The sequence below is a fragment of the Malus sylvestris genome, chromosome 3, assembly GCF_916048215.2.
Source record: "Malus sylvestris chromosome 3, drMalSylv7.2, whole genome shotgun sequence".
In the NCBI taxonomy this organism is placed as follows: Eukaryota; Viridiplantae; Streptophyta; class Magnoliopsida; order Rosales; family Rosaceae; genus Malus; species Malus sylvestris.
In genome coordinates this window covers 28,559,543-28,703,721 of record NC_062262.1, presented here as the reverse complement: position 1 = coordinate 28,703,721, position 144,179 = coordinate 28,559,543, and the positions used below count along the sequence as shown (strand labels likewise).

General features: G+C 38.9%; 9 protein-coding genes across 21 annotated transcripts; 5 read left to right on the top strand and 4 right to left on the bottom strand.

The window, feature by feature from the left end:
* The first annotated feature begins 40,002 nt into the window (after positions 1–40,002).
* LOC126615716 (G-type lectin S-receptor-like serine/threonine-protein kinase At4g27290) lies at positions 40,003–43,717 on the top strand. Its single transcript, XM_050283593.1, has 7 exons — positions 40,003–41,353; positions 41,577–41,708; positions 41,961–42,085; positions 42,150–42,360; positions 42,491–42,728; positions 42,817–42,967; positions 43,074–43,717. The coding sequence occupies exons 1-7, from the start codon at positions 40,087–40,089 to the stop codon at positions 43,380–43,382; spliced, it is 2,433 nt and encodes an 810-aa protein (XP_050139550.1). The 5' UTR covers positions 40,003–40,086; the 3' UTR covers positions 43,383–43,717.
* Positions 43,718–44,747: 1,030 nt separating this feature from the next.
* On the top strand, positions 44,748–45,670 carry LOC126615717 (uncharacterized). The gene has a single exon (XM_050283594.1). The coding sequence runs from the start codon at positions 45,071–45,073 to the stop codon at positions 45,497–45,499; it is 429 nt and encodes a 142-aa protein (XP_050139551.1). The 5' UTR covers positions 44,748–45,070; the 3' UTR covers positions 45,500–45,670.
* A 778-nt stretch (positions 45,671–46,448) lies between these two features.
* LOC126617135 (uncharacterized) lies at positions 46,449–46,964 on the bottom strand. Its single transcript, XM_050285184.1, has 2 exons — positions 46,885–46,964; positions 46,449–46,805 (listed from the first exon to the last, which is right to left on the bottom strand). Exons 1-2 carry the CDS (start codon positions 46,912–46,914, stop codon positions 46,449–46,451), a joined length of 387 nt encoding a protein of 128 aa, XP_050141141.1. The 5' UTR covers positions 46,915–46,964.
* An 8,163-nt stretch (positions 46,965–55,127) lies between these two features.
* LOC126615715 (G-type lectin S-receptor-like serine/threonine-protein kinase At4g27290) lies at positions 55,128–58,916 on the top strand. Its single transcript, XM_050283592.1, has 7 exons — positions 55,128–56,539; positions 56,748–56,882; positions 56,953–57,110; positions 57,196–57,406; positions 57,517–57,754; positions 57,831–57,981; positions 58,078–58,916. The coding sequence occupies exons 1-7, from the start codon at positions 55,261–55,263 to the stop codon at positions 58,384–58,386; spliced, it is 2,481 nt and encodes an 826-aa protein (XP_050139549.1). The 5' UTR covers positions 55,128–55,260; the 3' UTR covers positions 58,387–58,916.
* Positions 58,917–61,011: 2,095 nt separating this feature from the next.
* On the top strand, positions 61,012–61,718 carry LOC126617402 (calcium-binding protein KRP1-like). The gene has a single exon (XM_050285465.1). The coding sequence runs from the start codon at positions 61,144–61,146 to the stop codon at positions 61,489–61,491; it is 348 nt and encodes a 115-aa protein (XP_050141422.1). The 5' UTR covers positions 61,012–61,143; the 3' UTR covers positions 61,492–61,718.
* Positions 61,719–64,149: 2,431 nt separating this feature from the next.
* Positions 64,150–108,408, top strand: LOC126617396 (G-type lectin S-receptor-like serine/threonine-protein kinase At4g27290). 4 transcript variants are annotated; one of them, XM_050285448.1, is made up of 8 exons: positions 64,150–65,699; positions 65,876–66,001; positions 66,192–66,340; positions 66,435–66,645; positions 66,778–67,018; positions 67,111–67,261; positions 67,334–67,568; positions 108,178–108,408. In XM_050285448.1, exons 1-8 carry the CDS (start codon positions 64,415–64,417, stop codon positions 108,240–108,242), a joined length of 2,463 nt encoding a protein of 820 aa, XP_050141405.1. In that variant the 5' UTR covers positions 64,150–64,414; the 3' UTR covers positions 108,243–108,408. The 4 variants fall into 4 exon arrangements, with proteins under 4 accessions (XP_050141405.1, XP_050141404.1, XP_050141406.1 ...); XM_050285447.1 differs by lacking the exon at positions 67,334–67,568 and having other exon boundaries at positions 107,943–108,408; XM_050285449.1 differs by lacking the exons at positions 65,876–66,001; positions 66,192–66,340; positions 66,435–66,645; ... (2 more) ...; positions 67,334–67,568; positions 108,178–108,408 and adding exons at positions 105,883–106,308; positions 106,485–106,610; positions 106,801–106,949; ... (1 more) ...; positions 107,387–107,627; positions 107,720–108,084 and having other exon boundaries at positions 64,150–65,273.
* Positions 69,344–70,071, bottom strand: LOC126617403 (calcium-binding protein KRP1-like). Its single transcript, XM_050285466.1, has one exon. The coding sequence runs from the start codon at positions 69,926–69,928 to the stop codon at positions 69,581–69,583; it is 348 nt and encodes a 115-aa protein (XP_050141423.1). The 5' UTR covers positions 69,929–70,071; the 3' UTR covers positions 69,344–69,580.
* A 5,661-nt stretch (positions 108,409–114,069) lies between the features above and the next one.
* LOC126617397 (uncharacterized) lies at positions 114,070–116,727 on the bottom strand. Its single transcript, XM_050285450.1, has one exon. It carries the CDS (start codon positions 116,573–116,575, stop codon positions 114,212–114,214), a length of 2,364 nt encoding a protein of 787 aa, XP_050141407.1. The 5' UTR covers positions 116,576–116,727; the 3' UTR covers positions 114,070–114,211.
* Positions 116,728–118,736: 2,009 nt separating this feature from the next.
* Positions 118,737–130,334, bottom strand: LOC126617398 (G-type lectin S-receptor-like serine/threonine-protein kinase SD1-1). 10 transcript variants are annotated; one of them, XM_050285454.1, is made up of 11 exons: positions 123,567–123,721; positions 123,288–123,393; positions 122,859–122,943; positions 122,626–122,684; positions 121,526–122,175; positions 121,193–121,303; positions 120,638–120,795; positions 120,325–120,535; positions 119,951–120,188; positions 119,711–119,861; positions 118,737–119,629 (listed from the first exon to the last, which is right to left on the bottom strand). In XM_050285454.1, exons 5-11 carry the CDS (start codon positions 122,115–122,117, stop codon positions 119,294–119,296), a joined length of 1,797 nt encoding a protein of 598 aa, XP_050141411.1. In that variant the 5' UTR covers positions 122,118–122,175; positions 122,626–122,684; positions 122,859–122,943; positions 123,288–123,393; positions 123,567–123,721; the 3' UTR covers positions 118,737–119,293. The 10 variants fall into 10 exon arrangements, with proteins under 10 accessions (XP_050141411.1, XP_050141413.1, XP_050141410.1 ...); XM_050285456.1 differs by having other exon boundaries at positions 122,859–122,932; XM_050285453.1 differs by having other exon boundaries at positions 123,288–123,419; positions 123,567–123,709.
* Between the last annotated feature and the right edge of the window lie 13,845 nt (positions 130,335–144,179).

Here is a 144,179-nt window from a genome sequence, read left to right as displayed (position 1 = left end):
AGTTTTCAAGCCATTTTCATTAGTTTTTATTTTTTAAAACCGAAAGGTTTGAAATACCCTTAAAATTTCAAAATACCAAAGATTGTTTTAGGCTCTCTGGGCTGTGCAGACTCGTCAGAGATATCCGTCGACGTCCTTCTTGCATACCTTCTTCCCGTCAAGTTTCTCAAAATCTCTCTGATTCAACCAGCCCAGCAACATCCTTCGGCGACCTTCACCTCACCCTCACCCCTCGACACCTCTCTCTGGTCGTAGTGGTTGCAAAATTCACTTGCAAAAGCTCCAAAAAAATTAATATTTCAATGGAATAGAAGAAGGCCACACGAAAAATAGAAAACCATTACAAGAAATTGAAGCAAGATTTTCAGGAGTCACTGTGTTAGTTTTCTGCTGGAGCTTATAAGAGGTTGGGATACCTTTCTAATGCTAATTGGTTTTATGGTGGAACCTCAACTTTCCTCATGGTATCAGAGCAGGTTGGCTCACGTGTGAAGCTCAATGGCCACGCGTGTTTCACGTCACCCAATTTGTGTTGTTCAAGTGTTTGGCTTGAAAATTCGCCATATATGAAGGGGCATGTGAGAATATGAAAGTAAAAGAGTCTCACATTGGTGAAAGGAGAAACCTTGCATGAGTTTATAAGAGGTTAGATTATTCCTCATATTGCCAATTAGTTTTATGATAAAACATCAACTTTCTTCACAAACACAGACAAGTTATAAAGTTTTTGCAACCCAAATAAAAAACCTTGAAAGATTTACATCTACCTTTCTTCAAACAAACCGATAATTATGATTTGAGATGAACTTGATACGTATCTGGTACGAGGGAGAAATAGGAACTCATTGGAAAATAATGTCCCATATTTATCAGCACTAAATGCTTTTTTCATTTGGTAGCCAAACACTATACTTTGGTATCTAAAGCACCTCCGATCAATGTTGAAGCACCTATTTGGTTGCTTGTGAAACAACACACTGCTTTTTCATAAAAACGCTAAAAAGAGCTAGTGCCTAAAAGTGCTTTATAGAATAGAACTTCCAAACGAGCTCTTAAACCAAGACATTTATAGTCACTTAGTATCACGATAAAATGATAATTATCTTTACTTGTAAATGATAAAGAGTTGAATATCAGAGTGCGGAACAAACAAGACTACAAAATAATAAGAATTTTATTGAACAAATTGAGAATGCCGAGACGGCTACAAAAACCCTAGAGACTACATTGTGAATAACTTATTCTCTAACTAAATTACAAGCTCTATTTATAGAGCAATAAACCAAAGAAACCCTAATGCGTATATGCCAAAAATACCCTACTACAAAATCAAATCAAATATCTAATTAATTTCCTAAATAAACCTAATAAATTCCAACACCCCCCGTTAAACTCATGGTGGTACACGACATGAGTTTGCCAACAAGCAGATGTGGATGCAAGTCTCCAAATTCTGATGCCGATGCCGATGCCTAACAAACAAACAAAAAATCCAACCAAATATTTTTTTTTTCTTCCTTCTTTCTTCCTTTTTTTTTTTTTTTGCGTTGGTAATGGATGAGTTAACAGGACATATTCAAGATGATATTCCTTGGTGTATGCTTTTCGCAGACGATATAGTGTTGATAGATGAAACTCAGGAAGGGGTAAATGCAAAGCTTAACCTTTGGAGAGAAGTGTTGGAATCTAAAGGTCTTCGCCTAAGCCGATCAAAGACAGAATATATGGAGTGCAAGTTCAGTGCAAATGGAGGCCAAAACGAGTTAGGGGTGAGGATCGGAGATCAAGAAATACCAAAGAGCGACCGTTTTCATTACCTAGGATCTATCTTGCAAAAGAACGGAGAATTAGATGGAGATCTCAACCATAGAATACAAGCTGGATGGATGAAGTGGAAGAGTGCATCCGGCGTGTTGTGTGACCGTCGTAAGCCACTGAAGCTCAAGGGAAAATTTTATAGGACGGCAATAAGGCCGGCGATGCTGTATGGCACAGAATGTTGGGCGGTGAAACATCAACACGTACACAAAATGGGTGTAGCGGAGATGAGGATGCTTCGTTGGATGTGTGGGCACACGAGAAAGGATAAGATTAGGAATGAGGATATCCGGGGTAAAGTAGGAGTAGCCGAAATTGAAGGAAAGATGAGAGAAAATCGGTTACGGTGGTTTGGACATGTGCAAAGAAGGCCTACTGACGCTCCGATTAGAAGATGCGACTATGGGACAGAGGTTCAGGGCCGAAGGGGTAGAGGAAGACCTAGGAAAACTTTGGAAAAGACTCTAAGAAAAGACTTAGAGTACTTAGATCTAACGAAGGACATGACACAAGATCGAGCACAATGACGTTCTAAGATTCATATAGCCGATCCCACTCAGTGACTTGGATTTTCCAAGTCTCCAACCGAGAAGTTTTCCTCACTCGGGAAATTAAGGGAACACTACCCCAACCTACATGCTCCACTCAGAAAGCTTCAACATACAAGCTTCAACAAAAGAAAATTCAAAGAACTTAGCGAAGAAGGCTTTGGTGTATTTAACACAATACGTTGAAATGAAGGAAAGCTTATTTATTGATATCCCCGATAAGCTACAAATATGTACATATACATGAGTCAAAATAAACACACAAGAGAGAGCCTTCACAAAGGTTGCTTAGGAGAAGTCTCAGCAGTCGGTAGAGCCCCAGAAAGAGAAGGCACCGGAGGGGGATCATTTGGAGCCTCAGTACTGGACAGAACCCTAGAAGGAGGAGGCATCAGAGGTTGATCATTTGGAGCTTCATTACGCGGTACAGCCCCAGAAGACGAAGGTAATAAATGCCTTTGGAACAAACCCACAAATCTCTGATGATCAAGTAAAACCTGACCATCAGTTTCCTTCATCTGGTCAAGCTTCCTCTTCATGTTTGTAGCATAGTCATGTGCGAGCCGGTGCAACTGTTTATTCTCATGCTTGAGCCCTCTAATCTCCTGTTTGAGACTCATCACTTCAGCCGCCAATGATTCAACTTGGCGGGTTCGAGCAAATAGGCGTTGGGCCATATTAGACACAGAACCTGCACACTGAACACTGAGAGCCAGCGAATCCTTAACAGCTAACTCATCAGACCGTTTGGAAAGTAGTCTGTTATCTTTGGGAGTGAGAAGGTTCCTGGCCACTACCGCAGCGGTCATATCATTCTTCATCACGGAATCCCCAACGGTAAGAGGACCAGTAGGGGAGACGAAGGATGGGCGCCATATGTTGTCTGGAGAAGGCGGGGCTGCCTCTTCAACAAGGTTCAAGTCAAAACGACGGTCGGAGGGGCCAGACATTTTCAAAGGTGTTGAAGAGAGAAGAGGTCGGACAAATCAAGATCTTAGAAGTGCAAGAATGAAGCTTCTACTGGTGGAGATTCAAGTGTGCTTTAGAACTTAATGCCAGCCCCTATAAAAATCTGCACTCTACGGAGCTTCAGAAATCGAAGAGGCGTTTGCTTTCTCAAAAGCTGAGCTGCTTAGAGATCACGAGGGTTGATCTCAGAAATCGAAGAGGCGTTTGCTTTCTCAAAAGTTGGGCTGCTCAAAGACCACGAAGGCCGATCTCAGAAATCGAAGAGGCGCTCGCTTTCTCAAAAGCTAGGCTCCCCAGAGACCACGAGGGCCGAACTCAGAAATCGAAGAGGCACCTACTTTTCCAGCCTTGTCAGCACCTGTCACACGCACTCAGCTTTGCGGAAATTATGAGCATTCTGTCGAAGACTTCTGGGGAAGTAGAAAACACATGAATCTTACTGTTCAATCACCTACTTCCCACACGCAACAATAGCTCATGGGTACCACAGATAACTTTGCCAAAGTTCTCTGCCAAAGTTGAGCACGTGAAGCTTGCAGCTCCCACTACATCGCTCTGACCAAGAAGGGTAAAAGAATAGCAAAGAAACAGCACTAACAAAGTTTAGACCCATAAATTTTGAAGGTCTAGCTACTATATTATTACCCACAAGGGTAAAGGAACAGTACCACTGCTGGATAATTGGAAAGTCCCTGTGTGTCAACCTCTGTGCTTTGTGGCAAGGTAGACTAGCAAACATGCCCAACCTTTACTCACATTCGAGAAAACACTCCCAATAAGATTGCTTGCTCCAAAATCGAAGAGGCACCGTCCTCCGAATCTCGAGAGCCAGACTCCCAACATGACTACTTTATTAAAAATCGAAGAGAGGGTAAAGGAACAGTACCATTGCTGGATAATTGGAAAGTCCCTGTGTGTCAACCTCTATACTTCGTGGCAAGGTAGACTAGAAAACATGCCCAACCTTTACTCACATTCGAGAAAACACTCCCAACAAGATTGCTTGCTCCAAAATCGAAGAGGCACCGCCTTTCGAATCTCGAGAGCCAGACTCCCAACTTTATTACTTTCTCAAAAATCGAAGAGACACTGCTCCCCGAATCTTCGAGAGCCAGACCCCTAGCATGATTGCTTTCTAAAAAATCGATGAGGCATCGTTCTCCGAATCAATCGAAGAGGCGCTCGCTTTCTCAAAAGCTGGGCTGCTCAGAGACCACGAGGGCCGATCTCAGAAATCGAAGAGACACCTACTTTTCTAGCCTTGTCAGCACCTGTCACACACACACTCAGCTTTGCAGAAATTATGGGCATTCTGTCGAAGATTTCTGGTGAAGTAGAAAGCACATGAATCTTACTGTTCAATTACCCACTTCCCACACGCAACAATAGCTCATGGGTACCACAGATAACTTTGCCAAAGTTCTCTGCCAAAGTTGAGCACGTGAAGCTTGCAGCTCCCAATACATCGCTCTGACCAAGAAAGGTAAAAGAATAGCAAAGAAACAGCACTAACAAAGTTTAGACACATAAATTTTGAAGGTCTAGCTACCATATTATTACCCACAAGGGTAAAGGAACAGTACCACTGCTGGATAATTGGAAAGTCCCTGTGTGTCAACCTCTGTGCTTCGTGGCAAGGTAGACTAGCAAACATGCCCAACCTTTACTCACATTCGAGAAAACACTCCCAACAAGATTGCTTGCTCCAAAATCGAAGAGGCACCGTCCTCCGAATCTCGAGAGCCAGACTCCCAACATGACTACTTTCTCAAAATCGAAGAGAGGGTAAAGGAACAGTACCATTGCTGGATAATTGGAAAGTCCCTGTGTGTCAACCTTTGTGCTTTGTGGCAAGGTAGACTAGCAAACATGCCCAACCTTTACTCAAATTCGAGACAACACTCCCAACAAGATTGCTTGCTCCAAAATCGAAGAGGCACCGCCCTCCGAATCTCGAGAGCCAGACTCCCAACATGATTACTTCCTCAAAAATCGAAGAGACACTGCTCTCCGAATCTCGAGAGCCAGACCCCCAGCATGATTGCTTTCTCAAAAATCGAAGAGGCATCGTTCTCCGAATCTCGAGAGCCAGATACCACAGACCACTTTTTCAAAGTGCTCTGACAGAGTTAAAACATGTGAAACTGACAGCTACCGTGCTATGACCAAGCAGGGTAAAGGAATAGCATTACTACTTGTTGTTAGGGAGACGCCTATATATGTCGACCTCCATCCCCAACGGACAGGCAGACCTGCAAAAATGCTCAACCCTTCATCATATCTGAGAGGGCACTCCCAACGAAGCCTTTCGAAATATTCAGCTTTCTTTCCCCCCGATAATACCTCTGCAAACAAGCTATACTAGAGCAAGAATATCTCATATCATCAGGGTTAAAAGCAAGAGTATCCCATATCATGCTTTTTCCCTGTCTTTTCCTTTGGCCTTGTTTTTACCTGCAAGACAAGGAGAAAGAGAGCAATCAGTCAGCACTTGGAATCAAGCTTCCAGCCAGGAACTGACTGCCTGGAACCCCTTACTTGATTACTTACCTGGCATTGCTCTTGAGTACTCATCTTCAACATCTTATATTTCCAGGGAAGATTCCGCATCTGCTTGAGGAACAGATAGGGCAAGTGCGAAGGATACAAGGAAGCATGTGGAGACAAGCGTAACAGCACACGTGCCGATACATTCATTACTCTGTCAAAAGCAAAAGTATCCCATATCAGCAGGGTGGAACGTACTCTAGATTTGATGGACTTGTTTTGACCCTCAAATTCTTCAGTCGACCTTATACTCTGGAGGAAACCAGAAAACCCTCCAGCTCAGTTCAAGAATAAGCCTGTGGAAAGTTACTTCTTCCAAAGCAAAAGTATCTCATATCATCTCTTCTCATTTTTCTTCTCTTTATCCTTCATGCTGTTGCAAGATGGGGAGAAGGTGAACAATCAGTCGGAGCTCTGATTGCTTACCTTGTCTGTCACCTCTTTCAGCAGACCCCCTAGCTCGGCGACTTGGGGGACTCCTACTACATGGTTTGTATCGCGCTTGACCAAGCCTGAAACTACAAGTAAGCTTCAAGTGAAATTGATACATTACCTTGTGCATCTCCACCAGTTAAAGATACCACCCTTGGATGGAGGAAAAGTACTTCCAGAGAAGATGCCACATCTACCTATGAGACAGATAAGGCAAGTCAAGATGACACCACACTCCGATACTTAGAAGTTTCGTGATTACGAGATCATTCTCCCACAATATTTCCTAATGTCATTTGTACTAAATCATTCACTTGTACTCACTAAAGGAGAGCTTGAACCTATGTACTTGTGTAAACCCTTCACAATTAATGAGAACTCTTCTATTCCGTGGACGTAGCCAATCTGGGTGAACCACGTACATCTTGTGTTTGCTTTCCTATCTCTATCCATTTATATACTTATCCACACTAATGACCGGAGCAATCTAGCGAAGATCACAAAACGCGACCGTTTTTCGCTACCTAGGATCTATCTTGCAAGAGAACGGAGAATTAGATGGAAATCTCAACCATAGAATACGAGCTGGATGGATGAAGTGTAAGAGCGCATCCGGCGTGTTGTGTGACCGTCGTAGGCCACTGAAGCTCAAGGGAAAATTTTATAGGACGGCAATAAGGCCAGCGATGTTGAATGGCACAGAATGTTGGGCGGTGAAGCATCAACACGTACACAAAATGGGTGTAGCGGAGATGAGGATGCTTCGTGGGATGTGTGGGCACACGAGAAAGGATAAGATTGGGAATGAGGATATCCGAGGTAAAGTAGGAGTAGCCGAAATTGTAGGAAAGATGAGAGAAAATCGGCTCCGGTGATTTGGAAATGTGCAAAGAAGGCCGACTGACGCTCCGGTTCGAAGATGTGACTACGGGACAGAGGTTCAGGGCCGAAGGGGTAGAGGAAGACCTAGGAAAACTTTGGAAGAGACTCTAAGAAAAGACTTAGAGTACTTGGATCTAACGGAGGACATGACACAAAACCGAGCGCAATGGCGTTCTAGGATTCATATAGCCGACCCCACTTAGTGGGAAAAGGCTTTGTTGTTGTTGTTGTTGTTTCTTCCTTTTTTTCCTTCTGTGCGATTCCTTCCTCTTTTTTTTTTTACCTTCTGTGCGAACCAACGTGCGACCCAACATCACCAACCTCCTTCCTTTTTTTTCTTCTGTGCGAACCAACATCACCAGCCTCTTTTTTTTTTTTTTTTTTTCGCGAGGGTACGGTTGTGGACGGATCCAGATGCAGGGTGGGGCTGGGGAATGCAGAAATCCTAGTGCGATGGATTCACCAAATTCCTTTTTTCAAAAAACAGAATTTTTTTTCCCTTTCTTGAAGACTACCAAGGACAAACTGAAAACCAAACCAGAAAACGTAAAAAATCTATGGACAAGACTAACACAATTTGACGGTCAATACCGAAATCCAAAGACAAAGAACATAAACAGAAATCCAAAGACAAAACGAACAAAAACAGAGTGACCAAGAACAAAGGACATAGACCAAAGCGGAAGCGAAAGCCTAAACGAGACCCAAACTAAACAAAAAAACAAAAAGCGACAAAACAAATTGATACCAACAAGAACGGATTGAACCATAAGGATCGAACCCGCTATAATACCAAGTTGAATATCAGAGTGCGGAACAAACAAGACTACAAAATAATAAGAATTTTATTGAACAAATTGAGAATGCCGAGACGGCTACAAAAACCCTAGAGACTACATTGTGAATAACTTATTCTCTAACTAAATTACAAGCTCTATTTATAGAGCAATAAACCAAAGAAACCCTAATGCGTATATGCCAAAAATACCCTACTACAAAATCAAATCAAATATCTAATTAATTTCCTAAATAAACCTAATAAATTCCAACATAAAGATTACATTCGAATTATATATATGTCGAATTCGATGGCAATTTATTATGATTCTTTAGTGTAAATATGTCGTCATATCTAAGAAAACAAAATCAAGACCTGTATAATCTTGTATTAGAAAACGGAAATAAATTGGACATTTTTGTGCAGATAATTATAGTTAACGACATGATGCTTTTGAATTGTTAATCAGAATAACCAAACTTGGTATCAGTTATGAGTCAAGTTAAACATCGTTATCGAGTGAATTTTGTTAGCTGAGATAATTTGATTAAAGATGCATCTCTAAGAGAAGCGAAAAAGCCACTAAAACTCTATGTTGACGAACTTAATCTATAACTTTATTATAACAAAATGAACAGTTACTTTTTAAGTTTTTTTTAATACCTCGATATTTTTACACTAAGAGGAGAGAAAGTTTGTTATTCTTTAAGTTTAGAGGGTTATTGTTTATGAGCTAAAATATTAAATACTTAACAAAACTCGAGGGTGGGCTCGTGTGTACTAAGGAGAAAAGGAAGATAGACAAGGTGATTGTAGAAAATGGTAATGGTTGAGAAACTATATTTATAGACAAAATTTGCAAACTAAATTATTTATTACCAGTAGGAATGATTTATCAACGCTTAAGTAAAGTCCAATCATAAACTTTCATGCTATTTAGTTTACAATATTATCTATAAATTTATTCTTCCTAGGTTTTTTGTTTTTGAAATGATTGATAATAAAATATCCAAAATTTGTTAAAATAGAGAGTGTTGTTAACGATAAAAAGCTAAGAAGACTAGCTAAAGTAGTTTTTCAACACTATTCACTCACTAACATAGCAAAAAATTAATAAAAAAGTAACACTAGATAGACTAAATTTATAGGCTAAATTCGCAAACTAAATAATATGTTATTAATAGAAATAATAAACACTTAAATAATAATCTAAATCATCAACTTCCTTTTACTTTATAAGATTTGTCTATAAATTTAATTTCCTGATATTATCCTTAACTGTTGAAGATGCTTGTTTCAATAGCATTATTTTATAGAACTGGTTGTACTAGAGGTTTTTTTTATTTAATTAACTTTCTTTTTCTAGCAAAAAATAAAAAAAATAGCATTATTTTAACGAAACAATGATGACATGGAATTTTTTTGCGTGATGATTCTATTTGGCATATGATTACAGAGAGGGAACCTCTCCGGATCCCTTCCATCTAATCCTCCTTATCAAACAATTCGGACTTTTGAAATTTAGTCCAATTGCTAAAAACACGGGAAAAGTTATAATAACTTTAGCCGTTGGATCAAATTTCAAGGGTCCAAATTGTTTGATGATGAGGATTAAACGGAAGGGATCTGGAGAGGATCCCTTTCCTATGATTACATCGTCTTTGTTTGGCGAGGTGGAGGTATGGGGAGTTGTAATTGTACGGGGGGAAGATGTGGAAGAGAGTTTCTTGTGTGCGGTGAGTGAGGATTCTCGTCGAATCTTCTTTGTGAAGATTTTGGGAATTCTCTAATCACATTTGTTCATCATACATTGTGTGATTATTTTTTGTTAGATAAATTTATAATAATTTCTAACCACACGATGTACGATGAACATATGTGATTGGAAGATCACTAAGATCCTCACAAAAAGAATTCGGTGAGAATCCTCCTGGGTGTGCGTTTGAGGTTGAAGATATGACAGGTTATTTGGATCAAGACAGAGGGGAAGGTGTATGTTCATTTTCCTTGGGTGTAATCCCCAAGCATAGTTAGAGGGTGACGGCTACAGTGATGTCTAGTGAGCGCCCCATCTTTCTTAATACAGAGAGGAACTTACGTAAAATGGTACATCGTTAGTGCAGCGTCTGCTTAAAAGGATCTTAAGTTATGAAGGATTTTTATCGTAAATGGTCTTGAAAATCTAACTAAACTATTAAGATGTTCTATGAAATAGAAAATAGATCAATGTAATCCTTAAAAATAAGTATTACAAATCAATGTGATCATTTGGTCACAATTTTGTGAAAAATACTGTTATATATGTTAATGTGACACATAAATGGATTCCAAAAGATTTAAGGGCTTTTACCACAAGTGATCCTCGAAATTAACCTACACCATCAAAAGTTTCGCTAAAATTGATAATCGAACAATGTACTTCTTGAAATGAGTGTCGCAAATCAATGTGATCCTTTCGTCACATTTTTGTCAAAAATTCTGTTATATGTTGATGTGGGTTTAATAATTAATTAAAAAAAGTTGTTAAAATACTTTTTTACATAGAGAGATTATCTCAAGGCAGAGCTTGGCGTTCTCTGTGTCATCAAGATCATCGGGGAAGCGCCTAACAAGCTCTCCAAGATTAAGGTTGTGAGGTTGTCGTTCTCATAAATGTTAACGGTGATGTCACTTAAGTTGTCGGCAATCCAAACCTTGCTCGTCACCAAAGTTGGTCTCAATCTTAGTCAAATTCGGTGAATGGTGTAAGATGGTGTCTTGAGAATTTAAATTTTTTTAGACAAGAGACGGCAAAGGCTATCATAGATGGAGGTAGATGAGTGTGGGCTGGGATCAGAGGTGATTGCGGGACTGGGATTCAAAGTTAACAACTTTTTTAATAAATTATTATACATATTCCTAATTTATTTTTATAATTTGACTTGTGGGATCCATTTATGTATCACATCAACATATAATAATATTTTTAACAAAATTGTGATAGAATGACCACATTGATTTGAGACACCTATTTATAGGACTAATTGATCGATTTTCAATTTCAGGGAATATCTTGATGGTGTAGATCAATTTCAGGAGTCATTTGTGATTAAAACTGACTTGTGTACTCATTTATGTGCCACATTAGCACATAACAGAATTTTTGACAAAATTATGATGGAAGGACCATTCTACTTTCTGTGAAAATGGTTACCACACTCACCCTTTAGAAAAATACATGGGATATTATTTCCCACGAATTTTCTTTACGTACATCAATTAGAGTGATTTTGATCATGACATTAATGTGAGTGTTTTTTTGTCGCATATTGACTATTGGTAGCACAACTCTTTCACTTAAGGATTTTGATGATTTGAATTTAATTAAAAGCTTTTCACACATATGTACAATTTGAGTGTAATTAAGTGCTTTTCACATGTAAGCGCTTGATAGTGTAGAGAAAAACTCAACTTACTTTATAATGCTATAGGAATTTTACAACTAATTAAGAATTAATTAGAGCAAGTGGATAGATGATGATTTATTTTCTCCATTTAAGCACTTGAAGTAAATTTTTTTTTTTGGTCGAAAAAGTAACATTCATTATAGAGAAAAAAGGGTTGCACGGGTCCAACACAAAAGAAGGCAACCCCAAACACAATGGGGGGTCCCAAGTACATTTAAAACCTAGCCCAACAAGCAAAAAGACAACAAAAAAAAAACAAAAAAAAAAACCTTAATCTATTTTCCATTGGCAGAAAACAAATGTTGCAGCCATCACAAATGACTTGTCAGCTACCAAGGCAAGCACACTAGAGAAAACAATCGAGTGGTCAATTCAACAAGGCATCACAGCACACTGTAGAAAATCTGCAACTAGAAGTACAGCACAACCAAATTTCGTCACTAGATATGCCTAATTAGGAGAAAGCCATCGGACCCGAACCACCTTCACCAACCCCTGTAAGTATATGCAAACACAATAACATGTGGAAATGAGTGAGGCTAAGGAGGTATGTGAAATAGCCTTGCTTCGACAGAAGTCGCAACACACTCGGCCTCGAGGAAATCTGGTATGCCAGTCGAGGGTAGCGAAGGAAGAAATTGGAGCTGTCATCCATCTTCGATTCATCACTCGTAGACCTCAACAAAGGTTGTGGTGGTGATGATTTGATTAGAATATTCCGTGCGTATTAACTAAATAGTTAATTAGAAAGAAAAAAAATACGCACCATTTATAAAAAAAAACTCTTCTAGTGTTAAAAAGGCAACTAATGTCCCATAATACTCCCGCCTTCTCGTACTCCGCCCACAAACGTCTCCTTCGGTTGCCGTTTTGAGAGTCGGTAGCATGCTTCCTCAACGTTCATCGCTTGTTTTTGTTGTTTTCATTTCTTTAATTTTCCACCCATCCTTTCTTCATGCAGTTTCTTTTCAAACCCAAGCAACCATCATCATCCCAGTAAAGGTTTCCACACTTCACCTTTTCGTTCATAAGACAACTCCAATCAGCCACCACACGCATGTACTTAGTAGATAAAAAACGAAACTAAAGCACATCGTTGTGAAAGTTCATGGTTTCCACACCCTTAACCTAGAGATAGGGATCCATATAAAAAAATAATGGCATATATATATATATTGATGTAATTATACATGAAAACCTAATTGAAGTTGATTAACTTGCTAACACTTCATTACAACTTGATACGACAATAATGTACAAATTTTCATTATTCACCTTATAATGTGCCTCCACGTTAATATATGTCAATATGTTACTTGTAAAAGATGAATGAGGTTATAGACCTATATATACAGATAGGGTAAGGCGCGGTTTGACCTCCTGAATTATCACCCCAGTTGAAATTGACCCTTGAACTATTTTTTTGGTAAATTAAATCCCTAAACTATTTAAAATCAGTTAATTAACCCCTCGTCGTAAGATTGCGAAATCAATTCCTTCAAATTTAAGGGCAAATTAGTCATTTCATCATTTCATTACATAATGGACCATCTCACATTGTCATTACACATTATTTTGTTTTCATATGTCATAATTACATTGTTTGTTATAGTTGACAAGTAAGAATTGATGAAGGAAAGACTAATTTTCCATTGAATTTGACGAAACATTGGATGAAATCTACTGACAAAGAGTCAATTGACTTATTTTAAATAGTTAATAGGGTTAATTTATCAAAAAAATAGTCAGGTGTCAATGTCAACTTGAGTAATAGTTCAAAATGTCAAATGACAGTTTACCCAGATCTATAAATATCTGTGTGTGTGATGACCAAACAACACGATGAGCGCTTGTTATAAGCAACATCCATGCAACTTCCAAGAAGGAGACGAAGCTCTCCACAAAACGATAAGCGCTGCGCCTGCCCCTTTGGCATTTTTTGATTTCTGTGGCTGTAGCTAGTTAGCCATCGATTCAATTGGTTGGCTGCTTCTTCGCTTTCCTGGAAGTCCTCCCTCCCTTTCCTCCTTTCGCTTTTTGTCTAATTGCTAGCCACTTTCAAACTACGTACGAATATGCATGATGATCAACTGCACCAATATCAACTTTTTGTTTTCATCTAGTACTAGGCTACTAGCTACTTCGTACAATAATGTACATGTATTTATCAATGGGTATCTATGATCAGTTCCTGTTGCGATGGAAATTCATATATTGGTGATGAAATTTAGACTTATATAATATCCAATCCAATGTCACGCATGATATAAGTACGGCACGCATGTTCTGTTTGCGTATATATATGTCCAGTTGTGTTAGGGTTTGGAATGTTAGCATAGAATTAACAAACACCAAGACCAAAACATGAACTATAACCACAGAGAGAACCAACCGATTATGTGTATACAAGAAACCAGGAAGGAAAACATACCTGCAGTAGCACCAGAACTCGAAGCCATTGCAGCAAGCTTTTAGTGATCCTTCTCTTCTCTTGCAGATTATCAAGAGCTCGACTCACATATAGGTTTCGGTCCAATATGAGCATTAGTTCGTTGAGAAGAGAGGCCACTATATATACATATAGACTTTACCAAAATAGATTAGGATTTCCTATCAAAATCCTCATAGGAAACAAATACTTGTTTCCATGTCCTGAAATCTGATCTCAATGCTATACAAAATCCTTCTTTGTCAAGGATTAGCATTCCTTTCATCAACAAGACTTTCTATCAAAATTGAATACCTATAACTGGTCCTAAAACTTCTCTATCTCATACTCATATTCTTACATTCTCCCACTTAAGTATGAGAACAGTTTCAAGCACTCAGTTTATTCAATCATACTCATATAGAAGTGATCACTAAGTCTGTTAACAAAAGTTTTCAATCACAACCAATCTCACATACATTTCAAAATGTAGAACTCTAAAACTTTATTACAACCATAATGCAAAACAGTTTTCAAGAGTTACATACATTCAATTTGCATCTTTATCATTGTGAACTCGATCAATATGAGCAAAAGGATTTGCTCCCACTATTTCACAACATTGTTAGCAAGAATTCAAAATAAATAATTGCCTTAAACAATGCATGATATGATAATTCAACAACAACTGCTTAAACAGACAAACTGTCATAAAGGCATCAAATGAACTATCTCAAATTTTATTTCTCAAAACAATAGACCATTATAACAAGTCTCAATTCAAAAATAAAATAAACCAATCAAAACTAGCTAATTAAATACTAGCTTTAAGCTTTATTGAAAAACATAAAATCTGTTTTCATCACTGCACCAGCTCTCTGAACTTCACAACAGCAACCAACAGTCAATATGCAACAATGGATCACTCCCACCGATCAAATGATTCAAGAACCCCCATCTGTGCAACATGAGCTTTAAATACCCCAATAGGAAACACCTTGGTCAAAGGATCTGCTATCATCACATCAGTACTCAAATGCTCCACTTTTATAGCTCATTCCTGAACTTTTTCTCGAACCTTAAGAAACTTCACATCCATCAATCTAGAAGCTGAAGTTATTCTATTATTCTTAGCAAAAAATATTGCAGAGTTATTATCACAATACTCTTAACAGGCCTTTGCACCAAATCAACAATTCTTAAATCAGTTAAGAAATTTCTTAGTCATATAACTTGTTTCATCCCTTCAAAACAAGCTATAAACTCTGCCTCCATAGTAGAAGTGGCAATTGTAGTTTGTTTTGCACTTTTCCATGAAATTGCACCAGTCCAAAGCATAAATACATAGTTACCCGTGGATTTTTTGTCATCTACATCACCAGCTAAATCCGAATCATTATAACCAACTAGCTCTAGATTATCTTCTATGCCATAAACCAACATATACCCCTTGGTTCTTTGCAAGTACCTCAAAACCGTCTTTGCAACCACCCAATGAGGCTTTCTTGGATTTGCTTGAAATCTACCCAACATTCCTACTATGAAAGCTATGTTTGGTCTCGTGCAAATGGTAGTATACATCAAACTACCTACCAAAGAGGCATAAGGCTTGTTCTTCATTTTATCTACCTCTATGGATGTCTTGGGACACTGCGCTTTAGAGAATTTAGCTCCCTTATTCATAGGCACTTCACCATTATTACACTTTTCCATATTAAATCTCAAGAGTACTCTTTCTATAAAACCCTTTTGTGATAGTCCAAGTGTCCTTTTGGACATGTCTCGAATGATCTCAATGCCAAGCACATAGTGTGCTTATCCAAGGTTCTTCATCTCGAAGTTCTTGCTAAGTATGGCCTTGGTATCATTGAGGAGCTTCACATTAGAACTTGCTAGTAGGATATCATCAACATACAATACCAAAATAATAAAGCTTGAACCCGACCACTTAATGTATATGCAATCATCCAATTTGCTTTCCACAAAACCATGCTTTGTAACAACTTGATCAAATTTTAAAAACCACCGTCTTGATGCTTGCTTCAGTCCATAAATAGACTTGTTGAGCTTGCATACCATATTTTATGTCCCCTTTTCAACAAATCCAAGAGGCTGTTGCATGTAAATGTTTTCTTGTAGTTCACTATTGAGAAAATCAGTCTTCACATCCATTTGATGTAACTCCAGATCAAAGTGTGCAACTAGTGCCATTATGATTCTCATATAATCCTTGGAAGAAACTAGTGAAAAAGTGTCATTGTAGTCGACTCCTTCTTTCTGAGTGAAACCCTTGGCAACCAATCTTGCCTTGTACCTTTCAATTTTGCCCTGAACATCTCTTTTCGTCTTATAGACCCATTTGCATCATATAGCCTTGATTTGAGAATTGGAATCCACTAATGTCCATACTTTATTTTGTGACATCGATTCTAATTCCTCCTTCATTGCAATGTTCCATAATGCTTGTTGATGACTATTCATTGCCTAAGAGTAGGTGAGAAATCATCTATATTGCCAAAATCAAACTCATTCTCCTGGAGATAAACATAGTCATTTGACATGGTGGTCTTCTTGATACTTGTTGATTATCTCAATGGAATCGTATATTCATTAATAGCTTTAGTGCTCGGATTTCCTTGAACTTCAGACCCTGGAATTTGATTTTGTTGCAGTTGCACTTGAGACCCAAAATCTATTTCCATTCTATCTTCAATAGGTCAATCTTCTTCCAACTGAATTGCAGATGAGGGAGTTATCAAAATCTCCCTATAATTATCCTCAGAAGAAGCAACCTCAGTTTGATTTTGTTCTTCAAAAAGAAATCTGCCTTGTGACAATTCTGCAACATCTTGATCTTAAAAAAACTTGACATTGTGAGTTTCTTGAATTCAAGTATGAGATAGAGAAGTTTTAGGACCAGTTATAGGTATTCAATTTTGATAGAAAGTCTTGTTAATAAAGGGAATGCTAATCCTTGACAAAGACGGATTTTGTATAGCATTGAGATCAAATTGCAGGACACGAAAACAAGTATTTGTTTCCTATGAGGATTTTGATAGGAAATCCTAATCTATTTTGGTAAAGTCTATGTGTGTGTGTGTGTATTGGCTTCTCTTCTCACAAAACTAACCCTCATATTGGACCGAAACCTATCTGTGAGTCGAACTCTTGATAATCTATAAGAGAAGAGAAGGATCACTGAAAGTTTGCTGCGATGGCTTCGAGTTCTGGTGCTGCTGCAGGTATGTTTTCCTTCCTGGTTTCTTGTATACACATAATCGGTTGGTTCTCTCTATAGTTGTAGTTCATGTTTTGGTCTTGGTGTTTGTTAATTATATGCTAACATGTGGTACCAGAGCCACAAGACATATAAACATGAGTTCAATTTGTAAAGAAGAAAAGTTTGTGTGTGATTATAAAAATAAAAAATAAAAATTTGCTCTCATGGAGAATTGAAGTCAGGTTCTAGAGACTATGAGATTAGTGGTGGTGGAAAACGACAAAATAACGACTCTTTTAGAAATTGAAAATTGTTTGACCGTTGGAACCTCTAAACCAAAACCGAATGGGGTTTTTCCAGATTAGACTTAGGTTTAATTCTTTCCATGAAACTATGATCTGGGTTTTCCCTAAAGTGCAAAAACCTTGTGTTTGGATGTAATACCCTGAAAATTTAAATATATGAATATGTGGAGAAAAATCGAAAATAAATTGATTTATGGTTGTGAAAAATTGATTTAAGAACTTCTAAAGTTTTGGTTCCATAAATTATTATAATGTATGTAGTAAAAAAAGTTATCGTTAAGTTGAAAAGACAAAAATGCCTCTAGTTGGCTTAACGTAATGATACAATGACGTATTTTATCCTCAGAGATTGTATCGGATTTCTTGACAGATTTGGATAGAGGACGACCCTACGTGCGAGTAGGCGGAAACCGTTTGTGAAACGGAGTTATAACGAAGAAGTTATTGACGTTTGAAGTGGAGGGCAAAATAGGCATTTTACAATTAATTTGGAAGGCTCCAAAAAATCTGGAGCAATGGATGTGCCATGTGTGTGGCTGTGATGGGAAAGAAAGGAGAGAAAAAGATAGAGGTGGATGAATCAAGGGGGAAGGAGAGGAAGGGACCAATCAAAAAGAGGGAAATGAGGGGAAAGGAGAGAAGAGAAAATGAGGGAGAAATGGGTTCCCATCCCGTTGACCCGTGTACCCGGCGGTGACCCGGTTTGATTCCTACAAATTTCAGCCATTTTTCAGTTGGAATTCACCCATCCACCACTTACAACCTCTTCCATAACCCCTCATCTACCCATTCCACCCCAAATTTGATGAAATTTAGGCTTGTAATTGCGAAAAACCGACGATGGGTGTATCAAGTTCGTGGTGGCGATTCCTTAAATCCTGAAGCTAAATCTTTCAATTACCACCATCAATGGACCTCCCTAAACCTTAGGAACAAAGCCCATGCATTGGTTGGGGCGGCGAAACATCGGAGGTGACGGATCGAGGCCACCAATTTCTAGGGTTTCCGGCGGGTTTGGGTGAAATTGGAGCTTTTCCTGGCCGAATTGGACCTCGGCCTAGGTATGAAAAATGTTCCTCTCCTTGAGTTGTACATTCTTGCAAAATATGTTAATTTTTGACCATTTTAAATCCATATTTGGTATTCATTTGATGTGATTTGATTATGAAAGCTAATGTTGAATATTTCTGTTACTAGAATATTTTCAGAAATGGATAAAAAAATAAATGATGAAGTACGAAAGACTTGATCCCGCTCGAGGATATGTAGGCAGTCTAACAGGGTTAGATGCAGCCTTAAATAATCGAGTTTTGACCTCTTGTTGGGAATTAGAGTGAAGAAAATAAATTGGTGTTAAATTAAAAATATAAACATATGTTTTTTATAAGTAAATTTTGGTGGCGGACTTTTGTGAGTAATTGAGGAATTTTAATTAAAGAATAATGTGTAATGGTAGTAAATTAAACAAGAGTTTGAATTGGGTTTATCACCGAAATTATTTTCCGAAATAAAATTTTCGGGTTGGGACGTTACATTGGATATATAGAGGGATCTCGCCCTTGTTCATGAATGGTCATGATGTGCATATGAATGATTACTTTGATTAATTGAACTGCAAGTAGCTTTTGTTCAATCGTTTAATAATTTCATACAGCTAAAGTTAAAACTAGCTAAGTTATGATTCTTACTCTCCCTATTTATTTTCATGCTCCACACAAATAAGATAAGTGAAGGAAGAATCAAAGAATACAATTTTATGGTTGAAAGAAGATGCTGTCCGGCTATTTTCTTGCAATGGAGTTGTTGTCCAATTTCTTTTTCCTTGGAGTTGTTCATGTACTCCTGACTTGATATTTACGTATAGGTGTACTGTTTTGCATAATGCACTGCGCAATATTATAAATTTTGATAATTACTTTGTGTTGGTCTCGAGATTATAAGTTTAAATCATGGATTTAAAAGAGTTTTATAATCAATTTGTTAATGTGGTTAGGTTGATTATTTCTCGTCACTTGTTAGCTTAGTGATTTGTCAATGGTGGTTGGTGACATGTTTAAAAACAGTTTGTGATAAATCCACACGTTTCAAATAAATAAAATGACTTGCTACTAGGTCTATTTGACATGCATTATTTTCAATGGACTAGTAACATTAAGTCAACATGTCACGTAATATTACTTACCATTTCGCGCATTCTGACACCACACACAACTATAAAATCCAAAATCCAAAATCCAACTGACTAGGCCAAATGCACACAACTATAAAATCCAAAATCCAACTGACTAGGCCACTAGGGTGCTCATGTGAACTTTTTGTGGGTAAATTAGCACCTTTGCTTTTGGAGGTTCAGGAAGCTTCAAGAGTTATGCTAAAGGCCGGATAAAAACATATTCAATATTATCGGAACGAGATGGTACATTATATGTTATTATATAAATAGTGTGATATGTGTGTTTAAAAGTTAACAACTTAAATATTAAAACTTCCCACGATTTATATAAAAACACATAATGTACTATCCGTATTCCCGTCACAATGAAAAATTTCTTCCCGATAAGATCTTCCTCTGCGCGTCAGTATTGTTCTAATAATCAGCATCTCCATGCCAAGTTCCATATAGCACCATTGCTTCCTATATGCCAACTAAATGCGATTGAACCAGCAAGCGTCTCTACTGACATTGCAATATATGAAATTAAATCAAGGAGAGAGTGTACTTAAAATTACATAGCATATGGGTGCTTGAACTACACACGCACGCGCGCGTGCACAATATATATATATATATATATATATATATATATATATATGTGTACAAATCAAAGGACAAGAAAAGAAGAAAAAGGAATTGCAAACCACACATGTTGAATTGTGGCCAAGTGGCCATCACCTTTCCTAATAAACAAACCAAAAGAAAAAAAAAGTGAAAGACATCATGATTATATTTGTTGAAAAGAAAAAAGAAAAGTCATGATGATGTTTGTAAAGTAATTATTATGTCTTTACTTTGGTTTTGCTTATTAGTTGTTTTAGGATGGATGAATGTTAGCATACGGAAGTGAGAAAGAGAGAGGAAGGAGTGTGCAACATTTTCTGTTTTAGTAGTCCATCTTTGAGAGAGCAAAGAGAGCTGCAGAGAGCAGAAAACTGAGAGCAGAAAAGAAGAAGAAGGTGCTCTTCTTTTTGGTTAGCAATCATCCATCATAGTTATTGTTGTAATAACTTTGAGCTACATGTATAGAGAAGAAATTATTCATTATATTTCTTTCTCTATTTGTTTCTGTGGTGTGTGAGAGCTATTGGGTGTATTGGGTTATTTGGGTTGTGAGATTGCCAACACTTTGTAAACTCCCATTTGGTTGATAGTGGATTATTGGGTGAGCTCCTACTGCTCCGAGGACGTACTCCAGTTACACTGACTGTTGAGGAACCTCGTTAAAATCTTGGTGTCTTTAATATTTTGTTCTTGCATTTCATTTGATATATTTCCTGTGGGTTATCAAGAGTTGGTTCCATAAGGTTTGGTGCTATCTTAGCACAACAACACATATATGTGTGTGTGTGTAAATCAAAGGACAAGAAAAGAAGAAAAAGGAATTGTAAACGCTGAATCTTATTCTATAAACAAAAATAAGTTGAGAAGGTCACATCTTGTCAAGACTTAATCTACACAAAGTTACAAGAAGTGTACTTATATAAAGAAATAATGAAGCAAACAGGAAAGCAATCTTATACCCTAACAAGAAGCGGGAAAACAATCAGAATCCTTATTCAATTAGAAAATCCTAATACATAAAATAGCAAAATACCACAACATAATAATGAATTGAAATTGCTAAACCTACTACTTTTCTACAATCATTGATACAACTTTATCAAAGTCATTATTAATTGAATAAGATACACCATAGACAGACAACAAGATAATACATTGATCATTGGAAGCCTACATACATTTGATGATCATTTACACGACGGTGATCGAAGTCTTCCATCCAAAATTGCTTAGATCCATCCATTATCCCTGGACTTAACCTAAACATGAGAATACAAAACTCCATCTGACTGAGAGCTCCATCTCCATCCAAATCACCCTCCATCAACATCCACAGAAGCTCATCATCTCCCATGTCATACAATCCCAGCAGAACGCAGTTCCTCTTCAAGCTTTCAAAAGTGATGAGCCCCTTCTCGACATCCATCAGCAATCGAAACCCACTGCAGAGCTCCCCGATAAACCCCTCGTCTCCCATCCTTGCAATCATGGATGGAAAGTAGTCCACAAATTCAACTGCACTCATGATATTTTGATAATGATGATCTAATGCTATCATGATTAATGAAAAATTAGTATCCAAAACTAAGATAATCGAAAGCTTTATAAGTGACCCAAAAGAGATATGGATGATGGAGAATATGGAGGCCGGAGGGGGTTATTTAACGAGTGAGGAGTGAGGAGTGAGGAGTGATGAGCTGAGGTGCGAATATATATAAGGAAAATAATATATCTATAAATTATTATTATTGTGACTTTCTTGTTAGCCCATTTTAACTGTTAGCAGCAACTTCTTTCCTTCTTTTTTCTTGGGTTGTGTGATGAAGCTCATCTCCTTCCTGGAAGCTGCATCGGATCTCGGGGATTTTATGCCTATTGGTGCGATTATACTAAGTAATAAACTTTAGCTCAGTATAGGAGAGGAAATTACAGATAAACCTTACTAAATTAATGCTTTAATTTTTTTTTTAAATTGCAATTAGATACTCTATCTATCTTAAATTTACGAGTGATGCTGCTGTTGTTTTGGATAACTTATTAGCAGGAGCGTCATGGCCAAGGGCTAGCTGTTTGTACTAGCTAGCTCTAGAAGTACAGTTTTTTTCTTGGAAAATTGGCCAAGAACCTTGGAAAAATTTTATTACTAAAATAATTAGTTTTTTTTGTATGTTATCAATATCTTTATGGTTTCATTGTCTCTTTAATATTTGATTGATTTATTATCGCTGTTTTTTTTTGTCAATAATTGATTGATATATCATTACTATTTGATTTTTGTTAGTTAAGTAATTAAGATTTGACATCCGATCAATTTAGTCAATCTCTGCTTGAGTTTGTGACACAATTTCTTTTAAAAAAGGAGAAAAGAAAAACACTAGCTCTTTTTAGTAGAGCGATAACGTTCTTAGGATTATCGGACAGTACGATGGACTGCTGAAAATGTGAAAAGTGTAACAATTTCATAGAATCATTTATGTTAGAGAAGGTGTTGTTAATGTTAAGGTGTTATAGTACGAGGGTAATAGACTCTCCATAAGTCTCTATGTAATTTCAACAATCTATTCAATGAAAGTTTTCCTTTCTTCTTCAATTCTTTCGCCAATTAACAAGCGTTAGTTGATTAAATAGTTAGTTGTCATGGGAAGGAGAGTCGGTGAGAATCAAACTCGCACCAATATACATAAACATAATTGATTTTCACCACTACAGTACAACACTAACTTAAATATACGCCAACGAGGCTAACCACAAATTGACCTGTGATGGGAAGTGTAAGCGAGTACCCCACTTGCTGCCTTATATTTTATAGGTAGGGGAGTTTGTGGTTAGTATTGGAGCCTTGGCTCGCGATGGAGTAACCCACTCTCCAACAAATTAGGTCCACTTGGATTTCGTTAGACGCTTGAGAAAACAAGCCCGATCACAAGAAGCCGTTGCATGTTGATGATGCCATGTTTGGAATACTCTAGATAAACCAGAAACCAGATAAAGGAGAAATACTTGAACACACACCTTCTAATTCATAAATCAAATTAGATGCAATTAGATGGAGACCACCTACTTTTAAAACTTTAGATTATTGTTCTGCATCTCCCATGAGATTACTCTCTTCACATCTTTTTTTAACTTGCATCGAGCCAATTATACACTAACAATGATGTCAAAATTACACAATGTTGAACTCGTTAACTAATTCTCTTATGGTAATGCTAGGGAGACCAAATTCCTAAATCAAATTTTGTAAATCAAATGATGTGGATGTTGATGATTGGATTATTACTTAAGTGTTGATTAACGTGCTTATTTTCTATTGGTGACACATTATTTGGTTTGCAAATTTCGTTTAAAAATTTGATCTTCCTAGCATTCTCTTTTTTTTTTAATATATCTTTGTGTTTGGGTCTAAAATTCACATTGGCTGGAGTTGATTGATGTCAGCCTAAAATGGTGTGAGTTTCAACCAAGTGGTGCAGTGTTGAAGGAGTGGCCGACTCTTAGATAAAATAGGATTGTCTAAGGACCAAGATTAGGATCCTAGCATGGTCGAGTCCTAGATGAAGTATGACTATTCGAGGATGAGGATTAATCTTTGAATAAAAGTTTGAACTGATCATGATTGGTTTTGGATGGGATTTCAATTGATCCTCAAACAAGTCTAGGTTCATAATTCTAGTTCAAGTCGAAGAGGGCAAAACTCACTTGTGATAGAGTTTGGTGGAAGAAGGATTTGTGGGGAAATTCTAAATGTTTTGAGATAACATGCTGAGGAATTGCAATACTATCCGGACTCTGCAACTTGGTAGTCTTAGGGATCAAGTAACTTATTCATATAAATACAAGAGGATTGGCAACATAGAGAAGACCTTCAACTTAGCACACAAATCAACGCTCTAAGTGAAACCTTTCACACCATTTTGTGAAAATTAATTGATTTACTAATTGTCAACACGTATTCTGACTAGAGAGAAGGGTTTGGGTTGACAACCAATGACAACGACCGACTTGATAGACAGGGCAATAGTTGTGGAGTTAGTTTGCCTTAGGAGTCTCAACTGACTGGATAGACAAATATTCTCCCAAGTTTGCGGGTGACTATTTATCTCAAGTCTCATCCGATGAAGAGTCTTTGATTCCTTCACCGAAAGAGGACACTTCATCAATGGTCTCGACGAATTGAAGTGTTTTATGATTGATTACTCACAAGTCACATTTGGAGTTCGGCACGCAAACAGCCGAACCACTTTTACAATAAAGACACTCATCTCATATGAGTATCTTTGCCCATATAGTTTGACACCCATTCAGAGGATCTATATTCTCAATATTATAGTTGAGGTTGCCGAATCTAGTGCAGAAGATCCAGAACTCTAAAGTGACTAGCATAACCTTATCTTCAGGTTTTAGAGCCCAATGTCGAGAGTGTTCATTCCTCGGTCAAAGTCGCTTGATTCAAAAGTCAGCAGCGCATTTCACCACACCCACCACGTTCAAGATATTCCCCTGGCCGAGTAGCAATGAAGCCACTGAAGGACGCAATTAGCTCATAATTACTTCAAAATGAGCGCCACGTAGGTTGTGTAATATTTAGGGAAAGGGATCCTCTCAGGATCCCTTCCACCAAGTCCACCCATCCGAGGCATTGAAATTTGATCAAATGGCTACAAACAGGGGGCCCATTTAAAAGTTAACTTTAACCATTGGATCAAATTCCAATGGTCTGAATGAGTAGACGTGGTGGACTTGGTGGACTTGGTGGAAGGGATCCGGTCCCTTTCCAATATTTAGGACCAACACTTTTTGAAGAAGTTTGGACCAACACTTGGTTGTTAAAATATTGCAAAGTTAAGTTTGATGCATGATGATCAATCGATGAGGTAACGTTCACATTGATTTGGTAGCTTCTGTCCAACATAAAAGGGAATTTCCATGCAACTTCCTTCATCCTTTACTTTGTTAGGGTGCAGCCACAATTCTAAATATGTATATTTTAACAGTTCAACGCCACCTCAATTGGAGTAAATCAACCGTACGTAATAGTTGAAGAGCACGTACTACTTATTTGACTGCCATTATCAGAGTTTTGAAAAGTTGTCAAGAATCCAATAGCTCTACCATTGAAATCCAAAAAATAATATGGGTCCCAAACTATATGTGAACATGAAAGTCATGGAGTAAAAAATAATAATAATAAATTATAAAGGCGACACGTGTACTTTTGGGTTAAAAGGATAAAATTACCCTCGAGGCACATCAAGATTCACACGATCATGCAACAAACAATAACGGCTTAATCAAGGAAGAGTCAAAGATGAACAAAATGGTATTTATTCAAAACTCTCTCATCACTCCTCATCAAATCCTCACTTATAAGGTAACTCCCAATTATTCTTTTCAAAGTGGAATTAATTACCAAATTAATTACAAGATATTATTTGACATAATATCTTGCAATTATATTCAAAATACCACCATAAGTGGCCAGTCTCTTTTTCTCCAAATAAGGCCAGCCACATCCCTATATATAGCATTCTTCACACCAAAATGCAAGTTGATTCTCTCCCTAAAAATTCCTAAACACTTTCTCTCTCAAATTCTAACTTTGGCATCATAGATTCTTCGGCCAAAGCACCCCCATTCATCGTGGGCTCATGAGGCTTTTGACCTTAATCTTAGGTGTTATTATTTTGCAGGTGCATTTTCGTCAAAAGAGAAGACGGCGGAAATTTGCATCCACAAATTGGTGCTTTTAGTGAGAGTCTTGATTCACACGCTAGAACAAGACTCTCGCATTCAAAGTTTCTCATTTCTTGTTCATTCGTAGATTTTCGTACGTTCTTATTCCTATTTTTTTTTTATAAAGTTCTTTGAATAAACGAAAAAGAAAAGTACAATGATTAGAAATTCGGAAACCACGAAAAACGAAACTTCCTATGTTCATAGATTTGGATCGAGGGATGGACATCGTGGCGTAGCCCTACCACAATGATCCACAAGGCTCAACGTGACGGCGAGTGAAGTGGCACCACCTCCATGAGGCACCACCATGTCAGCCACCACGGCAACAACCACCGTGGCAACCTTTGGCAACCCTATGACTCATGGTAAGCAACAAGCCTAGACGTCGAGAGCAGACCAAGATGTTACCCTAGCAGCGCAGACCTAAGCTCAACGCACAACCCAAGTCGCCCAAGGTCAGCGCGTTGCCAAGCCAAGCCCAAGCTAGCGCCCACACGGGGGCAGCCCACACACGTGGCCTAATCCGAGATCCAGCCCACTCCCGTGGCCTTCAAAGTAATCTAAACTAGTCCAAGATCGGTTCAACCATCCCGGCTTCAGATTTCTGGACCGACGATTAAACCGGGGGTATTTTCACCTTTTTTCGCAGATTTAACATATCCCAAATTAAATCTCGCGCCCGGAGTCCATTACACTTCCACTACTTAAGGATACGCATACCGTCCAAACTCTTTCAACCTGAATGGTGAACCATACTTGTCTCGACAAGTTATAGAGTTGATAAGCGCCCTCGCACAACAGACGACCTTGGTGAATCAGCTCTTGCGGCACACCGAGATGTAACGTGCCCCAGACGAGGTGTCCCAAGTAGAATAAGGGTAGACGACGAACCTCTTCAGCAGCGTCCCATCAAGCAACCACTTGACCAGTTACTAATCGAGCATTCTGGTAGTATACACTATTGACTGGGCCCCCGAGATAGCGTATACTCTCGTCTTAGCGCGCGGATGAGCTTACACTCTCGGCTAGGACAATGAACGAGCATACACTCACGGTTGGGTCCACACTCTGATAATCAACATGAGCAACCTTCCATGCGAAGTGTTCATTCGTGACTAGACCAGCAAGGAGCATCATCCACTTCACACCGAAGTAGGCAACATGATGGATGGAGAGAAGTAATCACTCAATTTGGCTCAAGTTTAACCGGCAGCTTGCAAGGAATTCGCTCGCCCGCTAGGAACGTACCACATGCACCACAGCCGCGACATAAACGAGTCGAACACGTAAAATAGCAGCCTAGACCAGTAGGTCAAGATCGGGGGCAGCTGAGAGCTCCGCTACCTTAACAAAAGCAAATTCAAGAAGAAGTAGAGTAACTATTGACCAAGCGATTACGTGATTTCCAATGCAACGAGGTCACCGATAAGGTGTACGACAGGACATGACCAACATAAGTGGGATTAACAAGATCTAACAAATGGGACTATCCTACATAGAATGTCAGATACAAGGATTACTTATGTTCCAACAAATGCAACAGCTCAGCCTAATGGCGTGCTGGGGGCAGACGAGTACTAGAAGGACACACCAGCCCAACTACCAAGAATCGGGGGCAGACCTTGTCTAGTAGCCGAGCATCACGGACCTAGTGGTCAAATTCCTCATGTTATGCATAACCTGGCCCAAGCTAGCCCTAGCTTTGCGCTCATAGCCGTGCCAACCTACTTCATAGCTCCCAACAACCTTTGATATGTCACTATGGCTCATAATTATACCGATCTTGCACCATAACCCCTAGTCGTGTTGATTTTGCCCTGTGGCTCACGCTGACCAAGCACATAACACTCCAAACTTCAAAGTATCCAACGACAAAGCAGCAGACAAGGCTTTATTAGCAGCCTCTGCTAGTGAAAGACTTAGCGGTGAAGAAGCTTGCAATCCATTCAGATTTTCAGTTGATCACTAACCAAGCCTTAAAATGGCACACAATGAAACATCTAACAATGGCGCAATACTTGAAGAAAATCTGGGAGCAGCTCACCGCGCTTCCCACGTACACCTTTACATGGGTTCCACAAGCAGTACGAAGTCTTAAGCAGATTGCCAAACAAGACCTTATATGCTGAAGATTATTTCAATTGTCTAGCATTCCAATTTTCCTCAGATGCGCTCACAACAATGACTTTCATACTCTCCAGTGCGAGAGGGTAAACTAATTCCCCGACATTCATATGGGTCTGTTCTCCAGCACAAGAGGATAAACCAATTGCTCTCTAGTGTGAAAGGGTAAACTAATTCCCCGACACCCATCTGGGCCCGCTCTCCAGTGCGAGAGGATAAACCAATTACTCTCCAATGTGAGAGGGTAAACGAATTCCCTGACACCCATATGGGTCTGCTCTTTAACGTAAAAGGATAAACTAATTGCTTTCCAGTACGATAGGGTAAACTAATTCCCTGACACCCATATGGGTCTGCTCTCCAACGCGAGAGGTTAAACTAATTACTCTCTAGTGCGAAAGAGTAAATTAATTCCCTGACACCCATCTGGGCTTGCTCTTTAGTGTGAGAGGATAAACCAATTACTCTCCAGTGCGAAAGGGTAAACGAATTCCCTGACACCCATCTGGGTCTGCTCTCCAGCGCGAGAGGATAAACTAATTACTCTCCAGTGCGATAGGGTAAACTAATTCCCCGACACCCATATGGGTCTGCTCTCCAGTATAAGAGGATAAACTAATTGCTCTCCAGTGCAAGAAGGCCACACAACTCAAAAGATCAAATACTCGAAAAAGCATATGGTCAGGGGGCAGTAGCCACTTTGCACTCAACAGTTCGCTCATCCGACACTCCATTTATGGCAGTTGAGAAATCAAACTTAAACAGTTTCCTCATTCTTGGCAAGCAGCCCATACTACGCCACTTCCTTGGCCCATGTCTAGCCAGCTTTTGGCTTCAGTTAAGCCGAGCAGGACAAGCTGTGTCCCCTGCCACACCACTTCCTCAGCCAATACCAAGCTGACACTTGGCCCCTACCAGTAGACATGGTGCACCACCTCGATTGCCCTATGGCAGCACCACTCAACAAGAAGACAAAGAAAATTAAGTTTTTCTTACATTGGTGCGGCGCGGAGAAAACAAAGAAATCGATGGAAAACGGTTTTTTGCACGAGCAAGTAAAGAAGAGTGTTAGGGGAGGGGGAACAAATATCTTCTAGCTTTCTCTCTTTCTTGTAGGGATAAATAATTGCCTTCTGAAGTTGATCTAATCTCATACTTAAGGTAGACTTAAATAGGCTTTAGAGTCGATTTATTTCCCTTTCCTAGAATAATCTAATTCCAAGTCCAAGTGGGAATCTTCATCAAAGCTAGAGATCTCTACACCTGTTGCCCTTTTCTTGAGAGCAGCCCAGCAGGTGTGGGGGCATTTGTGGAGCAAAAAATAATCAAAAAAATTATGGAGGCGACACGTGTACTTTTGGGTGAAAATGAAAAAATTACCCTCGAGGCACACCGGGATTCCCACGCGCATGCAACAGACAATAACGGCTCAATCAAGGAAGAGTCAAAGGTGATCAAAATGGTATTTATTTAAAACCCTATCATCACTCATCAAATCCTCACCCACAAGGTAACTCCCAATTATTCTTTTCAAATTAGGATTAATTACCATTGCAATTATATTCAAAATACCACCATAAGTGGTCGGTCACTATGTCTCCAAATAGGGTCGGCCACACCCCTATATATAGCCCTATCTTCACACCAAAATGCAAGTTGATTCTCTCCCTAAAAATTCCTAAACACTTTTTCTCTCAAATTCTAACTTTTGCATCATAGATTCTTCGGCCAAAGCCCCATTCATCATGGGCGCATGAGACTTTTGGCCTCGATCTTAAGTGTTATTATTTTACAGGTGCATTTTCATCAAAAGAGAAGACGGAGAAAATTTACATCCACAAAAGTTTTAATTAAGAATATAAAAGCACAATTTCTGCCAAACATAAATCTTACCTAGGTCTTAATCTTTCTCGCGCTCAAAGCCTCATTGATGCCTTCGTCGTCTCTTGGAGATACCAGTCACCTCTTCCAGATCTTCAATCGCAAGACCAGTAGTGAGTTAAACTTCACAACAATCGTCACCTTGACAAAAAGTCCTATGGCTACAATTATATGAAAACAACCTTGAAAAGCTTCCTAGAGCCTCAACTTTTGCACACCTAAAATAACTTCCTTTTTTTTATTGGAACCTGCAATTGTCTTCCTACAAATGTTGTTAGTATTATTACTTGTTTGATAATATTGAATATGCCACTTAAGCGTTTAATTAAATAGGAGATACTTTTTTTTTTCAACTAAACTTTTCTTCTTTTGCAATAAAAAACTACAAAAGAGTGAACTTTTTCGCTATGAAGTGCAAGTTCGTTGGAATAGGGGTCCAAATGAGATAGGGGTGGAGATTTGAGACCAATAAGTACCAAAGAGTGAACACTTTTGTTATCTTGAATCTATCTTGCAAAAAAAAGAGAGAACTGGATAGAGATCTCAACCATAGAATACAAGTTGGATGGATGAAATGGAAGAGTGCATCGGGTGTGTTGTACGATTGTCATAAGCCACTGAAGTTCAAGAGAAAATTTTATAAGATAGCAATAAGGTCAGAAATGCTTTATGGTACGGAATGTTGGGCAGTCAAGCATCACCACATGCAAAAAATGAGTATAGCAAATATGAGAATGCTTCGTTTGATGTGTAGGCACACAAGAAAGTACAAAATTAAGGAGGAAGATATCCGATGTAAAGTAGGAATGGCCACAACTAAAGATAAGATGAAAGAAAATTGGTTAAGATGATTTTGACATATGAACCAAAGACCATCAGATGATTCGGTTAGAAAATGCGATTATTAGATAAAGACTCAGGGAAAAAGGGGTAGAGGAAGATCTAAGAAGACTTGGACATAGACTTTAAGAAAATACATTGTGTACTTGGACATATCAGAAGATTTAGCGCAAAACTGGACGCAATAGTGTTCTAAGATTCATACAAACAACCTCATTTATTAGGATAAGGCTTTGTTGTTTTGTAATTAGGATAAGACTTTGTTGTTGTTTTGTAATTAAAAAAAATATAGTTTGTTTATGAGAGTTTAATGAAAATGGTATGGGCCAAGTTTATTTTAACAAAAAATCATCATATAACTTTATTTAATGAAAATAGCTTAAACTTTAATGAAAATGACAAAGTTAAATATAGAAAAATAAAATTAAGTAATAAAAATCATCACACACACACACACTAGTTCTGAAACTGAACGGTACTACACTATTTTTGAAACTAAATGGTACTGCATTATAATAAAAATTTGACGCGCGGGGTCTCGCGCGTCAGTCACACACTATTTCTAAAACTAAATGGTACTAAATTATTTTTGAAACAAAACGATACTGCATTATTTTTCAAAATGAACGGTATTACACTATTATTTCTAAAAACTGAACACTAATTATTTCTGAAACTAAACATGAGTACTACATTATTTTTTAATTGTTGAATAAACCTCATATACTTAATACACACCACATTTACTTTTTCACTTAAAAATTATCTTAATACACCCCACATACTTTCCCATAATACCCCCACACCCCACATTCTCAATATACACCTTATATTTTGTACATACACCCCACATCTTCTATACACCCCACACCCAACCTCCAATTTCCATTCATCTCCTTCTCCAACGTTGACTCCTTTCAACATAAATGGACATCCGCATTTTTTAGTACCAATATTCCTGGGTTCTTTCTTCTTCTTATTATTTGCATCAGAATTTTGGTCATTAATATCAGACTTCCTCAATATGGATCGATACTCGCCATGTCTCTCACAAGCAAATGTTATTCGAGCTCTCTTCCTCCTTCGGTCAACCCCTCTCGCATCAGACCTCTTAATGACAATAACCATATTATTCTTTTTTCCTTGTGCGCGAGTCCAATCAAGCAAATCATTTTTACTTTTGAACACCTGTACATACAAGATCATTGCCATTTGCCACTAACAAAATGTTTGTAGACATGCTAAGATTCCAACCCATATGTTATTCCCTATTATGAACCTAATGCACTATGCTGCATAAAAGAATGCAAGAGTTTCCATGAAATTCACAGATGCACATTCAATATACTAAAAATAGTTACCTCGTCAGTTTTAAATGCGTTTGTGTAATCAACGACACTCGTTGTTGCAACCTCACTGTCCCCTATAAAGGTATTGCCTTGTATGCTATCCTATTTAAATACACCAAAAATTATTATCAAATCCTCATTTATTTACTAAGAATCATACACCTCAATTATTTGTTAAGAACCATATAACTCAATATCAATAAGCAGAGTGGTACATGCCAACAAACCTGCGATGCATTTTCAGGTCCAACCTCCAAAATATTTTGTCGCTTTCCAATGTTCATTTCAAGGGACATAACCAAACCTTCTCTAAGAAGATCACTAGCTGGAGTTGTAACCTGCAAAGAAGAAAATGAATAACCAATAGAAGAAAAAAAAAGGAATATGAAATTAACCAAACCACCAATGAAACATAGTTGAGGCCATAAGGGATATGAAAAAGGCATATGAACTCTTACCTCATATAAAGGTTCCGAAACATTGATTTTGTGTTCCATTCGTCAAAAGCAATTTTTCTCAATCAACATGTTTGTAATTTCATTGGTTTGTTCAACAATGGAGGGTGGGAGGATTTTGATAGTTGAGAAGATAAATAATAGGGTTTAGTGATTTGGGGTGTATTTAAAGATTTTTATTTTATTTTTTAAAAACCTAATAAGGTCAAAATTGTCATTGCATAGTGGGGTAAATAAGTCATTTAATATTAAATTTTAATGTGATGTGCATTCAACATTTTGTGGGATGCTAATAAAAAAAACCTTTCTAAAATTCTTAATTTTGGTTTAATATATTTGAGAATTGCTAGAAAATTTGAAAGCCAAAAGTTTGTAGTAGGGGAATCAAATTTGCAGGTTGGAGGTGCGAGATATTTAGCTTCAATTTTGTACGGAGATGGTGAGTTCATAAAAAATATGGAACTTTAACGAAAAACACCCGGTACTGTTCACTTTAACGAAAAATCACATTTTTACACTAAAAAGTCAATCCTGGTACTATTCACTTTACCCTTTATTTTGTCCTTATCATTAAAATTCAAAGTTTTCAAACCTTTTTCATTAGTTTTCCTTAAAAAATATAGGCATATTTGTCGATTTATCTCCTAAATTTGTATAGAGCTGCCAATTTTCCTTCTAAACTTTAATTTTAACTGATTATCTCTTAAAATTTTATAATTAGCCAATTTCCCCCTTGAACTTTAATTTTAGCTGATTATCCTCTGTCAATTTCCCTCTGCGTTAGATTTTAAAATTTACATCCAATTTTCCATTCATCTTGATCAAGAAAACAACACATGACAACTATATGAGGGCAAAAAGGATGAAAAATTGAATGAAAGTTTTTAAAATCTAATGTTAAGAGGGGAATTGACTATTTATAAAAGTTCAGTGAGGTAATCGGCTAATATAAAAATGTAAGGAAGAAATTGTCTAATTTAAAAAGTTTAAGGTGTAATTGTTTAAAATTAAAGTTCAGCAAAAAATTGACAGCTACATACAAGTTCAAGGAACAAATCAACAAATATCCCAAAAATCTAACTGCACGCATGCCACATAGATTTCTCTTTTTTTTTTGTTGGGGATTTCTGGTTTCTTTGGCTGCAGGTGAGGTATCAGATATTGTACTCGACCTCGGTTCCCACGCTTGCAAAGCCGCCTATGCCGGCAAAATGCGCCAAGGCCGTTTCTCTTCGGTATTTGCTTACCTAAATTTGTACTTCAATTGTTCATATTTGCAGTCACATTTCGAGGAGTCAGAGGCACGAGCTATCATATAGGCAACAGAGATGTGAGATAATTAGCAAGAAAGGAAGAAAACGGCGAGGGTGTTGCAACTTGCAAGCGCTTTGGGTTGTGTTTTCTTTTTTTTTTTTTTTTTTTTTTTGTGTTTTTTGTTTTTTGTCCTTATTATTAAATGATATTTTTGTTAAAATGTAAAATTTTAAATCCTTTTAATTAGTTTTTATTTTGTTTAATAGCGTTCGAGTTTCTTTTTTCTTGAATTTGCACATATTTACTAATTTATTAGAAATGTTTTTTTTTAATAAACGAACTAATTTATTAGAGTTGATATGCATTGAGAAATGACCGGGGGAGGTGGATTGTCTGTCCTTCCATTTACATACTTAACCATGACCACACAGAACAGGAAAGGATGAGAAGAATATGAAAATGGGAGGACAGACAATCCACCTCCATGACCGGGTCCCCATAGCAAGACTTTGCCTTGGTTTCTTGTTTTTAGTTTTTTAAGGAATTTTAACGAAAAACTTTTGGTACTATTCATTTTACCCTTTATCTTGTCTTTATCGTTAAAACTCAAAATTTTCAAGACATTTTCATTAATTTTTATTTTTTAAAACGATATTGGTCTTCCATCACAAAACAACCAGAATAATAAAAAGAATTAAGGAAAATATGCTGACGCTGACGACCATGGTATTTTTCTGCTGGTTTAGTCCTTCCACATCCAATAATTAAAAGGGGTTTTTGAACATTAGTCCTTGCAAAAGATTAAAATTTAAAAAAAACCTAGTGCTAGATTAAATATTCAATTTAATCCCTTGAATGTATTTTTATCAAAATTTACATTCAATTTTTGTTATTTAATGTTTATTTTTATTTAATCTCTCCATATTAAATTTTAATTTTATTAATATGCTCATATTTAGTTTTTTTAATTAGAAATGAATGTAAATGAGAAAATATTAAAAGAAATTTGTGATACAAAAATATATAAATACATAAGTGTACAGAAATGATTATGCCAAAATATATAAAATTGACTTTTTTTGTACTGAAATATTTGTACCGACATGATTGTACCGAAATATATTATAATGAACCTAAATGTATGTACCGAAATGTATTATATTGAATTAATGTACCTAAATGTTAATACTGAAATGTATGTACCTAAATGTCAATACCAAAAATATATGTACCTAATATTAGTACCAAAATGTGTGTACCTAAATGTATTTACCGAAATATAATAATTGAATTAATGTACCTAAAAATCAATACTCAAATATGTGTACCAAAGTGTATGTAACGAAATACATTATAATGACCAAAATGCATTATATTGAATCAATGTAACTACATGTTTGTACCGATGGATATACCAAAATATTCAAATGTATTAATGTACCTGAATGAAGAACATACAAAATTGTTATTGGAATATATATTATAAAAAAAATTAGTTGCCTAAATGTAGACATTAAAATATATTATGATGAATGAAATAAAAGTTAAATTTAAATGTAACTAATACATTAAAATAAAAATAAAAAGATAAAATAAAACATCAAAATACAACTAATAAATGATATGATTAAATGTGCTAGGGACTAAAATTGGATTTTAATCTTACATATGGTTATAATCTAAAACTCATCTTTTTTAAGGATTAAAATGAAGTTTTCTATAATTAAAATCAAGTTGTCTATTTCAAATTTTTAACAAGCATACCAAAATATATGTAGAGTACTATGATATACGATTGATATCATATGATTTCAACCTTAACTTTATTTTTTCTAGTACATCGATTATGCTATAGAAAAATGAGTTTAACTAAGCCACACAATGGACAGCTTAATTTCAACTTTAACTTGCATTATATTGTTTTTAATTTTTGTAGTCCACACCACAACTACCTGATATTTTATGCAAATTATAAATCATTTTCCAATTTGAAAAACCCAGAGAACCGTGTAATTGACATGGATTGCTTCTGTACGGACTTTAATGTTTTCAGTCAGTCAATAGCCAAGAAAATGGATGCGTTTACTAATCCGTTGTTCATGGAAATGAAAAGTCATTGAGATCATTTGTTGTTCATGGAAAATGCTTAATTCCATTCCCTTTCTTGTTCTTCCTGGTTTTTTGTTAATCTTATTGAACTTGACGATTACAGCTGATACCATAATCTTTAACCAGTCTGTCAACGATTCTCCGACTTTAAGGAGGGTGTAGTCAATTTGGATTTTACAGGATTTTAAAAGACTTAAGTGACAGATTTCAAATGATTGTATAATCCTTACAACTTTCAGATGGATTTTTAAGGATTCTTATGGATTTTGATTAAAGATTTGAATGGATTTTGAGAGATTTCTTGTCATTTAAAAAATTATTTTTAAATAGAAAATAAAGATTAAAAATAATAAAAACTTGAAAAGAAAATTTAAGAACTTCACCCAGTTCTCCCAACCCTCCATGTTTTCCCAATGCCCAGTTCTCCCTGACGAATTCCACCCATTAATTTAAAATGCCTTGCCATCCAAGATGAACCGAGTGCCATTCCTCCCCACAAAACTCAACTTCGTCTCGTCACGAAAATTCGACCCAAGTTACCGAAAGACATGTAGATGAATGCTACATTCGACGTGAATCCAATAATTGGACATAGCACATGCCATTTCCTGCCACTACCATTTTATTCCTCGTTGCAGAGGACCTCATAATCATAAAATGGAAGAACTGCTTCAGCATTACATCAGCCTTACAAGAGCAACGAAAGACTTCTCACAAGCAACCGGCATCAAAGCATTGTTGACGCATTAAGGAAAATATATTGTTCAACCATGAAGAGACACAAACAACAGCAATCAGAGGGATTCAATAGTCAACCCATACCAATTACATTGGTATTTACGAAATTTCAGGAAGAACCCTATCTCTAAAAACATCCATGCATTTTACAAACGAATATATACAGTATACTTAACCAAAACTTGAATTAACCCTATCTCTAACTATGTATTGCGACAACACTGTAAATAGGTTCACTCGTATGTAAATAGGAAAACGATTTCAGTATTAGCAATGAAGCACAAATTACCTCGTCAGGGAGGGATGCAGTGGATAATTAGCTTGATTTGCCTTTACATGTTATACACCCCCAAAAAAGCAATCTAAATAAGAAGAAATATTCTCAATGAGAGAGAGAGAGAGAGAAGGGGGTTGAATGAAATCCTAGGGGTGGAGGTGGGATTCTTTGTAGTCTTTTTAAGCTTACCATCTCTTCTCAAATTCTACAAAATCACTCATTCAATGAAATCCTTCAAAATCTATAAATTTTTTAATACATATAAATTTGCATAGACTCAATAAAAATCCTTTAAAATCCTAGTTGACTAACCAGGATTGTAAAATCTTTTCAAATCTTAATTGACTACCCCTGTATTTGAATGGACTCTCTTAAATTCTTTTAAAATCCTAATTGACTACTCCTGGATTCTAAAGTCTTTTAAAATCCTTTAAAATCCCTCTAAATCCTTATTTGACTACACCCCCCTAACTTCGTGAGGTGGAAGATTTGAACGAGGCTTCTGTTCTTAGCCGGGAAACTCCAGGAACAGGTACTTGGGAATACGGTACAAGAACATACCTAGCAAAGTTGTGTGGACTGCAAGCAGAAACAGTCCACTTACTGATTTCTATGGGAAACTCACGATTGACATCGATGGAAATCTTGTTCTTCTCAATCGAAATGCAAGTAGTATTTGGTCTTCAAATGTATCAACAACACCAAAAAGTCGAGTTGCGCAGCTTTTAGATTCCGGAAATCTTGTTTTGATGGACAATACAAGTACAAGTAGTGTTGCAACTTATGTGTGGCAGAGTTTTGATAATCCATGTGACACATTGTTACTAGATATGAAGATGAGCTGGAACATAAACACCAGATAAAGGCGACATTTGACATCATGGAAAAGCATTCATGATCCATCCACTGGCGAGTTCTCATATAAAATTGACAGTGAAGGGGTTACCACAACTAGTTACCGAACAGGGCCATGGAATGGAGTTCGATTCAGTGGTCTTCCCGCCCCAGCCAACTCAGTGTTCAATACAGTAATGGAATTGCATGAAGATGAGTAGTATTACAAGTTTGAGGCTAATAAGAATGTGGTTGCCCCACAATTAAGGATAGATCAGTCCAGTTCTTTGCAACGCCTTGTGTTGAATGCTGAGAGCGCAGAATGGGATGTTATGATTTCGTTACCAGATGATCCATGTGACAGTTATGGATACTGTGGTGCTAATGCTATTTGTAGAAACAGGTATCCCATATGCGTCACTCCAAGGTTTCAAGAAGAATGGGAAATGTTTAATAAACCAGTGGATGCATGAGAAGGACACCGTTGGATTGCCACAGCAGAGAGGGATTTTTACTGCTTGAAGGGATGAAATTGCCTGGCATGTTAGAATTTTCACTCAATGAGAGTATGAATCTCGAGGAATGTATGGAGAAGTGCTTAAAAAATTGTTTGTGTACAGCTTATGCAAATTCAAATATTAGGGGAGATGTGGCTGCATAATGTGCATGGTTTGGGGATCTAGTATCACAGAGTTCATATATGAATAGAGTGAACTGGATATCTATACAAAATTGCCACCTTCAGAACTAGGTACTGTGTGTTATACCATTACCTTCATTAGAACTGTTTTCTTATACCATTGGTATAATAGTACCTGCTGTAAGACATAATTTCTGCACCACTTATTTCTATGCTAACAAATTGTTGATTTTCTCGATGCTATTGTCTTTTTTAGAATCAATTTGTGATTCAGAAAGGAAGAAGAGACGAACAATTTTCATAGTGGTTTCATTCTTTTCTGGCTTCTTAATCTTGGCCCTCATGGTATGCTGCGTAGTTCGGAAGCAAAAAGCTATTAGAAGAGGTAAGCATGTTCATCCATCTGGCTTGAATTTCTTAGCATGTACTGCAGTACGATCTTACTTCCCATTTGATAGGCCTCAAAAGCAGGAAGGAAGACATAGACCTACCTTTATTCGACTTGGCAACCATTGCTACTGCCACTGGCAATTTCTCTTATGAAAATCTGATCGGAGAGGGTGGCTTTGGCCCTGTTTAAAAGTTAACAATTTTTCATGCACAGTAAACAAGAAGGCATATGTTTTCACATTCACCTGATTATAAAAAAAAATGCATGTTCAATATGATCAAATACAGGGCAGCTTTTCAGGAGGACAAGAAATAGCAGTGAAAAGGTTACGAAGTACTCATGTCAGGGTCTAGAAGAGTTCAAGAATGAAGTAGTTTTGATTGCAAAACTTCAATACCGGAATCTTGTGTACTTTTGGACAAGAAATAACAGATGCTAATCTACGAGTACATGTCCAACGGTCTCTTGAACCTTCGGCACTTAATTAATGTCTAGAGTTCATATATGAAGAAAGTGAACTGGAGACGCGCTTTAACATTATTATGGGAATAGCAAGAGGGCTTTTCTATTTGCACCAAGATTCTAAACTTCAAATCATTCATAGGGATCTCAAAGCAGGCATTATTTTGTAAGGTCAAATAAGCCAATTCAAAGACTGAAAAATAATTCGATAGCGATGTATGTATCTGCTATCTTCTCTGCAATCTTTCGCTTTGACAAATATTCTCTCCAAATTTCAAACTAACCAGCTAGCATTCCTTTCCAGTGCCAGCACCTCGTGGGACAAAGGACTTTGACGGCCAAGAGCTTGCAGCAGGCATGGCAGTTGTACGTGTCAAGCAACATTGCCTGGAAGGAGAAAACATCATCTAGTATTAGTTGGAGACTCATGCTAGGTTACTATTGATTCAAGGGTCGCTTTCTCTTCACATCTGTTGAACTTGAAATGCTAGTAATCAATCTTGGCGTGTCAGGAAGCCTCGTAGAAACAGGCTGCGATACACCATAGATACTATTACTTCCCCACTTAATTACTTGTGCAATCAATAAGTGCATGATTTTTATGCCAAACACCTCAATCCAATAAGATGCGGAAACATTTAAAATGTGTAATTTTTAGCAAGCACGTGTGAACAATTCTAGATTTATCAACTATCATTCTCGATAGAATTATTCAAAGTGCAATAGCATGGAAAATGACAAAAAAGTCTAAATACTCCAAGATAATAATTGTCAAGGAGAGAAGGTGGCTGCAAACTCCAAAGATAAGGTCCAACATTCCCATTTGCTTGCCAAACGACACAGAATGAAGCCCTTTCCTTTCATCCTCCTTACCTCTCTACTCCATTTTCTACTATTACAATTCTCCACAGCAGCTGATACCATTTCTCCGTCAGAATCCATCACCGGCACGAATACCTTGGTTTCTTCCGGCACAAGCTTCCAATTAGGCTTCTTCTCTGCTGGCAGTTTACGGTATTTAGGAATATGGTACAAGAACTTTCCAGATACTGTTGTATGGGTGGCCAACAGAGAAAAGCCTCTTGCAGATTCAAATGGATCCTTGACATTATCGAAAAACGGAAGCCTGATCCTCTTAGACAACATGAACAACACTCTTTGGTCGTCCAGTTCTTCCCGAGCAGCAGAAGATCCTGTTGCGCAGCTTTTGGAGACTGGAAATCTTGTTGTTAGAGACAAGGCCGCAACTGATTCAGAAGATTATGTATGGCAAAGTTTCGATTTCCCTACGGACACTTTGTTGCAGGAAATGAAGTTGGGGTGGAACTTCGGAACCGGCCTCAACAGATTCTTGACTTCTTGGAAAAATGCTAGCGACCCTTCTCCTGGAGAATATACTTACGGGATGGATCGTGTTTTGTTGCCTCAGCTTGTTATTTCAAAGGGATCGAAGAAAAAGTTTCGTACTGGACCTTGGAACGGTATCCGAATCACAGGTACTGGTGCAGCCCTTTCGTTCGGAGCGGTTGTGAATCCAATTTTTGTGTATAATTCCAATGAGTTATACTATGCATATGGGGCTGTCAGTAACTCTACCATCACAAGGTTAAAGCTTACTGAATCTGGCGAGATCCAGCGGTTACTTGTCAACAATGGAAGCACTGAATGGGCTGTTATGTATACTTTGCGGAATGATGAGTGCCGTAATTATGGACAGTGTGGAGCAAATGGCTTTTGCAAGATTAACAAATCACCCATTTGTGACTGCTTGCCGGGGTTTTTTCCGGCATCAACGAGCGAATGGGGGGTGCTTATTTGGGCTCGTGGGTGCAGGAGGGAGACCCCACTGAATTGTTCGAAGGGAGAAGGATTTCTGAAAATCGAAAATGTGAAACTTCCGGACCAATTGGATTTTTGGGTCAAGAATAGCACTAGCACCAGCGAATGCCAGGCAGAGTGCTTGAAGAATTGTTCTTGTGTAGCTTATGCTAACTCAGATATCAAAAATGAAGGCAGTCTCTGTATGATGTGGTTCGGCGACCTAATTGATCTCCGCGAGTCCGTTGAAAAAGATATTGATCAAGCGCAAGATATATATATTCGGGTGCCATGTAAGTCAGTCTTTGCTTTATTAATGTTAGCTCCTGATATTGATCAAGAGCAAGATTTATTTCTTTTGAATTGGATGTTGCAGGGATCAAATTGAATAGGTCAAAATCAGGCAATTTTGTTATGATTCAATATTTTAGGGCCTAAACTCATGAAGAAGTGCTGAAATCAGAATATTGAAATGTTGGTTTAACGATTTGATGTTATCTTGTATATGACATTCAGGGAAAACGAGTGGGAAGAATGATAAAAAAGTAGTACTCATTTCAGTCATATCAGCGGTTTGTTTGCTACTTTTTCTCGGTTTGGCTTTGTTTTCCTGGTGTATAATTCTGAAGAGGAGAAGAAATAAAAGAGGTAAGTTAAAATGCAGATGCGCCCTGCTGTTATATTTGTGGACACATTATATCGAAAAAAGATGCTTCAATATATTGTGCCCTGTGAAAGAATATATGAGAATGATCATGTTCATGCCCCGTGACGTTTCTAGGAACTATTATATGCTGGAGGAAACTCTTATGCATTGACAAAGACATTGTGTTTGAATACTTGTGTGTCCTTCACGTTCTTCTCATCGTTCTTTTAACTTTCTGGTTTTTCATTTTACAGCTTCAAGAGACAATGAGGAGAACTTGGATTTGCCACTGTTTGATTTTGATACAATTGCAGCCGCCACCAATCACTTCTCCCGCACAAACAAGCTAGGAGAGGGAGGTTTTGGTTCGGTTTACAAGGTAACAAAACGATACTTGACGCTGATATTTTCTACGAATTTAAGCTAATAGACAAAATTTTCAGGCCAACTTAACCCAAGAAGAATTCATTGCTGTAAAGAGACTCTCAAAAGATTCTGGCCAAGGAATTGAAGAGTTTAAGAACGAAGTTGCGATGATATCCAATCTTCAACATTGGAATCTTGTTAAACTTTTGGGCTGCTGCATCGAAGGAGATGAAAGGATGCTGATTTATGAGTACATGCCCAACAAAAGCTTGGATTGCTACATTTTCGGTCTGAGATTCTGCCCTCCATCTTTAAGAATTGTTAATATTTATTTAGTTCAAATTATCATTAGGTTGAGTCCTTTGCAGATCTGTTTATGTCATTCAAAGTTAATTAATATGGGGGATGACTTATGCAGATCAAAATAGAAAGGTGTTGTTGAACTGGAAAAAGCGATTCGACATTATTATGGGAATCGCACGAGGACTTCTCTACCTCCACCAAGACTCTAGACTAAGAATCATTCATAGGGACCTTAAGAGCAGCAACATCTTACTTGACGATGAGTTGAACCCCAAAATATCTGACTTTGGCATAGCAAGGATTTTCGAACGCAATCAAACTGAAGCAAAAACAAAACGCGTAATTGGGACGTAGTAAGTTATACCAATTAACACATGTCATGCATGGGTTTCTTCCTTTCTAGTTATAAACAACTACTGACATTGTGTTGTTTGCATGCAGCGGATATATGTCTCCTGAGTATGCAATTGACGGGAAGTTTTCAGTGAAATCTGATGTCTTCAGTTTTGGAGTTCTTTTGTTGGAGTTAATAAGTGGCAAAAAGAACAGAGGGTTTCACCATCCAGATCACGATCACAATCTTCTTGGACATGTAAGTATTACATGCTTCTGTGGGTTTTCCAAATGTTGAGCGCTATAGACTATAGTTTTCGATGAGTATGTATGACTAAAGATACATAATTTTGCAACTGAACCAGGCATGGTTACTATGGAACAAAGGCAAGTGTTCGGAACTAATAGATCAATGCTTAGAGTGCTCGTACGTTGAGTTTGAGGTGCAAAGATGCATTCAAGTAGGTCTATTATGTGTTCAAAAGCTTCCGGTAGACAGACCGGCAATGTCATCAGTGGTGTTCATGTTAGGCAATGAGGGAGCGCCATTGCCTCAACCGAAGGAGCCTGGTTTCTTTACTGAAAGAAGCTCCGAGGAGATCGATACCTTAGTCTACGAAGGTAGAAGCCAGTCGGGAAGCTCAATTACCATTACCACGGTGGTAGCTAGATAACCAACATATATATGGATTCATTGGTCCGATTTCCACACATTCGACATGGCGGATACTATGTATATTTTTATACTAAGAGACACAGAAAAAGATTGGCCTTAATAGTCAATACATGGGAAGGTGGATTGAGAAATGTTAAAAAAAAATATCTAAAATTATTTTTACATAGATTAACTGAGTGTGTGTTAGCTACAATGAGTGTGTGTTAGCTACACAATATATCTCATTAGTAAAAGTAAATAAAACATTGTATGTGTAGGTTATGAAACTAGTTCGTTTCTTCTTTTTATTTTTAAATAACTAGTATATGTTCACATAAAGTGTGAAATTTTTTACTTTTGTTTTTTAAATTAAAGGAGGGATGAAGTGAGTGAGAGAAAACATGAGAGTAGGGATGTTTTTTTTTTATATATTTATTTTTAAATTAAAAATAATAAAATCACCAGTAAGTAAGACTTAAACAAAATACAGCAAAAAAAAAAAAAAATTATTAATATGTAAATTAGATTAATAGATACTAGGAATAATGTCAACTCCAATTAGTTGGTCACACTCCTTATAAAAAAGGTCGTACCCAGTGCACAAGGCTCCCGCTTTACGCAGGGTCTGGCAGGGTCACACTCCTTATAAATTAAAAAAAAATTAAATACAGTTGCATAATATATAAGGAAAGTATCAAATCGAATGAGATCAGTAGAAGGGTTTGATGTGACGAAAATATAAGGATTTCATGTCTTCATAAGAATTGCTCAAAACTATCGTTGCCTGAGTGCCGCGGCACAAGTTTTATTTTCCCCAAAAATTCATGCTATTTTGGTTGAGGTTGGTTCCAAACTTCCAATGTCCAAGTATTTCTTTTCTAGGGTCAAAAGTCCAAGTTTGACAAAGGGTGATGAATTAGGCCGGTTTCGAAAATAATTTCTGACCCAAAAGCCACGTAACAGAAATGCTAGGTAGTCAACTTCGTGTGCAGAGAAACGAGGTGTTTGACTGCATAATTGAAGATACGTAATGACATCCCAAGCATCCTTAACGTTCTACATTTTTCTTTCTGCTAATTATTCACCCAACCAGCATCGGGATTATAAAATATTCATAACCAACCGATGTTGGACCAATTATATTTTGTGCCAATTCACAGAAGATGGTCGTGGATATGTTCATTAGAGTTCCTTCAACTTTTTGGGTTAAAAATCAATTTTTTTCGTTCGAAAAATTTAACTTTTAGTTCAGAAACAGTTTTTCTGCTTCAACTATTTTGGCCTAAAATTTTAATTCGGAATTATTAAAGAATGAATTTAAGCTAATTTTTTTTCTTAAATTAACTTTTTCTTTTAAAAAAAAAATTATGTAGACTATCGTATATTAATTTTATGAACATTTTAATCTAAAATATTTAAATTCTGATAAATATTGAAAAATCACTAAATCTTTCCACAAAGCAAGCCTTCAACTTTCACTAAACTTTCAATTTTCACCAACCGTTCAACTTCCAAACTTTCAACTTTCACCAACCGTTCAACTTCCATCCCCTATATAAACACAGGTCCAATATCAGTTGATCACACAATCTTTCAACCTTCAATCATCCTTCATATTCACTAATTTTTCAACTTTCAAAGTGTTTTTGTTTCCTAAAAATCATCAATATCTCATCAATGGGTGATTGAAGAAGGCGTAGCAAGGCAATGCAGATGACACAATACCAAGCAAGGCTTGACATTGAGGATGCTGAAATGATCAACGCCGAAGCTGAACTTGCAAACTCGCTTATGCAATATGAGCACCATGTCGAATCTAGCCATCGTGGTTCTGTCACGGGGCATTCATTTGTGCAGCATGATAGAGAAGAGTGTCATGACCGAATGATGAAAGATTATTTCATCGAGCGTTTGAGATTTCCTACTCATGGATCAAACAAAGATATCAACGTTCTTTGGTCTTCTCCTTTGTTCGATGATGTTGTCAATGGATGGGCACAAGAATTTCAGTACAAGGTAAATGTTAATAGGTATGAGCTAAGTTACTACTTAACTGATGGTATTTATCCTAGTTGGTCTACCTTTGTCAAAAGTTTTTCTCATCCCGATAGTGCAAAGAAGAAATTATTTTTGTAGAGACAAAAACCTTACTTGAATGATGTGGAAAGAGCGTTCAAGATCCTACAAGCTTGATGGGCCATTGTTAGAGGGGCTACACGACTTTGGCATACCGAAGACCTCCATTCAATCATGACGACGTGCATAATTTTGCATAACATGATTGTAGAAGATGAGTACATCAAAATTGAAGAAGATTCAGACGAAGATGTGGATGATGACCAACCAACACATGTGAGAACTATTGCAAGAGATGTTGAATATCTCGCTGAAACCCCATATGAGACCTGACAATATAGGGTCGCATTGAGTGAGTATATGAGACGTTTAAATAAAATTCAAGCTCCCCAAGATCATGACACACTCCACAAGGATTTGGTTGAGCATGTATGGCGCCGAGAAGGTGAACGCTGATGATGTTGGTTGAGCATTTATGTAATAATTTTAAGTGTACTATGTTCGTATTTTTTAGTAATAAATTTAAGTGTCTTCTTGTGCAAAGTATTTTGTGTAGTACCTTGGATAAATTATTGAATGGAGGTTGAATTATTGAAGGCATCTATTCTACATCAAAGCGTAGAATAATAAGTACAATAATTATTGAAGACATCTAGATTAATAGAAACAATAATTAATACACACGACAATTAATAAAGTACATAAACTTAATACAAATGACAATTAATAAACCACATAAACTTAATACAATTGAAAATTCATAAACTATATAAACTTAATAATGATATTCACTATCTTGATTTGGTGATGGTGGACTTGGGATATAGCCTTGAGATGAATTCTCATCTTGAAATATACTCATTTTGGCATCCCTTTGCAAAATTTCCCTTTGCTTACCACGTAAGTACTTCTTCCTTTATGGAGTGTATTTGTTGAGGTCCTCCATCATCAAATTTATTTCGAACCTCTCTTGCTCCCTATATCCTTCTTCCTTCATTTGCAAACTCATTCAGGCCGCTTCTTTTTTGTGAGCGCTATGGGTTTTGCTCAATTTTGCAATTCCGGTAGCAATGTGTCCACTTGCAGGATCTTGGGACTTCCCTTTTCTCTTTGCTTCCTTTTGCTTATCTCTTCTCGAGGGCCTTGCAAAAGAAGGAGTTAGGGTCATTTCATCGACATCTTCATTGACATCTTCATCTCCGACATTTGTCGGTGCAGCTTCATGTTGAAATAATCTTCCCCATTGTTGGTCCGCATCGGTTCCCCACCTTGGACAATCCTTGAGGACGTCCCAAGCATGTTGCAACTTAAAAACTTGATTTTTTGGTGTTACTCTTGTCTTGTAAATTTCCATTGCTTTGTCACCCTATGCAAAAAATACATAAAGTGCTTGCTTTGGAAAATAATATGTACATGACAAATAAAATATCAAGAAAAAAACTCACAATTTCTGTGGCGCTCCTTCCACTAGCCATGCCAACCACGGCTCTCTCCAAGCTTCCCTTCCATAAAGTGCATGCTTTATTGATAGTCTTCCATCGATCGTAAACACCACCACCGTCCCTCCCGCAGCTGTTGTAATTTTCTTGAAACTTTGCAATGATTTTATCCCACAAAACCTTTTTATTTTGATTTGTGCCAATTGCACCATCTTCGCTAACAGAAACCCATGTCAAGCATAAAGCAACATCCTCTTGCCATGTTGAACAATTTGGAAATGGAAAGAAATGGTAGAAAGAAAAATTGGAAGAATTGTAGGAGAAAATTGAGTTTTGTGTGGATGTTTGAACAAATACATAGGTATTTATAGAGTTTTTGGGTGAATTATTGAGTTAAATATTTTTTTTAATTATTTTAACCGTTAGATTTAAATTTGGGCCGTTAGATCTTTTTTTTTTTTTACCGTTAGATATGAATATATTTGATTTTAGCCGTTGGATTCAATGTATTTTAAAATAACATTTTTTTTAAATAAAATTTGAATTTGGATTGTTGGATCAATCAACGGTCCTAAAATTCCCGTCGTTGGATACGGAAAAGAGTCGTTGGGTTCGGGGATGTGGCTGACAGCGGCCCTGATAGTGGACAAGTACTAGTTATACAGTACCAGAAAATATCCTACAGTTAATTTATTATGTCAGAACCGTCGAAATCCTCGTACGCCACCAACCTCAAGTTTACCTAAAACCTGGAGGGGCACAAAACAAAAAATGTGAGTGAGCAAGAACAAATGTTTTCAAATTCATTTCATTTCTCAAAAGTTCTAACCCTCGCCGTAAAACATGTAAAATTTTCCCAGAATTAGAATATAAACACATGCATAAATATATATATATATATATATATGTAAATATCTCAATTCAAATCATGCTTCACATAATCATATTCATAAGTATGCCATGCCAAAATATAAAATAGAATAAGTAACTCAGGTGAGAATAAATTCATGGAAAATAACATAGTAGCTGGAACCCTTGCATAGTCTGTACGGCTGAATTCATAGCTCATTATTCAATTTAGCCGGAGTCACTACAATGACCTATACGGCACTACACTGCACATAATTCGGAACCACTAAAAGGGTATGTACGACAAGACTGGGTGTAATATAATTATGTTCAATACTACGCTCTCATGATAGCTAGGCGATAAATCACTAGTCACCTACGAGTCGGAACCACCTATGATGGTCTGTATGACAAGACTGTGCACCTAAATTGGATCCAATGTGAGCATATGGTGCGGGAGGTGATATTATAAACAGGAATGTGTCATATCTCTGGCTAAATCACAATCACCCTAGGTGCAGGTTTATGAGCTCAATGTTTCTCAATCACAACTTTAATCACAATCAAAATTCATAACTCACCTGGGCTTACCTGAGTGTCCACAGCACCACAATTATATAATATGCATCATATACCAGTTCATATACGGAAAATAAATTTATATGCATGGCGTTTCAAGGCATACTTTCATTTAAACACATTTTTTGGGAAAATATCAAGTATATAAGTATATACTGAAAACTAAAAGCCCACTCATTGGTATGTCGAACGGTCATAGCCCCCGAGTCACCCTTGACTGCGCTTGTCCTCAGAATAAGTCTCCCCTATATGCGAAACAACTATAAAAACGTTAATTTAAAGCACATAACCAATACTTGCTAATAACTTCTCATACAATGCTCAAATAGGGTGTTTGAATATAACAACGTGATCTAAACAACCTCACGAACATCCCCATATTTTTAGAAAAATTTTCCAACCACCCACGTGCCGCCCACGCGAGGGCACGTGCCAGGCACACTGACGGTAACAGTGACGCCGTTAGGAATATTCCGTTAAAAAGTAACAGAATCTGTAAGTTTTACCTGATGGCGTCAAAATATTCCGTCAACTTTGACGGAATATTCTATCTTCTTCTCCGGTTAGTCTCGCCGGTCGTCGTCGCTGTTGCCGTTCATCGGAAACTAGAAAAACACGAAAACCTTCATATCTCGTCCAATTCTCAACCAAATTCCATGAAACTTGAACCAAATTGAAGCTTAGGACGAGTATAACACAACTATACCTGTTTTGGGACCTAAAATCCACAGAAATTTGCTGGGGAACCTTTGATAATCCGGCCAAACTTCAAATGCATATATCTCGACTTCCCGACATCCAAATTAAGTCATTTTTCTTCTCCGAGCTTCGTGGAGAGGTCTTTAAGCTTCCTATAAGCTTGAAATTTCCCAAAAACTTCACATTCACGTGTGCATGAACAGTACCTCCATTCAGGGTTCTTGGTTCTCACGATCCCAAAGTTTTCACGTCCTAAAAATGGTACGGATGGGTTCGTGATGATGAGATGAAGATCATGATGCTAACCACAAGCTCGATCCATGCGTGAAATGGAGGTTGCAATGGTCGTCCGTACAACTTGTATGGAATTTGCAGGAAAATCAAGAGAGATGAGAGAGAGAGAAGGCACGGGAGAGAGGGAGAGATCTTTTGGTTGTGTGTGTGTGGTCCTCCCACTAACACATCATCAAAACAACATTTTTACAACACTAACCATAAAATATCTAGGTCTAAACTTGACCAAAATAAACTAGGGCAATAAAATAAATCCAAAATTTTGCCCAAGTCCAACGATTTGATCCATCCCTCAGGGGTAATTCCTCATCGAGAATATAATACAATAAGTTTAGGGACGAGCTGTGACAATCTACCCACCTTATAAAATTTCGTCCTCGAAATTACACACACAAATACTTCTACTAATAGTCATAAAATAAGCGTGGATACATCTCTCTCATCTGATCCTTTATCTCCCAAGTAGCCTCTTCCACTAAGTGATTTCTCCATAATACTTTCACCAAACGCACTGTCTTATTCCTCAGTTCCTTATCCTTCCAATCCAAAATAGTCATTGGTTCCTCATCAATCCTTCCAATCCAAAATAGTCACTGGTTCCTCATCCTAAGTCAAATTCGAATTAATTTCCAAAGGTTGAGAAGAAATCACATGAGAAGGATCTGAGACATAATGTCGAAGCATTGAAACATGAAACACATCATGGACTTTGGACAACTCTGGAGGCAACTCAAGCATGTAAGCAACCTCACCGACTCGCTCAGTGATCATATACAGTCCAATGTACTTAGGACTCAACTTTCCTTTCTTTCCAAATCGTACAACACATTTCCAAGGTGATAGTTTCATAAATACACAATCACCTACATTATACCTCTGGTCAGTGGCATGCTTGTCTGCTAATCTCTTTTGTCGATCCTGGGCCGCTTTCAGGTTAGACTTAATTACCTGAACATTTTGAGTAATCTCGTCCACAATCTCAAGGCCCACTAAAACTCTTTCGCCAACCTCTGACCAACATAAAGGAGTACGACAAGATTTCCCGTAAAGTGCCTCAAATGGTGTCATACCAATGCTTGAATGGTAATTGTTGTTGTAGGTGAACTCCATCGAATCCAAACAATCATGCCAACCATCGCCTAACTGCAGTACTGAAGATCTTAACATATCTTCTAACGTCTGAATAGTTCTCTCAGATTGCCCATCAATTTAAGGATGATATGCCATATTATAAAGTAATCTCGTACCAAGAGCTTCCTGGAATGCTATCCAAAACTTAGAAGTGAATCTAGGATCCCGATCTGAGATAATATCCACTGGAACACCATGGTACTTCACAATTTTCGATATGAATAACTTAGCTAATCGGCTTAATGGATATTTTTCCCTTACTGGAATAAAGTGTGCTGACTTAGTAAGCCGATCAATTACCACCCAAATGTTGTCATAACCATTATGTGTACGAGGAAGTTTGTACACAAAATCCATGGTAATATTTTCCCATTTCCATTGTGGAATGGGAAACGGTTGCATCAACCCAAACGGCTTCTTTCTTTCATCTTTAACCTATTGGCAAATGGCACACCTACTCACATATTCGGCAATTTCTCTCTTCATACTTGGCCAATAATAAAATGGGTGAATGGTATGATACATCTTGGTGCCTCTTGGATGCATTGCATATGCCGAAATATGTGCTTCATCAAGGATTTCTTTCTTTAACTCATCCATTATTCGGCACATACATTCTACTCTCCTGCATAAGCATACCATCGGTTTCTCGAATCTTGAAATCTTTCTTCTTCCCCTGATTCCTTGCTTGAATTATTTCCTGGGTCTCTTCATCATTCATCTGGGCCTCGAGCACACGATCAATTAAGATTGGCCTAACTTGAAAATTTGCAAGCAAGACTTCCTCTCAGTTTTCCACTCCTAACTCCACTCCAGTGAACCAAGGCTTCCTCTTGGTTCTCACGATCCCAAATTTTTCACGTCCTAAAAATGGTACGGATGGGTTCATGACGATGAGATGAAGATGATGATGCTAACCACAAGCTTGATCCGTGCGTGAAATGGGGGTTGCAATGGTCGTCCGTAAAACTTGTACAAAATTTGCAAGAAATCGAGAGAGAGGAGAGAGAGAAAAGGCACAGGAGAGAGGGAGAGATCTTTTGGGTGTGTGCGTGTGGTCCTCCCACTAACACATCATCAAAACAACATTTTTACAACACCAACCATAAAATATCTAGGTCTAAACTTGACCAAAATAAACTAGGGCAATAAAATAAATCCAAAATTTTGCCCAAGTCCAATGATTCGATCCATCCCTCAGGGGTAATTCCGCCAATTCTCATCATCGAGAATATAATACAATAAGTTTAGGGACGGGCTGTGACACTTTTGGTCAGTCCCAACTTGAGCATAACGTGCTAAATTAATAATTCACTGAATTCATAAGATAATACATTATAAAAAATTCAAATAGGTTCTATAGAATATATAAATTAATAATTCTCTAATTTCTTTACACCATTGAAATCAGAAGCCATTGTTGCATATATGATGTGATGTGTTACTAACACCATTGAGATTAGAAGTCATTGTTGTATATATAATGTGATGTGTTACTAACTTACTATGGCTTTTGTTTATTTAAATAGAGTTTCTGCTTGCATAAATGCTCATAAAATGAATAATGTAGTACATAGAATAATGTACAATCTATTTTTGGAAGAAAAAAAAAGTAGATTCAGGAATTTTATTTGGTTGAACAAATACTTAAAATTGTTAGGTCGTAAAATAAAAAACTAAATACAATGTACATTACTTAAAATTGTTAGTTACTTAATTAATAACTTATTAATTTATCGATTATTTAACACTCGCTAAATTAATAGATCTTCTTTAGTCTCAAGACTATCAATTTTTAAAGATTTAACTGTAAATTTTAGTAAGTATTGCAGACCTACATTAGAGAAGATTACTATATGAAAATTTTAGAAAACAATGGGCATGTGGTCAGTGGCTAATGGTGGGTTTCGCAATGTCAAGTGACCTTGGTTCGAGACTTCTTGGTGTGGGCCGCCAATATCTTTCAAAAAAAATTTAAACTGAAAAAAATAAAAAAAATAAAAAAAAACCTTTATAATTTTGCCTTCTTTTTGACCATATAAGAATTAAGTCCGGTTTTTTTTTTTTTTTTTGGGATTATAACTTGTCTTCTGTTTTACTATATGTAAAAACCAAACTCACATTTTTTTTAATTAGCCTTATTCTTTACCACATAAAAACTATATCCACTTTTTTGGCTAGTTAATATAAACAAGGCCTTTACAGTTTAGAGCAAGAACAAATTTTAAGTCATGACTTAAAAAAAAATTCAAATCAAATGTGTTAACATTTTCTTTATCAAAGCTCATACAATTTTTTTGTTCTTATGATATAATTAATACAATACTAAAAATTTAAAGCTACACCAGTCTTGTTTTGATTAAAATTTTTCATGACAATACAAAAAACAAGACCTTAAATTTCTCTATACAGTCTAAAGGTCAATCCAAGTCTGAATTTTTGGTTCTGCCACAATGAAGGCGTGCAAAGGCTTTCATGGGCTTAAATCTTTGTTAGAAAAAGAAATGTTCATTTATAGACGCAATCAAAAGCCATAAAAGTCAGCAATACTATTTTTGTCCCAACAAACGTGACTTACAAATAAAACCAGTTTTTGTAGTATCTCGTTGTACTAATTTATTTCCCTAAAGAATAGAGAACATATTTATCAAATGAAAAATATGAGAGAGTAGTTGTAGCACATCAAATCTGTTATTCCCCGCAAAGGAGAGATTTTTTAGTGCGTCTGGAATAAGAGATATAACACTACATGTATTATATAATTAGAGGGATACTTAAAAAAAAAAAAATCTCCAAATTTATAATGACACGTGATGTTCTATCCTATTTCGAGCATACTAATAATCTCTCTCAACAAGGGCTAAAAATGATTATGTTAATGAACGTGACGGATGGCGTGGATCTTGAAGCATTAAAACGGCACCGATCTTTTAGGAGACAGTCGCGACTACGTGAAAAGATCAGCTTCGGGCTTGAGTTGACAAAGAAGACCAACTCACACACCTTCAATTTTAAAGCCAGCCTAGCTTTTATGTGTGGTCCAACAAAACCCAAACTACAGACCCATGTCTCTACATTTGAGGGTCCGAATCATAACTGCAGCCTGTGTGTTAGCTCCAGCTGCCTGTATGTAAGCATTATAATAGTATGAGAAGTTTTTTAGCATGTCAAGAGCACGATTCGATACATTAAGTGTATTAGTATATTGGTTGAAATTTCTTTTTTTCAAGTTTTCAACTAATTTTATTATACACTTTGTGTATTAAATCGTGTTTTCAGCATATTGAAAATGTATCATAGTAGGATTATTATTGCCTTGTTCTTCCGCAAATGTAATAAAATTCAATCGTCTCATTTTCAATCGTACCATCATCATTGACGCATTGAATGCAAATCTTCGATGTTTACTACGCAGAGTAAGGTATGCTCAATACATAGTTCCTTGCAGTACAATGGACTTGTTCAAAACTTTTTGAAGAACTGGTGCCGCAAACGACCCAACATTGATGAGAGAAAAAATAAATTCGACTAAGTGCTAAATTTTAATGACTTGAGTTCAATTTCAAAATGCGACTAAAGAAAGTTCGCGTTCAAGAAACTTAAGACTCGTTTGACAATCATTTGCATTTTAATTTTAAATTTAGATTTTATTTATTTATTTATTTACTTTTTAGAAATGAGACAATACATGAGAAAAAGGAAAGGTAACAAATGGTAAGAGCTAAATGGAATTGTGCATGACATACATTCTCATTCATTTTCCTTCCTTCCCACCGCCTTTCTTCATCCCTTTTTTTCATATACTTTTAATCTATCTCAAGATAAAACACATGCAACCAAATGTTGTTGTTGAAAGCTATGGACAAGACAACATGCAATGCATGTTGTTGGTCTTGATTTTGTTAAAAGAAAGTGGCTTTTCACAACATGTATGTTGGAATTGAGTGAAGTTTTGTCCGATGAAAAATTAAAGGAGACAGAGGATGTGCAGAGGTAAATACAAGATTCAATCTAAAATGAAGAATATAATCCCAATATGTGGGTACTTGCAAATAAAGATCTAAAATTACAAAATATAACCTCAAATGTAGCAAGAAATTGAAAGAGATGGAGGATGCGTAGAAACCAATGCACTTAGTGCTGTAAGATCATGTGAGAGATGAAAGTTCTCGAACTAACTGTGAGATTGAACAATATCATACTTCTATTTGAACTCTATAGAGGATATCATGACTCCAAATCACCTTGTGATCCTAAGTCGCCATTTAAAAGTACATTTAACAAACTCAACCACCATATCGACCACACAATGGCTAATTTGCCTAAAGCGAGAATACCAAACTTGCCTATGACGAGATCAAAACTCATACTAAGTTTCTAGAGTTATTACAAACATGAGACTTGAGTAAAATTAAAAAAAAAACAAAAAAATTAGCACACAAACCTCTACGCAAATCCCCTAGGACTTAGAATCTCTCTCCAAACATATATAGTCTTAAGAATAAGGTATGCGTCCTCAAATTCTGTTGAATGACTTAAATGGAGTACAATATTACCATGACATCTCATACCAATAACTTAATGATACGTGTTACTTTTTTTTTTTCCCTTCATGGCGTTGTATCGTTAGCATGGAATATCGGTTACATGTCTAATATATGTTGCTCTCTGAATCCTGACCTACCAAGCGTAGGACACCTTTAATTCTTGTCCTTGTTGCGTCCCTAGCAAATGTTTCATCTACTTTTAAGAAGTGAATTGAAGAAAAGTTTCTTAAATCTTTCATGTATCTAAACCTTGACGTATACTAGTTTGTCTGCCTTAAGAACTATGGAAATCTGTACAATGCTTTTCGTTTTATCATTTTTCCTCTTCTCTCCAAGCATCTCCGCTGCAAAAGATATCATCACTCCGACAGTATCGCTCAGAGATGGAGAGTCCCTTGTTTCCTCCGGCGGAACATTCGAACTAGGATTCTTTAGCCCAGGTAATTCGAAGAATCGATACGTTGGAATATGGTACAATGGAATATCTCCTCAAATTGTTGTGTGGGTGGCCAACAGAGAAACTCCACTTACTGATCACTCTGGAGCTTTGAACATCACTGATGGAGGAGTTCTTGTTCTTTTCAGTGACAAAAATGGCAGTCTGTGGTCATCTAATTTAACTTCAAGAACCCTAAGGAGCCCGGTTGCTCAGCTCCTGGAGTCCGGCAACCTTGTTGTGAAAGACGGAAATGCTGACAACTCGGAGGGCAACCTTGTGTGGCAGAGTTTTGATTATCCAGGCAACATCTTACTACCAGGAATGAAGCTTGGATGGAACTTAGCGACAGGTAAAAACAGGTTTTTGTCTTCGTGGAAAGCCGCAGAGGATCCATCTCCAGGTGACTTCTCGTATTCCATAGATCATAGCGGATACCCCCAACTAGTCCTTCGGAAAGGTCGTGTTCCACACTATAGGTTGGGGTCTTGGAATGGCCTTGGTTTTACTGGGAGTCCTGAACTTAGTCCTAATGAAGCATTTAAAATCGAATTTGTGTCCAATGATAGTGAGGCCTATTACAAATTCGACCTCATGCGCGATTCGATGCATTCGAGATTGGTACTCAACCTGTCTGGTGGTTTGCAGCGGTTCTTGTGGATTGATAAAACACATAGCGGGAACATGATTTACTCTGCTCCAGCAGATCGTTGTGACACTTACGATTTGTGTGGTGCATTCGCTTTCTGCAAGCTTGATTCTGTTCCTTTATGTTCATGCTTGCAAGGTTTTGTACCAAAATCTCCAAGAGACTACTTGACTTTGAAAAACACGTCTTCAGGATGTCTTCGTAAAAGTCCATTGAATTGTACGAATCAAGATGAATTTCAGAAGTTCATACGGGTGAAATTGCCAGACACATCTTCGTCACGGATCAATAATACCATGTCCCTCGAGGAATGTAAGAAAATGTGTTTGACAAACTGCTCTTGCACAGCATATGCAAATTTGGATGTTAGGGGAGGAGGAACTGGCTGTTTGCTTTGGTTCGGCAAACTCATTGATATAAAACAATTCGACTCTGTTGGGCAAGATCTTTTTGTCCGGATGCCCCCCTCCGAATTAGGTACTTATTTCTACTTGATTTCAAGCTTCATTATTCTCTGGTATTGTTAATAAGTTTTGTTGAGCACAAACAAATGTCGGCATTAAGGATTTACCGAAATTATGTAGATATTTTTGAGTTCCGGCACTTGTTTGATTTGAACTTAGTTGTAATAAAACGTCCGTGATCGAAAATTGAATACTATCACCAATCTGCTTTGATCTTTCAGATGGCGCTAAGAGAAGCAAGCACTCTGGTGTACAAAGGAAAGTGGCAATCATAGTCGGCTCTGGGGCAGTAGTCATGGGAATGCTAATACTAGGATTGGTTTTCTACATACAGAAGAAGAAATCGAAAGCGCGAGGTAGAAATTATTAAGTTAAAAAATTAGTACATTATGGTCAAGCTTTTGATTGATTCTTCTACTGTCTCAGGAAACATGAAAAACATACGTGAAAAGAACTTTGGTTTCGAAGGTGGAAGCAAGGACATGGAGTTGATAACATTTGATTTGGCCACTGTATCTAGAGCCACTGATAACTTCTCAGACAATAACAAGCTGGGACAAGGTGGTTTCGGACCAGTGTACAAGGTATTAAAAAAAATTAAAATGTGATTAGAATGTGGTGCTTCCTTCAACAAATATATAAATCAACTTATCGAATGATGGTTTCTAGGGAATCCTGAAGGAAGGGCAAAATATAGCAGTGAAAAGGCTTTCGAAATATTCTGGGCAAGGAACCAAAGAATTCATGAATGAAGTAGTATTAATTGCTAAACTTCAACACCGAAATCTTGTAAAGCTTCTTGGTTGCTGTATCGAAGGCGATGAAAAGATGTTGATCTATGAATATATGCCAAACAAAAGCTTGGACTACTTCATATTTGGTTTGACCCTCTATACATAAATTTCGTGAATTAATCTGTCTTGAGTCTTGTCATAATTTTGTTGTCGAATTAAGGGAAGATTAAACTAACATTTATGATTCATTGGTTAGACGATACAAGAAGTAAATTCCTCAATTGGGATCAGCTCATCAACATTATCGGAGGAATTGCTCGAGGACTTCTCTATCTTCATCAAGATTCTAGACTGAGGATCATCCATAGGGATCTCAAAACCAGTAACGTTTTACTAGATAAAGATATGAACCCAAAAATATCTGATTTTGGCACGGCTAGAGAATTCGGGGGAGATCAAACTGAGGAAAATACTAATAGAGTGGTTGGAACATAGTAGGTAGCTCGAAACTTGCTTTGTACATTGTTATGCTTGTAAATGTGCTTGTAACTCCAATTTCATTTTTAACAGTGGCTACATGTCTCCTGAGTACGTGGTCGATGGACTCTTCTCAGTCAAATCGGATGTTTATAGCTTCGGTGTGATGGTGCTGGAGATACTTAGCGGGAAGAAGAACAGGGGATTTCATCATCCAGACCACCAGCTTAACCTTCTAGGACATGTAAGCTTAAGCAAAGATTGACTTTCCCAAGTTTAGTAAAATATTTGGATCGTATATGGAGAATCATCATATATAAATTTCGTGAATTAATTTCAGGCTTGGTTGCTTTGGATTGAAGGAAGACCAACAGAAATAATGGATAAGTTAGATGGATCGTGTGCGCCACCAGAAGTGTCACGATGCATTCATATAGCTCTACTGTGTGTGCAGCAACAACCAGAAGATAGGCCAAACATGGCATCTGTGGTCCTAATGTTGGGTGGGGAGGGTTCATTGCCTATACCCAAGCAACCTGGTTTCTTTACTGAAAGGAACTCGGTTGAAGCAAATGCTTCTTCGCCAAGCAAGTACGAATCCCATTCCATAAATGAGATGAGTATAACGCTGTTAGAAGCAAGGAATTGAAAGGCACTAGGTGCTCCTTTGGCGACGAGTTCTGGCGAGAAGTAGGTACCTAGTGCGTATGATTAATTAAAAAAAAAAATGTAAACACTTTTTTTCAATTATGTGGGAGTTAGAATTAATTCCAGTTTATCTATTTCTATCAATTGGTTTTTTTTTTTTTGGGGGGTGGGGGGGGGGGGGGTGTGGTTGAGAAGGCAAGTCTTGATGCCATTTCTTATCTTTTAAATATCTAAAAGTTAATTGTGGTGGCGGCCAGCCGCCTAATATCTAGACGGGGCTTTTTAGAACACTGGTTAGATGCATGGCAATGGGGTTGCTATGGTTTGGCTTCTTATAGTATTTGTTTGAGGTCTTTGTTTAAATTGTAGTCTGTTTGGGTTTGAGGAAGTGTATAATTAATAAAGTATAATACTTCCTTATTCCTAGTATGGAGGAAAATCCTCCTTAGCCATAAATGTAATTATCTTACTGTATCAATGTTATAATCAAAAGACTAATGATACACGTAATATGTTTTAAAAATTAGAAAACTTCATTTTAATCCCTAAATAAGATTGTTTTTTCAATAATACCGTATGTAAGATTAAAAACTAAAAATAGTCCTCCATGTCAGATTATAGTATTCCATGTCACATTTAATCATTTTTAATAAATTTATTGCAATTTTAGTTTCCTTATTTACCCTTATTACTCTCTTAAAACCAATTAGAGAAACAAATATATAATTAATTTTTCAAGAATGCTTAATTAACTAGATCCATAATTAACATGTTCGTTATAACATAAACCTCCATGTGTTATTCCAAACAAAGAACCTAGAAAACTTAGAAACCATGATCAAACAAAAAAAGCCATAAAACTTACAAACCAAAAATTTCGTTGTATTCGGAAGAAAGAAGAAAAAATGGGCTTTTAGATGCCAAATTGACGGTGAATCCAAAGATAAATGAAAAAAAAATACAAATTGAGCAAATAGAATGTGAAATCACAACTTAATTGACCGTACCAAATTAATCGGACATACACTATATAGTACCTAACCGACCATACCGAATGGATAAGACCTAATTGATTGTACCTAAATGATTAAGGTGCATTCATATAGATACTATGGTTTAGGTGCATTCATATAGGTACTATGGTTTAGGTGCATTTGACTTGGTACTATGATTTATGGGCATTCGACTAGGTTATATGATTTAAGCACATTAGGACATGGTTTAAGTGCATTCGATTATGTATAATATATGATTTGGCTATTTATATTTCCTCTATGCTTTGAATGGTGATAATGAATAATTTGAATTAGGTATTTGTAAATTCTTGTAACGTATCACTAATATTTTTTTTGAATTATGTTTATCATTTTAGAAAGTCAGACAATAATCAATGCCAAAAAATATGGAGCAAATTAAAATCAAATATTTAATAGGGGCATTATAGAAACCAAAAAAACGCATTAAATATTTAAAAACAAGAAAATATAAATTTTAATTTTTATGCTGACATGAAAATTTAGTCAAATGACTATAATGAATATATAATCTAACATAAGGTTTTAATTGAATTTCAATCTTTATCAAGGATTAAAATGGAGAAACCCCTTTAAAAATATGAAAAGAAGAGTAACATTTTTGTAATCAAAATTGTTCTTCTTTTTATCATTATCTAAAAATTATAAATAACATCAACAACTAACAAAATACTTTACAATATGCCACTTAATACTATGGTCTAGTGGTATTCCTCTTAACTTATAAGTGAGATGTCTTAGGTTCGATTCTCACCAAAGATGAATTTGAACCACATTATTACTAGCCCATTGTGAGGCTAAGCTTAATGGTGGTCTGGATGATCACTAAGCTGGCAATTGGGACGAAGACATGATTTAAAGTGGACCGGACTGGCTTTAGTATGTGAAAATTGAAATTGGGAGGTGTGAACCCATTTTTTATGTGAAAATTGAAATTGGAAGGTGTGAACCCATTTTTTTAGTTTCAAAAGTTAGATTCAAATAGAATACCAAATAAGTCCTAAATTTGTTGACAACTTATTTGAGGTTATCATGCAATTGCAAGTCGCAAACTTCCACCCTACACATAACAAAAGGGTATTACGCGGTTACTTGGTATTACTGTCTAGTGATATTTATCTTCACTTGTAAGCAAGAGATCTTACGTTCAATTTTCACTAAAGGTAAATTTGAACCATATTATTGCTGGCATATTATGAGACTAAGCCCAACTATTTCTACTTAATGTAGATAATTTCGTTTATTAAAAAAAAAAAAAAAAGTCCTACGTGAGAAAGAGGATGGAAATAAGAAAATACTTATGGACTAAGCTTTCCTGCTAACTCCAATATCCCACCCTCTTTCTTTTCTTATATATAATTCAAGGAAAATAGAAAGATTGAGATACCTTCCACGGAAGTGACGGATTTGCCCTTGAGCACCATTCTCCGAAATGACGGATTTACCCATGAGCACCCTCCTCTTTGACGCCACTCCTTAAACGCGCTTTGATGACAATCCTACCCCTCGTCACTTTCTCAGAAACCCCAATGGCAGCTTTAACAAAACAACAGACCGACTGACTCCCCCTTCTCTGTACCTGAGTTGTCTCGCATGACCTCTCTTTCTTGGAAAACCCAACCCCCCTCCCTTTATGTACTCCCCCATTTCTCTCTTTCCCCACCAACAAACATACCCTTTCTCTCACTCATCATCTCTCTCCCTCTCTCTCCTCCAAATTGTCAATGGCTTCCCAGCAAAACCAGCAATCCAATTTCCAAGACTTGTTGCCCACCATGGCCGACAAGCTTGGCGGGGAAGGTTTAATAGGCGAGCTCTGTAACGGGTTCAATTTGTTGGTGGATTCTAGCAAGGGAGTCATCACCTTCGAGAGTCTCAAGAGGAACTCTGCTCTTCTGGGGTTGCAGGATCTGAGGGACGACGATCTACGGTCCATGTTGGACGAAGGTGATTTCGACGGAGATGGCGCTCTCAATCAGATGGAGTTCTGCGTTCTCATGTTTAGATTGAGTCCTGAGCTCATGGACGAGTCCAGACTCTGGCTTGAAGATGCTCTTCAAACGGGAGTTTAAACATTGTCATTGATTTGGGTTTTTGTTCTTTTAGACATATAGAGATTCTCTGATCTAGGATGTGCAACGGTTACAGTTGGCGGGTAATCGTAGTTATTTACCTATAATCGTTTATGTTCATACCCGTATAACCATTTTTTGGTTGAGTAATTATATAAACGGTTATACACATACTTATAATTATTTATAACTGTGTATTCATTTAACCATAATTTCTTTACTCATAATCATTTATCTGTTTACTTATTTTTGCATTTTTTTTAACAACTTAAAAATTATAAAAGAAAAATTTATCATAATTTTTGTTTTCTAACAATTAAACACATATTAAATTTTAATTGGTTCAAATGGATGAGAAGATGTCTTTATATTGCTTCACATTGATTTATCATCAAATATTTTACTTTAGAGAATGTGATATCTATACATCTTTTTTTATTTCTCTAATTTTTTTTAATTTTTAACCGTCGGATCAAATGAATTAAAAAAGATCAACGGACAAAAATTAACTAAAGATGTAAAAAAAAAAAAAAAAAAAAAATGGATAGCACATCCCTAAAGATCAACGGACAAAAATTAACTAAAGATGTAAAAAAAAAAAAAAAAAAAAAAAAGTGGATAGCACATCCCTTACTTTAGTTAGTTGCTTGACCCTATCAAACCCGATCTGACCCTTTGGGTAGCTGAAGGGCTGAACTTCTTTGTCATGGTGTGCAAGTCCAACACCTAGCAGTGAGATATTTGTTTGAAATATCATCATCGTAGCGTTTTTTTATGCGTAAGTAACCCTTACTTCCTACCGACACCTAAAAATCAACAGAAGTTCGGATCTGTGAAATAAAATTTGTGGATTTTGACTACAGCAGCACAAAAGCATATCTAGAAAGAATCTGCTTAATGCCAGCAGCACCTATACAAAATTCATTAAACAAGAAACTCAGTTTACATATATTAAATTAAATTGGTAATTGGATATCCGTTATAACCGCGAGTAATACTCATAAAAAATAGATACCCGTTATAACCACGGGTAATACCCATAACCGTCTGTTTAAATTTCACGGATATACGGTTATACTCATAACCGTTTGTTTATCTAAACGGTTACCCATAACCGTAATCGTGAACTTTAAATGAACGGGTAACCGCAGTTACCCAAACTCATGAATATTTTGCTCATCCTGATCTGGGTTTTTTGTGTTTTTATTTTCGGCAATTGTAATTTGTCCCTACGGAATTACTGGGAAAGAAAAATACAGAAATGCAACTGACAGTTGACAACTTGACACATACTTTGTTTTTTATTCTCGGGTGATTTGGTTGTTTTGATCAAATGTTGAATGAATGATTTTAATGCGTTTTCACACATTGTATTATTTTTATTTTTATTTAATGTGTTTAGATTGTTAAATGATCTTTAATTTAAAATTTTTAATATGAATAATTTATATTGTAATTAAGAAATTGAACGATTTAATTAAATTTGTAGCATGGTGAAAGTGAAAAAAATAGCGCTGTTATTATCCATGCAATCGGGATAATTTATATTGTAATTAAGAAATTGAATGATTTAATTAATTGACTAAAATATCAAATGTCAATTGTTTCGGTCAAATGTTGGGATTTCGCCGCCTTATTTAGTGATATAAGTTTTATATAAAATTTAATTATTATGAAATTCTATCGGATCTTTATATAAGTCTTCACCATTAATTTTTCAAAGTACTAGCAGCCGTGAAGGGAAAAATATGAGCGTTGAAAGAGTTTTTTTAATATAAAAATTTAGACTCGAGAGTTCCCCATAAATGCTGGAAGACTAGTCAGCACCAATTAATTCTTGGAATATGACTTCTGTAGAAAAGGATAAGAGACATGTCAACTCGGTTAGGAAGATTCTGGAAACCATAACACGTTAGAGTTTGAATTATTTTAAATATTTTTATTTAAAATTAAATATAAATAGTATTTGATAAAAATTAACCGTACGATGTACGAAAGAAGGACATGATTTACGGATCTTCAGAATTCTCGTTAAAAAGATCCGAAGAGAATCCTGTTGGAACAAAGACATCATTTGATTGTATCAATTGTAAACCGGTTTTTTTTTCAAACGATAATTTATCCTTATTATTAGGACAATTTTATTTATGCACACAAACTACATGTTCACTCGCATAGTAATTAACATCGGACATGGATCCTCTTCGGATCCAATTGTCCTAATTCTAGGGATTATTAATCTGAGTCGTTGAAATTTGATTCAACGGTTAAAGTTATTATAACTTTTAAAGTGAGCCTCTATTTGTAGCCGTTAGATCAAATTTCAACGGTTCGGATTGATGAATCTTTAGGATTAGGACAATTGGATCCAAAGAGGATCTATGTCCATTAACATCTTCACTTCTTCATTTTTTTTTAAAATATTGAAGTAAACTTGATTGGGGCAGTTTTGTTCTGGTATATTCCAATGTCTTAACGAAAACAACAAACAAAATCAACAGTAAAAAAGGCCTCAAGGTTCATTCTTTGCAGATTGCATGGCAAACTTGAAGGTCGAGTGGCAGTTTTGATATATCACTACAAATACAGTACCAATTTGGCAAAAAAATCAAAAGCAAAAGACGATCGTGTTTTCCTTGCAATATTAACGGCCCTCATCGAAGAAGTTAGGCAATCAAATCTCCTCAGTAAGTCGTCGTTTTCAGGGCTTCGAATTCCTGCTCCTCAGAATTTGTGGTCTTCTGATCCTTTTCCGGTGCTCTTCAAGCACAAAAGCAGCGACTGCAGAGGGGCGGATTCTCGTTCTCAGTCCTTGCTCTGCCGTAGCTTCGCCAGTGAATGAAACCACAAGGGGTTTTCTCAAATATCTTGTACTTGAATCAAATCAGTAGTGAAGGAGAGGGAGCACAAGAACAAATATTTTATGGGTGGTCTTTGTTTTTCGTTTATGATCAGCGCTAACTTGTTCTTCTTGTCATCAACAATTTCCTTTGCAGTTGACGGCTTTACACCTTCGCAGTCTGTCCTTGATGGAACGACGTTGGTTTCAAGTGATGGAAGCTTTGAACTCGGTTTCTTTAGTCCAGGTAGTTCCAAGAACCGTTACTTGGGAATTTGGTTCAAGAATGTCCCGGTGAGAACGGTTGTTTGGGTTGCAAACAGATGCAACCCCATCAATGATACTTCCGGCGTGTTGATGATAAACAGCACAGGTAATCTTGTGCTTTTGAGTCAGAATAGCAGCGTTGTTTGGTCGACGAGTCTAGTTAAACAGGCCCAAAATGCGACGGTAGAGCTCTTGGATTCCGGGAATTTGGTACTAAGAGATGCAAAAGATGGAAATTCAGGAACTTATTTGTGGCAAAGCTTCGACTATCCTTCTGACACATTATTACCAGGAATGAAGTTGGGGTGGGACTTGAGAACAGGCCTAAAACGGCATTTGTCAGCATGGAAAAATTCAGATGACCCGTGTCCCGGAGATTTTACTTACGGAATTGAAATGCAACTTCAAGCATATCCTGAGGCATATATTCTGAACGGAAGTACAAAATTCTTCCGCACCAGCGCATGGAATGGACTGACAATCTGTGGTTCACCCGAAGATCCTAGTCCTCGTTATAGTTTCAATTTTGTCTACAACGATGATGAAGTTTACGTCACATACAAATCGAAGATTGAGTCGATAGTCTCAAGAGTGGCTTTGAACCAAACCACCAGCACATGTGCTCGGTTTCAGTGGAAGGTGGGAGATCAAGCTTGGCAGGATTTTTCATCAAGACCTACAGAATCATGTGACTATTATGGCTTCTGTGGAGCCAATGGAAATTGTACCAGTGAGGATCCGATCTGCAAATGTATACAAGGATTCAGCCCCAAGTCTCAAGAAAAGTGGAATTTAGCAGACTGGTCTCTAGGTTGCGTGCGCAATAAACCATTAAGCTGCCATGAAGGAGATAAAGATGAGTTTCTCAAATTTGATGGCTTCAAATTGCCAGATACTACAAATTCTTGGGTGGACAAAAGTATGAATCTCAAGGAATGCAGAGACAAATGCTTGAAAAACTGTTCCTGTACTGCTTATACGAGCTCAGATATCGGAGGAGGAAGTGGTGGCTGCACCATCTGGTTTGGTGATCTAATAGATATCAAACAGGTTCCTGTTGCTGGAAAGGAAATATATATTCGAACGTCAGCTGCTGAAATAGGTATCGAACTATACAAAACGAGCTTCGTGTTTATACTTTTATGTCACTTATTGTAGTTCAACTATTGTTTTTCAACATGTTTCAATAAGTTGGTTTTGTTTCTCGCAACGTTGAACTGACCCTGCTATTTTTTTTCTGCTTGCTCCATTTTAAATTTGTCTGCTTTACTTAATCAGTCAACAATGAAGGAGAAAACAGCAGAAAAGTGCAGATTGCAATTATAGTTGTTGGCATAGCAATAGTGTTTTCCGGAGTGCTGTTAGTTGGCTATGTCATTCGCCGAAGAAAGAGAAAAAATAAAGGTATATTAGCTTACCCTGACCATCCTTCAAGCATTTGTCAATTTTGTTTGTGTTTGGATATGCGTTTTTGAGGGAACGGAATTTTTATCGAGTTTATATTGGGTGGAACCGTATATGTAATCTATCTGCACATTTAAGTTTTAGTTTGGTTGCTACATCTAGGCTATAGCTAACAGGAACCCCTTCACAGAAATAAGGGAAAGAAATGAGGACAATGAGGGGGCTCCAAGAGGGGACATGGAGCTCCCACTCTTTGACCTGATGACAGTAGCTAGCGCCACGGATGACTTTTCAAGCAATAAAAAGCTCGGAGAAGGTGGATTTGGCCCTGTTTACAAGGTAGATTTCTAATTTACTCTACAATAATGAACAGACTAACAAACAATCATTCCATGAGGACCTTCACAATTTTGGAAATTGAGTAACTTTCCAGGGGACGCTGGCCGACGGACAAGAAATTGCTGTGAAGAGGCTTTCAAGAAGTTCTAGCCAAGGATTGAACGAGTTCATGAATGAAGTTATATTGATTGCCAAACTCCAGCACCGAAATCTGGTAAGGCTTCTTGGTTGTTGCGTTCAAGGAGAGGAGAAATTGCTACTTTATGAATACATGCCCAACGGAAGCCTAGACTCCTCCATTTTTGGTTTGAACCTTTGGACCCTATAAGTTTATGCAAAACTAATTATTGCTTGGTTGCTTTAAAATAATAATCATATATACGCCATTAAGCAATTTGTATTGAAAATTGAAGTTGAATTTGGATTTAACTTGCCAGATGAAACGAGAAGAGAACTGTTCGATTGGCCTAAACGTTTCAACATTATATGTGGCATTGCTCGAGGTCTCGTCTATCTCCATCAGGATTCTAGGCTAAGGATTATTCATAGAGATCTCAAAGCAAGTAATGTTTTACTTGATAATGAAATGAATCCAAAAATTTCAGACTTTGGCCTAGCTAGATTATTGACTGAAGGAGATCAGACTGTAGCAAATACAGACAGAGTAGTTGGCACGTAGTAAGTTTGCTGTATAATATTCCCCCGATCAACTACTAGTCCCCGTCAATTGTTTATTTTGTTCTCACTCGTCTATGATCTACTTTCTACAGTGGTTACATGGCACCTGAATATGTTATGGGCGGGCAATTTTCTGTGAAATCCGATGTCTTTAGCTTTGGTGTTTTGGTGCTGGAGGTCATTACTGGAAGGAAAAATAAAGAATTCTCCGATCCAAGCAACAGCCGCAACCTTTCTGAACATGCAAGTATCATTAGTAATTGTTTCGTTCCTATTGAGAACGGCAATTGACGACGGAGTTTTGATTTGTTTCAGTTATGGAGATTGTGGAATGAAGGGAAGCCTTTAGAACTGATTGATACATGCTTAGGAAGCTCAGGCACGCTATCGGAAGTGTTGCGTTGCATCAACATTGGTCTCTTATGTGCGCAACACCATCCTGACGATAGGCCAAGCATGGCGGATGTGGTTATAATGTTGGGAAGTGAGACTGCTTTGGCTCGGCCGAAACAACCCGGTTTCTTCATGGAAAGGGGAACACCTGAAGCAGGTTCTAATGCAGGTAATCAGTCATGTTCAACCAACGAATTATCGATCTCGCTTTTGGAGGCTCGATAAGGATCATCTTATTCATCGCAGACTACATCTATATGCTTTCCTATCAAACATTTGTTCAAAATAAATTTTGAGAACAAAGCTGAAAGGGAGCATAGATTTATGAATCATTTGCTGTATGGATTCCAATGTTTTGCAATACGGCCCTCTGTGCTAGTGCTTGTTGAACATGTAAATTAATGACACTATTTGACCCAAAAAAAAAAAAAAAAAGTACCCGACTCTAAAAGAGCCCAATCCATTGAGCAATGGAAAATAATTGTTGTTATTTATTATATACAATAATATATTTACGCCAAGAATGACTGAATGAAAGAATAAGTTAATATAAATCATATTAGCAAAGAGCACACGCTCTGTAAGTGTGAACAATTTTATTTTATTTTTTGTTTTTTTTTTATTAAGGAGTGATTAGTTTTTAAAATTTTAAAAAGAGTATGAAAAAATGACGATGTGACAATTTCTCGTAATAAGTGCATATTTTATCTTAATATTATATAATTACTGTTTTTTGTCCTTATTATGTAAATATTGTGTATCAAAAGTGAGGGTAAAATAGGAAAAATAAGGATATGATTGTCATTTTGTCAAAAGGTACAAAATTACTATTTTGCCCTTCTACTTGGAAAAAAAATGGGGAAAAAAGTTACCAAAGGCTCTTCTCTTATTATAATACTAGCATTTGCTTACACACTTTATGTGTATGAACATATTTTTTTAGAAAATGAGAAGGAAAGAGGGAGAGAGAGAGAGAGAGAGAGAGAGAACGTGGGGGGGGGGATGAAGTGAGAGGTTTTTGTTTTTTGCCCATCATTTATTTTGTGTGATAGAAGACTAAGTAATCTTTTCACCATCTTTTGGTTGACAATAAAAGTTTCATTAATTAATAGAGATATATGTGCTACGATCTTAAAGCATCTCACATACAACTAAAGAGAAATGCAATTACACAGTAGTATAACAACAATGAAAAATATTCATAATTTTGTTACTTAGTACTACGGGCTAGTGATATCCCTATACTAAGTATTTTGCCTATCCCTACTCTGATCTGGGTTTTTTGTGTTTTTATTTTCGGTGATTGTAATTTGTCCCTATGGAATTACTGGGAAAGAAAAATACAGAAATGCGACTGACAGTTGACAACTTGACACATACTTTGTTCTTGATTCTCGGGTGATTCGGTTGTTTTGATCAAATGTTGAATGAATGATTTTAATGCGTTTTCACACATTGACATTGCATTATTTTTATTTTTATTTAATGCGTTTAGATTGTTAAATGATCTTTAATTTAAAATTTTATTAAGAATAATTTATATTGTAATTAAGAAATTGAACGATTTAATTAAATTTGTACCACGGTGAAAGTGAAAAAAAATAGCTCTGTTATTATCCATGCAATAGGAATAATGTACCTCTTATATAAAAATTAAATACAAATAGTATTTAATTAAATATTAGAATTTCACCATATTATTTAATGATATGAGTTTTATATAAGATTTAATTATTATGAAATTCTATCGGATCGTTATATAAGTCTTCACCGTTAATTTTTCAAACTACTAGCAGCCGTGAAGGGAAAAATATGAACTTTGAATTTTAACCAATTAAAATTTAATATGTGTTTAATTGTCAGAAAATAAAAATTATGATAATTTTTTTATTTTATAATTTTCAGGTTGTTATAAAAAAAAATAGAAACGAGTAAATGGGTAAATAGTTATAGATAAATAGTTACAGTTATATGGGTACATATTTATAAACGATTATGAATATGGGTATAACCGTTTATGTAATTACTCAACCGAAAAACAGTTATGCGGTATGAACCTAAACTGTTATAGATAAATATCCGCAGCCGCCTCTACCATAACCGTGGCTATCCTAGATCAGAGAATCTCTATATGTCTAAAAGAACAAAAACCCAAATCAATGACAATGTTTAAACTCCCGTTTGAAGAGCATCTTCAAGCCAGAGTCTGGACTCGTCCATGAGCTCAGGACTCAATCTAAACATGAGAACGCAGAACTCCATCTGATTGAGAGCGCCATCTCCGTCGAAATCGCCTTCGTCCAACATGGACTGTAGATCGTCGTCGCTCAGATCCTGCAACCCCAGAAGAGCAGAGTTCCTCTTGAGACTCTCGAAGGTGATGACTCCCTTGCTAGAATCCACCAACAAATTGAACCCGTTACAGAGCTCGCCTATTAAACCGTCCCCGCCAAGCTTGTCGGCCATGGTGGGCAACAAGTCTTGGAAATTGGATTGCTGGTTTTGCTGGGAAGCCATTGACAATTTGGAGGAGAGAGAGAGAGAAAGGGAGAGATGATGAGTGAGAGAAAGGGTATGTTTGTTGGTGGGGAAAGAGAGAAATGGGGGAGTACATAAAGGGAGGGGGGTTGGGTTTTCCAAGAAAGAGAGGTCATGCGAGACAACTCAGGTACAGAGAAGGGGGAGTCAGTCGGTCTGTTGTTTTGTTGAAGCTGCCATTGGGGTTTCTGAGAAAGTGACAAGGGGTAGGATTGTCATGAAAGCGCGTTTAAGGAGTGGAGTCAAAGAGGAGGGTGCTCATGGGTAAATCCGTCATTTCGGACAATGGTGCTCAAGGGTAAATCCGTCACTTCCGTGGAAGGTATCTCAATCTTTCTATTTTCCTTGAATTATATAAGAAAAGAAAGAGGGTGGGATATTGGAGTTAGTAGGAAAGCTTAGTCCGTAAGTATTTTCTTATTTCCATCCTCTTTCTCACGTAGTACCTTTTTTTTTTTTTTTTTTTTAATAAACGAAATTATCTACATTAAGTAGAAATAGTTGGACTTAGTCTTATAATATACTAGCAATAATGTGATTTTTAAGTAAAAAGCCCAGTTCCCAAGAAGCACTTCTGGGAAAAGCCGAAATCTGGGGGAGTACAAAAGCCCAGTTCAAAACTGCCACCTTGGAAATCAAGGTGCTGCCATGGCATCTCTGAGCCGTTGGGATTTTTAAGTAATGGAATCAGCTAGAACTGAGGGTTTGAAGAAAGAGGAGCAAACAAATTCCAACAAAATGAAGGAAAAAACATTTTTATTTTCTATTGATTTTCTAGTACATGCCTACTCATTTGAGTCTTTTACAATTGCAGATGTTTTGAGATTGGTAGATACATACGTACGTACATGCATACATGCATACATACGTACAATGAAATTGTAGGGTGAGTATCTAAAGGGGAAAATAGAGTAATGCTAGGCAGATCAAATTTTTTAGACTAAATTTATTAACCATGTGGTGTGTCATAAAAAAGAAATAAGCGCATTAATCAACACTTAAGTAATAATCTAATCATCAACAAATATGTCATATGATTTATGAAATTTGGTCTAAATAGTTGGCATCACTGTGAGCTATATAGTAACATTGACCGTCACCGTTAGATTGTTGACTTATTTGGGCCCATGTTGGTGGAATATTGACTTATTGGCCCCACAAATCAAAGCTGGAATGAGAATAACTTGTATGACCCACAATGATGTTCTATGTCAATAATAAAAGACACGTGACAAAAATACAAATACATCTCTTTGTATTGCTGGACACCATGTGATAGTGTACCTGCACCATGCAAGTCTGTGTGGGCAATTCCAATGGTTATTGCTTGGACTAAAAAATGAAGAATAAAATAAGTAAAGAATTTTTTTTTTAACCAATACAATCTCTTTCTATATCCAGCATATTCTCTATACCCATATTATTTTTAATTCAAGAATCAATCTCTCTTTAAATTGAGTTCAAAACTTGAAGATCTGATTTTTGGTAGGAACAAAGGGGAGGTGACGTGCACAAGAATATAAAATAGGATCCATGCTGACATGCACATGAAAACTTGGTGGCAATTGAGTGGCTTGTACCCATGCTCCTCCATATCTGGCTTCTGGCCATGATTTATACCGTATGTGAAAGTTCCTCGTTTCCCTGAACATTGGACAAAACTATGGCTGGAAAAAAAAATCCGAACAACACGAACCTGGAAATCCCAAAGCTTCGATAACCCGAACCGAAATAATCCCGAACTTTTGGTACGGGATTCAGTTTCAACGTATCTTTAGTTAGGTAATCCTAAACCGAACAACAATATATTTATATAATAGATATATATAATTTAAATTAGAGGTTATAAATTATCTGGACCGTTGAATTGGTTGAGATTTAATCTCAATCGTCCAATCTAAGTTAGGGTTTCACACACTCTCAGTCTTTCACATTTCTCATCAAAGCTTTAAGCCTCAACACTCTCATCTCTCCCAAGTTCTCATTTCTCCACCTTTGTTCTATCCTCCGCCTCTGCATTTCTAAGGTCAGTGGCTACGATTACTGCCATAACGGCTGTCTCTGCATTTCCTGCCGCCGTTGCCCTTTCTTCCCTCTCTTCCTCCTTCTCCTCTATCTCTTTTCGATTCCCAAAACTCCAAAACAGAGCCGTTCTCTTCTTCACGCTATCTCTGCTCAACCCAAATCCTCCATTCCTAGCCGAATCGGAGCAAAAGCCATTGTAAACACGAAAAATTCTTGAAACGAAAGAGACAGGAACAACGTGCACAAAATAATATTTGTATTTGATGATTTTGGGTTACAATCTCTCTCAAATTTGATCCTCTGATTCGATTCCCATAAGGTGTTGATTTTGTGGATGTGTGATTGATCCAAGGGCTGTCGAGGCTTGATCTTGAATGACGGTGATGAACGGATCTTCAAGGGTTCTTGGGCTTGACCTTGAAGAACGGTGATGAACAGATCTTCAAGGGGCTTTTGGGCTTGATCTTGAAGAACAGTGATGAACGGATCTTCAAGGGGCTTTTTGGGCTTGATCTTGAAGGATGGTTGGATGTGTGGATTTGTCGACGTTGTTGATCCAAAAAGCCATTGGGGCTTGATCTTGGGATGAACGGACGATGAACGATGAACACTTTCTTCAAGGGCCGTCGGGGCTTGATCTTGAATTGGTGGAAGTTCTTCAAGGGGCCGTTGGGGCTTGAGCTTGATGAACAGCAGATGGGCGGATCTTCAATGGGCCGTCGGGGCTTGATCTTGATGAACAGTTGATGAACGGATTCGTTGATGTTGTCGATCCAAATGGGCTGTTGGGGCTTGATTCTTGAGGATGAACAGTTGATGAACGATGAACACTTTCTTCAAGGGGCCGTTGGGGTTTGGGCTTGAAGGCGGGTTTGGCGAAGAACGAAGAGAGTTTTCTCGATCCTTTGGAATTTGCTTGAGAGCGTTAGAATTTCAAAGCTTCAAGGTTTTGGTGTAATATGAATTCCCCCTCAAATTAATGAAATGGCTTCTATTTATAGAATTTTCTAAGGCCTAATTTTGAATATAATATGCAGATGAAATAAATCGTTTCTGCCAGGTGTTGACATGTGTCATATTTGATGACTTTTCCGATTTATTTTGATTTTTCATTTAGTCACACGCTACATGTAAAATTTATGTGACACGTGAGCGTCAAAATTGTAACTATTGGTCAATATTTATTTCAGCCGAAATTTCGATGTCTACAAATGCCCCCACTTCAAGGCACGTCGTATACATGTGCTTGTCACATGTGGGAGATGCGTTTTGAAGTCCCTTAGTGTAGATGTCGATCCAATGGCCATCGAGGCTTGATCTTGAATTGGGCTGGAGATTTCCTCAAAGACCGTTGAAGCTTGATCTTGAACTTCGTTTGAAATTTCTTCAAGGGCAGTCGAGGCTTGTTCTTGAAGGTTGGAATTGGATCTCAAGGAGCTTCATGTGGTAGATGATATTTGGCTTTGGTAGTGGATGAATCGGCACGTATTTTGTTTCGCTTTGTTGACTTTCCACAGCTTTGATCTTGAACTGGGTTGGAGTATTTTCTGGATTCCTCCAATTGTTGACTTTCCACAGCTTATTCTTGAACTGGGTTTGGAATTCTGTGCGAGGAATATGAGAGTTCCTTGGTTTCAAATCAGACTCCTTCTGCTGGGTTGATTTGAATGTGCAGTCCGCGTTCTTCTCTGTTTGTTTCTTCTGCACGACAGGCAGGCATGAGGTAGAGGTGTTTGTCTGTTTCTTTCTTCAATCTTTCCGAGTGCCCACCTCTTGCTTTCTTTCTCCTTGTCCCTAGCTGTGGATGAATTGGCAAATTGTCTCAACATGCTTCGAGGTATCATTTTCACTTCCCTTATCTGTTCCCCAGGCAGATGTGGTAGACGAAGAGGAAGCATAAAATGATGAAGATGAGTACTCGAGAGTAAGGCTAGGTAAGCAATCAGGAAGGGGTTCCAGGCAGTCGGTTCCAGATCGGAAGATTGATACCAAGTGCTGGCTTGCTCTTTTTCTCATTGTCCCAAAACAACGACAAGGAGAAGGACAGGGATAAAGCATGATATGAGATACTCTTGCTTTCAACCTTCATGATATGAAATACTTTTGCTTTGGATAAGTTGTTTGTAGAGGTACCCCAAGGAATAAGGAACACTGAGTGACTCGAGATGGTTTGTTGGAAAGGCATTCTCGGAGATGAAGAAAGGTTGAGTATGTCTGCCTTGCTATGGAGGGTGAAGGTGGACAGTTATAGGAAGTTCTTTAATACCTGTAGAGGTACTATTATTTCACTTGTGTCGGCAACCATTGAATGATTGATCAGTATGGCTTCACGTGCTTTTTTTTTCATCAGAAATCTTCGATAAATTGTCCGTAATTTTCGCCAAGCTGAGAGTGCATGTGACAGGGGTTGACAAGGCTGAAAAAAACTGGCGCCTCTTCGATATCTAGGATCGGCGCTTCGACAAACTACCCGTGATTTCTGCAAAGCTGAGTGTGCATGTGACAGATGCTGACAAGTCTGGAAAAGCATATGCCTTTCCGATTTCTGAGCTTGCCTCTTCGAGTTCTGAGCTTCGTCGAGTGCAGAGGTTGCATGTGACAAGTGCGGACAAATCTGGAAATGACGATTGGCCCGTGGTTTCTGAGCAAGCCTAGCTTTTGAGAAAGCTAGCACCTCTTCGATTTTTGAATTGGCCTCTTCGAATTCTGAGCTCGCCTATTCGATCTCTGAAATCCCGTCGAATGCTGATTTTTATAAAGGCACGCAGTTCGTTTCAAAGCACACTTGAATTTTCTCTTGTAGAAACTCCCTTCTTACACTTCTAAGATCTTGATTTGTCCGACCTCTTCTTTCTTCAACACCTTTGAAAATGTCTGGTCCCTCCGACCGTCGTTTTGACTTGAACCTTGGTGAAGAGGCAGTTCCGCCTTCTCCAGACAACATATGGCGCTCATCCTTCATATCCCCTACTAGTCCTCTTACCGTTGGGGATTCGATGATGAAGAATGATATGATCGTTGCGGTGGTGGCCCGAAACCTTGTCACTCCCAAAGATAGCAGACTGCTTTCCAAACGGTCTGATGAGTTGGCTGTTAAGGATTCTCTGGCTCTCAGTGTGCAGTGTGCAGGTTCTGTGTCTAATATGGCCCAATGTCTATTTGCTCGAATCCGTCAAGTTGAATCATTGGCGGGTGAAGTGATGAGTCTCACACAGGAGATTAGAGGGCTCAAGCATGAGAATAAACAGTTGCACAGGCTCGCACATAACTATGCTACAAACATGAAGAGGAAGATTAACCAGATGCAGGAATCTGATGGTCAGATTTTACTTGATTATCAGAGGTTCGTGGGTTTGTTCCAACAGCATTTGCCTTCGTCTTCTAGGGCTGTACTGCGTAATGAAGCTCCAAATGATCAACCTTTGGTGCTTCCTCCTCCTGGGGTTCTGCCTAGTACTGAAGCTCTGAATAATCACCCTCTGGTGCCTTTCCGATATGGGGCTCTGCCGAGTACTGAGGCGCCATCTGATCAACCTTAAAGATCCTCTCCTGCAAATTTGATTTGACATTTTTTTTATTTTTAATGGCATGTGGAATGCGAATTTATGTAAATTTTTTAGAGAAATAAACAAAAGATGGACTTTATTTCACTAAATGCACATTTTATTATTATTATTATTATTATTTTTTTTTGGGTAGTCCACTTTAAAACTTAACATTTTAACGAGTGCTGGAAAGCAAGTTTTTACAAAGAGCTGAAGCATGCACAATAACACATAACTACGACAATCGACCACTTGTTCTACTGTTCCGCTTCCATCTCTTCCTAAGCCTTCGTGCCAGCCCATGTTGCTTTTATTTATATATATATATATATATATTTTTTTTTTTTTTCGGTGGTGCTTACACCCATTCCTTCAAATGATGGCTAATCATTTTATTTTATTTTATTTTATTTTTTATTATTATTTCTTTTAGATGGTGCCAGATGGACCATCACTCTTTATATATATATATATATTTTCTTTCTTTTTTTCCATTATGGTGCCAGATGCACCATCATTCTTTTTATATATTAATATTTGTTTGTACCATACTTGACTAATCCCGAAACTACTGAGCACCGGTCAACGTTATACCGTCAAAGACCCAGAAGAGTTTTCCTTCAACCAGGAGGCCAATCACAATGCGACACGTGTCAACATCAGAAGCCAATCACAGCACGACACGTGTCAACATCAGAAGCCAATCACAACACGACACGTGTCAATATTAGAACAAAACTAGAAACTCTCTTCTATAAATAGGGATCATTCTCCCACAATAATCTCGAATGTCATTTTGTACTAAACTACTCACTAGAACTCACTAAACCAGAGCTTGAACCTATGTATTTGTGTAAACCCTTCACAATTAATGAGAACTCCTCTACTCCGTGGACGTAGCCAATCTGGGTGAACCACGTACATCCTGTGTTTGCTTCTCTGTCTCTATTCATTTACGTACTTATCCTCACTAGTGACCGAAGCAACTAAGCGAAGGTCACAAAACCTGACACTTTCTGTTGTACCAAAGACCATCCGGTTCTGTGCATCAACATTTGGCGCCGTCTGTGGGAAGCGACACTTATTCCCACTCTCTTCAGCTTTGTCAAGCTGGTTTCCACCGCTCGTACACTCTCTTTTGGCCAAGCATCTCTCTCCGATATGGGGAGCGAAAGAAGCCACAGCACACAGAATGACACCCCTGCTGGACCTAGTATGAAGCAACGAAAGCAGGAAGGAAATAGAGTTACTCTTCAAGCTAAAGTCGATGAGCTAGAGGTTCAGAACAACAAGATAGCGATGAAGAATGAAGTCCTCCAGGAACAATATGAAAAACTTTTCGAGATGCTTCACGAGGCTAGGCAGGCTCAAACACACAACCTCGTCGCCCCTGTCGAGGTCAACAATCAACTGAATGCCCCCCAACACGGAGGGTCGCCGATATCCGACACGGACATCCCTGATAGGGATCGAGCTACACATCAATGTGATAATCAACATGAGACTTCTCTCAACCCGGCTGCTTCAACCCGAAGCAGGAGAAGTAGAGGAAAACACCTCCTCACAGAGGGTGTGGAAGGATCAAAAGCTGTCTATCGCAATTGTCGAGACTTCCTAAAGCAACGTCGAGAGAATCCCATCCACATAAGCTTGAAGATCAATGACCCAAGGGTTTCTGAAAGACTCGGTCCTCTTCCACGACCCAGGCCAGCCGCCAATCTAGAGAAGGGGCAACAAGTCCCAGAAGAATATGAAGGTACTGGGGACTCGGAAACATTCCGACAAACTCACTCTAGAAGTCAGTATGGCGAGTCCAGAGAAAAATCACGCTATCTTGATCAAACTTTCCTACTTCCAAGAGGCGATGATGACTTAAAGAAGAAAACTTAGGTGGTGCACGACTCCTCTCAGGACCCCCTTGTCCTGCAGCTCCTTGAGGAAGTAAACAAGCTGAAGGCTGAACGTCAAGCCGAGATACCTGACTGGAACCAACCCAGGCCTGGCCCTCTCACAAGAAGGATCCTCAACACTCCCCTCCAAGCGAAGACAAAGCAGAAGCTTGATTTACAGCTCTATACTGGAAGGGAAGACCCGATTGAACACCTCAACCTCTTTGAGTCCACCATGGTATACCGGGGACACACCGACGAAGAACGGTGCCTTCTCTTCCCTTCCACCCTCTCTGGCGGAGCTTTAAACTGGTATTGCCGTCTTCCACCTGAGATAGTAGACTCATTTGAAGAGTTGAGGAAGCTGTTTGTCTCTCAACACATCTTCCAGACCGATCGCTTGCATTCCGCAGATGACTTGTACACTATTCACCAGAAGCCGGACGAGTCATTACGAAAGTACGCTGGCCGCTTCAGCCATGAGTATTCTCGCTGCGCTGAGGCAGATGACAAGACCGCCCTCAAGGCTTTCACGGCAGGCTTACGTGACTGTTTCTTCAAGTACATGATCAATGCCAACACTTGGAAGACTTACTCTGAGGTGATGACACAAGCTTACAACCATGCCTCCGCCGAGGCAAGGACATATCAAGGGAAACCCCCTACAGTCACCCCTTATCAGCAAGTAGGGAGTGAAGGCCAGATCCAACCGAATGAAAAGACCTCAACCTTCCAAATGGTAGCAGCACACCCCCTGCCTCATTTAATGCTTCGCCAAGTCAGCAAACATATCAATCTCAGGGCAAAAGGAAAGACTTACATCCTCACCAATCTCATTTTAATAAAAAGAATAAGGGGTACTATAGCGATAACTCAGGATATCGTCAAAATAATGCCCGCCCCCAGGCAGTCAATGCAGTGGGCCAATCACGTGTCAAGACAGGCCCTACCCCGAGGTATGAGACATACACCTCTTTGAATGTTACATGTGCTGCCATCTACCCCAGTATAGCTCACCTGATACCAAAGCCAAAGCCAAGACAGCCAGATTACAAGTCCACGAAGAACACGGGCATGTTTTGCTGCTACCACGAGTATAATGGCCATGATAGTGAGAAGTGCATTATCCTCCGTGACCATATTGAAGCTTTGGCACGTGAAGGAAAAATTGATCAGTTCCTCCTTCACCCTCCAAGGGATAACCGTAACCCACGCCAGGTGAATGTGATATATTCCATAAGCGGCGGCACACTCATGTCTGAATCTTCCAATAGGGCCATGAAAAGCAGTGAACGAACTTTGAGACCTGGCCATCAAGTGTTTCACGTGGAAGACATCAGAGGAGGCAAGTATCAAAAGCTTAACTGGGATCCAATATGTTTCTACCCTGAGGAAGAAAGAGGTATCATCTACCCTCACAATGACCCGCTGATCGTGGAAGCTCACATAGCAAATTTTGATGTGAAACGAATCCTGATAGACACAGGTGCTTCAGTCAATATCATGTTTGCTGAAGCTTTCAAGGCACTTAATGTAGCTGAACACTTGCTCGATCGCTCGATTTCTCCTCTGATAAGCTTCTCTGGCGATATCGTGCAACCTTTAGGGAGTATACACTTACCCTTCACCATTGGTACAAGCCCCTACACAGCTACTATTACCACTAACTTCCTAGTGGTCAACTGCCCGACGGCATACAATGTCATCTTTGGGCGCACATGCATCAATGATCTCAAGGCCATGGTATCCACACATATGTTGTTGATGAAGTTTCCAACCCCTTTCGGCAATGGGTACATCAGGGGAAATCAACTTAGTGCTCGATTATGTTACAACACTTCAGTCAAACAACAACACCTGCATGTCCCCAAGGAGACTCTCTTTATACATAACCAAGTTGTAAAGACCAGTCCAGATGAATCCAACTCGGGTCTTCAGGATGGCAACAGTCAACCCGACGACCCTCGAGATGACTCATTCACCCAGCAAGCACAACCCGTTGAAGAGTTAGAGAAGGTCTCTATCTCCAGAGACCATCCAGACCGCATGGTGAATATTGGCACCACTTTGTCACCACCCCTTCGGTTGTCGCTGATCTCCTTTTTGCAAGAGAAAGCCGAGGTCTTCGCTTGGTCATATAAAGATATGCCGGGCATCTCTCCCGATATCATCTGTCACCACTTGAGTATTGATCCCAAGACCAAACCAGTAAAACAGAAGCGAAGATCTTATGATGTTGAACGATACGAGGCGATGAAAGCAGAAGTTGAAAAACTCAAGGACATAGGCTTCGTCCGTGAAGTCAATTACCCAACATGGGTAGCAAATGTTGTCCTTGTTAAGAAAAATCCGACCAAGGAAAGTCTCCTGCTTCAAAAGGTCTTGTGGAGAATGTGTGTCGACTACACCGACCTAAACAAAGGATGCCCGAAGGATAGTTTCCCCCTTCCTCTCATTGATAGACTTATAGACTCTACGGCAGGGTGTGAGCTCTTGAGCTTCATGGACGCTTATTCAGGATACAACCAAATCCTCATGAACCCCTCAGACCAAGAACACACGGCCTTCACTACTGACAGGGGACTATATTGCTATAAAGTCATGCCTTTCGGCCTAAAGAATGCAGGAGCAACTTATCAGAGACTGGTCAATTCAATGTTCGCCGAACAGATTGGGAAGAGCATGGAAGTTTATGTTGATGATATGTTAGTCAAGAGCAAACATGCTGACCAACACATCACCAACCTATCTGAAACTTTCACCATTCTAAAGAGGTATCGAATGAGGTTGAACCCCAACAAATGTGCCTTCGGCGTGGGCTCTGGCAAATTCTTAGGCTTCATGATTAGCCAACGAGGCATTGAAGCTAACCCCGAAAAGATCAAAGCAATCCTTGACATGAAAGAGCCAGTAACTTCAAAAGACATCCAAAGCCTTACTAGCAAGGTGGCAGCCTTAACCAGATTCATCTCTAAGGCCACAGACAGATGTGCTCCTTTCTTCAAAGCACTCAAGGGAAATAAGAAGTACATTACATGGACGGAGGAATGTGCCAAGGCATTCAGGAACCTCAAAGAGTACATGAGTAAAGCCCCTTTGCTCTCCAAACCAGAAGTTGGTGACACTCTCATTATCTATCTATCGGTTTCGGCTTCAGCAGTTAGTTCTGTTCTTATTCGAAATGACAGTGGGGTCGAAAGGCCCGTCTACTACGCTAGCAAGGCCCTACAAGATGCGGAGACACGATACTCCAACATTGAGAAATTAGCTCTAGCATTGGTCATGTCTGCTCGGAAACTTCGCCCTTATTTTCAAGCACACGCCATCATCGTGCTTACCAATCACCCTCTTCGACAGATACTCCAGAGTCCTGACACGTCTGGACGAATAATCAAATGGGCGATAGCATTGGGTGAGTTTGACATCTCCTACCAACCAAAACCAGCCGAAAAAGGTCAAGCAGTAGCAGATTTCATCGCCGACTTCACATATCATGTTGACATTGCTTCTACACCTGAAGCAGTAGCTTCATTACCATCGGAAGCTCAGAAAGTAGAATCAACGACCCCAGCATGGAGTCTGTATGTTGATGGCTCATCCAACCAACAGGGCTACGGAGCAGGATTAGTCCTCATTACCCCCGACAAAGTGGCGATGGAATACGCTCTTCGTTTCAAATTCAAGGCATCGAACAACGAGGCCGAATACGAAGCCCTTCTAGCAGGCTTACGTTTGGCCAAACACCTTGGGGTTAAACGAATTGATATCTTCAGTGACTCCCAATTAGTGGTCAACCAAGTCACAAACAACTTTGATGCTAAGGATAGCTCCATGGCAGCATATCTTGCGCAAACGCGACTTTTGCTCAAGCACTTCCACTACCAGATCACCCAAGTTCCTCGAGCGGCAAACAGTCATGCAGACGCTTTGGCTCGCCTCGCCTCGGCAGTGGAAGACAAGATTGGGAGAAAAATTCATGTCGAATTGTTGGCAGAACCAAGCACCATGGTCGCGGAGGTGTGCAATTTACAACAAGAAGATAGTTGGATCACCCCAATTTATAAATTCCTTGCTCATGGCACCCTTCCAATTGACAAAGTCCAAGCTAAACAGATTCGATACAAGTCTGCCAGCTACCTGATCATTAATGACCAACTCTACAAGCGCGGTTTCACCCTGCCATACCTAAGATGCCTTACACCTGCGGAGGCGGAAATTGTCCTTCGGGAAATACATGAAGGAGTCTGCGGAGATCATGCTGGGTCTCGATCCCTAGCACACAAGACTTTTCGCCAAGGATACTATTGGCCAACACTCCACCAAGATGCCATCAGAATATCTCGCTCATGTGATAAGTGTCAACGCTACGCAACTATCCCTCACTCCCCTCCCGAGCCACTCACTCCTATGATCAGCCCTTGGCCCTTGGCCCAATGGGGACTTGATTTGATCGGCCCAATGCCTGCAAGGAAAGGCAAGGTCCGCTATGCAATCGTTGCAGTTGACTACTTCACAAAGTGGGCTGAAGTAGAACCCTTGGCAACCATTACTGAGGGAAAAATAGAAGACTTCGTATGGAAGAACATCCTCTGCAGATTCGGCATTCCCAATGCGATAGTCACGGACAATGGGCGGCAGTTCGACAACAAGAAGTTCAGGATGTTCTGCTCTAAGTTCAACATCAACTTATGTTTTGCCTCTCCAGCCCATCCCCAGTCTAACGGACAAGTCGAGGCCGTTAACAAAATAATCAAGCGCACTCTGAAAACTAGCTTGGACAAAGCTAAAGGTTGTTGGCCAGAATTCGTACCCCAAGTCCTTTGGTCATACCGCACTTCATATCGGACTTCCACAGGAGAAACTCCATTCTCACTTGCTTTTGGTACAGAAGCAGTTGTCCCAGTTGAGCTTGAGCAAGCAACATATCGAATCCAGAACTACATACAGAGTGAGAACGACAAGCAACTCACCCTCAACCTGGATCTAGTCGAGGAACACAGAAATCAGGCTCACCTGAGGAATGTCGCCTACAAGCAGCGCATCTCCAACTACTACGACTCAAGGGTCAAACCTCGCTCTTTCAAAGTGGGAGACTGGGTACTGAAGAAAAGATTACTCTGTGATAGGGTCCCGAGTGAAGGAACACTCAGTCCTAACTGGGACGGACCGTTCGAGGTCATTGGCATCAGCCGCCCTGGCTCCTACAAGCTCAGAAACTCCGACGGCAAGACCCTTGGCCATCCATGGAATGCTGACCACTTGAAGTACTATTACAAATAGACTCACATTGTACAAGTGTTAAGCTACAGCCGTTCGGCATCCTATGTAACAAAGACCATTTGGTATGAATTCAATAAAGAGGTGATTTAGCCAACTCGGCCCTAAACTCTTTTACATTCTGAGCAATGAAACACTCAAGTGTTGAAGTTTCAACGCAAATGTTTCCAATACAAAACAAAATCTAAGTATGTGTCAACAAGACTATACAAAGGATCTACATCATACATTCCAACACATTCATACATAAACATCATACATTCCAACACATTCATACATAAACATCATACATTCCAATACATTCATACATAAACATCATACATTCCAACACATTCATGCATAAACATTATACATTCCAACACATCCATACATAAGCCAACTGTGCTTCGAAAGGGTTCAACACACTTTGTGTCATTCGACATTTGCCACAATGTGCCTCGACACCTTGCCCTTATTCTCACCAACTAGGTGATGAAGGAACTCACATTCGTACCACCAACTAGGTGATGAAATGTACAACCCGTACTCTAATATTTTTTGGAAACTTGCCACCCTTATCACCAATCAGGTGAAGAAGGAACTCATCTTCATGCCACCAACCAGGTGATGAAATGTACAACGCGTACTTTCCTTCATGCCACCAACCAGGTGATGAAATGTAGAACGCGGACTCTCCTTCATGTCACCAACCAGGTGATGAAATGTGATAAAAGGTGATTAAGGAATTCACATTCGTACCACCAACCAAGTGATGAAAGCAACCCACCATTCATTCCACTAACTAGAAGACGAGTGGTACAACTTGTACATGTGAACTCCTAGCATTCACAAATAATAAAAAACCATCAAGCTTTACAACTCAACTAGGGGAGCACTTATGCCTAACAAGAGCTATAGTCACCAACAAAGTCTTATTGCAAGCCAACAATGGCTTCAATGCATGGTATACGAAGATCAAGCTCTTCAGCCCTCTTGCATCTGCTTCAGACATTTCTCCTCTGTAACAATGCAAACACTACAACTCATAGAAAGCTTCAAACGCTCTTGATCAAGACTGTTCGAAGCAAATTCAATTTATATGGTTCATCCAAACCTTCGACTACTACAAGATGTGGCTTGCATCACAATCTCTCGCTTAACAGTATGGAAGCAAAATTTGTATACGTTGTCTCTCCCACATTTTCAAATTTCTAGTTTTCCCAAAAAAAAAAAAAAAAAAAAAAAAAAAAAAAAAAAAAAAAAAAAAAAGAGGAAATTGGAAATTGGGAAATTCAACAAAACTTCATCAATGGAGGACAAGTATCAATCTCCAAAGCTTCGCACTATGTTCATCGAGATAGTGCGAAGCACAATCAATTTATGCTGCCAACAAAAGCTTCATCAATGGAGGACAAGTATCAATCTCCAAAGCTTCGCACTATGTTCATCAAGATAGTGCGAAACACAATCAATTTATGGTGCCAACAAAAAGCTTCATCAATGGAGGACAAGTATCAATCTCCAAAGCTTCGCACTATGTTCATCAAGATAGTGCGAAACACAATCAATTTATGGTGCCAACAAAAAGCTTCATCAATGGAGGACAAGTATCAATTTCCAAAGCTTCGCACTATGTTCATCAAGATAGTGCGAAGCACAATCAATTTATGGTGCCAACAAAAGCTTCATCAATGGAGGACAACTATCAATCTCCAAAGCTTCGCACTATGTTCATCAAGATAGTGCGAAGCACAATCAATTTATGGTGCCAACAAAAGCTTCACCTATAAAGCTTCAACCCTAAAGCTTCACCTATAAAGCTTCAACACAAAGCTTCACCTATAAAACTTCAACACCAAAGCTTCACCTATAAAGCTTCAACACAAAGCTTCACCTATAAAACTTCAACACCAAAACTTCACCTACAATACCAAATTTCAACACCAAAACACATAAAAGCTTCACACACTCTTCATCAAGATAGTGCGAAGCTAATTCCAGTGGAGCTGAATTTTGGACATCTTATAGTTCTTGAGCAGATGAACAACTTTCACGAAGGAAATTTTTCTATTTGAGCGACGGAAGTTAGAGTGTTGAAGCTCCAAACATGACGGTCAGATTTCTGCAAGCTTCAAAGCTGCTGCGGTGTTTCGAAGATCTGGAAATATTCAACCGTTAGTTTGTTCTGAATTTTTGATATGTTATGGCCGAGATGATGAGGAACAACTTCGATGAAGAAAGTATGTTGATCTGAACAAGAGAAAATGGAGTTTCGAAGCTCACAACAAGTCTGACGGGTTAACAGAAAATTGATGAACAGTTACTCATCATACCTGCATTTCTGAAGTTGTACTACTCCGATGGATCTCAAATTTGGATATGTTGTAGTTCACAAGATAAGGAACAACTTTCATGAAGACGACTTTGCAATCTGAGCTATAGAGAATGGTGTTATCTTGCATCCACTAAGGCTGATTAGTGGAAACGAAAAGCAATTCCACCAAAGAAAAGATGAAAAAGAGAGAAAAGCTACTAATTGCACTTGATTTTGTCTAGTCAATAACATGCAGCATCAAACACACGAAAGTTGGAAATATTTTTAGATAAGGCATATATGAAGGTGTGACATCAAAACACGGCTTCGTTACTTTGACAAATTAGTAGCAAGCAAGACACCTCATTCGGCAACTCTCCTCGCCTGAAGACTTGGGGGACTCCCACCATATGCTACTGCACCTTGATACTCGGCAGTCTCACAACCACTCAGTGACTTGGATTTTTCAAGTCTCCAACCGAGAAGTTTTCCTCACTCGGGAAATTAAGGGAACACTACCTCAAACTACATGCTTCACTCACAAAGCTTCAACAATACAAGTTTCAACAAAAGAAAAAATTCAAAGAACTTTCTGAAGAAGGCTTTGGTGTATTTAACACAATATGTTGAAATGAAGCAAAGCTTATTTATTAATATTTTCGATAAAGCCACAAATATGTACATATACATGAGTCAAAATAAATAAACAAAAGGGAGCCTTCACAAAGGTTGCTTAGGGGAAGTCTCAGCAGTTGGTAGAGCCCCAGAAAGAGAAAGCACCGGAGGGTGGTTATCCGGAGCCTCAGTACTTGACAAAACCCCAGAAGGATGAGGCATTGGAGGTTCATCATTTGAAGCTTCATTACCAGGTACAGCCCCAGAGGACGAAGGCAATAAATGCCTTTGGAACAAACCCACAAACCGCTGATGATCAAGTAAAACCTTACCATCAGATTCCTTCATCTGGTCAAGCTTCCTCTTCATGTTTGTAGCATAGTCATAGGCGAGCCGGTGCAACTGTTTATTCTCATGCTTGAGCCCTCTAATCTCCTGTTTGAGACTCATCACTTCAGCAGCCAATGATTCAACTTGGCGGGTTCTAGCAAATAGGCGTTGGGCCATATTAGACACAGAACCTGCACACTGAACACTAAGAGCCAGAGAGTCCTTAACAGCCAACTCATCAGACCGTTTGGAAAGTAGTCTGTTATCTTTGGGAGTGAGAAGGTTCCTGGCCACCACTGCAGCGGTCATATCATTCTTCATCACAGAATCCCCAACGGTAAGAGGACCAGTAGGGGATATGAAGGATGGGCGCCATATGTTGTCTGGAGAAGGCGTGGCTGTCTCTTCTCCAAGGTTCAAGTCAAAACGACGGTCGGAGGGTCCAGACATTTTCAAATGTGTTGAAGAGGGAAGAGGTCAAACAAATCAAGATCTTAGAAGTGCAAGAAGGGAGCTTCTACTGGTAGAGATTCAAGTGTGCTGTGGAACTTAATGCCAGCCTCTATAAAAATCTGCACTCGACGGAGCTTCAGAAATCGAAGAGGCGTTTGCTTTCTCAAAAGCTGGGCTGCTCAGAGACCACGAGGGCCGATCTCAGAAATCGAAGAAGCACCTGCTTTTTCAGCCTCGTCAGCACCTGTCACATGCACACTCAACTTTGCGGAAATTACGGGCAATCTGTCGAAGATTTCTGGTGAAGTAGAAAGCACGTGAATCTTACTGTTCAATCACCACTCTCCACATGCACCATCAACTCCTCGGGTACCACATATAACTTTGTCAAAGATCTCTGACAAAGTTTAGGCACGAGAATTTCGAAGTTCCAGCTACCCTACTATTACCCACAAGGGTAAAGGAACAGCACCACTGCTTGACAACTGGAAAGTCCCTATGTGTGTCGACCTCCGTGTTTTGCGGCAAGACAGGTTGGCAAGAACGTCCAACCTTTACTCACATTTGAGAAAAGACTCCCAACATAATTACTCTCTTAAAAGCCGAAGCGGCACCACTTTCCGAATCTCAAGAGCCAGATCCCCGACGGGATTGCTTGTTCGAAAATCGAAGAGGCACAGCTCTCAGAATTTCGAGAGCCAGATTTCCTTAGATAAAGCTTGTCTGTAATCTTCACACGCAACATCAGCTTTCCAGATACCACATACATCTTTTTCAAAGTGCTCTGACAAAGTTAAAACACGTGAAGCTGACAGCTCCCACTACATTGCTGTGACCGAGAATGGTAAAGGAATAGCATTACTACTTGCTATTGAGAAATTCCTATATATGTCGACCTCCCTCCTCTACAGACAGACAAACTTGCAAAAATGCTCAACCATTTCTCGCATTCGAGAAGGCACCATCGACGTAACCTCTCGAAATACTCAGCTTTATTTCCCCCCGATAATACCTCAGCAAATAAGCCACACCAAGAACAAGAGTATCTCATATCATCAGGGTCGAAAGCAAGAGTATCCCATATCATGCTTTCTCCCTGTCTTTGTCTTTGTCCTTGTCCACACCTGCAGGACAAGGAGAAAGAGAGCAGTCAGTCGGAACCTGAAATCAAACCTCCAATCTGGAATTGACTGCCTGGAACCTTTGCCTGGTTGCCTACTTAGCATTGCTCTTAAGTACTCATCCTCAACTGCTGTCAAGGTCACGAATTCCACCGGCAAATACCTCATGACAGTTGATCAGATATTGGCTCTTTACACTAAAGCTGCCAAGCGTGGATGAGTCACTATGAAGGAATGTTCTGAATGACCATTTAAATGCAAAGGTTGCACACCACTTCTGCCATGCAAAAGATTGAAGCAGAAGGGTCAACGATGAGCTGAAACAGATCACTACATCACGACACCTTTCCATACCACATTCACTATTTCGTCAACAGCAAAAGTATCCCATATCATCAAGGTCGAACGTACTCTAGATTTGATGGACTTGTTTTGACCCTCAAATTCTTGAGTCGGCCTTATACTCTGGAGGGAACCAGAAAACCCTCCAACACAGTTCAAGAATAAGCCTGTGGAAAGTTACTTCTTCAAAAGCAAAAGTATCTCATATCATCTCTTATCCATTTGCTTCTCCTTATCCTGGCAGTTGAATGAGAGACAAGGAGAAGGAGAACAATCAACCGGAAGCCGAAGTCAAACCTCTGATCCTGGGTTGCTTGCTTGGAAGTTTGACTGCTTACCTTGTCTGTCACCTCTTTCGGCAGATCTCCTAGCTCAGCGACTTGGGGGACTCCTACTATAGGGTTTGTATCGCACTTGACCAAGCCCGAAACTACAAGTAAGCTTCAAGTGAAATTGATACATTACCTTGTGCATCTTCATCGGTTAAAGATACCACCCCTGGATGGAGGAAGCGTACTTCCAGAGAAGATACCACATCTACTTATGAGAAAGATAAGGCAAGTAAAGACGATGCCACACCTCGGTACTTAGAAGTTTCGTGATTACTCAGCGGCTTGGATCTTGCAAGTCCCCAACCGAGGATCTTCCCTCACTCGGGAACTTAGGGGAGCACTGTTTGTACCATACTTGACTAATCCCGAAACTACTGAGCACCGGTCAACGTTATATCGTCAAAGACCCAGAAGAGTTTTCCTTCAACCAGGAGGCCAATCACAATGCGACACGTGTCAACATCAGAAGCCAATCACAGCACGACACGTGTCAACATCAGAAGCCAATCACAACACGACACGTGTCAATATTAGAACAAAACTAGAAACTCTCTTCTATAAATAGGGATCATTCTCCCACAATAATCTCGAATGTCATTTTGTACTAAACTACTCACTAGAACTCACTAAACCAGAGCTTGAACCTATGTATTTGTGTAAACCCTTCACAATTAATGAGAACTCCTCTACTCCGTGGACGTAGCCAATCTGGGTGAACCACGTACATCCTGTGTTTGCTTCTCTGTCTCTATTCATTTACGTACTTATCCTCACTAGTGACCGAAGCAACTAAGCGAAGGTCACAAAACCTGACACTTTCTGTTGTACCAAAGACCATCCGGTTCTGTGCATCAACAATATTATTATTATTTTTTTTGTTATTTTATTTATTTTTTCTTTCATTCACATGGTGCCAGATGCACCATCATTCTTTATATATATATATATATATATTATTTTATTTATTTATTTATTTTTATTTTTTATTTTTTTCATTCCTGAGAACCCAGAAGGATGATTCTTCGACAGAGAAGCAAAGTGGAAAGCACGGGTATTCCACTTATTGCCTTTTATGGCTTTATATGCATTCTCCCACTTCATCGCATAGTAGAAGAACCATAACTTTCAGACCGGTGCTAGAGAGGAAGAAGAAGGTGTATCGAAACAGCCAACTCACGTTCTGCTGTCCTTTTTGCACCATCTGCTGCACAGCCACTGAGCACCACCACTAACCATAAGCACTGTACACCCGTCGCACTGCCTGCCGTCGTCGAGGAAGGGAGCTTTTGAAATTGCTGTTGCTGTTTGTTACGCTCGTTGCACGAAGGTTGTTGTAAGGGGATGCTGATGCTGCGACTTGGGAGGATAGTGGACGAGGGCGTACGACAGAAGCTAACCGATATGGCGTATGAGCTCTGCCAGTCAGCACAGTTGGAGCAGGCATTGTTGGGAGAATGGATAGAGTTGGCGTCCAACGTCATGACGTACATGCTCATCGTCGATGATGACCTTACTCTCTGACCGTCTTGGGTGTAGCACTCTTTTTGGTGGCTGCTAAACTCATCCATGACGTTTGAGATCGGGCTGCCCCATGCATTCACAAGTTTTTATGTATAGTGGTTTAGAGCAGCCACCACGGCATTCCTAAGTACGTCATTACCTCGAACTTCGCGGGAACCAGCTTCTGCTTGGGAACGATCCTGCAATGATGAAGGTGGACTCGGCGAGGCGGAGTGCCAAGACCGGCTAGTCGTTTTGACAGTGGTGGTTGTTGTTGCTGTTGGTGGAAATCGGGGAAGAGGGAAAGCTAGCAAACTCTTTTGTGAAGCCCTTTACGTGGTGAGCCTTTGCATGATTTTGACATGCACATATATATATATACACACACACATACGCATGGCGTTGATTGTCCCATTACCATACATATATAATATATAATATATACACATACACACATCACCGCACATATATATATGCATGGACGTTGTTGTCTTATCGTCGTACATACGTAATATATAATATATAATATATATACATATATATTATATATATATGTATATAATATAATGTGTGTATTTATACACGTAATGTGTGTACCCCATTGATGGATTTGTTGTCATGCAGGGAATCTTTAATTTTGAGGAAGCAGAGTCTGATGCCGGGACCCTCGTGAAGTTTTTTTTTTTTTTAGAGACGTGGTAACAGGCTGTGGGTGTACTTGCTGCCTAGTGCTTATGCAAGAGATTGCAGCGGGGCTTCGCTGTGTAGTGCCTTCTGATCATAGTTTTCCCTTGGTGGTGCGCTGCCGTGTGGTGCTGTGCAAGAGCCTGCAGCGGGGTTGCATAGTGCGATTGCCTAGCATTTTAGTTTTCTTCTCCACCGTAGGGTGCTTTGAAGGACCGCAGTCATGGTATTTTTTAAGTGTTTTGAGCGCAGCACCATCACCATTCTTGCGAAGGCAGGTGACTCTCAAGACAGAGCAACGACGTTGAAGCTTTACGAGCCACTGACTGGTCCTACAGCGCTTGCTCTTCCCGCAAAAGATAACTCCATGCATATTAAGTCGTGGTCTTCCGAAGTATCTTGGAATGTGGTAGATTCTGTTCAACCAGATACGAAGAAGAAGGCGTGCATCTTGAGGATTCTTATCTTAAATCCTTCGCACCATGCTGGTGACAATCATTCGACCTCGTTTAAGCTTCTTGGTGATCACATCCGCAGCAGAGCTATGGCTTGGAATGGTACCTTGTCGACGGTTGGAGATGCAGTTTTTATGAGTTTTATTGGGAGTGGCTTGAAGATGTCTTAAGCCGATCTAAAGATGTGCTTACTAACATGGGCCTTTACCATGCTGTGTACGCATCTTTATTTAGTTATGATCGCCATCCTTCTGTCATTCGTGCGTTCTTTGAGTGTTGGTGTTCGGCGACCAACACACACTTCACACGGCGCAAGGGGAGATGTCAATTTCACTTTGGGATCTTCACAGGATAGGAGGCTTGCCGATCCAAGGTAAGTTTTACGACGAGGTCGTTCCCAGCGCGGAGGACCTTTCTCTTTGCAATAGACGATGATTTCCTGCAAGTTACCGCTATTTATTTTGGGCGTATCACAGGCTTTTCCAGGATGCTCAAGGTAAATCAGGCGTGAGGATTTCCTCATGGATCCGATTTTGGTACTGGGAGGCCATGAGGTAAAAGAAGCCTTTGAAGAAAATTGGTTGTAACAATACCACTAGGCCAAAGAGAGACTTAGACCCGTCTGGTGTTATTGGCTCAACTAGGCGCCGCTCTTCTGATGCGATGAGAGGGTTTGAGGATCTTGGCATAGCATCAGAGCATGTGGAGGAGTCTTACCTAGTTGTTTTCTTAGCTTGTTGGCTTTGTAAGTTTGTTTTCCCAGCAGGCGACGTCAACTTAGTTCGTCCTGGAGTTTTCAAAGTTGCTAGCAAGATGGCTGCAGGTGAGTCTTTTAGCCTTGCTATTCCGGTCTTAGCCAACATTTACAATGACTTAAGCATTGTTTCAGACTCGACAAACACTGAAAATCGTGCTGCGGTGCTTCCTTACCACTATGTGTATGGTTAATTGGGTGAATATTTTGGCACTCATTTTTCTTTGTCGACTCTAGACAAGTCAAGGCCTTCTTCATCGACCGGAGCCAAGCTGGGGCCTTTGATGACGAAGTATTCTGATGTGCTCTCCGCGAAGAGCCTTGATGATTTACAGGTGCGAGCGCTATTTAAAAGTTGTGAAGATTTGAGGATGGACCCCTTAGCGAGAGTTGGCTCGGTGCGGCGAAGCATAGTAGACAATTCGCATCTCTGCTTCTCAGACTTGTCTTACTTATAAGTCTTCGCTCGGGGTTTGTTTCTTTGCGACAAGAAGACTGATGCATTGTTCAGCCATATAGTCCCCACCATTTCAGCAGGCAATTTGGTTTTGTCCAAAACGTGCCAGGCAAGCTGAAGGAAAAGAACCAATTGGCATCCCTGCAAGCCGTGTACAAGCATTGGAAGTCTTGTACCCGTTCATGCACAAATGTTGTTATCACGCTACCAGCCAAGGATGAGTTCAAAAGTAATCCAGTGACCCGTGTTTACGCACGTTAGTGGTCAAAGACACATTATAAGAACTTGGGGATGGCAAGTGGTACCAATCCTTCTCACTTAGGCGATGATATGTCGAGAGAAGGTTGTCATGTGGTTCCTATGCGACTGGTACCTCTTGATTGCGCGAGTGCGGCTTCCTTACAAGATAGACCTGTAACTTTAGCTCCCCAATGCCCATACTTGTCTCCTCGACATCCGGATGCTTCTGAAGAGGCGGGAGATGAAGTTGACTTGCACGAAGATGGATTTATTTTGCAGCAGCCTCAACAAGTTTCAAACAAGCGACCACTTGAGGATGCTTAGGTTGAAAGCGATGTCAATTTTCGTCATAAGAAGAAAGAAGTGTTTAGACCTCCTCAATTCGATGACCGTGCGCCATTTGAGAGAGATGTATGTACTTCATTTTCTCTCGTGATTTCTTCCATCATTTTGGCTTTCGTTTCTAACATTTTTTCTTTGTTTTCTTTAAGTTGGGCCTTCCTGTGATTTTGATTTGGCAACTGCAGATGTTTATTCCTATACGAAGATGCTATTTGTAAGCGACCTACCTACAAACAGGGAGATCGGGGATCCGCCTGGTGCAGAGCTTGTTCCAAATCCGCCGAACTTCCTGAGCTTGCCATGTGTAGGTGGAGGTATGCAAGAACCCGTCATGCGTCCAATACCTTTGCAAGCTAGCTCTAAGATCTCTTTGAGAGGGCCGAACCTTAGCGGTACTGAGCGACTCATCCATCGCATCAGTCTTGGTGCGGCAATAGAGATGAAGGGCCATATTGAGGAGAGGATTTCTAAGTGTCCGCTGGAAGACCTTACGTTGCTCAATGAGGATTTGTCGAAGTTTGTTTCTGTGATTGACAACCTTAACGTTGATTCCTCATCCTTGAAAATCAAGATTGCCGAACTTATGGCCATCTCGACTGAGTATTCTTCCTTGCGTGCCATTTCCTTGAAGAAGTTGAGTCCAGATGTTAGAGCTCATCAGCTAGCAACGATAAACTCGTCACTGGCTCAAATCCGGTCTTTTCAGCAAGCTGCTTCCGGAGATTATCAAGTCACAGAGACTTCTTTAACTTCTGTTCAAGTGCGTCTAGATGCATTGGTGCGAGAGCGGGAGTAGTTGGTAATCGAAGCATCGCAACTTGAAAGAGTTCTTGCGGAGCAGAGAACTACACTTTCTCGGTACCAAGAGAAGATTTCGCGCCTAAAACGAGAGAAAGGCATGACTATGGAGTTGCCCATCTTGTCTCCCACCGAGGTAGAGACTTTGAAGACTTTGGAAGGCTTGCTTGAAGATCGCCTTCGTAGTTTTAGGGACATAGTTTTCAAGTAGTATCTTCTGTTTTTTTTTTTTTTTTTTTTTTGTAATAAGGCTTTGGAGCCGACTCCTTCTTTCAAAGAAATAAAGTATTTATGTTCTTAAATTTGCTCTTCAATCTTCACAATGTTATTATATTTTTTTTTGGATGGTGTGACTGTACTTGAAGTTTTGACATTTCAAGTTGCCTTTGTACCCTCTGTTGAGGAGGGATCAAGTCATAACGTAGTTCAAATGCTTTTTTTTTATTTATTTTTTATGTACCGTACGCAGTTTATGCTCTTGCGGGCCAGGAGTGTTGTGCCATGCAGTTTAGGCTCGTGTGGGCGAGGAGATTTGGTGTTGCCTTTTAGGGGTAGTAGCGCTTCAAGAATCTGCCATTGATAGGGCCGATCTTCAAGCCGTCTTCCGCCATGATTAAGTAGGCACCATTGGTGTAGACTTCTTGTATTACGTATGGTCCATCCTACTTTGACGTGAACTTGCTCTTTGTCTTGTGAGTTGTGATGATAGGCCTACGCAATGAAAGGACGAGATCTCCCATTTGAAAAGAACGAGGGAGAACTTTCTTGTTGAAGGCCTTGGAGAGTCGTGCTTGATAACACTCCAAGTGTTACTCGGCTTCGAGTCTTTTCTCATCCAGCGCTTCCAGCTCTTGAAGGCGCAACTTTGCATTCTCTTCGTCAGTCAAGCCTTCTTGTATAGCCATCCTTAGCGAGGGTATTTGACTTTCAAGCGGTAGAACAGCTTCCACGCCATATACGAGAGAATAAAGTATAACTTGGGTAGGCGTTCTATATGTCGTCCTGTATGCCCAAAGTGTTTCGCCTATTCTTTCATGCCAGTCTTTCTTTGTTTTGCCGATTACCTTCTTCAGGAGGTTGCACAATGTCTTGTTGAATGCTTATGCAAGACTGTTGGCCGGAGCATGATACATGGAGGATTTGTGCTGCTTGAACTTGTATTTCTCACAAAGCTCGTCCACGAGTCGGTTGGAGAACTGTTTTCTGTTGTTAGTGACAATGTAGCGAGGCACACCATATCGGTGGATAATATGTTCCTTGATGAAACGGACAACAGTTTCCTTCTTTACTTCCTTTAAGGGTACGACTTCAGCCCATTTAGAGAAGTAATCTGTTGCAGCCAGGATGTAAGCTTCTCCTGTAGATGACTTTGGCGCAATTGGTCCTACGACGTCCAATCCCCATGCATCGAATGGCCATGAAGCAATTGTAGGGTGTAATGGCTCAGGTGGTTGATGTATGAAGTTGGCGTGGAATTGGCAGGCTTGGCACCTTTTGGCATGTTCCAGGCAGTCCTTCACCATGCTTAGCCAGTAGTAACCCATTCTCTTGAGTTGGAAATGTAGCTTTGGTCCAGATTAATGCGCCTCGCATATGCCTAAGTGTGCTTCTTCCATGGATTGATTGGTTTCTTCCTCACCTAGGCATCTCAGAAGTACGCATTCAAAAGAGCGTTGATAGAGTGTTTCTTTGTAGTAGAGGAAGCGAGGTGCACGTTGACGTATTTTGGAGCGGTGTCTAGGATCATCTGGAAGTTTTCCATGCTCTAAGTAGTCGATCAGCGGTTGCCTCCACTCTTCAACATAGACTGAAAGTACTAAGATGACATTTGTATCATCCAGTAGCATTTCAGTGACAAAGGGCATCACCCATCTTTGGCAAACTGGCACGTCTGCAGATTTGTCTTCTCCTAATGTCATGCTTGAGGCTAGGTTGGCAAGAGCGTCTGCCATTTGATTTTCTTTTCTTGGCACATGTTCTAGCGTTACAGCCTCAAACCTTCGTAGCAATTGAGTTGCCAGTCAGATGTATAGGACAAGATCATCTTTCCTCACCTCATATTCAATCAAGAGTTGATTGATTATGAGCTTGGAGTCGCCATATACCTCGAGGGCTATGATTTCCATGTTGATCGCCATTTGGAGCCCAATGATCAGTGCTTGGTACTCAGCGACGTTGTTGAAGCATAATTAAGGAATAAGGTAGTATTTGCCTTTGTGGCGACATGAATACCACTCCTACCCCCGCTCCGTCCGCTCATGCAGATCCGTCGAAGAACATCGTCCATGTTGGGAAGATGTCGATGTAGAACACGTCCTCGTCGGGCAAGTCGTATGAGATTTTCTAATCAGCTGGGATTGGGTGATCGGCAAGAAAGTCTGCTAGCGTTTGCCCTTTGACGGCTTTAATTGAGACGTATATGATCTCATATTGATTGAGAAGCAATGCCCATTTATCGAGTCGCCCTATCAAGACTGGTTTGGACATGACGTATTTGACCGGGTCAGCTTTAGCAACCAAGTGGATAGTGTAAGCATGCATGTAATGCCTGAGCTTCTGGATGGCGAACACCAAGGCAAGGCACATCTTTTCTATTGGGGAGTAGTTCAACTCGGCGCCGGTGAGAGTTCGGCTGAGGTAGTAGAGTGCTCATTCTTTCTGAGATTCATTCTCTTGCGCCAATAGTGCTCCAACTGAACTTTCCTGAGCGGTGATGTACAATACGAGTGGTTTCCCGGGCACATGCCCCCCCAAGACAGGGGGATTTGACAAATGCTTTTTATGCTTTCAAAAGCATTGTGGCATGCTTCGTCCCATACAAACGGAACATCTTTCTTCATGAGTCGGCTGAACGGTTGACAACGCCCTGCCATGTTGGAGATGAAGTGTCTGATGAAGGCTAGTCGTCTTTGTAGACTCTTCAACTCGTGCAGGTTTCTTGGCTCAGGCATGCTTTGAATGGCCTTGATTTTTTATTGGTCCACTTCAATACCACGATGCTTGACAATGAAGCCAAGGAACTTTCCGGAGATGACGTCAAACGCACATTTTAACGGGTTCATTTTGAGGTTGTATTTTCGCAGCTTTCGAACATCATTCGCAAATCCTTCAAGTGGTCTGATCTTTTCTTTGTCTTGACCACCACATCGTTTACGTAACATTCTACGTTTTTGTGTATCATGTCATTGAAGATTTTCTACATTGAACGTTGATATATAGCTCCAGCATTTTTCAGACCAAAGGGCATCACCTTGTAGCAATAGATACCTTTTGGAGTGCGGAAGGTTGTTAGTTCCTCGTCTTTGAGAGCCATGCAAATTTGATTATATCCAGAAGAGCCATCCATGAATGATAATGCCTCGTGGCCAGTGGTTGCATCCACCATGATTTCGATGATTGGCAAGGGGAAGTCATCATTTGGGCAAGCGTCGTTGAGGTCCCGGAAGTCTACGCAAACACGTATTTGTCCAAATTTCTTAAGGACGATGACGATGTTGGAGATCCACTTGGGGTATTGTACCTCTCGAATGAAGCCTGCTTCGATTAGCTTGTCAATCTCTGCCTCGATTTGTGGAATGAGCTCGGATCGATAGCGTCTTTGCGTTTGCTTTATCGGTCGTGTTTCAGGCTTGATTGCAAGATGATGCACGGTGATGACAGGGTCAAGGCCATGCATTTCTTTGTAGGTCCAAGCAAAGACGTCTTTGTATTTTGATAGCAGTTGGTGATACTCTTCTATCTCATCTGCACTTAGCAACACACTTACAAAGATAGGTTTCTGCTCTTCTTTTGTGCCTAAGTTGAGCTTCTTGAGATCATCCACCGTGGATTGCCCCCCATCCTCAAGTTGCGATGGTGCAGCAGTGACATCTTCTTTGGGGATTTCGTCTTCTTTGCCTTCTTGGATCGTGACGTGGAAGATGTCTTGAACCTCCCCTTCAGTGCCATCCTCTTGGGATTGTTGGCATGAAGATTGTCCAGTGTAGATGATGGTACGCCTTCTTACTTTCAGTGGTCCATTTGTATCAACCTCCAAGATTACTTGGCGCTTCATCCTTGAAGGAATTAAGCTTCGAATATCGTTTTTTTTCTGCCAGCCTGTCGAGCTTTTCTTCTTTTGACATTGTCTCCCTATTTCTAGAAAGCTTCTTGCTGTCTTCAAGTCTTTCCAAAGCTGACCGATGAGGAGGAGAGTTAGCCGTGTTACTTTTCTTCTTAGGTTTTGACAACCTTTCAAAAACAGAGCTTTGGGATGTTAGCATGTTAAGCCTCTTGAAGACAGAGATTCAGTTTTGACCACCAATGCGATTAAGTGCTGACGTTCTGGGCTTTGAGCGATTCATCCTATTGAAAACTGACATCCGAGGGGCAGATTTAGGCTCCTCTTAATCTTATTCAGTGCTCACGTTGGTGTGTTGAGTGCTAGCATTTTTCGCTTTGCTTGAAATCTTCACGGGTGAATTTGGTGTGAAGCCAAGTCCAGCTTTGTTGTTGTCAACTCCGTAACCATGCTCATTCAGCTTCTTTTGAGTCTCAGTGAGGTCACGTTCTTTGTCGTTAAGGGTGTTTGAAACCTTCTTTCCAGGATTCGAAGAAGGAACAAAGTTGTACCCAACTTTCGACATGAGTTTGTAGGCGTTTGGATCAAAACCTTCTTCGGTCCTCTTGGTTGGGAGAAAGCTTCGTTCCACCCCCTTTGGTAGAGCTTTTATGAAGCCTTGTGGTAGTCTTGCAGCCTTAGCGTTGCCTAGCTGTGTCAGAGGCAAAACTGCATTCGTCTTGAGCAACTTTACATTATCCCTACGTCGCTGTGTATCGGCTTTGCTTGCTCCAGTTTCAAACGGAGATTGACCATTCTTTCTTCTTGATATCGGGATGTATCGGAAGACAAGTGTGTTTGGTCCATTTGAGGGCGTCCTACTCTCTTTGGTTGTTGCAGGTTTAGCAGGCTCATTATCGTTCTTGCTTAAAGATGGCATATCTTTTCCTTCTTGCTTCTTGGGCATGGTTTGCCACTCTTACTTTTTAGGTGTTGTTTTACCCATGGATTTGATCTCTTTTGTAAGAGCTTCAGGCACCATGTCTTCATCCATGTAGAACTTGGCGTCTGCGAAATGTGATTCAGTTTCGGTGAATGGTTTGGTGTCGCCATAGATCACCTTCACTCATTCTCGGTAGAATTTTAAGCATTGGTGAATGGTGGATGGTACTACTCCATTCGCATAGATCCAAAGCCTTCCTAAGAGCAAGCTATAGGAAGTTCTTGCATCAATCACGTGGAATATCATGCTCGACTTGAGTTCACCAATAATCATCTCCACTTGAATCATGCCTATCGCTCTTTGTCCCCCTTAGTTAAAACCTTGGATTAGTAGACGGCTTAGGGATAATTCATCCACCTTGATGCCGATTTTGGTCATTGTTGACTTTGGCATGATGTTTATGGTTGATCCACGATCCACGATCATGCGGTTGACTTTGTGCTCCCTTACGTATCCTGAGACAAAGAGAGGATGGTTATGAGGCTTTGACCCCAGTAGAAAGTCTTCATCCGTGAAGTTGATCGCGTCCTGGGCGGCACAGCACGCGGCATCTTCATGTGGCCAAAGCTTCGAGCCTGCGCTCTTGCTTTCTTGCACTTCGTGGTTGTTGGGACTTGCCAAGACCGCTGCCAGTGCTCTTCGCATCTTCTTTGGCAACCGTAGCGCTTCCTCGATGCTAAAGTGTGTTGGCAGACCTTCTTCAGGTGTAAGAGTCTTTTCTCCCTCAGTGGAGACAACTCTGCCTTTTGAGGGTTCTTCCATTTCTACTTCGACCATGTGACATGCAGCGATAGTGCACTGTTGGAAGAAGTAATCCGGGAAGCACTCGTGCAAGGAGAAGGGAATGCGTGGCTTTTGCTCCACAGGTTCCCCAGCATATATTGGCTTAGCAGCTCTTATGTTTCTTTTAGGCTTCCTGTTGCTGCGGCGGCGGTGCTTTCTCCCTTGTTCCCCCTTTGGCTTTATAGCTTGCGGTCTCGGTTTCCTCATCCTCTTATTGGTCACCAATGTCCATCCTTTGTCATCGTCAGTAGGTGCATCTTGGTTGCTTGCCCCCAGTGACGGTGGTGCAGAAGGTGCAGTGTGGTTTGAGTATTGCCAAGCATGGTCAGGCATTTCTTGAAGAGGCACAGGATCAAAGAATCCGAACACGATCGTAGTGGTGTGCGTTGCAGCTGTGTCTTCTAGGTCGAGCTCAATCCTTCCTTGTTGTGCCAACTTAATGATGAGTTCTTTTAGGATGAAACACTTGCCCACATGATGACCCATGATACGATGGTACTTGCAGTATTTGGGATCATTGATGCGATTCATCTCTTCGGGGCGTTTGCATTCAGGCAACTCAATCACCTTCTTCTCCAGCAGGTCATCCAGCATTGCGTCCATGTCGGAGTCCGGAAAAAGGGTATACCTTCTGCTCAAGTTCCCTCAAGGTGTTTTTGTACCTATCTTGGGTGTGGGAAGACTCACTTCTTTTTATCTCATTTGCTTTGTTATTGAAGGAGATTTTGACGGGTGCGGATGAGGTCTTGATAGGGGTGGTATTGGTGGTAAAAGCTTCTTTGGCGGGCTTTTTCCCATGATTGTCTGCTCTTAAAGTAAACACTTTATCCCTTTTGAAATCGGTGATTGGCTCCTTCTTTCCATGGTGGGCGATGCTCAGTTCCATGTCGTGGGCACGGGTGGCTAATTCTTCAAAAGTCCATGGTTTGATACCTTGAAGGATGTATTGTAAATCCAATTGCATGCCCTGGATGCACATCTCGATTGAAGAAATCTCGGAAAGCCTGTCCTTACAATCGAGGCTTAGATTACACCATCGGTTGATGTAGTCTATGACTGGTTCTTCCCTCCATTGCTTCGTGCTCGTCAGTTCTAGCATGCTCACAGTGCGGCGGGTACTATAGAAGCAGTTGAGGAATTCCCTTTCCAATTGTTCCTAGCTGTTGATGGACTCGGGCTCCAGGTCCGTGTACCACTTAAAGGCGTTTCCTTTTAACGAGCGCACAAACTGCTTGGCAAGGTAATCTCCTTCCGTCCCTGCATTGTTACAGGTTTCGACGAAATGTGCGACATGTTGCTTCGGGTTTCCTTTTCCGTCAAATTGCATAAACTTCGACGGTTGATAACCCCTCAGCATCCTTAAGGCGTCGATCTTCCTGGAGTAAGGCTTTGAGTACAATGTGGAGGCATGTGAGCTCCCTTCGTACTGCGCCTTGACGGTGCTGGCAATCATCTCTTGCAACTGCTTGATGGAGAGAGATCCCATGAGCGCTGTTGTCTGGTCTAGCTTCAGCTTTTCTTCAGCTTTCTTCACTATAGGCTCATCTTCTTCGTCGTCTTTCTTCTTCAGATGATCAATCTTCGGGTTGGGTTTCTCTCCGTCCTGCGCCTCCAGTCGGTTGACGAGTGCTGCAATTTGCAAGTCTTTTTCTTCCACAGTTCGGGTTAGCCTTGCAATTGCTTCATTCATCTGAGCCAGCTACTCACCGATTGAAGTTGCTCCAGTGGTCATGACTTGCATGGCTGAACTGCCGCTTGAATCCGCATCGGAGAGCATGGATTCGAAGTATTTCCTTGGGCTTTCCCCCCTTGGTACCCTTAGTGAGGCTAAGGTGATCATAGGATCATGCCTTGGGTGCTCTTGTTCTTTTGGCAGGGTTGATGCAGGGGTGGAAGATGAGGCAGAAAAAGCTATTACCTTGCTTCGAGTTATGATGCCCGAAATGACACCGCTTGCGGCGAGGATGCTCTTGTTCTTCGCGTTTGGTTGTGGGAACAATTTGAGCCTTCCTTGATGCCATGTGTGTTTCTTGTGGATTTGAAGATAGAGATGAGAGGTAGAGAATGTCCCACTGGGCGTGCCAAATTTGTAAACACGAAAAATTCTTGAAACGAAAGAGACAAGAACAACGTGCACAAAATAATATTTGTATTTGATGATTTTTTGTTACAATCTCTCTCAAATTTGATCCTCTGATTCGATCCTCATAAGGTGTTGATTTTGTGGATGTGTGATTGATCTAAGGGCTGTCGAGGCTTGATCTTGGATGAACGGTTGAAAGTTTCTTCAAGGGCCGTTGAGGCTTGATCTTGAATGACGGTGATGAACGGATCTTCAAGGGTTCTTGGGCTTGACCTTGAAGAACAGTGATGAACAGATCTTCAAGGGGCTTTTGGGCTTGATCTTGAAGAACAGTGATGAACGGATCTTCAAGGCGCTTTTTGGGCTTGATCTTGAAGGACGGTTGGATGTGTGGATTTGTCGACGTTGTTGATCCAAAATGTCGTTGGGGCTTGATCTTGGGATGAACAGACGATGAACGATGAACACTTTCTTCAAGGGACGTGGGGTTTGATCTTGAATTGGTGGAAGTTCTTCAAGGGGCCGTCGGGGCTTGAGCTTGATGAACAGCAGATGGGCGGATCTTCAATGGGTCGTCGGGGCTTGATCTTGATGAACAGTTGATGAACAGATTCGTTGATGTTGTCGATCCAAAGGGGCCATTGGGGCTTGATCCTTGAGGATGAACAGTTGATGAACGATGAACATTTTCTTCAAGGGGCCGTTGGGGCTTAGGCTTGAAGGCGAGTTTGGCAAAGAACGAAGAGAGTTTTCTCGATCCTTCGGAATTTGCTTGAGAGCTTTAGAATTTCAAAGCTTCAAGGTTTTGGTGTAATATGAATTCCCCCTCAAATGAATGAAATGGCTTCTACTTATAGAATTTTCCAATGCCTAATTTTGAATATAATATGCAAATGAAATAAATCGTTTCTGCTAGGTGTTGAAATGTGTCCTATTTGATGACTTTTCCGATTTATTTTGATTTTTCATTTAGTCACACGCTACGTGTAAAATTTATATGACACGTAAGCGTCGAAATTGTAACTATTGGTCAATATTTATTTCAGCCGAAATTTCGATGTCTACAACCATCCTTTCAGGTCTGTTGAAATGAATCAACTTTCTTGTTTCGTGATTAATTATGTGGTTTATTTTTATTTATTAATGGGTTGTAATATGATTCTTTATTTGATTTGAATTTTGTTATAGGTTATGCTTGTTTGATTGTTATGAGCTTTTTACAGAATTTTAGTTTGTTTTGAATTGCAGAGTGATGGTGCAATTTGGCTTCGTATGAATTGGATTTGTGCTTGACGGCCCAATCTCGATCCATCCCGATATCCTGAAAAAAATTCGGGTATCCCGAAAATTTGGTTCGATTTTAGGTTTTGAAATCTCTTCTCAAAAACTTATTGATTTGGGATTCGAACTTTGGATTCGGTTTGGGATCTCGACCCAAACCAGCCTTTAGACAAAACAATTGAAGGACTTCGGAGCATTTATTTGAGTTGATGGACTCAAATGTAAATTGCACAATTACAGGGACTAGCACATTTTTGTTTGTTTACGTTTTATTAGTTCTGTTTGGGTAAAATTGCGAATGTGGTCCTTTTTCAACAAATGGTAGAAAGTTGGAATTCTGAATATATATTTTTTAACAAACAATATTATCAACACTAAAAGAATGGGGGATTGAGCCAAGCCTCACAATAAGTTAGTAATAATATGGTTCAAATTCTTTTTTTGCGAGAATCAAACCTAAAACGTCTCACATACAAGTGGATTTGGGTAACCGCGGTTACCCGTCCATTTAAAGTTCACAGTTACGATTATGGGTATAACCGTTTATTCGTGAAATTTAAATAGACGGTTATGAGTATTACTCGCGGTTATAACGGGTATCCATCCGTTATGGGTATTACCCGCAGTTATAACGGGTATCCATCGATTATGAGTATTATTCGCAGTTATAACGGGTATTCAGTTACCCATTTAATTTAATATATGTAAACTGAGTTTCTTGTTTAATGAATTTTGTATGGAGGTGGATTGTCTGCCCTCCCATTTCCATACTCTTCTCATCATCTCTTGTTTGTGTAATCACGATTAAGCCACGTCAATATTTTATATTAATTTTTTTTATAAAAATAATAAAACAAAAAGTAATAGGAATATAAAATATTGACGTGGCTGAATCGTGACCACACAAAAGAAAAGATGATGAAAAGAGTATGGAAATGGGAGGGGAAACAATCCACCTCCATTTTGTATAGGTGCTGCTGGCATTAAGCAGATTCTTTCTAGATATGCTTTTGTGCTGCTGTACTCAAAATCCACAAATTTTATTTGATAAATCTTAACTTCTGTTAATTTTTAAGTGTCGGTAGGAAGTAAGAGTTACTTACGCATAAAAAAAATGCTGCGATTATGATATTTCAAACAAATATCGCACTGCTAGGTGTTGGACTTGCACACCATGGCAAGGAAGTTCAGCCCTTAAGCTATCCTAAGGGTCAGGTCGGGTTTGATGGGGTCAAGCAACTAACTAAAGTAAAATATTTGATGAATCAATTTAATTCGATAAGTCAATGTAAAACAATATAAAGACATCTTCTCATCCAAGAATTTTTTTAATATAAAAATTTAGACTAGAGAGTTGCCCAATTCTTGGAATAAACTAAAGTAAAATATTTGATGAATCAATTTAATTCGATAAGTCAATGTGAAGCAATATAAAGACATCTTCACATCCAAGAATTTTTTCAATATAAAAATTTAGACTAGAGAGTTGCCCAATTCTTGGAATATGACTTCTGTAGAAAAAGATAAGAGACATTTCAACCTGGTTAGGAAGGTTCCGGAAACCATAACACGTTGGAGTTTAAATTATTTTAAAAAATTTATTTAAAATTAAATACAAATAGTATCTGATAAAAATTAACCATATGATATACAATAGATAGACATAATTTACGGATCTCTAGAATCCTCATAAAAAAAATCCGAAGAGAATCCTGTTGAAACAAAGACATCATTTGATTGAATCAATTGTAGACCGGTTTTTTTTTAAACGACAATTTATCCTTATCATTAAGACAATTTTACTTATGCACACAAAACTACAAATTCGCTCGCATAGTAATTAACATCTTTACTTCTTCATTTTTTTTCAAAATATTGAAGTAAACTTGATTGGGACAGTTTCGTTCTGGTATATTCCAATGTCTTTAACGAAAACAACAAACAAAATCAACAGTCAAAAAGGCATCAAGGTTTGTTCTTTGCAGATTGCATGGCTAACTTGAAGGTCCAGTGGCAGATATATCACGATAAATACAGTACCAATTTTGTTGAAAAAATCAAAAGCAAAAGACGATCGTGTTTTCCCTTGCAATATTAACGCTCTCATCTTCTGGTTTTCCTCCTAATCGAAGAAGTTAGGCAACCAAATCTCCTCTGTAAGTCGTCGTTTTCAGTTTCCAAAAAAAAATAATAATAATAATATTCTTCATTTTTAGGGCTTCGAATTCCTGCTCCTCAGAATTTGTGGTCTTCTGATCCTTTTCCGGTGCTCTTCACGCACAAAAGCAGCGACTGCAGAGGGGCGGATTCTCGTTCTCAGTCCTTGCTCCGCCGTAGCTTCGCCGGTGAATGAAACCACAAGGGGTTTTCTCAATTATCTTGTACTTGAATCAAATCAGTAGTCAAGGAGAGGGAGCACAAGAACAAATATTTTATGGGTGGTCTTTGTTTTTCGTTTATGATCAGCGCCAACTTGTTCTTCTTGTCATCAACAATTTCCTTTGCAGTTGACGGCTTTACACCTTCGCAGTGTGTCCTTGATGGAACGACGTTGGTTTCAAGTGATGGAAGCTTTGAGCTCGGTTTCTTTAGTCCAGGTAGTTCCAAGAACCGTTACTTGGGAATTTGGTTCAAGAATGTCCCGGTGAGAACGGTTGTTTGGGTTGCAAACAGATGCAACCCCATCAATGATACTTCCGGCGTGTTGATGATAAACAGCACAGGTAATCTTGTGCTTTTGAGTCAGAATAGCAGCGTTGTTTGGTCGACGAGTTTAGTTAAACAGCCCAAAATGCGACGGTAGAGCTCTTGGATTCCGGGAATTTGGTACTAAGAGATGCAAAAGATGGAAATTCAGGAACTTATTTGTGGCAAAGCTTCGACTATCCTTCTGACACATTATTACCAGGAATGAAGTTGGGGTGGGACTTGAGAACAGGCCTAAAACGGCATTTGTCAGCATGGAAAAATTCAGATGACCCGTGTCCCGGAGATTTTACTTACGGAATTGAAATGCAACTTCAAGCATATCCAGAGGCATATATTCTGAACGGAAGTACAAAATTCTTCCGCACCAGCGCATGGAATGAACTGACAATCTGTGGTTCACCCGAACATCCTAGTCCTCGTTATAGTTTCAATTTTGTCTACAACAACGATGAAGTTTTCGTCACATACAAACCGAAGATTGAGTCGATACTCTCAAGAGTGGTTTTGAACCAAACCACCAGCACATGTGCTCGGTTTCAGTGGAAGGTGGGATATCAAGCTTGGCAGGATTTTTCATCAAGACCTACAGAATCATGTGACTATTATGGCTTCTGTGGAGCCAATGGAAATTGTACCAGTGAGGATCCGGTCTGCAAATGTATACAAGGATTCAGCCCCAAGTCTCAAGAAAAGCGGAATTTAGCAGACTGGTCTCTAGGTTGCGTGCGCAATAAACCATTAAGCTGCCATGAAGGAGATAAAGATGAGTTTCTCAAATTTGATGGCTTCAAATTGCCAGATACTACAAATTCTTGGGTGGACAAAAGTATGAATCTCAAGGAATGCACAGACAAATGCTTGAAAAACTGCTCCTGTACTGCTTATACGAGCTCAGATATCGGAGGAGGAAGTGGTGGCTGCACCATCTGGTTTGGTGATCTAATAGATATCAAACAGGTTCTTGTTGCTGGAAAGGAAATATATATTCGAACGTCAGCTGCTGAAATAGGTATCGAACTATACAAAAAAAGCTTCGTGTTTATACTTTTATGTCACTTATTGTAGTTCAACTATTGTTTTTCAACATGTTTCAATAAGTTGGTTTTGTTTCTCGCAACGTTGAACTGACCCTGCTATTTTTTTTCTGCTTGCTCCATTTTAAATTTGTCTGCTTTACTTAATCAGTCAACAATGAAGGAGAAAACAGCAGAAAAGTGAAGATTGCAATTATAGTTGTTGGCATAGCAATAGTGTTTTCCGGAGTGCTGTTAGTTGGCTATGTCATTCGCCGAAGAAAGAGAAAAAATAAAGGTATATTAGCTTACCCTGACCATCCTTCAAGCATTTGTCAATTTTGTTTGTGTTTGGATATGCGTTTTTGAGGGAACGGAATTTTTATCGAGTTTATATTGCGTGGAACCGTATATGTAATCTATCTGCACATTTAAGTTTTAGTTTAGTTACTACATCTAGGCTATAGCTAACAGGAACCCCGTCACAGAAATAAGGGAAAGAAATGAGGACAATGAAGGGGCTCCAAGAGGGGACATGGAGCTCCCACTCTTTGACCTGATGACAGTAGCTAGCGCCACGGATGACTTTTCAAGCAATAAAAAGCTCGGAGAAGGTGGATTTGGCCCTGTTTACAAGGTAGATTTCTAATTTACTCTACAATAATGAACAGACTAACAAAGAATCATTCCATGAGGACTTTCACAATTTTGGAAATTGAGTAACTTTCCAGGGGACGCTGGCCGACGGACAAGAAATTGCTGTGAAGAGGCTTTCAAGAAGTTCTAGCCAAGGATTGAACGAGTTCATGAATGAAGTTATATTGATTGCCAAACTCCAGCACCGAAATCTGGTAAGGCTTCTTGGTTGTTGCGTTCAAGGAGAGGAGAAATTGCTACTTTATGAATACATGCCCAACGGAAGCCTAGACTCCTCCATTTTTGGTTTGAACCTTTGGACCCTATAAGTTTATGCAAAACTAATTATTGCTTGTTTGCTTTAAAATAATAATCATATATAGGCCATTAAGCAATTTGTATTGAAAATTGAAGATGAATTTGGATTTAACTTGGCAGATGAAACGAGAAGAGAACTGTTCGATTGGCCTAAACGTTTCAACATTATATGTGGCATTGCTCGAGGTCTCGTCTATCTCCATCAGGATTCTAGGCTAAGGATTATTCATAGAGATCTCAAAGCAAGTAATGTTTTACTTGATAATGAATTGAATCCAAAAATTTCAGACTTTGGCCTAGCTAGATTATTGACTGAAGGAGATCAGACTGTAGCAAATACAGACAGAGTAATTGGCACGTAGTAAGTTTGCTGTATAATATTCCCCTGATCAACTACTAGTCCCCGTCAATTGTTTATTTTGTTCTCACTCGTCTATGATCTACTTTCTACAGTGGTTACATGGCACCCGAATATGTTATGGACGGGCAATTTTCTGTGAAATCCGATGTCTTTAGCTTTGGTGTTTTGGTGCTGGAGGTCATTACTGGAAGGAAAAATAAAGAATTCTCCGATCCAAGCAACAGCCGCAACCTTTCTGACCATGCAAGTATCATTAGTAATTGTTTCGTTCCTATTGAGAACGGCAATTGACGACGGAGTTTTGATTTGTTTCAGTTATGGAGATTGTGGAATGAAGGGAAGCCTTTAGAACTGATTGATACATGCTTAGGAAGCTCAGGCACGATATCGGAAGTGTTGCGTTGCATCAACATTGGTCTCTTATGTGCGCAACACCATCCTGACGATAGGCCAAGCATGGCGGATGTAGTTATAATGTTGGGAAGTCAGACTGCTTTGGCTCGGCCGAAACAACCCGGTTTCTTCATCGAAAGGGGAACACCTGAAGCAGGTTCTAATTCAGGTAATCAGTCAAGTTCAACCAACGAATTATCGATCTCGCTTTTGGAGGCTTGATAAGGATCATCTTATTCATCGCAGACTACATCTATATGCTTTCCTATCAAACATTTGTTCAAAATAAATTTTGAGAACAAAGCTGAAAGGGAGCATAGATTTATGAATCATTTGCTGTATGGATTCCAACGTTTTGCAATACGGCCCTCTGTGCTAGCAAAGAGCACGCACTGTGTGTGAATAATTTCATTTTATTTTTTGTTTTTTTATTAAGGAGTGATTAGTTTTTAAAATATAAAAATAAAGTACGAAAAAATAATAGTGTGACAATCTCTTAATAAGTGCATATTTTATCTTAATATTACATAATTACTGCTTTTTGTCCTCCTTATGTAAATATTGTGTATCAAAAGTGAGGATAAAATAGGAAAAATTGTGATATGATTGTCATTTTGTCAAAGGGTACATAATTAATATTTTGCCCTCCTGCTTGGAAAAAATGGGTGAAAAAGTTGCCAATGGCTCTTCTCTTAATATAATACTAACATTTGCCTACACACTCTGTGTGTATGAACACGTTTTTTTAGAAAATGAGAAGGAGAGAGGGAGAGAGAGAAAACGTGGGGAGGAGTGATAGATTTTTGTTTTTGGTTTTGGTTTTTTTTTTTTTTTAATATTGAAGGTATTTTAACATCACCTGTAAGTGAGGCTTCAATAAAAAACAGTAAAATTTGGACCTCTGAAATTACATTATTGCTCATCATTTTTTTTTTGTGGGATAGAAGATTAAGTAGTATTTTTACCCTCTTTTGCTTGATAAGGAGAGTTTGATTAATTACTAGAGATATATGTGCTACGATCTTAAAGCATCTCACATACAACTAAAGAGAACACGGTAGTATAACAACAATGAAAAATATTCAGAATTTTATTACTTAGTACTACGGGCTAGTGATATTCCTCTTCACTTGTGTGTGAAACGTCTTAAGTTCGATTCTCGTAAAAAAAGAATTTGAACCACATTATTACTAACCTATCATGACGCTTAACTCACTCCCCTACTCCTTTAGTATTGATAATATTGTTTGTTAAAAAAAAATATATTCAGAATTCCAACTTTCTACCATTTGTTGAAAAATGACCACATTCGCAATTTTACCCAAACAGAACTGATAAAACAAAAAGAAATAAAAATGTGCTAGTCCCTGTAATTGTGCAATTTACAATTGAGTCCATCAACTCAAATAAATGCTCCGAAGTCCTTCAATTGTTTTGTCTAACGCTGGTTTGGGTCAAGATCCCGAACCGAAATCCAAAGTTCGAATCCCAAATCAATAATTTTTTAGTCGAGATTTCAAAACCTGAAATCGAACCAAATTTTGCGAGATACCCAAATTTTTTTTCAGGATATCGGGATGGATCGAGATTGGGCAGTCAAGCACAAATCCAATTCATACGAAGCCGAATTGCAACGTCACTCTGCAATTCAAAACAAAATTAAAATTCTATGAAAAGCTCATAACAATCAAACAAGCATAACCTATAACAAAATTCAAATCAAATAAAGAATCAGATTACAACCCATTAATAAAAAAAAAACCACATAATTAATCACGAAACAAGAAAGTTGATTCATTTCAACAGACCTGAAAGGATGGCTTTTGCTCCGATTCGGCTAGGAATGGAGGATTTGGGTTGAGCAGAGACAGCGCGAAGGAGAGAAGGGCTCTGTTTTGGAGTTTTGGGAATCGAAAAGAGATAAAGGAGGAGGAGGAAGAGAGGGAAGAAAGAGGCAACGGCGGCAGGAAATGCAAAGACAACCGTTATGGTAGTAGTCGTAGCCATTGACCTTAGAAATGCATAGGCGGAGAAATGAGAACTCGGGAGAGATGAGAGTGTTGAGGCTTGAAGCTTCGATGAGAAATGTGAAAGACTGAGTGTGTGAAACCCTAACTTAGATTGGACGGTTGAGATTAAATCTCAACCAATTCAATGGTCTAGATAATTTATAACCTCTAATTTAAATTATATATATCTATTATATAAATATATTGTTGTTCGGTTCAGGATTACCGAACTAAAGATATGTTGAAACTGAATCCCGTACCAAAAGTTCGGGATTATTTCGGTTCGGGTTGTTCGGATTTTTTTTCCAGCCATAGTTTTGTCCAATGTTAAGGGAAACGAGGAACTTTCACATACGGTATAAATCATGGGCAGAAGCCAGATATGGAGGAGCATGGGCACAAGCCACTCAATTGCCACCAAGTTTTCCTGTGCACGTCAGCATGGATCCTATTTTATATTCTTGTGCACGTCACCTCCCCTTTGTCCCTACCAAAAATCAGATCTTCAAGTTTTGAACTCAATTTAAATAGAGATTGATTCTTGAATTAAAAATAATATGCGTATAGAGAATATGCTGGATATAGAAAGAGATTGTATTGGTTAAAAAAAAAAATTCTTTACTTTCTTATTTTATTCTTCATTTTTTAGTCCAAGCAATAACCATTGGAATTGCACACACAAACTTGCATGGTGCAGGTACACTATCACATGGCATCCCGTGTCAGCAATACAAAGAAATGTATTTGTATTTTTGTCACGTGTTTTTTATTATTGACATAGAACATCATCGTGTGTCATATAAGTTATTCTCATTCTAGCTTTGATTTGTGAGGCCAATAAGTCAATATTCCACCAACATGGGCCCAAATAAGTCAACAATCTAACGGTGACGGTCAATGGTACTATATAGCCCACAGTGATGCCAACTATTTAGATCAAATTTCATAAACTATATGACATAGTTGTTGATGATTAGATTATTATTTAAGTATTGATTAATGCGTTTATTTCCTATTTATGACACACCACATGGTTAATAAATTTAGTCTAAAAAAATTGATCTACCTAACATTACTCTATTTTCCCCTTTAGATACACACCCTACAATTTCATTGTATGTATGTATGCATGTACGTACGTATGTATCTACCAATCTCAAAACATCTGCAATTGTAAAAGACTCAAATGAGTAGGCGTGTACTAGAAAATCAATGGAAAATTAAAATGTTTTTTCCTTCATTTTTGTTGGAATTTGTTTGCTCCTCTTTCTTCAAACCCTCAATTCTAGCTAATTCCATTACTTAAAAATCCCAACGGCTCAGAGATGCCATGGCGGCACCTTGATTTCCAAGGTGGCAGTTTTGTACTGGGCTTTTGTAGTCCCCCAGATTTCGGGTTTTCCCAGAAGTGCTTCTTGGGAATTTGGCACAACAGATCAGTCCCATCACTCCCAAATGTTACTTCGGTCGTAAACTAGCACGGACAAAGATTGTTTGTTCTGTTTTGTGTGGTCACAGTTAAGACACGTCAATATTTTATATTATTTATTGTATAGAGATAATAAGACAAAAATAAATGGTAATATAAAATATTGACGTGGCTTAACAGTGATCACATAAACAGGAGGGCACGAAAAAACATCGGAAGTAGGAGAACAGACAATTCTTGTCCAAGTAGCACAACCCCATCAGTTTACTCATCTGGTTTTTATATGATTAACACCTCGGGCAGTGCTGTTGCCTGGCCAATATCTTTGTCCAAACACCCCCGGAATCCTGTATTGCAGCTCTTGGATTCCGCAAAACATGGAAACCCGAGAAACTACCTGTAGCGAAGTTTTGGCTATCCATCCGGTACAAGTTTTGAACTCAATTTAAAGAGAGATTGATTCTTGAATTAAAAATAATATGGACGTAGAGAATATGCTGGATATAGAAAGAGATTGTATTGGTTCAAAATAAAATTTTTTTCTTTACTTTCTTATTTTATTCTTCATTTTTTAGTCCAAGCAATAACCATTGGAATTGCACACACAGACTTGCATGGTGCAGGTACACTATCACATGGCGTCTCGTGTCAACAATACAAAGATTTCACGTATCTTTTGTTATTGACATAGAACATCATCGTGAGTCATACAAGTTATTCTCATTCTAGCTTTGATTTGTGGAGCCAACAAGTCAATATTCCACCAACATGGGCCCAAATAAGTCAACAATCTAGCGGTGACGGTCAATGGTACTATATAGCCCACAGTGATGCCAACTATTTAGGCCAAATTTCATAAATCATATGATATATTTATTGATGATTGGATTATTATTTAAGTGTTGATTAATGAGTTTATTTCATATTGGTGACAGACCACATAGTTAACAAATTTGGTCTAGAAAATTTGATCTGCCTAACATTACTCTATTTTCCCCTTTAGATACACACACTACAATTTCATTTTATGTATGTATGCATGTACGTACGTATGTATCTACCAATCTCAAAACATATGCAATTTTAAAAGACTCAAATGAGTAGGCATATACTAGAAAATCAATGGAAAATAATAGATAGATATATATATATATATACATATATATATATATATATTTAGTTGTATGCATGTTGAATGTTGGATTTAAGTAATTTGATAGTAGACTATATTAGAAATAGAAATTTGAAATTATATAGTTTGGAACTTTGGAACATCAATTTGACTTGGTATGAAATTTCAAATTGGTATTAGGTAAAAAGCTTAAATTTCAATTGATATGAAGTTGGGGAACAAAATTTTAGGCCAAAAGCCCAAATTTTAGCCTATAGCCCAAAAATATCAAATTTCAACCCAAAAAGCCAAAAGCCCAAAACCGAAAATCCAATCCCGATCCATATGAAATACCGAAAACATTTCGAGAATTCCGAAAATTGAGAATACAGAAATTTTGGTTGGGATTTGGAATCCCATATTTAAATTTTGGTTTGGGATTCAAAATCCTATTTTTGATTTGGGATCCCATACCGAACCATCCCTAGATGGCAGCACCTTGATTTCCAAGGTGGCAGTTTTGTACTGGGATTTTGTGGTCCCCAGATTTCGGCTTTTCCCAGAAGCGCTTCTTGGGAATTTGGCACAACAGTCCAGTCCCATCACTCCCAAATGTTACTTCGGTTGCAAACTAGCACAACCCCATCAGTCATTCATCTGGTTTTTTTTACGATTAACACCTCAGGCAGTGCTGTTGCCTGGTCAATATCTTTGTCCAAACATCCCCGGAATCTGGTGTTGCAGCTCTTGGATTCCGGCAATCTTGTCCTAAGAGAAGCAAAACATTGAAACCCGAGAAACTACCTGTAGCGAAGTTTTGGTTATCAATCCGGTACGAGTCTGTTGGCATTACTAGCTGTTGTTTCCAAGGTTTCGAGCCGAAAGCGCCAGAAAAATGGAGCTTTGGAGAGTACCAAGAAGGATGCGTGCGGACTCAACCTTTGAGCTGCCAAGAGAGACATGGGTTTGTGAAATATGGTGGTGTGAAATTGCCAGATACCACAAAGTCCCGGGCCAACCAAAGTTCGAGTCTCGTGGAATGCAGGGACATATGCTCGAGCAATTGCTCTGGTATGGCTTACTCAATAGATATGTAGTTACTCTAATGTATTCATCTTTTTCTTCTCATTCATAGATATGCAGTTTCTCTTTATACTAGAGAAAACCGGGAGGAAAAACGAAGGAATTTGCCAAGCATTCAACAGGAAGCTGGGAGAAGATGGTTTTGCTAATGAGAATTTTCGGGGTAGACTAGAAGATGGGCAAGAAGTTGCTGTGAAGAGTCTCCCACCAAGATTGCAGATTGAGGAATATTCAGAGAGATCTTAAAGCAAGTAATGTTTTACTTGATAAGGAGATGAACCCGAAAATCTGAGACTTCGGAGTGACAAGAAAAGTGGTCGAAACGTAGTAAGTAGGCATAACATGTCTGCTTACCATCGACTGGTTTCTTAGTTCATCTGTTTGGCTTCTTGGTGCATAAATTATCACACAAAAAAATTGATCAAAAAGCTACCGAGAAAAATTCAGATTTCAACTGCACACCCAACATCCCAAAAATTATGTAATGGACACCCAAACTAGCCTAAAAACAAATAACAACAGACACTCGTGCCGAATTCTGAGCCTAAAGAAACACCTACTACAAATACTTGTTGAAAAAGTAAGTCCCTATTTTCCCTTTCTTTGTAGTCTTTCTCTCATCAGCCCTATGAATAAACAATCTCAATGTAAGCACAACCGTATCTCTAGAACAGCTCTCATTGTCCGTTTTCAACGCATACTCACCTCCGTTATCGGAGCCGCTATGGATTACGAATTCGTTTGTACTTCCATATGGGATTGTGACAAATGTGTTCGGAGAAAACTTCTCAGCAACTACAACTCCGCTTCCACTTGGTCCTCCACTGCCCTTTATGCTGTAAGCTCCCCTCTTTATGGCCAGTGTTGCAGGCTCCCATATGTCTATGTACCCGGCGAACTGGGATATCTTGAATGAGGCATGGCCCTTGTGAAGAATCTTCTCTATCTGAGATTGCACTTCGGGGTCGCAAGTTATCTTCTTGTGGTCGTTGGCGTACACCTTTACGAGATCCCCCTTTCGCTTCCTGTTGTCCAGAGGCTGAACTTCAATAGCAAGGTATGAATCCACATCATCAGCAGTTACAAGGTAGTTCGGTTGCTTTGCTCCGTCAATGTAGTTAACCGATCCGTCTTGGAGATGTCTTACCCACTCAAAGTTGCAGCTGGTTGTTCCGTTGATGGAGTATCCGCATGCTTGAAGCTCGTGTCCTGGAAAAGCTTCACCCGATATTTGAAGGCCCTCTATAGCTGGTAACGGGTCATCATCTGGAGCCTCTGAATACGTTGAAGAACCCTCTTCCATAACTGGCGGTAGGAAATGGGGATACGCGGAGCTGGATTCGTTGTGTGGCGATGCATAAGGAGATGTTCCTGCACTCCAATTGGATGAATCTCTCTCATTGTGGTTTCCCTCTGCATCTTGATCATCCATCTCCCTGTGTGTGTTCCTGATAGGATCACGAAATGTCACCTGTCTATTGCTTGTTACTTCATTATGCCGATTTCCTTGCGTATCACCTGGAACAACAGCATGATTAATGGGAACATCTTGGGCAGCAATAGTCCGGTTTGGAACAGGGGAATACCTATGCCCCACGGCCAGGTCATTGTGTTCCACATTGTTGGCGACAACCCCACCAAAACCACTCTGCTGATGAGGATTCCATTCCGGGGTTGTCTGAACATCAGAGGTAGCAAGCGCCCTGCTTCCACCAATGTAAGAATATGCTTGCTGATTCTGAGCAACCATTTCAAGAGCATTTCTGCTTACATTCAGCAATGCTGCTCCAGCAACGGACTGAGGTGGTGGCGGTGGTGATAACTGCGGCGCAGAATCATTAACATTATTAGGCTGCTGATTCGAATCTGATCGCCAAGGCGTTAACTGATACTGCAACTCCTTCAATTTGGACTCAGTAAGAAGCAACTTCTCCTGCAAATGCCTAAACAAAACCTTCACATTACCAACAATTGATTGCGCATCGGGGACGGGTGGCTGCAACGAGTACTCAGCCAGAATCGGCAGCAAAGACGAAACAAACGTCGATCTCTCCTGCTGCGCATCCTGCACGGCGTAAGCGAGCCGAATGTTCTCCTCAATTATGTCTTGCCTGTAAGATAGAGACTTTGATGCAGCATCCACAAGGTCCTGCTGCTGCTGATCAAACGCCAAGCGCATGTAAGCAATGCGCTTCTCCAGCACATACTTTTCGTTCCGAATTTCCGCCTCTTTGATCGAATAATCCCCCAAATGCTTTCGCAATTGCATAATTTCTTGCTCGTGCTCATGAACCCTAGCAACCAGATCCTTCTTCCACATGCTGCTATTAGGGTTGTTCGATTCGGTCAATGGCATCAACCCATTTCCGTAATCCCCCTCCGTGCTCGACCTACCTGGCGACAACGACGTCGTGGTGGACGGCGACGACAATCTCGATATCCCGCTGCTCGCGTTATCAGCCGCCCGCGGAGTACCCGAAACCCGAACCACCTTCATCCCTCCATTGATTTCGCCGCCGCCTAATTGGGTCTCTCTTGTTTCCGATTCCCCGCGACTATGCTGTGCAGAACCGTGATTCGCAATCCTCTCGATTCGATTATCGACGCCGGGGTCAACTACCTGATGAGCTTGGTCCTGAGATCCGCGGGCAGAAGGCGGCAACTGGGCAGCCATGGATTCTTGGAGCTTGTACCTGTGCAACTCGAGAATCTTGTGTTCGAGCTGATTCCTCAATCGGATGTTCTCTTCCACCTGCTGCTTGATTGTGGCCTCCGCAGCTTCCATGGCGTTCATAACCTGAATCAAGCTGCTGTCTTGATTGTTTGGGGTGGCGGTGGGGGTAGAAGAAGGAATTGGGTCGGCGGCGGAAACCGTCAACCCTGAGAATTTCTCCGCGACTTTCCAATCGTGACCGTTCTCCATTGTTTTTTATTTTTCGGTCTTGGTGGTGGTGGTGGTGGCTTGGGGGTTTTTCTGGTCTCGGTCTGTCTCACTTCATTATTTCCCTTTGTTTTATTGTTTAAGTGCTCCAAGCTGTGCTTGTTTTTTTTTGTGTTGCGTTGGGGCATTGTTTGTGGAATTTTGAAGGTCCAATGTGTTATTTATATTTGACCAGGTCTTGTGTATTGAGCCCATTTTATGATCTAGAAATAATTTATGGGCTCTTTTGGAGATTCTTCTTTGCTTATTTGACCCACTCTAAGTCTTCTCTTAAATTTCATTCTCTTTTCTTTAAGTAGAGGATGATATTATCATCTGTTATGATTGATTAGTTTGCTCACTAATCATTTTCCCTTTAATTAAGAGCGTTTATTCTTGCATCGTGGACCTGGTTCATTGTTCAGTTTTTCTTCTGCCGTGTTATATTCAAATTGCAAATTAGGTTGTTGTTATTGTTAGCAAAGACCTTATAGTTCAAGTAGTTAATAGCATTTACTCTTGCTCTTAATGATCTGTGTGCGGTTCCTCTTTTGTCAGTAGGACAATATCTCTCGTCTAAATCAATAAAATAAAATTTAAAATTGATTCTTGAACTTTCATTGTAGTTTGGATATGATTCTTAAACTAAAAGTTTGTTAATTGAGGTCTTTGAGCTCGTTTGGAATTGCTTCTTTAAAAATTACTTACAGTAAAATTGCCTATACAAGAAGCACATCAAGTGCTTTTTTAAACTCAAAAGCACTTCTACCTTTTTGGTCAAAAGTACTTTTAATTATTTTAAAACCACTTTCAAACAGAACATGTACCATTGGAATCAGACTTTGCCATCAAATGACGCACATTTTGTTAAGTTCAGCAAAGTTATTTAACAAATTTTTAGCACAATGATCAATTATAAACTAGAGTAAAAGTTTCAAAGACTAATTGTAAAGTTCTCTCAAATAAAATAAATGGAAACACCTTGACAAGTGTGGAAGCAATCTTCTCGTATGCGTTAAGGTTTTATGATTATTGGAAACCCATGATATACAATCATGAGCTCAATGCAATGAAACATTGGAATCGTCATGAGAACAAATCAATAAGCAACCACCTGGTCACAAACTAAGCCTCTTTTTGCTTGCTAATTGTGGGGGTTTTAAAGCTAGAAGCCTATTAAACATTGGCAAACACCAGACTCCCCAATGATGCAAATTTCTATACTTGTCACACAAGTCTCTTTGCACCCAAGCAAAGACATTTTGAGTTCCAATTGCCCCGTTCCATGAGCAAGGTCGGTCCTGAGTTTTCAAATGTTCGTGGCGAAATTTCAAATGGTGATTTTATAGATTGATTAATAGACATTCTTTTTACGAACTAATTAACTTTATTAACAATTAGAAAATAATGTATGCCAACTAAAAAAGGATTACAACCGAATGGGAGGAAACCTATGTGATCTAGAGACCATGACTAAATAAATAAATAAATGATGCCAAGATTAAAAGTCAACATAAAATAAATTGGAGAGTTAAAGATTGAGAGATGAATACCTTCTAACACCCTAAAAATGTACAAAAGATATAAGCATTTGTGCATATTACAATTTGTTTAAAGGTTGAGTTTATGGGTTTATTTGTTCTTATGTTATTGTTTGTAATGAACAAATAAGACTAGAAATAGCTCATAGGCTATATGAATGATAATTGTTATAGCAGCTATGTGTCTTAAGTTGTACACATGTAGTGCACGTGAGTTGAGTCATATAAAGTACCCTAACACAAAACACTAACACTTTGTGGCGACAATACGGTTGCAAAAATCTGACAAGATTTTGAGTTTGGATGTTAATTTGATGATTCATTAAAAAAATTTGGCATTGAATCACTAATTAGATGAAGAAAGTTTAAATTTAAATCGTTTTAGAAATGAGGCACTGTTCATTTACTATTTTTTTTTTCGTTTTTAATACACATGGACTAAATATAATAGGGAAATTCTTATAAAAAATAATTGGGAAATAATTAGGTGCCCATAGAAAAGAAAAATGCTCATGTGTCTGTTAAATAATTTGAAAAAAAAATAAAGAAAGAGAGACATTAAGAGGAATCAAACACACATTCTAAATGCAACAAAAACCACTGCTACTAAAGAAACACTTGGATAATTAATCAAACTGCTTAATATCTATACGAATATAACAAAAACTCACATAAAGTATATTTTTGGTGCCTCCGATATTTCGGGCCCCAGAGAGTGCCCTACTGGCTCTGGGCCAGGGGTGGCCATGTCCATGAGTAGAGCTCAAGCAAGTAATAATGGAGAGATTGGAGAAAGTTTTATCACGCGTTGGGAACTTGACAAACTAAAATACAATATTTACATAAATGATTACACTACGAATTTGTTGTGGTCTTTTATAAAATCTCTCGACTATTGGGCCGTGCATGTAATTAATTTGAGAACGATATCAGTGTTGGACTAACTAGTAGTAATCCGTTGGATCAGGTGTCTCAAACCTTAACAGGTAATTAGATTGATAAAAACTCAATACCAATCTTTTAAGTCCCAGCTGCCAAGCTTCACTCAGTTCCTTTAGTAAATATGTATCCGAAGGAGAGCCGAAGCTCTGCCACAAATAGAAATACTTGTCTGAGTTCTCGTCTCCCAGTTCTGCATTTTTCAGAATGCAAAAGCGAGTTAAGTGATAATTAGTGAATCTTATCGAGGCTCCAACACGGATATGGAAGATTCAGTCGTTGAAAATGTTTCTTTCATCACACCGGAAAGGGAAAATGTTTCGTTTTTACTCGAAGATTCTGCTTCAGATGATGAATATTTTCCTATAAAGAAACCTGGCTTTTTGGGTTGAGGCAATGCACTCTCACCACCTAACATCAGAACCACAGATGACATGGTCGGCCTGTCTTCGGGAAGCTGTTGCACACATAGAAGACTAACATGTATGCAACGCAAGACTTCTGATAGACTGCACGAGTCTGTTAAGTATTCATCAATCAGCTCTAAAGACCGCCCTTCTTTCCACAATCGCCACGCCTGAGGCACATATATCATGTCAAATCGTCTGTCACAAAATCAACACACAAGTAAATGAGGAATTCAATAGTTGATGCTCACATGTCCAATTAGGTTGTGATTGTGATTTGGATCATAAAACCCTCTACTTCTCTTTCCACTTAGTGTCTCCAGCAGTAAAATACCGAAGCTGAAAACATCGGATTTTATAGAGAAATGACCATCAATCGCATATTCTGGTGCCATATAGCCACTGTCGTATTTCACAAGAAACAAAACACTTAAATTATGAAAGTAGTATGCTAAAGTAGATAAAAGACAGAGATGCATTGTAATACTTACTAGGTTCCAACAACTCGTTTTGTAACTGCTTCAGTTTGATCTCCTCCAAAAAGTCTAGCCATGCCAAAGTCTGAGATTTTCGGGTTCATATCTTTGTCAAGCAGCACATTACTGGCTTTAAGATCTCTATGAATAATCCTCAGTCTGGAATCTTGATGCAGATAGAGAAGTCCCCTAGCGATCCCACGGATAATGTGGAAGCGTCGAGACCAATCCAACTTTCTACCTTGAGTTTGATCTAGCAAGTTTAAATCCATGTCACTTAAATTTAAATTCTCAAAGATGCAAATTCAAGAGTCTTAGAACCTATTATACGATATTTGTAGTACTAAAACTAATTCGAACAGTATTATTAAGTTTTAAAGAATCCGAACCAAAAATGTAGAAGTCCAAGCTTTTGTTTGGCATGTATTCATAAATCAGCAATTTCTCTTCTCCCTCAATGCAACAACCAATAAGCTTTACAAGATTCCGGTGCTGAAGTTTGGCTATCAGTATAACTTCATTTTTGAACTCGGCCTGCCCTTGACCAGAACTTTGTGAGAGTCTCTTCACCGCCATTTCTTGGCCATCTTCTAGTCGACCCTGTAAATTCTCTTTATTGAAAGGATTACGAAGTTTTGAACAAAACAGTTAAATCCCTCGAGTTGACGCTTCTTATATATGTGCACAATATTAGAAATTTACCTTGTACACAGATCCAAAACCACCTTCTCCAAGCTTTGTGTTGAACGAGAAGTTATCAGTCGCTGTGATTAATGTGGACAAGCTAAACAATGGTAGCTCCAGGTCTTCTTTCTGTCCTGCAGTGTTCTGACCCATCATTCCATCTCTCCCCAGTTTCTCTAATACAAAGAAGAAGAAATATGTAATCATCAAATGCAATAATCAGAAAAGTTGTCTTAACTAAAATAGAAAAAACAGTGGAGGACTAAATTTGATATGTTATGTGTGAATCAGAAGTTAGATCATATGTTCGAGCTCCATCCATATGAAAATATACTAAAGGACATGTAACTGAAGAGATTAAGAACATTTAATATACTCGCACATATAGCTACTCTCTTAAACTTTCCATATTTTTGTTGTATGCATATTAGTGTCGAAACAGAAGCTCAGTTACAACAAACTGCATGGGAACTCCTAAACCTGAATTTCCCAATTCGGAAACATGATGATATATAGGACTAACGGACATGTGCTTTACAAAGTTGAATGTGGTTGTGGTTAATGAAATGTTACCTCTGAACTTTTGCCTCCTTCTGTAAGAGTAGTAGACGGCTAAGAAAATCCCCAAAACAATGGAAACAGCGGATACAGCTATCGCTATTATCTTCGTCTTAGACGAATTTTCTGTACCATAGTCAATTCAACAGGGCAAAGCAACACTATAGTCAAAACTTCAACCTCATCATCAATGAAAAAATTACGAGAAGAACATAAAGCTGGGGGAGTAGGGTTAAAAAAGTATAGACGAACATAAAGCGGGGCAAGTAGAACAGTTAAACAATGATTTGATGTCACTAGCACTCCTAAATACTTATTAAGGAGAAAGAAAATAAGGGTTTCACATACTTGAATCAGAAGCAAGCACTCGGACATATAGATCCTGCCCGCTGTCAGGAAGCTGCCTAAGTCTGATCAGATCACCAAACCAAACAGTGCAGTCAATGCCTCCTCCTTTGACACTAGAGCTTGCATAAGCAATACAAGAACAGTTATTCAAGCAACTTGCCTTGCATTCCTCAACACTCCTACTTTGTTCCACCCGAGAATTTGTGGCATCCGGCAACTTCACACCCTCATATTTAAAAAACACATCTCTGGTTTGGCACGTCAGCGGCTTAACACGCACGCAACCTGCCGAATTATCTGCATATTTCCAATTCTGAGGGTCTTTTGGTTGGAATCCTTTTAAGCAGCTGCAAACCTCTGAATTGCTAATGTCACACATTCCGTTGGGGCCGCAACGGATGGTATTGTCACAACTGTCTCTTGAAGCTGAAGCCAGTAGACTCCCGTAAACACCAGACTTGAAAAAACCCAATTGAAATCTGCCATCTCTCAGGGTTTGGGATTGAGTAATAGCTTCAGCTGTAGGTGAGGGTTTGAAGAAAGAGAGGGACACATGAATTGCAATGAACATGACTGAAAAAATGGTGTCCATTGTTTTCTGGTCTTGGAGTTGTATGTATAATCTATATGCTACTGCTACTAACTGCACTCTGCAAATTTGAAGTTTAGCAGATTTAGATAAAATTTTGCCAGAAGAAAATAAACATAAGAACAAGATTAGATAACACAAGCAGTGAAGCCCGCGCGATGCTGTGGGTTTCAAAACTGTCTTAAACGTGTAAAAAGTAGGGCATATATACGTGAGAAAATATGTAACCAAGAGTAGGGTTATATACATATATTACATGAGAAAATTGAGGATGCTGATATGGCACAGTTAAAGAGTGCTATTTACATTTTTATATTACATGACAAAAAGTAGTATAGTTATTTAAAACAAAGACTCTGGCTTATCACTTGCAGCCATGTTTCCAATTGCTCCATTTCTTGTGATTTATTAATTTTTGTTCTGTAATCAAGGGAAATTACAAAATCATATTGAAAACCCCTATCTAAGCAAATTAATAATCTAACTAATGAATGTGATTCGAGAAACAAACCTTGTTCAAGTGCAATCGATCAGATCTCGCCCTTGCATTGCTGGTTCCAACACAGCACTCTGTACACAAAATCCCCAAAAAAAAAAATCAATAAGTAACCTACTTAATAGATTAATGTAGGCAGATGTGAATTTGAATGGCTTAAAACTCAATAGGTAACCTACTTAACAAACCAATTTGAATGGCTTAAAACTCAAAAATTGTGAAATTTTATAGAAAAGTTTCGATCAGACCTTATTTCAAAAACATTCTTCTGTTCTTCCTCAGGCTGCGGAACAACTCCTCCACCAAAACTGATTTACAGCATCTGTTTCTAGCCTAATCATTATGAGTCAATTTGGAGATTTGATAAAAGATCTCAGAAATTAAATGAATAATTCAGATAAAAAAAATCATATCAAAAGAACCCATAACTTCAAAAGAAAGATTGTCCTAAACCCAGCAAATTTAAAAGAAGAATTCTAGAAGAAAAAAAAAAAGGTAAATGGATCCGATAAAGACATGAGTAAAATATTTTCATAAATATGAAATCATAAGCATGCGATTCCTAATACTGCTGTTTGTATGAACAGTAAATTGATTTCGATTAGCTTTAAAACTCAACCATTGCACACCAAATTCACAACCTAAGCAAATTTGAGAGTGTAGAGTAAGAATATCACCTTCGCCGAACCCAAAAAAGGTCGGAAAGGCCTGAAACCGGTCGGAGAAAACTCAGATCTTCGTCGGAAAAACCCACCGCGAGCTGGGTTTATGGAACTCCTCGGTCTAGGGGGAGATTCGAGCATGCAAAACTTGAATATGTTGATGCAAAGTTACAGATATATACACACACACACAAAACCTTAGACAAGCCCTCCAGCTTAAGGGCATTCATATGCAGAGTATACAGTTTCCTTCAATATTCATCTTAAAATGAACTAATATTGAGCATGCAATACCTTAACGTATCTCCTAAGAGTGAGAGAAGTTGTTTCCAGGTAACGGAGGGGCCCAATTCGCCGGCGATCGGCAGGAATTTCGGTCGTGGTTGGAAGGCGTGGTGAGTTGCGCGCGGAAGGGAAGAGAGAAGGCAGGACGAAGAAACAGAGAAACAAATATTTGGTGTACACAAACAGTGGCAGACTTGAAATAACAGAAATTAAGTGAGGGTAAAACCGGAACAGTGTTTCAAGGCAAAATGGATTTTAGGGCATTCACCAGGAACCCCAATTCCGGTGACTTTTGGCCCACCTTGGCCCCACTAGTTGAGCTAAAATTGAATTATTAGGGGATTTTGAACTTAAAAGGATTTTTCACCATTAAATTTCATCAAAGCTTACACTAATCAAGATTTAACGGTTAAAACTACTAAAGTAGATATTTATCGTTCCCGTGATACTCTAATTTGGAGAATGGCTATGTATCTTGAGAATGAATTTCATATTGATGAGTTGAGGGATGTTGCATGTGCTTATAGTTAGTTGGACTACTCCTTATATTACCAATTAATTTTATGGTGGAATCTCAACTTTCTTCAATGTACACCCTTAAGACGTTATGGTTGGTTGGTAAAACCAAAACTACAGTATCACTTAAGACGTTATGGTTGGTTGGTAAAACCAATACTACAGTATCATTTAAGACGTTATGGTTGGTTGGTAAAACCAATACTACAGTATCATGTATTTTTTTTATCTCATATAATATCTTATTATAGATGTAAAACGCCACGATCGATTGAAAGGTGCATGCAAAATGTTATAATTTTAAGAAGAAACAACTGCAGATGCGCCCTGTGTCCCATTAAGGCCATTAAGATTATGTCATCTGGCATCAATGCCAAGGATTTGAGTGTCTCGTGTTGTGAAACCCTAGAGCAACTCCACTCATGGAGTTTGCTCGGGGGACAGGCTCCAGGAAAGGGCCCGAGGGCTAGTGGGAGGAGGTCCAGCGTTGAAGGACCCGAGTGAGGGTGGGAGCCCGAGTTGCAGGCTTGTGGAAAATTGACAGGCGTGCTGCCCGAGGGGGGAGGGGTCATGCTGACGCAAGGGAGAAAAAAAAAACCATTTTTTGTGTCAGGCTGGGTCCGGTTTTTTTAATTTTTTTTTATCTATATGCATTATTTTCACTTTTTCTATGATAGGTGTTGTATTACAGGAAGAAAAAAAAAACATTTTTTGTTTTCATCATTACTTTCTTGGCAAAAGAATTAAAGATATTATTTTTAGATACAATGACACGTGGCGCAACGAGAATGATTTAAAAAATTTTATTCGAAATTACAAATAATTTTATTTTGTATTATTTAAACAAACAAAAAAACTAATATTTTATTGCCTATTGCCAGGGGGGAGGGCTCTAATGGTGGAGATGCAAATGACAATTACTGTTCATTAAGGGCAGTTACTATTCATTAAAGGCAGTTATTGTTCAATAGGATGGATTCAATAGTGGATTGCCAGGGGGGATGGCTCTATGGGTGGAGTTGCTCTTAAGTGACAAGTCCTTGCTACTAAGGATATGGATTGTCTACCCTCCTCATCTCATACCCTTTTATTTTTGTAGTCATAGTTAAGTCACGTCAACATTTTATATTCAAATTGTTTTTTGTCTTATTATTTTTATAAAAAAAAATTCAATATAAAATGTTAACGTGGTTTAATTACAAAATATAAGATAACATATAAAGAGTAGGAGATGGAGAGAGCAGACAATCGAAGTTTTACTACTAAAAGTTTTGCTACTAAACCCTATTGATGGCATTAGTCTAAAGTGCTCAATTATCCAAAATAAAAGAAAGAAGGGTAGGTACATGTTACTTTCAGAGCAGTCCGATAGCATTAAATGTCAGGGTGTTTCCACTGGCTTTTTGACTAATACAAATAAATCAAACTTGTCCACGTTCAATTCGTCACCGTTTTTTTTTTTAATATAGGTCAGGTTGGCATTGTTGGAAAAATATTAGGCTTCTAGAAAATCCTTTTTTATTTTTAAGAAAGAAAAAAAAATGATATTAGGCTTCTAGAAAATCTTGATGATACATTTGTCAGATATTCAAAGAGATGAGTCATTGACACACTTATAATTTACATGATATCGTCCTTCAACTTGCATATTGCCAATTGTACATAACATTAAGTGTGGTAGTTTTACACAAAGGACAAGGATTGTCTACCCTCTCATGCTATTATGTTTTGTGTAGTCACAATTAAGTCACGTCAACATTTTATATTTTTATAAAGATAATAAGACAAAAATGAATAGTAATATAAAATGTTAACGTGGCTTAACGGTGACCACACAAACAGGAGGGCACGGGAGGACACCGGAAGTGGTAGGGCAACCAATCCTTGTCCTTACACAAAAGGTTTGGACAACTTTAGAAGCGGAACCAAACAGTTATATATTGTATTTTATTTTTATAAAATTTTTGATGTGGGACATATATTCAACGCGCTTCGTTACATAGGACTACTACATAGTGTGCCACATATGCAACTAATCCTACATCGATCATTAAGTGCGAAAGCATGGTGTTACATTAAACTCAATAACTCGGACACAACATGGACCTTTAGGAACCACAATCAAACCCACTATGATACCGTATCAGATAAACAAAGCAGCAGATCATTGGCCATTTCTAACCACACTGATAGTGTCATCCAATTTGCAATTTGTCATTTACTAAGAAATTTTAAAATGACAGAAATTGAAATTATGAGATTTTATTTTTTAAAATTTGTGAATTTTCTTATTTGGTTAATCTAAAAGAACAACGGAATTCAATACAAAATTTGTTAATTTTAAACTCTCAATCATAGAAATTGGGAAATGACACCTATTTACATGAAATTTAAACTTGGGAATTGAAGGTCCCAAATTCCAAGTTTTGTATCCATGCAGAAATTCTAAATTTCTATGGTTATGAATCCAAATAAGGGAATTGATGTATGTTAATTTATAAATTCTGACTTTTACCCAAATTCTAAGTTTATTTCCCTTATCCAAACATAGTGTTAGGGGTGATTCCAAATTGATCATAACATTTTAAAACACTCCAAATAACTAACGTTTTGAAAAATGGACATCTGTTAGGTTTATTAATATTAAATGATGACATGGACATATATTAAAGCTTGTTTTAACTTGCAAGTCATCAATGTAGTTTTTGAATCTCCTAATTTTTCTATTTTTAGCCAAGCAAAGTTACTATTTAATTTGGCTAAAAGGGGTCGATTTGGGAGATTAGAGCTCCAAAGACAATGATTTGTGAAAACCAACTTTGATATTTGTCCGCATCATCATTTATTCAATTCGGTTTTGAAAAAAACAAAAGAATCAGAATATGACAAAATCCTACTTTGGAAATGGAAAAGAAAAGGTGTGACATTAAGTGAAATTCTCATCCCTCCAACAGTTGATTTTGCACATGGTATGCGATATACAGGTCCCATTGTTTTATTAATAGATTAACGAGTTGGGTAAATGACGTTAAATCACATTGCAGTCATGCATTGTTATTGATAATAGTTTGATATTTGATTGTATGATGCCATTTAATTAGATTTGGTCAATTTATTATGGTAAAATTATGTCACTACTAATTTGTTGTGGCCTTTTATACAAAATCTCATGACTATTGGGCCGTGCATATAATTAATTTGAGGACGATATCAGCGTTGAACTAACTAGTAGTAATCCGTTGGATCAGGTGTCTGAAACCTAAACAGGTAATTGATAAAAGCTCATGACCAATCTTTTAAGTCCCAGCTGCCAAGCTTCGCTCAGTTCCTTTAGTAAATAGGTATCTGAAGGATAGCAAAAGCTCTGCCACAAATAGAAATAGTTGTCTGAGTTCTCGTCTCCCAGTTCTGCATTTTTCAGAATGCAAAAGCGAGTTATGTGATAATTAGTGAATCTTATCGAGGCTCCAACACGGTCATGGAGGATTCAATCGTTGAAGATGTTTCTTTTTTCGCACCGGAAAGGGAAAATGTTTGGTTCTTACTCGAAGATTCTGCTTCAGATGATGAATATTTTCCTATAAAGAGACCTGGCTTTTTGGGTTGAGGTAATGCACTCTCACCACCTAACATCAGAACCACAGATGACATGGTCGGCCTGTCTTCGGGAAGCTGTTGCACACATAGAAGACTAACATGTATGCAACGCAAGACTTCTGATAGACTGCACGAGTCTGTTAAGTATTCATCAATCAGCTCTAAAGACCGCCCTTCTTTCCACAATCGCCACGCCTGAGGCACATATATCATGTCAAATCGTCTGTCACAAAATCAACACACAAGTAAATGAGGAATTCAATAGTTGATGCTCACATGTCCAATTAGGTTGTGATTGTGATTTGGATCATAAAACCCTCTACTTCTCTTTCCACTTAGTGTCTCCAGCAGTAAAATACCGAAGCTGAAAACATCGGATTTTATAGAGAAATGACCATCAATCGCATATTCTGGTGCCATATAGCCGCTGTCGTATTTCACAAGAAACAAAACACTTAAATTATGAAAGTAGTATCCAAAAGTAGATAATAGACAGAGATGCATTGTAATACTTACTAGGTTCCAACAACTCGTTTTGTAACTGCTTCAGTTTGATCTCCTCCAAAAAGTCTAGCCATGCCAAAGTCTGAGATTTTCGGGTTCATATCTTTGTCAAGCAGCACATTACTGGCTTTAAGATCTCTATGAATAATCCTCAGTCTGGAATCTTGATGCAGATAGAGAAGTCCCCTAGCGATCCCACGGATAATGTGGAAGCGTCGAGACCAATCCAACTTTCTACCTTGAGTTTGATCTAGCAAGTTTAAATCCATGTCACTAAAATTTAAATTCTCAAAGATGCAAATTCAAGAGTCTTAGAACCTATTATACGATATTTGCAGTGCTAAAACTAATTCGAACAGTATTATTAAGTTTTAAAGAATCCGAACCAAAAATGTAGAAGTCCAAGCTTTTGTTTGGCATGTATTCATATATCAGCAATTTCTCTTCTCCCTCAATGCAACAACCAATAAGCTTTACAAGATTCCGGTGCTGAAGTTTGGCTATCAGTGTAACTTCATTTTTGAACTCGGCCTGTCCTTGTCCAGAACTTTGTGAGAGTCTCTTCACCGCCATTTCTTGGCCATCTTCTAGTCTACCCTGTAAATTCTCTTTAGTGAAAGGATTACAATGTTTTGAACAGAACAGTTGCTTCCCTTGAGTTTACGCTTCTTATGTGCACAATGTTAGAAATTTACCTTGTACACAGATCCGAAACCACCTTCTCCAAGCTTCGTGTCGAATGAGAAGTTATCAGTCGCTGTGATTAATGTGGACAAGCTAAACAATGGTAGCTCCAGGTCTTCGTTCTGTCCTGCAGTGTTTTGACCCATCATTCCATCTCTCCCCAGTTTCTCTAATACAAAGAAGAAGAAAAATGTAATCATCAAATGCAATAATCAGAAAAGTTGTCATAACTAAAACAGAAAAAACAGTGGAGGACTAAACTTTCCATATTTTTGTTGTATGCATATTAGTGTCGAAACAGAAGCTTCAGTTACAACAAACTGCATGGGAACTCCTAAACCTGAATTTCCCAATTCGGAAACACGATGATATATATGGACTAACGGACATGTGCTTTACAAAGTTGAATGTGGTTGTGGTTAATGAAATGTTACCTCTGAACTTTTGCCTCCTTCTGCAAGTGTAGTAGACGGCTAAGAAAATTCCCAAAACAAAGGAAACAGCGGATACAGCTATCGCTATTATCTTCGTCTTAGATGAATTTTCTGCACCATGGTCAATTCAACAGGGCAAAGCAACACTATAGTTAAAACTTCAACCTCATCATTAATGAAAAAATTACGAGAAGAACATAAAGCTGGGGGAGTAGGGTTCGAAGAGTTTAGACGAACATAAAGCGCGGCAAGTAGAACAGTTAAACAATGATTTGATGTCACTAGCACTCCTAAATACTTACTAAGGAGAAAGAAAATAAGGGTTTGACATACTTAATTCGGAAGCAAGCATTCGGACATACAGATCCTGCCCGCTGTCAGGAAGCTGCCTAAGGCTGATCAGATCACCAAACCAAACAGTGCAGTCACTGCCTCCTCCTTTGACACCAGCGCTTGCATAAGCAATACAAGAACAGTTATTCAAGCAACTTGCCTTGCATTCCTCAACACTCCTACTTTGTTCCACCCGAGAATTTGTGGCATCCGGCAACTTCACACCCCCATATTTAAGAAACACATCTCTGGTTTGGCACATCAGCGGCTTAACACGCACGCAACCTGCCGAATTATCTCCATAGTTCCAATTCTGAGGGTCTTTTGGTTGGAACCCTTTTAAGCAGCTGCAAACTTGTGAATTGTTAATGTCACACATTCCGTTGGGGCCGCAACGGCTGTAATTGTCACAGATATCTCTTGAAGCTGAAGCCAATAGACTCCTGTAAATACCAGACTTGAAAAAACCCAATTGAAATCTGCCATCTCTCAGGGTTTGGGATCGAGTAATAGCTTCAGCTGCAAGTGAGGGTTTGAAGAAAGAGAGGGACACCTGAAAGGCAATGAACATGACTGAAAAAATGGTGTCCATTGTTCCTGGTCTTGGAGTTGTATGTATAATCTATATACTACTGCTACTAACTGCACTCTGCAAATTTGAAGTTTTGCACATTTAGATAAAATTTTGCCAGAAGAAAATAAACATAAGAACAAGGTTAGATAACATTCGTGAATCTTGAAGGGGCATTGGCCATGAACCACATGTCAGTTGACTTTTGGTCCACGTTGGCCCCACTAGTTGAGCTATTTGCGTGTCTCGTGATGTGAAACCAGTGACAAGTCCTTGCTATTAAGAACTGATTTGATACTCACATGTTTTTATAGAAAGTAAGTATAAAAAAATGTTGAGCTTAAAAAAAGTTTGGTAAACATTTAAAAATAACTTATTTTTATAGTTTTTGGTAAAAAAAACTGAAAACGTGAAACATAAAAAATAAGCTTTGAAAAAAAGCAAAAAACATGAAGCAGCATAAACGTTGGATTATGATTTCTTGTTAAACGTTGGATTATATGTTTAAGATCAAGTTTATAAATATTTTTCTTTTAAAAATAAAGTATATTTAATAATTTATCTTTATTTGTTAAGAAAATTAAATTAATAGCACATCTAGTATTATATATTTTTTTTGTTATTTCACACATTCACGGCTGTTTTACATAAAAATTTAACAAACACTGTAAGACTGCTTTTTTTTTTTTTTTTTTTTTTCCAAAAGCACTTTTACAAAAAAATTTACTAAACACTCTGCAGCTTTATTTCACAACTGCTTATTCTCACAAAATAACAAAAACAGTTTTTTTTTTTTTTCAAAATACAGCAATACCAAATTAATCCTTAGCCTTATAGATGGAATTAGTGTAATGTGCTCAATTATCTAAAGAAAAGAAAGACAGTTTGGTGAAATGTTACTTTCAGAGCAGTCCGATAACATAAATGTGACGGTGTTTCCGCTGGTATTTTTTTTACTAACCCAAAAGAAAAACTTGTCCACGCTCGATTCATCAAGTTTTCTCTATAGCTCAGGTTGTCATTGTTGGAAAAATATTATGCTTCTAGAACTCTTTTTCTTTTTTGTTCTTTTTTTTAATTATTTGTCAAGCAAGATCATTTTCATTACATTAAAAACTAATGCAAGGCTAAAAAAAAAATTTAGGTAAACAACTAACTACAAAGGCCTAACTAGATTATTAGAGCTCATTTGGATGTGTTTTTAAAATAACTGAAGCTCTTTTGGTGAAAATCTTTTTGGAAACAATTTTTAGTAAAAATGCTAATAAATCCTGAAAAAACACTTAAAATGCTTTATGGAAAAAACACATAACTGGTGCTTCTTGTAGAAAGCACTTACAGTGCTTTTGGAACCAAAAACATTTTCTCTAAAAGCACTTTCAATCATTTTAAAAGCACATCCAAATGAGCACTTAGTCTATGTGGTAATAAAAAGATAGTCATTGTGGTAAACAAATAAGATTTAAACTCTTGTGGCAAAGTCTGTTAGGATTTAGTCCTAAAATTAAAAATTTTGTCAATTTTCTATTAATTATTAGCACATAAGCCACAAATATGAGGCTAAAACGGAGGAACTCTATATTAATTGTTAGTACGTGAGGCTTACATGTGATGCTAACTTTATCTTTTTAGCCTCACATGTGAGCCTCAATTGACAAAGAGTTGACGGAATTTTCAATTTTGTGCCGAAATCCTAACAAACTTCACCACAGGGCTTAAATCCTAATATTTTTTTTACCACAGGGGTTACCTTCCGACTACCCTATCACTACGAGAACTATTAATCTAATTAAGCCAACTACAAATAAAGTAAAAGGCCCAAGCAAAATGATTATCGAGTTGGGTAAAGGATGTTAAATCGCATTGCAATCATGCATTGGTTATTGATAATAATTTGATATTTGATTGTATGATGCCACTTAAATTAGTTTGGTCAATTTATTGTGAAAGGATTACGTCCTTACCGAGTTGTTGAAGTTCACCCTTCATTGTTCATGTAGGTTTACGAACTAGACAATCAAGAGGGTAGGCGGGATGAGAACGAATTAGATGGGAGGCTAGAAGTTTATTTATCTAATTTAGCCCTGTAAATAATTCTTGAGTACTATTTATCAATTGTACTTGAACTGTTAGATAATTATAGTCGGTGATACCATCACTATTACCAACGCTATTACAAAACCATACATGAGATTTTCACCTCATATGGCTCCTTGAAGGCCAGAAATAAATATAGGGACTGCGTCAGTATTATGTTTTTGAATCTTTGATATGCTTGTAGGATGGATAACTATTGGCCGGTCCCAAATTAGACCAATTGAATTTTGTCTATTATAATTATTTTAATTTGAAATTAAATAATAAAAAAGTTATTTATAAGAGAAAATTTTATTTTTCACCCGTTTTAGTTTCTTTTTATTTATTTATTTAATTCATTTTTAGCTTGCATTTTGAATTCAGGTCTTTCAGCCGACTTCGAATCTAGGATGTAAAAGGAACACAACCATCTAGAACAATTTTGGTTTTCTTTTCTTGTTTGCGTGTGTAGCTTTCATGGTTGAAATTTAATATGTAATGTTTTAATACTTGTGTGTTTTATGATTATGAAACATGAAACCTCTCTATTTGAACTCACATTGCCTCAATGAAATGCACTAAAATTCTAAACCTCTCACCTTTATGGTCGGCTTGACTTTTTTTTTTAAGACCAGAAAAAAACAATATTTAAAGATCAATAAAAAACAACGGATATATCAAAAGAAAATTGCATGCGAAAATAACTTTTCGGTTGTTTTTTCAATCAATGATAGTGTGCGGATTCAAATTTGTAACCTTAACTAACATTGGGAACATTTTGACAAAAAAAAAAAAAAAGACCACCTCTTACCCACCATCTCAGACTATCGCCCCCAGCTTGAAATCAGGCCAAACATGGTCCCCAAACTGGATGAAGAAGAAACACTTACATCCTCCAAAGAGCACCACCGAAATCTCCACCCCAAATCGAAACAAACACACGGGAAGAACCAGCCTACAAATACCAGTGACAACGAAAGCAAAGAGAAGGAAGGAGGTGGTGGTGTGAACACCCGAGCCGAAGCTTTACGCACCTTCTAGGGAGATCGCGAGAAATCGCGTTGAATGTTAGTGTATGTGTGTTTACTATGTATTTCAATGGAGGTTTTCTGCAACCTTCGAAACTGGTAGAGAATATAGAGAGAATTTTAGAGAGAAGATGATGGAATATATTTCTGATTTTTTTTTTTCACATTGCAAACATGTGTGTGTTTGTTACAGTTATACATGGAAAGGAAAGGAGATCATCACTCACCAAACCAAGATACAATCTCAACCCTTAATTGCTATCACCCTATGAGATGATGCCACTTGTCTTAATCTATTACTTAAGCTAGATACAAGATTGAGCTGCCATATAGATTATTATCCAATGGCTCATATTCAAACTAAAAACAAAAACATTTAAATTGATCTTTGCCGCCAAGCTTCAGCTGAAGGGTTACACACCAACACTCCCCTCAACCCTTTATCTGATTTAACTCCGAGTAGCTCCATTAGATATGCAAATCGATCTTTAGGCAAAGCTTTAGTGAATATGTCTGCAATTTGCTCATCAATCTTGCAGTACACCAGTTCAATCTCTTTGGCTTAGATTGCTTCTCAGATGAAATGAAATTTTCTGCTGATGTATCTTGTCTTTTGATGAAGGATAGGGTTATTTGCCATAACAATGGCTGATGTGTTATCACACATGATCTGAGTTCCTTCCACTTGTTTTTCTCCAAAATCTTTAAGCACAAACCTCAGCCATTTTGCTTGAGAAGTAGCTTCTGCAGCACTAACATATTCTGCTTCTGCTGTGGACAATGCCACTGTGCTTTGTTTGATCGATGCTCATGAGAATACACCGGATCCTAGTGTAAATGAAAACCCTCAAGTGCTCCTCATATCATCCTCACTTCCTGCCCAGTCACTATCACAATAACCAATTAGAGTAGTTGTCTTCCCTTTTTAAAAAACAATTCCAAAATTAATTGTTCCCTAAATGTATCTCAGTACCCTCTTTGTTGTCCTCATGTGTTTCTTGGTAGGATTATGCATGAACCTTACCAATAGACTTGCTGCAAACATCACATCAGGTCTAGTTGCAGTCAAATAGAGCAAGCTTCCCATAATCTGCCTATATTCTCCTTTATTTGCAGCTTCACTTCCATCAATCTTGCTCAATCTTTCATTCATTGCAAGTGGAGTAGCTACTGCTTTGCAGTCTTTTAAACCAAACCTTTCAATTAACTTCTGTGCATACTTTTTTTGGTGTTTGAAAATACTCTTCTCAGTTTGTAGTACTCCCATTCCAAGAAAGTGGTGTAACAATCCAAAATCTGTCATCTCATAGTGATTCATCATGTCATCTCTAAACTCTTCAAGCATTTGTGGACTGTTATCAGTGTATACAATATCATCTACTTATAAGGAGACAATAATGATACCCGAATCCTCCCTCATTTTCACATATAAAGTTGCTTCACTTGAGCTCTTATTGAAACCAACACTGTTGAAATATGCATCAATTTCATCATACCAGGCCCTTGGTGCCTGTTTTAATCCATACAGGGGGCGTTTGTTGCACCGGATTATCTCGGACTGGATTAGCTTCAGGGACTACGTTGGACTGGCTTAGACTAGACTAAGATGGACTAACTTAGTGAAGCGTTTGGTGCAGTGTCGGATTAACAAGTAGGATAATGAAAATAATACTTTAGTTTATTGTAGAAATTAATTTATTATTAATTTCTTCACATAATCTCTCTCTCAGCTTCCCTTCTCGATCTCGAGTCCACCAGCAAGCTGCTCCACTTCCCTCGTTAACTTCACAATTTCACCATCTCTCTACTCATCGCCCTCTCAATCTCAAACTTTATCTCACATCATTTGCTCTATCTGGGTCAGAACAAAAACACCACAAACACTCTTCTCCAACTCTAACCCAACATTTTCCTTACTCTACTCACTCAACTCGCTCACAAGTGGCTCAATCTCCACGGCGGAACCAACTCAGCTTGGACTCTAAATTTGCCATGCCCTACACTAGCGACTCCACCTGCTGCTGGCGGTCCTTGGTTTTATTGCACAGCAGAGAATTCAGGGACTTGAGGTTCTGGAGCTTATCGGATGGCTCGTACATGGCGGTAGTGGCGGTAGGAAATATGAGATTGAGGATTTTTTTGCGGGTGATGGTTGGTGGTGGGAAATATGAGATGTGGGATTTTTTGTGGTTGATGTTGGTGGTGGGAAATATGAGATTCGAGATTTTAGAGGATGATGACCATGGCGAAGTGAAGCAGCTTATTAGGGATAATCTGCAGATCTTAATTAAATCCCATCGAAATCCAAAATTAAGAAGCCCAGAACTCACAGAGGGGCTCGCAGGGAGGAGGAAGAAGCCGGTCTTAGCAAGTCTCATGGTTTGGAGAGGGCCTCATTAAGAACCTTTAAGGAGGCCTCTAGTCCACATGAGTCATCTTTAGTCCCACTTAACTTAGTCCCAGCACCTATTAAACATGGGACTGTAGTCCAGTCCAGTCCAGTCCCATTTAATGAGGCCAAACAAACGCATAGTGCCTTGTGCAATCTGTACACCTTAGTTTCTTCATTTTCCTTTACAAAGCCTTGTGGTTACTCAACATACATTTCTTCCTTTAATAGTCTACTGAGAAACGCAGACTTCACATCCAGTTGATACAAGTTCCATTTCTTCTATGCAGCAAGGGCAATCAAAGTTCTAATGCTATATAACCTTGCCACTGGGGCAAAGGTTTCATTATAGTCAATTCCAGGCTTTTGTGAATAGCCTTTAGCCACCAATCTAGCTTTATTTTTCTGCACAATACCATCTAGATTAAGTTTGGTCTTATAAACCCACTTGACACCAATTACAGGCTTGTCAAATAGTCTCTCAACAAGCTGCCATGTTTTATTCTTCTCTATCATTTCCAACTCAGCTTCCATTGCCTTTCTCCATGATTCATCTTTAGTTGCATCATCATAGTTTTCAAGTTCAACAATACACATGTAGCACTGAGCCATAATTTCATTCACACTTCTCCACTTTTTGGGTGTAGAATCATATACTTGAGACCTATCAATCACACTTTCACTTTGAGAAGTAACAGGTTACTCAGAATGAGAACTATCACCAATTTCACAGATCTCATTAGCACTTTGATACTCAGTGACAGCTGTAAATCTCACTTCATTGCTGGTAGTGCAATTCCAGTCCCAGGAAACATTATCATCAAATGTAACATCTCTTGATAGAATGATCTTCCTTGAAATCGGATCATACAATCTGTAACCTTTCTCGCTAGCACCATAGCCTACCAAGATGCACTTATGACAATTTTCTTCCAACTTGTGTATGAGATTTGAAGGAATGTGAACGTAACAAAGTGAACCAAAGACCTTTAAATGAGCTATCCCTGGTTTTCTGCCACTGTACTCTTCAAATGGAGTTGTTTTCTTCAATGCTTTGGTAGGACACCTATTAAGTAAATACTGCAGTGTTCATTGCTTCTGCCCAAAATACATATGGAAGATTCTTTTCATGTAACATTGACTACCATTTCCACCATAGTCCTATTATTTCTCTCTTTGCTTCCACATTGTTGAGCAAGAGATTGTGATGCAAGCCACACCTTGTAGTAGTCGAAGGTTTGGATGAATCATATAAATTGAATTTGCTTCGAATAGTCTTGAATTTGTTTCGAAGGTTTGAGAATTGTAGTTGCCCTCCATTGATGAAGCTTTTGTTGGCACCATAAATTGGTTTTGCTTTACACTGTCTTGATCAAGAGTGTGTGAGGCTTTAGAGAATTGTGGCTGCCTTCCATTGATGAAGCTCTTGTTGGCACCATAAATTGGTTTTGCTTCACACTGTCTTGATCAAGAGTGTGTAAAACTTTTGAGAATTGTGGTTGCCCTCCATTGATGAAGCTCTTGTTGGCACTGTAAATTGGTTTTGCTTCACACTGTCTTGATCAAGAGTGTGTGAAGCTTTTGAGAATTGTGGTTGAACTCCTTTGATAAAGCTCTTGTTGGCACCATAAATTGGTTTTGCTTCACATTGTCTTGATCAAGAGTGTGTGAAGCTTTCTACGAGTTGTAGTGTTTGCATTGTTACAGAGGGGAAATGTTTGAAGAAGATGCAAGAGGGCTGGATAGCTTGATTTTCGTATGCCATGCACTGAAGTTGTTGTTGGCTTGCAATAAGACTTTGTTGGTGACGATAACTCTTGTTGGGCATAAGTGCTCCACTAGTTGAGTTGTTAAGCTTGAGGGTTTTTGATTATTTGTGAATGCTAGGAGTTCACATGTACAAGTTGTACCACTCATCTTCTGGTAGGTGGAATGAATGGTGAGTTTCTTTCATCACTTGGTTGGTGGTACGAATGTGAGTTCCTTCATCACCTTTCATCACATTTCATCACCTAGTTGGTGGCACGAAGATGAGTTCCTTCTTCACCTGGTTGGTGGCATGAATGGCAAGTTGCCAAATGATATTAGAGTACGGGTTGTACATTTCATCACCTGATTGGTGGCATGAAGGAGAGTACGGGTTGTACATTTCATCACCTGGTTGGTGGTATGAAGATGAGTTTTTTCTTCACATTTCATCACCTGGTTGACGAGAATAAGGGCAAGGTGTCGAGGCACATTGTAGCAAGTGTTGAATGACACAAAGTATGTTGAACCCTTTCGAAGCACAGTTGGCTTATGTATGAATGTGTTGGAATATATGATTGAACGAATATACTATGAAACTATTCTTTTATTTGTATAGTCTTGTTTACATAGACTTTGTTTCATGTTGGAAGCATTCATGTTGAAGTTTTGAACCCGAGTGTTTCATTGCTAGGAATGTAAGAGGATTAGGACCGAGTTGTCTAAATCACCTCTTTATTGAATTCATGCCAAATAGTCTTCGTTACATAGGATGCCGAACGGCTGAAGCTTAACACTTGTACAATGTGAGTTTACTTGTAATAGTACTTCAAGTGATCAGCGTTCCATGGATGGCCAAGGGTCTTGCCATCGGAGCTTCTAAGCTTGTAGGAGCCAGGGCGACTGTTGCCAACAACTTCAAACTGTCAATCCCAGTTTGGACTAAGTGTTCATTCACTCGGGACTCTGTCGCAAAGTAATCTTTTCTTCAATACCCAGTATCCCACTTTGAAAGAACGAGGTTTGACCCTTGAGTCATAGTAGTTGGAGATACGCTGCTTGTAGGCGACATTCCTCAAGTGAGCTTGGTTTCCGTGTTCCTCGACTAGATTTAAGTTGAGGGTAAGTTGTTTGTCATTTTCGCTTTGCACGTAGTTCTAGACTCGGAACATTGCTTGCTCAAGCTCAACTGGGAGAACTGCCTCTGTACCAAAGGCAAGTGAGAATGGGGTTTCTCATGTTGATGTCTAATACGAAGTATGGTATGACCAAAGAACTTGGGGTACAAATTCTGGCCAACAACCTTTAGCCTTGTCCAAGCTGGTTTTCAAAGTTCACTTGATTATTTTGTTGATGGCTTCAACTTGTCCATTAGACTAGGGATGAGCTAGGGAGGCAAAATATAAGTTGATGTTGAACTTAGAGCAGAACATCTTAAACTTATTGTTGTCGAACTGTCGCCCGTTGTCAGTGACTATCGCATTGGGAATGCCGAATCTACAAAGGATGTTCTTCCATACGAAGTCTTCTATTTTTACCTTAGTAATGGTTGCTAAGGGTTCTACTTCAGTCCACTTTATGAAGTAGTCAACTGCAACGATTGCATAACGGACCCTACCCTTCCCTGCAGGCATTGGACCGATCAAATCAAGTCCCCATTAGGCCAAGGGCCAAGGGCTGATCATAAGAGTGAGCGGCACGGGAGAGGAGTGAGGAATAGTTACGTAGTGTTGACACTTATCACATGAGCGAGATATTCTGATGGCATCTTGGTGGAGTGTTGGCCAGTAATATCCTTGGTGAAAAGCCTTGTGTGTTAGAGATCGAGATCCAGCATGATCTCCGCAGACTCCTTCATGTATTTCCTGAAGGACAATTTCCGCCTCTGCGGGCGTAAGGCATCTTAGGTATGGTAGGTTAAAACCCCGCTTGTAGAGTTGGTCATTAATGATCAAGTAACGGGTAGCCTTGTATTGAATCTGCTTAGCTTGGACTTTGTCATTTGGAATGGTGCCATGAGCAAGGAATCTATAAATCGGATAATCCAACTATCCCCTTGGTGTAAGTTACACACTTCCGTAGCCATGGTGCTTGGTGCTGCCAACAATTCGACCTGAATTTTTCTCCCAATCTTGTCTTCCACCGCTGAGGCGAAGCGAGCCAAAGCATCTGCATGACTATTTACAGCTCGAGGAATTTGGGTGATCTGGTAGTGGAAGTGCTTGAGCAACAATTGTGTTTGTGCTAGATATGCTGCCATGGAGCTATCCTTAGCGTCAAAGTTGTTGGTGACCTGGTTAACCACCAATTGGGACTCACTGAAGATATAAATTCGTTTAACCCCAAGGTGTTTGGCCAAACGTAAGCCTGCTAGGAGGGCTTCATATTCCGCTTCATTGTTCGACGTCTTGAATTTGAAAAGAAGAGCATACTCCATCGCCACTTTGTCAGGGGTCGTAAGCACTAGTCCTGCTCCACAACCTTGTTGGTTGGACGAGCCATCAACATATAGACTCCATGTTGGGGCTGTTGGTTATATTTTCTGAGCTTCCGAGGGTAATGAAACCACTTCTTTAGGCGTAGAAACAATGTTAACAGGATATGTGAAGTCAGCGATGAAGTCTGCCATTGCTTGGCCCTTCTCAGCTGGCTTTGGTTGGTAGGAGATGTCAAACTCACCCAATGCTATCGCCAATTTGATCATTCACCCAGAAGTGTCAGGACTTTGGAGTATCTGTTGAAGATGATGATTGGTAAGCACGATGATGGAGTGTGCTTGGAAGTAAGGGCGAAGTTTTCGAGCAAACATGACCAATGCTAGAGCCAATTTCTCAATGTTGGAGTATCATGTCTCCTCATCTTGTAAGGCCTTGCTAGCGTAGTAGACATGCCGTTTGACATTACCATCCTTTCGAATGAGAACGGAACTTACTGCTGAAGCCGATACTGATAGATAGATAATGAGAGTGTCATCAACCTCAGGTTTGGAGAGTAGATGACCTTTACTCATGTAGTCTTTGAGGTTCTTGAATGCCTCAACACATTTATCAGTCCATGTAATGTACTTCTTACTTCTCTTAAGTGCTTTGAAGAAAGGAGCACATCTGTCTGTGGCCTTAGAGATGAATCTAGTTAAGGCTACCACCTTGCCAGTAAGGCTGTGGATGTCTTTTGAAGTTACCGGTTCCTTTATGTCGATGATTGCTTTGATCTTCTCGGGATTAGCCTCAATGCCTCGTTGGCTTATCATGAAGCCTAAGAATTTGCCAGATGCCTCATTGGCTTTGATCTTCTCGGGATTAGCCTCAATGCCTCAATGCCTTTGAGTTTTTCAACTTCTGCCTTCATTACCTCGTACCGTTCAGTGTCATAGGATCTTCGCTTCTGTCTCACTGGCTTGGTCTTGGGGTCAATACTTAAGCGATGACAGATGATATCGGGAGAGATGCCTGGCATGTCTTCATATGACCAGGCAAAGACCTTAGTGTTCTCTTGCAAAAAAAAGATCAATGCCAACCGAATGGGTGGTGACAAGGTGGTGCCAATCTTCACCATGCGATCCGGATAATCTTTTGAGATAGAGAACTTCTCAAACTCTTCAGTGGGTTGTGCTTGCTGGGTGAAAGAGTCATCTCGAGGATTGTTGGGTTGACTGTTGCCATCGTAAAGATCCAAGTTGGCTTCGTCTGGGCTGGTCTTTATGACTTGTTCATGTATAGAAAAGGTTTCCTTGGGCACAGACAGGTGATGTTGCTTGACTAAAGTGTTGTAACATGATCGTGCACTAAGTTGATCTCCTCTGATGTAACCATTGCCATAAAGGGTTGGAAATTTCATCAATAACATATGTGTGGATACCATGGCCTTGAGATCATTGATGCATATACGTCCCAAGATGACATTGTATACCGCTGGGCAATCAACCACCAGGAAGTTATTGGTAATGGTAGCTGTGTAAGGGCCTGTGCCAATGGTGAAGGGTAAGTGTATGCTTCCCAAAGGTTGCACGATATCACTGGAGAAGCTTATCAGAGGAGAAATCAAGCGATCGAGCAAGTGTTCAGCTACATTAAATGCCCTGAAAGCTTCAGCAAACATGATATTGACCGAAGCCCTCGTGTCTACCAGGATTCGTTGTACTTCAAAGTTGGCTATGTGAGCCTCCACGATCAGTGGGTCGTTGTGAGGGTAGATGATACCTTTTTCTTCCTCAGGGTAAAAACATATTGGATCCCAGTTAGGCTTTTGATACTTGCCTCCCCTAATGTCTTCCACGTGAAACACTTGGTGGCCATGCTTTAAAGCTCGTTCGCTGTTTTTCATGGTCTTATTGGAAGATTCAAATATGGGTGTGCCACCACTTATGGAATATATCACATTTACCTGGTGTTGGTTACGGTTACCCCTTGGAGGGTGAAGGAGGAATTTATCAATTTTTCCTTCACGTGCCAAAGCTTCAATATGATCACGAAGGGTGATACATTTCTCGCCGTCATGGCCGTTATGCTCGTGGTAGCAGTAAAATATGCCCGTGTTCTTCATGGGCTTGTAACCTGACTGCCTCGGCATTGGTTTCGATATCAGGTGTGCTATGCTGGGGTAAATGGCCACGCATGTGGCGTTCAAAGGTGTGAATGTCTCATACCTCGGGGTAGGGCCTGTCCTGACACGTGCTTGGCCCACTGTGTTGACTGCCTAGGTGTGGGCATTATCGTGGTGATACCCTTGGTTATCGCGATAGTGTCCCTTACTTCTTTTACTAAAATGAGATTGGTAAGGATGGAAATCTTTCCTTTTGCCCTGAGATTGATATGTCTGTTGACTTGGCGAAGTATTAAGTAAGGAAGGAGGAGGCACCGCTGCGGTTTGGAATGTCGAAGTCTTTTCATTTGGTTGGATCTGGCTTCCACTCCCTACTTGCTGATAAGGGGTGGCTGTGGGGGGTTTCCCTTGATATATCCTTGCATCGGCGGATGCATGGTTATAAGCCTGGGCCATCACCTCAGAGTAAGTCTTCCAAGTGTTGGCATTGATCATGTACTTAAAGAAACAGTCACGTAAGCCTGTCGTGAAGGCTTTGAGGGCAGTCTTGTCGTTTACCTCGACACAACGGGAATACTCATGGCTGAAGCGGCCAATATACATACGTAATGACTCGTCTGGCTTCTGGCGAATAGTGTACAAGTCATCCGCATAGTGCAAGCGATCGGTCTGGAAAATGTGTTGAGAAACAAACAGTTTCCTCAATTCCTCAAATGAGTTTACCGTCTCAGGTGGAAGACGGCAATACCAGTTTAGAGCTCCACTAGAGAGGGTAGAGGGGAAAAGAAGACATCGCTCTTAGTCGGTGTGCATTCGGTATGCCATGGTGGACTAAAAAAGGTTAAGGTGTTCAATCGGGTCCTCTTTTCCAGTATAGAGTTGCAAGCCAAGTTTCTGCTTTATCTTTGCTTGGAGGGGGTGTCGAGGATCCTCCTTGTAAGAGGGCCAGACCTAGGTTGGTTCCAATCAGGTATCTCAGCTTGTCGTTTGGCCTTCAACTTGTTTACTTCCTTAAGAAGCTGTAGGACAAGAGGGTCCTGAGTGGAGTCATGTACCACTAGAGCTTTCTTTCGTAAATCTCCATCTCCTCTTGGAAGTATGAAGGTTTGATCAAGAGCATGTGATTTTTCCCTGGACTCACCGTACTGACTTCCAATGTATGTCTGTCGGAACATCTCTGAGTCCCTTATACCTTCGTTTTTCTTTAGGACTTGTTGCCCCTTCCCTAAATTGGTAGCCTGCCTAGGATATGGGAGGGGACCGAGTCTTTCAGAGACCCTTGGGTCAATGATCTTCGAGCTTATATGGATGGGATTGTCTCGACATTGCTTTAGGAAATCTCGACAATCGTGAAAGACGGTTTTCGATCCTTCCACTCATTCTGTAAGGAGGTGTCTTCCTCCAATTCTTCTGCTTTGGGTCGAAGCAGCTAGGTTGAGAGAAGTCTCATGTTGATCAATGTTTTGATGATTAGCTCGCTCCTCATCAGGGATACCCATGTCGAAGGAAGGTAACCCTCTGTGTTGGGGGGCACCCAGATGATGGTTGATGTCCACAGGGGTAACGAGCTCGCGTGTTTGAGTACGCTTAGTTTCGTGGAGCGTCTCAAAGAGCTTCTCATACTGCTCCTAGATGGCCTTATTCTTCATTGCTATCTTGTTGTTCTGAGCTTCTAGCTCATCGAATTTAGCTTGAAGAGCAACCTTCTTTTGTTCCTTCTTTCGTTGCTTCGCACCAGGTGCAAGATGGGTGCCATTCTGTGTGTTGTGGCTTCCTTCGTTCCCCATGTTGGAAAGGGATGCCTGGTCAAAAGAGAGTGTACGAATGGTGGAAACCAGCTTAACAAAGCTGAAGAGAGTGAGAATAAGTGTCGTTCCCACATACGACGCCAAATGTTGATGCACAAAATCAGTGGGGACTTTGGTACAACAGAAAGTGTCAAGTTTATGACCTTCGCTAGATTGCTCCGGTCACTATTGTGAATAAGTATGTAAATGGATAGAGACATGGAAGCAAACACAAGATGTACGTGGTTCACCCAGATTGGTTACGTCCACAGAGTAGAGGAGTTCTCATTAATTGCGAAGGGTTTACACAAATACATAGGTTCAAGCTCTCCTTTAGTGAGTACTAGTGAATGATTTAGTACAAATGACATTAGGCAATATTGTGAGAGAATGATCTCTATTTATAGAAGAGAGT

What these genes read in the sequence shown, in the direction of transcription:
- LOC126615716 (XM_050283593.1), top strand. Translation starts at nt 40,087, where the DNA reads ATGAAGCCCTTTCCTTTCATCCTCCTTACCTCTCTACTCCATTTTCTA. An exon ending in TATATATATTCGGGTGCCAT is followed by an intron (nt 41,354 to 41,576) that starts GTAAGTCAGTCT and finishes TATGACATTCAG; the next exon opens with GGAAAACGAGTGGGAAGAAT. An exon ending in AAACGCGTAATTGGGACGTA is followed by an intron (nt 42,729 to 42,816) that starts GTAAGTTATACC and finishes GTTTGCATGCAG; the next exon opens with CGGATATATGTCTCCTGAGT.
- LOC126615717 (XM_050283594.1), top strand. Translation starts at nt 45,071, where the DNA reads ATGCAGATGACACAATACCAAGCAAGGCTTGACATTGAGGATGCTGAA.
- LOC126617135 (XM_050285184.1), bottom strand. Translation starts at nt 46,914, where the DNA reads ATGGCTAGTGGAAGGAGCGCCACAGAAATT. An exon ending in GAAGGAGCGCCACAGAAATT is followed by an intron (nt 46,806 to 46,884) that starts GTGAGTTTTTTT and finishes TTTTTTGCATAG; the next exon opens with GGTGACAAAGCAATGGAAAT.
- LOC126615715 (XM_050283592.1), top strand. Translation starts at nt 55,261, where the DNA reads ATGGAAATCTGTACAATGCTTTTCGTTTTATCATTTTTCCTCTTCTCT. An exon ending in GATGCCCCCCTCCGAATTAG is followed by an intron (nt 56,540 to 56,747) that starts GTACTTATTTCT and finishes TTGATCTTTCAG; the next exon opens with ATGGCGCTAAGAGAAGCAAG. An exon ending in GAAGAAATCGAAAGCGCGAG is followed by an intron (nt 56,883 to 56,952) that starts GTAGAAATTATT and finishes CTACTGTCTCAG; the next exon opens with GAAACATGAAAAACATACGT.
- LOC126617402 (XM_050285465.1), top strand. Translation starts at nt 61,144, where the DNA reads ATGGCTTCCCAGCAAAACCAGCAATCCAATTTCCAAGACTTGTTGCCC.
- LOC126617396 (XM_050285446.1), top strand. Translation starts at nt 64,415, where the DNA reads ATGGGTGGTCTTTGTTTTTCGTTTATGATCAGCGCTAACTTGTTCTTC. An exon ending in GATTTGGCCCTGTTTACAAG is followed by an intron (nt 66,341 to 66,434) that starts GTAGATTTCTAA and finishes GTAACTTTCCAG; the next exon opens with GGGACGCTGGCCGACGGACA. An exon ending in GCCGCAACCTTTCTGAACAT is followed by an intron (nt 67,262 to 67,333) that starts GCAAGTATCATT and finishes GATTTGTTTCAG; the next exon opens with TTATGGAGATTGTGGAATGA.
- LOC126617403 (XM_050285466.1), bottom strand. Translation starts at nt 69,928, where the DNA reads ATGGCTTCCCAGCAAAACCAGCAATCCAATTTCCAAGACTTGTTGCCC.
- LOC126617397 (XM_050285450.1), bottom strand. Translation starts at nt 116,575, where the DNA reads ATGGAGAACGGTCACGATTGGAAAGTCGCGGAGAAATTCTCAGGGTTG.
- LOC126617398 (XM_050285452.1), bottom strand. Translation starts at nt 130,217, where the DNA reads ATGGACACCATTTTTTCAGTCATGTTCATTGCCTTTCAGGTGTCCCTC. An exon ending in GTTTCGGATCTGTGTACAAG is followed by an intron (nt 128,772 to 128,869) that starts GTAAATTTCTAA and finishes GAGAATTTACAG; the next exon opens with GGTAGACTAGAAGATGGCCA. An exon ending in CTTGGACTTCTACATTTTTG is followed by an intron (nt 128,425 to 128,560) that starts GTTCGGATTCTT and finishes TAAACTTGCTAG; the next exon opens with ATCAAACTCAAGGTAGAAAG.